Source organism: Watersipora subatra, chromosome 1 (assembly GCF_963576615.1).
Source record: "Watersipora subatra chromosome 1, tzWatSuba1.1, whole genome shotgun sequence".
Lineage (NCBI taxonomy): Eukaryota > Metazoa > Bryozoa > Gymnolaemata > Cheilostomatida > Watersiporidae > Watersipora > Watersipora subatra.
Window position 1 is genome coordinate 10,071,116 of NC_088708.1, and position 144,179 is coordinate 10,215,294.

The 144,179-nt window shown below is 35.5% G+C and overlaps 8 protein-coding genes across 11 annotated transcripts in view; 4 read left to right on the forward strand and 4 right to left on the reverse strand.

Annotated features, from left to right (window-relative positions):
- Positions 1–161: 161 nt before the first annotated feature.
- Positions 162–6,395, reverse strand: LOC137408044 (large ribosomal subunit protein bL27-like). Its single transcript, XM_068094436.1, has 3 exons — positions 6,193–6,395; positions 994–1,163; positions 162–356 (listed from the first exon to the last, which is right to left on the reverse strand). Exons 1-3 carry the CDS (start codon positions 6,266–6,268, stop codon positions 162–164), a joined length of 441 nt encoding a protein of 146 aa, XP_067950537.1. The 5' UTR covers positions 6,269–6,395.
- Positions 6,396–9,266: 2,871 nt separating this feature from the next.
- LOC137398134 (zinc finger protein 512B-like) lies at positions 9,267–9,951 on the reverse strand. Its single transcript, XM_068084267.1, has 2 exons — positions 9,929–9,951; positions 9,267–9,699 (listed from the first exon to the last, which is right to left on the reverse strand). Exons 1-2 carry the CDS (start codon positions 9,949–9,951, stop codon positions 9,267–9,269), a joined length of 456 nt encoding a protein of 151 aa, XP_067940368.1.
- A 32-nt stretch (positions 9,952–9,983) lies between these two features.
- Positions 9,984–19,329, forward strand: LOC137402757 (uncharacterized). 4 transcript variants are annotated; one of them, XM_068089269.1, is made up of 8 exons: positions 9,984–10,149; positions 12,261–12,771; positions 13,331–13,485; positions 15,024–15,134; positions 15,823–16,014; positions 16,704–16,907; positions 17,772–17,804; positions 19,036–19,329. In XM_068089269.1, exons 1-7 carry the CDS (start codon positions 10,111–10,113, stop codon positions 17,784–17,786), a joined length of 1,227 nt encoding a protein of 408 aa, XP_067945370.1. In that variant the 5' UTR covers positions 9,984–10,110; the 3' UTR covers positions 17,787–17,804; positions 19,036–19,329. The 4 variants fall into 4 exon arrangements, with proteins under 4 accessions (XP_067945370.1, XP_067945381.1, XP_067945365.1 ...); XM_068089280.1 differs by lacking the exons at positions 16,704–16,907; positions 17,772–17,804 and adding an exon at positions 16,476–16,517; XM_068089264.1 differs by lacking the exon at positions 17,772–17,804.
- Positions 19,330–26,050: 6,721 nt separating this feature from the next.
- On the forward strand, positions 26,051–35,981 carry LOC137404185 (forkhead box protein F2-like). Its single transcript, XM_068090349.1, has 3 exons — positions 26,051–26,760; positions 26,971–27,396; positions 35,375–35,981. The coding sequence occupies exons 1-3, from the start codon at positions 26,313–26,315 to the stop codon at positions 35,599–35,601; spliced, it is 1,101 nt and encodes a 366-aa protein (XP_067946450.1). The 5' UTR covers positions 26,051–26,312; the 3' UTR covers positions 35,602–35,981.
- Positions 35,982–45,902: 9,921 nt separating this feature from the next.
- On the forward strand, positions 45,903–52,887 carry LOC137403733 (heme transporter hrg1-A-like). Its single transcript, XM_068089755.1, has 4 exons — positions 45,903–45,977; positions 51,296–51,448; positions 52,183–52,353; positions 52,588–52,887. Exons 2-4 carry the CDS (start codon positions 51,313–51,315, stop codon positions 52,734–52,736), a joined length of 456 nt encoding a protein of 151 aa, XP_067945856.1. The 5' UTR covers positions 45,903–45,977; positions 51,296–51,312; the 3' UTR covers positions 52,737–52,887.
- Positions 52,888–53,003: 116 nt separating this feature from the next.
- Positions 53,004–100,991, reverse strand: LOC137403723 (cell adhesion molecule DSCAM-like). Its single transcript, XM_068089743.1, has 22 exons — positions 100,864–100,991; positions 96,439–96,671; positions 93,973–94,201; positions 92,133–92,276; positions 91,717–91,872; positions 90,167–90,289; positions 89,239–89,409; positions 89,028–89,142; positions 88,780–88,931; positions 84,848–84,946; positions 83,288–83,470; positions 78,379–78,487; positions 77,624–77,808; positions 76,024–76,176; positions 74,538–74,723; positions 66,626–66,819; positions 66,249–66,527; positions 65,781–65,961; positions 61,774–61,912; positions 60,122–60,273; positions 57,188–57,335; positions 53,004–53,178 (listed from the first exon to the last, which is right to left on the reverse strand). Exons 1-22 carry the CDS (start codon positions 100,952–100,954, stop codon positions 53,100–53,102), a joined length of 3,501 nt encoding a protein of 1,166 aa, XP_067945844.1. The 5' UTR covers positions 100,955–100,991; the 3' UTR covers positions 53,004–53,099.
- Positions 100,992–113,230: 12,239 nt separating this feature from the next.
- LOC137398207 (cell adhesion molecule Dscam1-like) lies at positions 113,231–130,135 on the reverse strand. The gene is made up of 10 exons (XM_068084333.1): positions 130,021–130,135; positions 129,340–129,493; positions 128,746–128,804; positions 118,692–118,850; positions 116,790–116,898; positions 116,536–116,705; positions 115,476–115,623; positions 115,222–115,343; positions 114,340–114,497; positions 113,231–113,437 (listed from the first exon to the last, which is right to left on the reverse strand). The coding sequence occupies exons 1-10, from the start codon at positions 130,070–130,072 to the stop codon at positions 113,231–113,233; spliced, it is 1,338 nt and encodes a 445-aa protein (XP_067940434.1). The 5' UTR covers positions 130,073–130,135.
- A 13,594-nt stretch (positions 130,136–143,729) lies between these two features.
- The window catches only part of LOC137407140 (acyl-coenzyme A diphosphatase NUDT19-like), a 13,651-nt gene continuing 13,201 nt past the window's right edge, over positions 143,730–144,179 (forward strand). Inside the window, exon 1 of the mRNA XM_068093744.1 lies at positions 143,730–143,774. The gene's annotated coding sequence lies outside the window, so the exon portion shown is untranslated. The remainder of the gene's footprint in view (positions 143,775–144,179) is intronic.

Consider the following 144,179-nt stretch of genomic DNA (forward strand, 5'->3'; position numbering starts at 1 on the left):
TGCCTGAGCCCGATTACAATGCATAAAGATACCATTCTTAGTGGAAACTACTCAACAAAACTTAAGCACAACAGAACTTCAACAGCTCGGCAAACTATTTTAATTGCCAGAATGCACTAAAACAAACAATAAAAACAAAAGCATTTATATTCATGTTTTTATTATATCAATGAGACCAACTTGAATTTATTTGCCTGCGGATGAGGTATTACATGCAAAAATATGCGTTCAATAACCTCTCCCTTGAGCACTCCAGGATATATAGGACTGTCTGCATAAGGATTGAGTGTTTCCCTAGTGATCATCACCTTGCCATCGACTACAGACGTTAGTGTGCACCGATCTCCCAGAGTTACCTAAATCACACAAAATCCATTATTTCACAATCATTAAATCATGTTTAACAATATATGTATTTAATCTTGTTGATAATAAATTTTCAGGCAACGTAGGCTGTATTTATGCTGAGATCAACCACTCCAACTCAAATATGAATCCCTAGAGCCAGGGCAATAGAATATCACTGCACAGGGTAGATAACTCCAAAACTCAGTATTAGTGCCAGAAAATGACTATAAAGAAGACATAGCAAAAGTTATTAAAGTAATTATAAAATCAAATGTATGTAATTCACTGTTCAAGTAGTTTTGATACTCATTTCATATACACACACCCTAAAATTAATAACTTAAGAAAATAATTAAAACGGCATGCAATATGCAAAGCATTTGTTTTGTAATCATTTAACAATACTTTTTAATAAGACTCCCTCATTAGACTCATATTTTCTTGGTTTAAATAATAAAAAAGTTTATACTTTTACAAAATAATTCATATAAAATCTCAAGAATGAATATTATGAAGGCTCAAATGCTTTGCCCAAATGGAATTATTTTTTAATTTGGTTTTTCTGTTATGGCATTAAATATAAGGTAAGATGGTGCTTTTGGACTTGTACACGTTCACTTGATATAAAACTATACAAACGATTACATTTTCTCCAGGGTAGTATCGCAGCTGCAATTGGGTGCATAGAGTTACTCCCCTTTGTACATTCTGACCATCAGCCACAAGAATTCCTCTTTTGATCTTGCGACTGTGTCCACGATGTTTTGTAGCACCACCCGCTGCTTTTGATGATAAGCGCACCTGGTGTGTTAACACTACAACAAGACATTTCACTTTAATTTTATGTGTGATTGGCAAACAATCATACATTCACATCAAGTATTGAAAGTCTATTGCAAGGTATGACTCATCATTGTAAGTTTATTGCAAGGTATGACTCATCATTGTAAGTCTATTGCAAGGTATAACTAACTCATCATTGTAAGTCTATTGCAAGGTAGGACTCATCATTGTAAGTCTATTGCAAGGTATGACTCATCATTGTTAGTCTATTGCAAGGTATAACTCATCATTGTAAGTCTATTGCAAGGTATGACTCATCATTGTGAGATAAAAACTTAAACATTTGAATTTTGCGCATACCTATTACACCCGTTTGACTGGCTTTTGTAACCACCGGTCATGAAAAGCTAGAAAAAATATAATTACGTGAAATCAGGGTTAGCCCAAAAAATTCAAATGATTGATTTAAAATCATGATTTTTCATGTTGATTTGTTTTGATTTTGTTTGGCAAAAATCAATTTGTCTTTACAAACAATCTTATTTTGATGTGAGTGTAACTAATCTGTAAACACTCCTCTGTCATGAGTTAGCAAGTGTGATGGAGATAATTGACTGCTTGTGTAGTGCAATGCTACCGAAAGACCTTTGAAGTTAGGACCTATGAGTTCATCTAGCAAACCTCAAACCAGGATTAACTGTGAGATAGCAACAGTAGCTGATGGAGTTTTCTCTCACTATTCTGTTTAGTAAATGACATTATGACATCAAACGCTTTACTGCAATCAGCTCAAGTGCAGCCATTATTCACTTTTGGTTTTGTTCATTCAAAAATAGGTATCCGGCATAGGAAACCGACGTAAGTACTGAAAAAGCTAGTAAACTGGTATTTATATTTCACGTGATCAACAGCATCGATTACACCAAAAAAGAATATGGTTAAATATTTCAGTGATTTTTTATGTCTTCAGCTCTCATTCGTACTTTCTGTGAAACTGCTAATAACTCTACTCCCAGAACTTACACATAGTTTGAACATTATAATTTCACATGACTGTTGAATGTAAGAAATATAAAAAATTGTCAAATTGAAGCAGCCAAGTCACCAACACTAAAAAGTGGTTTCATCAGCATTCCGATGTGCAATGCAATACACATGCAATTTACTAAAACAAAAAGGAGTGAAAAAACCCAATTCATCAAAAAATCATAAAAATGGATTGAAATTAAAAATCCAATTTTTAAAACATTCATGATTTTTTTCTAGCCCTGCGCGAAACTTTGTAATATCATACAGCTATAGAATATACATGCAAGAGAAAAGTGATACACGTCTTACCACCCTAACAAAGCTCCACTAAATATTCACTCTCCTCTTACTCCACTACGATGCATGTAATTGTTTGACTAAATTGACCAAAGTAGCTACTAGCAAAAACACGAAATTACTTTTAGAATGAATTTTTGTGATGATGGCATTAAACAAAAGATACACTAGACACAGATGCTAGTTTGATATGCTTAACCAAAATTTGGTAAAACCATAATAACTATCAAGCAGGTAAATATAAAATAAATTAATATTAGAGATCAATTTTGTCAACTAATCGACCTTATAAAAATTCTAGGCAGCAGTGCACTTAGAAGATTTACCTACACTAGCTACTCTCTAACTTTGGAAGTACTATGCAGTTACCTATAACAGACCAGACCAAAGCGCTGGCCTTAAATTTATTTGAGTATCATTGTAACTATACGTACATTGTGAAAGTTACAGCTTCGTGAACCAAAAAGGCAAAAATATCTTTAAATGCATTTTAACAAATGATTTTCGTCTTCGACAAGAGCTAAAACAGATCAGGAGCAAAGAACCAACCAAGACTTTCAAAATCAAAAACAAGGAAATCGTGGAAGTAAGAAAATAACTGTAGTGTTAGCGAATTGCAGATCGGTTAAGGGGAAAATAAACGAGATTCAGGTTCTGTCTTACCAGCATGATATTCTTTGTTTAACAGAGACTCACTTGGACAGCTCAATTGATGATAATTTAATACTTTTCCACACTGATAAGCAAATATATAGACAAGATCGAAATCTTCATGGTGGTGGAGTCTTGGTGGCAGTAAATTCGGAAATTGATTCGAGATTGATTCCTTTGAGTTTGTCGATATACCCTGTTGAAGTTGTCGCAGTGCACATACCCAAGCAATCTATTTTTATTCTAGACTTGGTCATCGTATGCGTATATATGCCACCCGGGAACTCATCTAGATCTGTTGAAGGCCTGAGTCAGCTTTTTGAGTTTGTTTTTTCACATTTTCCGTTATCACAGATATTAGTCATGGGTGATTTTAATTTTCCCGATATTGATTGGGAGTCTTATTCGACAAAAATAAGCTCAAACAATAAAGGTTGTCATCAAATTTTTTTGAACTGCTTGGCGGAGTGTAATCTTAGACAAATGGTCAATAGGCCGACACATTTTAAAGGAAATATTTTAGACTTGGTCTTAACATCGGACTCAGAATTTATTGAAAAAGTTGAGGTTGTGGAACCTGGTCTGAGTGATCATTTTTTAGTAGAAGTTGAGCTCAACATATCAAAAACTGACAAGGTAGCTAGCAAAGATTTTTATTTTGTATATGAAAAAGCAGATACCATGGCAATCAGGAAATTTTTACTTCAAGCTTTGGAAGACATCAAGGACGCGATAAAAACAGGACACAATATTGACCAATTGTGGAATATTTTTGAGAAAGCCGTTAAATCTGCTGTCAGTGATTTTGTTCCTAAAAAGACAATAAAACAACGAAATAACAGGGAACCAGTATGGTTCAACTCTCAGGCACGTAAGGCTGTGTGCAAACAACGAAAACTATACAATAAGTTTAAAAAAACACACTCTCCTGACTTGATGGCCGAATACAAAATTATGAGACGCGAAAATAAAAAGATGTTTCGCAAAATTGAGCAGGATTATTATAATCGAGTTTTGTACGAACCACTCCGGGCTGGCATAAGCAAACCTTTTTTCTCTTTTATGAGGCGCACTCAGGGTCGCAAGAACAGCCCCTCCGCCCTACTAGCTAATATGCAATCAGAGTCGGAGATGGTTAATAATTTTAACATGTTTTTTCAAAGTGTTTTCACAAAGGCAGATGAATTTTTTCCTGAATACGATTTACCGGATACCAGCACCAGTCCAATAATAGTCACTTGTGAGGGCGTGGAGAAAATGATCGTAGGTCTTGTAAAGGGCAAAGCCCCTGGGCCCGACGGCTTAAGAAAAGAGGACTTCATGGTTGACGTCAGCACAGTGTCAGCAATGCTCACACTGGTTTACCAATACTCTTTAAATACCGGAAGTTTACCTTCTGCATGGAAATTAGCCAATGTCACACCAGTTTATAAAAAAGGCGATAAGACTCTCGCCGGAAATTATCGCCCTGTCTCACTAACATCAATAGCGTGCAAGATGCTTGAACACATCATTTTGAGCTATATCAATAAGAGCCTAAATCTTTCCTCGCATCAGCACGGCTTTAGGCATGGACTGTCGTGTACCACTCAACTGGTCACTGTTGTCCATGATCTTATGGATGCAAATAATGAAAATCAGCAAATACACGCTGCAGTTCTTGACTTTTCGAAGGCCTTTGATAAGGTATCACATTCTCTGCTTATAGTTAAACTTTTAGGTGCTGGGGTCCATCATTCGATTGTTTATTGGATTCAAAATTTTTTAAGCAACCGATTTCAAAAAGTTATTATAAACGGTCATGCATCAGCACCCTTAAAAGTCCACTCTGGAGTGCCGCAGGGCTCCGTTTTGGGGCCCACACTCTTTTTAATATATATTGACAATGTCGGATCAGTTTTAAAACACTCCACCATCAGACTGTTTGCTGATGACGCTCTTCTGTACAGTCGAATTGATAATCACCATGATTGCATAAATTTTCAGTCTGACCTCACTGCCTTGGAAAATTGGGCCTCTGAGTCCAAAATGATTTTTAATGTAACAAAGTGTCAAATTGTAAATTTTAATTTCACGTCAGACTCTGGCGTCCCAGCTGAGTACAACCTTTATAATACCAATCTGGAAGTTGTGGATAGCTTTAAATATTTGGGCGTGATTATTACAAATACATTGAGCTGGGACCACCATATAACATCGATTTGTACCAAAGCATTACAAACCTTGGGAATGATAAAACGGGTTCTTTTTAATGCTCCTAATAAAGTAAAGAAAATCGCATATTTGACTTTATGTAGACCCGCCTTGGAGTACGCTTGTGAGGTCTGGGACCCTTTTTTAGTCAAACACATATCTCAAATTGAATTTATACAAAGAAGAGCCGTGAGATTTATATGTAATTTGAAAGGAGTTGCTAGCGTAACGGAAGCTCGAGAGAATATCCAGTTGGAAGTTTTAGAGATCAGAAGAAAACGAGCAAGACTCAACCTTTTAATAAACATTTTATCTAATAGCACACACTCAGCGCTAATTGAAAGTTTTAATTTTTTAATGTCCCAACCACACCAGTATGACACCAGATCATCTCGGTCTAACGCTCCAAAGGCAATCGCCTGCAACACAAACACATATTTTAACAGCTTCATTCCACGAACTTCTCGGGATATTAGATTGGGAGATCATTAGAACAGGAAAGTTTTATTAATTGATGTTTTAAATTCACTTGTTCAAATAGATAAATTTTTATTCTTATACAATCTATGCAAACGGTCTCCACTTCCTCCTTTTGAGGTCTCGAGACTCTTTTTAATCAGAATCAGAAAAAAACAAAACTGCTAACTGTACTAAAAACGAAGCTCATAAAAAGTAGCTCGAGGTTCGTCTTAAATTTTCAAACTAACTTGAAATATGAGCGCCTGAACGTTCCTAGCCATATTGTATTTGTAACCAATTGGTGACTAAAAACAACGTAAATCATGCACGTATTAAATCATAGACTGCTTGCATTTACTGCGTAAGTAACTTTTAAAAGCCTAAATGCTACGACTCATCAAAATATTGAGGCAGAAAATACTTATTACAAACCTGCCGGCGTTTTGGAGAACAAAGGTATATTGGTTATTTTGTTTCGAAAAGCAAGCATGAAACAACTAGTTGCCATTCTTTTCCATGCATATAAAGTTAAATCAATGGTACAATAAAATTGCAACTAAAAAGTCAAAGGAGTCGCAAATATTGACTACACCGATGTTTTAACAAATACAGTACGTATTAAATTTTGATCGACTCATGGGTTAGTTTGTAATAGAAACGATTTTATTGAAAACGCTATATGAAGCTGCTGCTTTGAAGAAAAGACAACTTCGGCACAAAAAATCAGTACCAACCTGCCGTCTAGAGAGCTTACTTTACAAGGAATTGTCGGCCCATTGAATATAAACTGCAATGATTTGAACTCCTGAACTCCTAGTGGAATTCATAATAGGGCAACGATCACTACATGTCAAAGAATTGATTAAACGACAGCTAAAGGAAAGGAAATACAATTTCTCTGTGCAATCTCTTTATTTAGAATTTGATGACTGTTTGCTTATTCATGTAGCATTAGATCAAACTACAGAGTCATCCAATGGCGCATAAATAGAAAGTCAACATCACAAATGCCTACGGAGACTAAACTACAGTCTCCGTAGACATTTAGAATGTTGATTTCAGAAGTTGTTCCATTCGATCGACGCCTTCAACACTTGGGCGATGATCAAAAACATCTCTCTAAATTGTACAAGATTTTCTTGATGTTTCAATTGCAAATCATATAAACTAATAAATAAGCAACTCAAACTCAATTTGCAATCATCTAAACAACAGCAAATAATTGCAGAAATGCATCATATTCTTCCTACAGACATTTTACATTAAAACTAGCATGTTTTTGTGAGCGGACTGTAAAAGATAAGAGGAGGCACATTACATTGTAAAGCCATACTCATTACTCATTAGGCTGAAATGCAATTATTTGATGATGCCTAGCAGCCCAGACATTATTTTAATAGCATGCTTAATTATTATCTTATCAGGAAGCCATATCGTAAGGCATGTATAAAACTCGTGCTAGATACAGTGTAGCCATTTACAGAGCCACGACTAAATGAGTTGTTCTCATGGCTGAGCATGAGTAAAAAATGGAAGAGTTATTGTACTGTCTGTATCTGTTGTTTATCTTGTAGTGACTGGTGTCAGCACTCAGAGTTTAATAAGATGATGTTTATCAAAATGTCTATGTTAACTCTTAAGCTAAAGCTAGCCTGTGTTCCTATTTTTTGTACTTTCATAGTTTGTATATAAAATAAAAACAATTCAAGAGTATTATTGTTTAAATCATCACCACAATTGATTCACGAATAAAACAAGTTAGACACATGGCTTGTTCTCTGACACATAGTATATAGGAAAAAAGCTTCTACTGAAATGCAATATAATTTTTGTAACATATTTTGCTATTGTGCATCTTATATATAGTTTACTTAAGAGAATATATAATTTGTCAAGATTAGTACTTCAAGTACAAGTAGTTGGCTTGACAGGAAAAAGCGGATGGTTAAAATGTCGGTATGTACAAAACAAATAAAAAAGATACAAATGACAGATAAGACCTTATAGTCAATATTATGAGTCTCTTAGTATACTTGTTAACATCATTTTTTTGTTAACATTGTATGCTTGTTAACATCATATGTTTATTAACATCATTTGTTTGTTAACACCGTGTGCTTGTTAACATCATATGCTTGTTAACATCGTATGCTTGTTAACATCGTATGCTTGTTAACATCATATGCTTATTAACAGCGTATGCTTGTTAAAATTGTATGCTTGTTAAAATTGTATGCTTGTTAATGTCATTTGTTTGTTAACAGCGTATGCTTGTTAACATCATATGCTTGTTAACATCATTTGTTTGTTAACGTTGTGTGCTTGTTAACATCATATGCTTGTTAACAGCATTTGTTTGTTGACACCAGATGATTGCTAATATCATGTACTACATGCATTTGTCACTGAAATGTAACCTTAATCTCTATAGGGTGCCACGATTATCCATAGACTCTAACGGTGAGATTGGCCTGGACCCTTATATGAACATGTTGTGTCTATGCAAACTAGTTGCTCCTATACATCTTACCGCGGCTGATTTAGGAATGACGAAGCTTTATAAAAATACTTTTATATTGACTCGCTAGAGCAACAGACTCCAACTTTACCCTTTCACTTGCGCTGCTGTAAACCCTTTTGGATGGAACACTCTATGTCCTCATTTCTCAGCAGATCTGACTTGATTTAGTGACTTCATGTAAACATCTAATGTTAATAAATACAACAACATAGGCTTGTCTAACAGTAAAGTGAAATGCACACTATAAGGGGTTGTCTCCTTCATATTAATGTTTAAATTGGCTTAGTTTTTATTTAAGGTAAATTTTAATATGAGCTGCAATGCACAACGAGTAGAAATCAGGTAAAACCTTGCACTTGGCAATCACACCCTCAGACTATAGTACTCTATAAACTTCATACTTGTGTTGCACGTGATTGTGAATCTATAAAGAAAATAAATTTATTTCAAGAAACCTTCAAACAATTTTGATAATTTAAGATTAATTAACTCTCTTTCATCATTTCTTAAGGTCACACAGACTCTTTCAAGGTCACTCGTATGAAATGTTTTAGTTAGGAGGTATGGGACTCGGTATAAAAAGAACTCATCAGCCTTTCCATGAAACCAGTCACGAACCTAGCACACCGCTTATAAAAGCATTTCTAATAACAGTGTTAAATTTTCTAATCAAACTAATATTGTACTTGCAAACAATTAAATTTATAGGTTTTTATTCTATTTAAAACTAATTTCAGGTAACAATGTCAATGCAACTCATGACAGACAGCAATATTTTTAATTGACATTTATCTGCTAAATTAACCATAATTTAGTTCTACAGGTTTAATTTTTAATAATAGATATTTTGTGTTGTGACAACCAACATTTTTATTGTAATCCTCTTTGTTTTTGTCGTCATACAGAAGCTATAATGCTCATAGCCTCTGATACAACTAATGCAGCTGCCATAGAGAAGTAGATGTTGAATTTGAGATGAATCAGCTCAAATATTCATATTCATATTGCACATCTCCGCAGACCTGTTGATCTCAATAAACCTGTCGATCTCAATAAACCTGTCGATCTCAATAAACCTGTCGATCTCAATAAACCTGTCGATCTCAATAAACCTGTCGATCTCAATAAACCTGTCGATCTCAATAAACCTGTCGATCTCAATAAACCTGTCGATCTCAATAAACCTGTCGATCTCAATAAACCTGTCGATCTCAATAAACCTGTCGATCTCAATAAACCTGTCGATCTCAATAAACCTGTCGATCTCAATAAACCTGTCGATCTCAATAAACCTGTCGATCTCAATAAACCTGTCGATCTCAATAAACCTGTCGATCTCAATAAACCTGGAGATCTCAATAAACCTGTTGATCTCAATAAACCTGTTGATCTCAATAAACCTGGAGATCTCAATAAACCTGGAGATCTCAATAAACCTGGAGATCTCAATAACTTCAGAAACTTTAGGAAAGTCTCTTAGCTTAGCTGGCTAATGCTGCCTCCATAATTCACATTTTATTGAACAGTAATTATGCTGATTAACTGAACTGTATTGCGATAGCTCTCGATAATTAGTCCGAGCCTTAGCTCCACCCTCACTAATTAATGTGGGCGTCCTGCGTAAGTCTCACGTATCTCCTATCTTACCACAACTCTTCAGAATCAAACATTTTCTTAGGGAGATGATTTGTAGCATCGTCGACCTTTGATATACGAGTCAGCAGCTTCCTGAACGTTTGTGCAATGCAGTTGAGCTGCTGCCGTCGGTAGCGTTTCTTCTCATTTCTTCTTTTCACCCGCCCTTCATCAGCTTTCCTTCCAGTTAGATCATGGCGAGAAGGTCACGCTTCCTCAAAAGAGACTTTGTTGTAAGTGTGTTCTTGTCTTATTCCGCTCTCTGTCTGTAAGGCTATTAGCAAATGTGACCATATTTGGTTAAATAGATTGTCAAAATGAGATGAATACTTTTATAAATAAAACACTTGAAAGAGGAAGGTAAGTTTAATAGATACCATAAAGTGATCAAGATGTTGCGTGTAGTAGTTGAAATGTACCTTGTGGTAGTTGCAGGAAATATTTGATACAATCGGGCTTTTAGCAATAAAACATGATAGAGCAGGGAACAAAAACATAGTACTCTTTATCATGTGTCTCTTTGTATAGCAGGCTTATTTGTGGCAAATTAAATATTTGTGGTAGCACCATGAATCTACATAAATAAATTATTTATTATTACAAGGCACCCTTAATTATGTATATTACTGTATATGTGCAATATATAGTATATATATTACTATATATAATTAATCATATATATATACAAATCTGTCTCGCGAGTCCTTTTGTAGCTTTGAGTTTAACTTTATTTTATTTATTTAAGTTTAGCCATAGAATTTTTTTTGAGCGTAAAGATAGGATAACTCACCACTTATACTTATATATCTATACATAATATATATCTGCTATACGTAATTTTTCTCCTATTTACACAGCATCAAGTACATACGTGCTACAGCGTGTCTACTGATTATAAGTGTGCTTCTGCTGATGCATATCTGTTCTTTACAAAGACATAAAGTGCTGCTTGTCTTGTCCAAGTGTGGCTGCAGTTATTCAAGTAACTCCCATTGCCAGAATGAATACACTGTACAGAGCATGCGAGAATTCTAGCTTAGTAAATCACAAACTCCTACCTTAACTGCATCTGTTGTGGTCAGATCTACAAAAAATTGCGTAAAACGCTGTTAATGTTTCTACCATTTAGATTGCCTTACCTAATACACCGATGATGTAGCCTTTGCACAATATGCCATAGGTACACATATATTCCTTGCACCATATGCCACAGATACACATATAGCCCTTGCACCATACGCCACAGATAAACATATAGTCCTTGCACAATAGGACACAGGTACACATATATATCTTATACAAGACGCCACCGGCTCTACATATATACTTTCTACAATAGGCCACAGGTACACATATAGCCCTTGCAAAATGTGTCACAGGTACACTTATAGCACTTGCAAAATGTGTCACAGGTAAACTTATAGCACTTACAAAATGTGTCACAGGTACACACTTATAGCACTTGCACAGTGTGTCACAGGTAAACTTATAGCACTTGCCCAAGTATTCACATGTACATGTGAATACTTGGAGTAATGTGCCCCAGCTTTATATGTAGATACCTTGCAAGTTTAGATCTTTGCAAGTGCTGCCATGCATTGTTCACTCCTGTGTTACCATTCGACACAATGCAAATATAAAAGTAGATACGTAAGTCATAACCTGTGTGCGAACACAAATCTCTTCTCAAATAACTAGTTATATGGTTTTACCAACCTCCAACTCTTTGTTAATGAGGAACTCCTTTCTCCGATGTAAGGCAATCAGAAGCTGTAAAAAATTATGTTAAATTCTTAATCAAAGCTCTGATTATGTGTTTAGAAAAATATAATGCTTACAGCTTTCTAGATTACTCACTTCACGTGGTTGAATGCTGAAGAAGTCAAACTATTATTAAAGATTTGCTACAAAGTAAATAGCTTTTTATTGCAAACCGCTGTAGCACTAACATATGGCCAAAGGATAACGAAACTATCTGGTATGTGGTATCCTGGTATGTAATCCTAGCTCATCTTCTGCTACTAATGTATTTGAAGGTTGGTTGCCTGCTGAAACATAACGTATTTCATGTTTCATATTTCAGCATTCATCAAAAAAGAGCTAGTTTATTTTATATGTAGAAACATAATTATTAGTTTTAGCAGCATTACAAGTGTGTAAGTTATGCCAATGTGGAGCAATGCATGCCATGTGTTTTCTACATAACAACTGTGACTAAAAGAAGAGTCCTGCAGGTGCGACTGTTGCTAGGATACACCAAACATTACTGACCTACTGATGTTTGTAATCTTTTGTGTAGGAAACACACATCGCAATGCTCTCTTCCTGTTGTCTTGTGTTTTAGCCGTCAGCGGCCGGGAGCAGTTATGAGTACAACCGCAGTTGTAGGGCAACGTCTGCTGCCCCCTCTAGAGACTACAGAGAGAGATCTGCGGCTCCCTTGAGGGCCTCTTCTCTCGCGCCTTCGTCAATGACATCCTACCGTGTTGCTTCTGGTTTGGGAGGGCGGGCTTCGTCTATCGAGCCCGACAGGTACATCACTGCTTCATCATACAGAGCCTCTTCATGCACGCCTTACCGGGCCAGCTCTGTAGCGCCTGTCAGAGCTTCCTCTATAGAGCCAAGTTCAAGGTCAATATTACGAGCTTCATCAGTCGCTCCTTATTCTAGTACATACAGAATGGACAGATCTACTTCTCTTCCGCCGAAATCTGTCAGTTTTCGCTCAACACCTCTGCTAGGTAGGCCTACAATGAGCACGCCTCTACATATTGACACTTCTATACCAACCCGCCAGTTCGGGACGCGCCTTGGAATACACAAAATGGAGACGTCTGTGAAGCCTGCTATCTATGGTGAGCAAGTCTCATTCTTTCACTCTCCCTCACAGTTTACATCTCTTAGAAAACTTAAAAAGATCAGCTGTCATTCCAAGGTTTGCCTTCGTTTTAGAGAGCTTCAGGCAGGTACTATCAAAGCTCACATTTGATTGGACAATACTTTACTAGCGAATCCAATATTTACTTTATATCTTCATAAACTACTGATTCTCTTAATTGACCTTGACAGATGAAGCTGTGTCACTAAAACACAGGAAAAACAGAATTAATTTTTGAAGTTTGGTTCTGACTGAAGTGGCCCTTCCTTACAGACTCGGTTTACTTTATTTGAGAAATGTAGACTTTGGAGGTTTTGGTTCGGTGTCCATGAGGCCAAGTCTTTAGCAAATGAGCTGGGAGAGAATAGCTTGTGCTGCACCCTGCAAAGCATCTTTTATTTTATTAATCTGTTCAAGCTGGTTACGGATCATAGGATCACAGGCTGCACCAAATAGTGTCTAGAGAAGGTTTATCAACAATAAGGACTGGTTTTTTTTTGATGAAATGTACAATTATTATTGTATGATGGATGCAGATGAATACTATGGTACGACATATGTGCCATCGGGCGGTAGAGACAGCTGGAGCGCCTATAGAATCTCAGATGAGACGTTAGACGACAATGATGACCTCGTTTATGAGTCAGCAAAGAAAGACTATGAAGTCATGAAACGCGTAAACAAACAAGTTGTAAGTAAATCCTAAAACCTTTGCAATACTTCTTGCATAACATAGTTACTTAACACTCTCTCTACTTGACTAAGTCTCAGGAGATCTCAGCAGGTATATTATTAGACACACGCTGACGGACATATCCAGAGGCTATAATAAGCCATAAAATGCTATACAATGGGAATGAATGTCTCTGCATTTCCATCGTTGTGATATTCTGCTAGTTGCTTCAATCACTAACATTTCTCCGTCTGCTCCTTAGCAAAAGGTACGTATGTCTGCAGCCCTGCCCATCCTGACTCTGTGTGTTTTTGTAATAGCTGTGCTTGGTAGATGTTACTGATATATCAAGTTATTTCACTGCTATCTTGCTAAAACTCTGGCCATTCTGTCTGGCATCCAGAACTCTTTGAACCTCTGTAGAAGTAGAAAGACAGCCCTGTGTAGTTCAACTACAGAGCTACCTTTTATCGCTGTTCAACCAGCGTGCGCTTTGCTGTCTCTGCAAGGTTGTTAAAAGCTAAAAATACAGCTCTTTGAATCACCCTGAATAATTTTAAATGATGGTAAAAGCCGACTTTCCCTTTTATATTTTCACTTACTTATAAATAGTTTTGCTTAAATAGGTAGACAACTCCTCAGTTGGATCCTTCCCATTGCTAAAGTTATTTTGATCAGCTAAATGAATCAATTGCACAAGCGTAACTGCGTATCTTGTGTTTCGTAATAACTAATTAACTCCAATAATGATGGAGACGTAGATATAGTAGACCGTTAACCTTTTCCTCCCGAGTATTTACCTTTATGTCTAACGCTCTATGGTAACATGTGCAACTAAAGGAATGCGAAGATCTCATATGACCTGCGATCAGCTTACGCCTGGCATTGCTAGCCGTTGCCGGTACAGGGTGTTATGTTGATGCTGCAATATAGACAAATTGATGCATTCACCTGTGAATCCTCTACCTCTATTTTAAGATATGCTGTAGGTGATAGAAATAGTACTCTAGCTATGAGTAGAGGTCGAGCGCCTTGCAGCTGATATACGTACATACCGATTATCAATAGCATATATGCATGATTTTCACGTGAAATACAAGCTGTTTTAGTGATGTCGCATAACTGTTTGTTACTCAAGCTCAAATTTGTGCTGCTAGGCATAAATATAGACTGCTAGCTGTAGGAATATTATTGTCAGTTATAAAGAGTACGAAATATTATCTTCCAGAGACTTTTTGAACAGTTGTTGATCAGAATGAGATGAAAGTATTATTTAACGGTTGTTATGTAGTGCTGTAGCGCTGGTCTGTAACAATACATGTGAGCCGAGCAAGGCTGAGAAAAGTATATTTGGCAACTATGTGGTTATTGACAAGGAAAATTATCTGAAAGTAAAAAGATATCCCTAACACACTCCTTACTCATATGCTCATAGTTAGTGCATTTTAGCCAAATTCTCCCCTTCCTTTCGCTAGTCTGCATTTCCTGTTTTCATGTGTTATAGAACTTACTATGAGTACTCGATACCTGTGTTTCTCTTATCCCATTTTTATTAGGTTGAGGCGTTGAGTGTGCCAGCCCCAATGTACATCCCGGCAGCTCCAGCATATAAACGCTTCACTCCGCAACAACCCGCTAAGATAATTCGTGTCGCTGTTAATCCTGAGGTACCACTGATCTCTAAATATACCTCTTATTGTTCATCAGTAGTTAGCAATGATCTCCAAACATACTTACTATTCGTTCTTGCTGTACAAAAAGTCTATTATAAGAGACATCTTGTGATGGAATAAAAACTTTCAAAAAGTTTTTTCTGATTGAGTTGAATATAAAATAAATAGAATGATTTTCAGTAGAAGTACCGTTACAAGCAAATACTTTTTATTACCAGGAAATGACGCTCGACTGTTTGTTAGCTGAAAAAAAAGTTATTTTATTGTTCTTCTTGTTTTTATTGCTTTTACAAACAAGTAGACTATAGTTTTATTAAATGACAGAGAAGCAGTAGTAGACAAGGTGAGCAAAAGCAAAACTAATTCCTTTTCTAGATAAATGTATTTGTCTGCTAAGGTTTGCCACTGTATATGCGCGCTCCTATTTGTAGTCAGCACCGTGAGAAAAACCTGATAGCTCTGACTCCATTCAGTACTGATTCCTGCTCATTAGTTTTCTGCTCATATTAGGAATGACTGTTCAGTCGGCAGCGTGAGAAGGTCTAAAGATATATCATCTCTGTCAATCACTTTTTGATTGGCTTATATATGGAGCAGCTACTTCACTGCTTTGCTTGTCAGTCATTCCTATTCAGTATTGCGCATCCTCAACGCAATTACACTTATGTGAGAAACTTTGTAGCTCAACAAGTCGACATCCTATCAGCGAGCACCTGTGAGGCAGACCCCGACATATCATCGAGCGCCTCGGCAACAGGCTGGCACATATCGTCGCTCAACAGCTGCTAAATCTCATGAAAATCGAGAGACGACTCCAGCTGTGAAAATCTCCTATAGTTCTGACAATAAGAGCTCAGATCTATTGAGACCTAAGGTTGGTGAAAAAAATTCACTCTTTAAAAATTTTTTTTTTCTTTTAATGCCTCTAAATTTCTTCTAATGCCTTTTAATGCCTCTAGACTGAAAGCACTACAATCTTTGAAGAAACTTGATGTGTTGAATTGCATGTTTATGCATGTATACCTATGGAATTATAGATTATTAAAATTATAAGTTGTATAGTTGGATATAGATAATAGAATTAGAGATATTAACATATGATTCAGAAATACGATTTAATTATAGACTAAATTTGAACAGTTACAGACAGATTTACACTACACTTTTTAAAAAATTTAAAAGCTTTTGCCAAAATATTAGTAACAACATTTCTGCAATTCCTGAAGGTCAAAGCATGCATCTGTTTTAATAAAATGAAAGATCACTTAAGTGATGAGCCATTAGCTTTGTGCCTTGAATACGCCTGCTGATTATTTTGTGTTAATTACTAATTAGTTCTATTGGGAGGAGTACCCTGACATGTTCTCCATATACTAAGTGAGTAAATAAGCTTCTTCGCTCTTATCACGTGCACTCTAAGCTACTAACAGCAACTGACAAGCTCTTTTCTTTTTTATTATATCTATCTTATGTTGCGAGTCTGTCGCGTCCATCTCTTATGTTCTTGTCTAGCCTGTTGCTAGCATGCATCGGGGTGTTTTTTAGCATTGTGATTTGTTGCAGAGCAAATCTATAAGTAATGAAACGATTGATTTTGCTCAGCCCGCTACCTTTGGTAATTTGAAAGGACGACTTCGTGATGCACGCAATAGCATGGATGTCAGCAAGTCATCTCTTAGCAAATATGACACAGACCCAGAATTGAGAGCTATTAGCGCAGAAGTAAATGCAATTAGAAATGCAAGAGAAAAGAGAGCAGAAAGCTTGGTAAGTCATGAGTCTAGGTAATGAACGCTTCACTCAGCCAGCAAAATATGTATGGAGTTGTCTACACAGAGCTTGAGAGGTAATAAGAGATGACAACTTAGATCAGATATAACATTAGCTGTTTAATAACATCTTATAATTACTGAGGCAGAAACTATAAAATGTTAACTACAAGAAGTTGTTTTAGTTTGAGAAGCTGTTCAGTTGTACCAAATCTATAGCAATAGATAGAAAGAACAAAACTAAACAGATCTAATCAAATAGCTGAATAGATGATCTCAGCCTAAAACCGCGGAAAGGCTCGAGACTGGTTAAAATAAAGTGTAAACAGTGCAAGGAAAGTTGTGATAGCTGATGATTGAATATACATCATAGTCGGCTGTTACAGTGAAGCATGGACGTGCCTCTACTTAACTGAGCATTGTGAGTTTCTTAACACACCAGTGAGCTCTTGGTATATTCATCTGATTGGCTACTTACACACAAATAACATTAATAACATTAAGTACATTGAACTAGTAACATTTTATTGTATTACACAATTAACTCTTTGTATACATATTTTCTGTAAAAAATCAACTCACTTGTCTTTGTGTATTTCTCTTGAATTATAGGATTATGTTTGTAGCCTTTATCAATGCCTTTTTAGCTTGTTGACATCCTAACCAACTCCTAGCAATGCTTCCTACTTACAACACATTGTAGACTTTTATGACATCAACTATTGTGTATAATTAACATAGTGAAGTATTTGAGAGTTGCTTTCTCCTTTAAATATTTTAGCTATCAGCTATCAAAGCATTTTGAGTAATCACTACCTTGCCTGTATGAACCATCTCACTTTCTTATTTTTCTATCTAATAGAGAAAGCTCATGTAGCTCCTCTCTCGTATCATGGTGAGTAAGCCGCTCTAGATAGTGTAAGAATGATTTAAACTTTTAAAAACTTTTATTTGTTGAAGTGAACAGCGTATGATAAGCCTCTTTAAGTTAAGCTTTTGTTTTTAAAATCACTTCGATGTTTGATTTTGCTAAAATTTAACAAAATTGCAGTTGTTTTGTTATTTATTGCATCAGAGGCTATTACCTAAACCCACTGTTGTTACCAATGTAATTGTGCAGCTAAGTAAAATTGGACTTGCTCAATAATGGGTAGAAATGACTCACAAAGAGAACTAATTGATTGATGGCATTTAACAGCGAAAGAACAAAATAGTTTCGGAGTTATCTCTCTTGGATGATTCAAGAAAAGATAACTTCGTAACAAGAGTTTTAGTGTTGGCTTGAGAAACATCACAGGACATACATGTGCATATGTAATAAATATTTTTCACATTATTCTGCATGAATCAAATTTTTTTAGCATGCAAGTTTCTTAGTAGATTAATGTTTGCTGCAGATGCTTTATTATTATGGTGGATGGTAGTGCTGCCTGCGTGAGGCTTAATTAACTTTGATTTTGTGTGTCATCTTTTTTACTTTGGTAAATTCCTTGGCAAGAAGTCAAAGAAGTGGCTTGGAAGCAAAGGAATATTTATTGTAGAAAGCATTCCTATTCTTAAGCTGCCCCTCGTATATAATTAAATTTTATATATATAGTCTTGCACCAAATATATATATATATATACACATATATACATATACATACATATACATACATATACATATATATATATGTAATATATATATAATATATATATATATATATATATATATGTACTCTTTTATCTGAAGAGTGTGATACTTATTGTACCACATGAAACTAATAGTAATAAAATGTTTAACTTATAGAGTGAAGTTCCACTTATACATATTTTATAATTTAGCTCTGATTTATCATTGAGCACTCTGTAACGAACTGTGCAGCATCCACTTTGTCTATATATGTACTATGTATTTGTTTACTATATATATATATGTATATATACAGTAAACAAATACATGGTATACTATATAGTTATATGTATATATAGTATACAAATATAGTTTTGGCTTGCTCTAAAAACTTCTACTGAATAATGGCTTGTTGGCAATTATGACATTCTTGTAAAATATAATGCAAAGTTAAGTTTCACCTGAGTGTTTTTATTTATCTCACTTTGTGATTGCCTGCTGTCATTGATTGCAGGATTGCATGGACAACTCACCAGCTCAAGACAAAAAGGCAACGTCACAGATTAGGAGAAACATCAGGTCAACTGTTAGAAGTTCAAGATGTGGAGTTACGTTAAAATAAATAGAAATATTCTAGTCAGCAGCTGGCTAGAGCTAGCTCAAGTTTCGTTAAAATGCTGTCGAGTTTATTTGAGATAATTAACTGGTAAACCCAAATAAGAAATGATATTTTGTGTGTTTCATGCAACATTATGTATTTTTTTATACATTAAAGACAAGTTGACAGTAAATGGATAGTTTTGCCTGATCTACATTTTTACGTTTGCAAAAGTATTTCTGAATGACTAGACTATACAATAGATGCTGCTGTTTGTTAGATTTTAGTTACATGTAGTTGATGATACTTTTGAAATAGTGAAATAAAAACAAATTTTACAAAGCTGTCTTTTTCAGTTTTTGCATAGAGAACTATTCACTATTTTATGAGGAGCAGCAATCTGCAAGCACTAATTTTTACTTCTTTGTTTTGTCTCTTCCTTTCATCACAGCTTTATCGTAAGTAGACACGATGTATAAATTGGAGGGTCTTTTCTGAGAATTCTTCTGTATCTCTACTAAATAAGAAAATAGAGCCACATACGATTTAGCATAAAAATCTAAATTCACCACAGATTATCTTTTCAGAAATTTTAGCACTCGCATAACAGAATGGAGCACTCCGTGCAAGTACTTGTGGGCACTTTGTGCAGGTACTTGTAGGCACTCTGTGCAGGCACTTGTAAGCTACCTAGGTAGATATACAGAGACTAAGTAATCAGTGAGCTGGCATGATCTTGTTGTACCTCATTTTGCGATTCTCAGCTGCTTTTTGCGAGAAGCTATACAGCTTTTCAACAATTCAGTTTGCAGTTCTTGTTGACAAACTTAACTACTGGGCTAGTAGATTTACAAACGTGTTGCTACAGCAGCATATGAGTTTGTGCGAAGAGAGCAGAACATTTTGTATAAACTGTCTTTGTAACGCAGGACCAAAGGTCGTTAGACAGATAAGTGTCAGGCAGTATGGTTGACAGCATACAAGCAATTGAGTTGCTATAGTAGAACAACAAAGGTTGTATATAAAGGCTAACTATTGTAAAATATTGTAAGGAACCAAACTAGCCAGTGGTAATCTCTTATTACATGACAAATAACATTACAGTTAATAAAATTTCAAAGGTTTTTAAAAAAATGGAGTAACATGGGAAGCTTGCCAAAACTGTTTATACATGTTTTGATGAAATCTCAGTGTTTCCTCGTGCAGCATGAGTCAAGCTACAAAAGTCGATTTAGCAAACAGCCTTTAACAAGATACCAAATCTGCTTTCGACAAATTAAAATAACTAGCAAATACTATTTCGCATCATGTACAAATATTCTAGCATAGTATCATGTTGAAATACTATAGCATAGCATCATATACAAATACTATAGCATAGCATAATGTAGAAATGCTATAGCGTAGCATCATGTAGAAATACTATAGCATAGCATCATGTACAAATATTATAACATAGCATCATGTACAAATAATATACATGTAGCATAGCATCATGTACAAATAATATAGCATAGCATCATGTACAAACAATATAGCCTCATGTACAAACAATATAGCATCATGTACAAATACTATAGCATAAAATCATGTACGAACACTATACAGACAAATACTGTATCACCCTTTAAAAATACTATAACATAGCATCATGTACAAATACGATAGCATAGCATCATATACAAATACTATAGCATAGCATAGCATCATGTAAAAATACTATAACATCATGTACAAGTACTATAGCATAGCATCATGTACAAATACTATAGCATAGCATCATGTACAAATACTATAGCATCATGTAGAAATACTATAGCATAACATCATGTACAAATACTATAACATCGCATCATGTACAAATACTATATCCCATGTATAAATACTATAACATAGCATCATGTACAAATATTATAGCATATCATCATGTACAAACAATATAGCATCATGTACAAATATTATAACATAGCATCATATACTAGTGCTGTAGCATTATGTACTGAAACTGTAGGGCAGCATCAAGTATGAAAACTAGCTTGTCAATGTCTCATATCTCACGGTATCTGCCTAAGGTTGTGACCTCCCAGATTTTAAACTAGAAATTTCAAGCTTCAAATTAAACAGGAGTTTTTGGTGCGTGAGGAGGGAAGTGATGACGATGCAAGACACTCTTTGATGTCAATTCAATAGTATCTTGTGTCTGAAATGGTGCAGATGCGTGACTTCCAATAAACCAATACCTACAATCCTCTGAGTAATTATCCTTGGAGCGAATGATTTACGACAGAGACTTGCACTTACTCCAGAGGTAACCGTGTAACATCAAACAGGCAATAATTGTTTTACTGTCATAGACAAAGTCTTATTGTAGCCTTTGCATTGCCTTCGCGTTGTAACACGACTCCCAAGCTCTCAGGTTGCCTCTCAATGATCTTTGATTCAATATTGTATTTTTGTCATTACGCGGATCTTAAATAACTTGAGTGTGTCAAATTACACGAGACCATTAGTTCTGCCTGTAATTACATGTGAACACTTCCAAACTCACATGATTGGCATGAAATCTGGTTTCAAAAACATTTTTGCACATACAAAACAGAATTAAAAGGCTGATGATGATGACGATAGCAAAAATGATTATGCAGTTTTTGTCTGCAACTATTTCTATTGGTTACTTCAAACAAACAAGCTTCATTTTCAAATTATTTCATCATTTATAGCACTAATTATAAAGTTCAAAGCTATTTCTTATGCCTAATGCTATCATCACCGAGTGGTGGGCTCTAGCGATGTGGTTTGCTGCGGCAGCTAGCGGTCGCAAGCTCCCAATGTATAAGTGTACATTGTTGACATGTCGCCTGCTCTGGTTAGTTGAAAAGGTGAAATATTGATCTTCAGTTTAGAACCTTTCATACTCATTTATAGTGCACACTAATCTCTTGTGGCTGATCTAGAGAGATTTTGGAGCCATTTATATCTTGTAAACAATATTTCTTTGGTTTCGCTAAAATTAGTAACAATTTTTGATATTTGCAATGGCATGCGGAGTGTGGGAGAAAAAGGAGCCTGGTGTCTTTTATTGTCCCAGGCTGAGTGCCCCTCTCAAAGCTTGGCTCCAACTTGTGGCACATTTTCTATTACCAAAGCTTTGCTGTTACTCAAACTCTGCTTGCACCCCCATTGAGACGCGAAGTAATGGGACTGACGACAGGGGCAGCCGTTTTAGTATCTCATGACGTGTCAGTCAGAGAGAGCTGAAATTCAAAACTAGGCAAGTATTATGATAAACTGTAATGATGACCATTCGACTGGTTTCACAGATAAAATAATAGCTGGCAGCAGGCGGTGTCACTGTGACATGCATGGGGAGGTGAGTAAGGCTCATGTTGGCAACGAGGTCTGGCCTCTAATTGTTCATCAGGTTTCTTGAAATTTCAAATCCTAACTATATTTGCATCGTGAACCCATTTTTATAACAACTTCAAAAATATTATTAAAATATTTGATTTTTGTTGCCCGAGCGATGCCTAGCCTATTTAAAAAAATTTTTTTTTCAAAAGTGTTTATGCTATGGCCCTCATAAAAATAATCAGCTCGCAGAGTTTCAGATGGTAAAAGATGATTCTTGTTTTGCTCTTTCAGTCCAAGTTGTTTACAAAACAAACTGAAAACCAAAATATTAGTTCGAGCAGTTACAAAATACTAGCTGCAGGATTTCTGGTTATAAAACATCAATCTAAGCTGACAGAGGCTGCTGCCAGGTGGAACTATTGGAGTGCTGTGTAGGAGCTGGTTATGCAAAAAGACACGCAATTCTGCATGTCATTCGTGAGTTGCACCCGTCCCCTTCTCAGGTTGTGTTATGCACACGTGAATGGCGCCAGACTTGGAATTATTAACAGAGCAGCTCGAGTATGATATGAACCGGTGAGGTGAGTCCATCTAGCCAGTCAATTAAGAACTAGACAGTCCAATTAAAGCATACGCCATGCAGTTATACGTGACATGGTATCTCATTCTCTCTCTCCAGTAACTCCAGTAACTCAGCGCCTCGTGTCACTTCTAGGCATTTCTAACCCTTCTTGGTCATTATTAATAATCTCTCTGAACATGGCTCACTCAAAGCTGAACTTGTCGATTCTGAAAAGACTTCCGGTAGGTGACAGCGATGGCGTCAATATTATAGTAGCAAGTCTTTTCTTGCGTACATGGCGGAATACATGCGCCTTTCTCCAGTAATACCAGTCATTCCCATTTCCAGCCTTTGACCCTGAGCTGATGATTTCAATGAAGGAAACCTGAAGCTTAGCAATATCATTACATTACGTAATGTAACATTAGATCTTAGGAATTCGCAATGATCGTCTAATATATTTAGGAAAGCAAGCATTAAGAAGAAATTAGGCTAAAAAAAGTGAAAAGTGACCAAAACAATAGAAAAACGGTTTTTAACTGTAAAACTTGTTTGTTGGTTTGTTTGAAGTACGGGAATTGCATCCCATCATTGATATGTAATTATTGCAATACCAGCATCAGTGACAGCTTTTTGAGTCTGGGAATTAGATACAGACGCTGCTGTCTTTTTCTGTTTATAATATATTTTCTGTTAGCCATTAACAAGGTATGTGTGTGGTAAACGTCAATTTCTATATTTAGTAACATCCTATTCAAATCCCTCAATTAGAGGCACAAAGGTTTAGAGACAATTAAACTGTTTCATTTTTCCTAATTTGATTTTGCTAATGTTCTGGATGGCAACCACAGAATCTGTCAAGGCTGATATCTAAATCATTAGCCCGAGCAATCGTGGGATGGCTTGCTGCCAATGCTTACCTCTATGTTTTTCTTTCAAGATTTTTAGCTAATGAATATCTTTGAAAGTTATCAAAAACAAAGCAAGTATTTTCACAAATATTGTAATAAATTTTTAGGAATTTCATTCGTTAAAATTTTTTCACAGAGTCGATTCTCTTTGTCAATTTTGTATTGTTCATTCGTTATACGTTAAAGGTTAAAATTCAGATCCTCACGATCTTCTTCGACAGTATTTGGGAGCCTCAAACTCGCTGACATTAATCCCCTGCTCTCTTACACCTTCTTAGAAGTTTATGGCACTCATCTAGTTTTAAAATTGCTCCAAATGGGATAAACAATTAGCTAACCTGTAGTTGATTATTACGACATCATTAATGTCTAATGGCATCTGACAAACCCTCTTTACATCCGTAATTGGCTCATCTGTTGAAAGGCTGCCAGGGCAGCTGCAGTGCATTTGGTCTGCCAAAATCCAGAAATGGAAACTCTTCTCTAATAAAGTATGGTAGTTCTTAATAGCATTCGGCAGCACTTAGGCAGCATCTCGCAACAGCCTTTCATCATATGGCGTGCTTTCTCAGGCTTCTTTACAGTTACTCCATCAAATTGTTTAAAAGTACGTAAACAGGCGTTCAAAGATTAAATTCAAAGATTAAAGATTAAATTGTTCTTGCATTTTCATTGCTTTTAATTTTGAAAAGTGTCAGCCAATAACATGGCCAGAAAAAAGCAGATAATGACAATATAAACAAACCATATGTTTTGTTTTCGTAAACAAAACAAAACTCCTTGTTATTATACATGCAGTTGTATGATGTTGTTGATATTACTATTGTATAACTTGATAACAAACAATAACTGAAGTTTATCACTATGAGTACAGACTCATCTGCTACGAGTACGTACATTTCGTCATCTACATCCAGTTATGTATGAACATTAGGTCACCAAAAACCCTTAGTATTGGTTTGTGTAGAGAAGACTAGGAATGGCACTGACTCTGAAGTGACAGAATATGTATATAGAAAAGCCAGGGTGGACCATCTACACATCTCCACCATTAAAGCCGTAAGTCCCGGTGTGTGATACTTACAGTTGTTACAAAGTATATATTTAGTAAAGCGCTTTTTGTTGCGCTCCACAAAAGATCTATACTTTATCTCAGTGTGGCCAATGATTCATAGAGCTATCTCCATCAAATAACGCAAAAATTTTACCATCTTAATTACTTCAGTTTTTATCTATGCAATTTAGAGGGCTCATTTAGGATTTGGGTTGGAAGGTCAGAACTAGAATGTGTTGTTTGTGGTTTGGTGGGCTATTTCTGGCTACAAAGCCAAATTTTTCTGGATGACTAAATTTTTGAGAGAAGATTCAGAAGAATAAGAAGGTTTTGACTGTCTTAGCCCAAAAAGAAGATAAGGTCATATTATAAAACTTTACGAGATATTTGAAAACAAATCGATTGCGCAAATATGTGAACTTGGGACTAACTAGCAGCTGTCAAAGAAGAAGGGCAGTGGACCCGAGATAAACAAAGACACCCGTGTTGGTCAGAGGGCATTGAAAGTCGTTAGAAATGTAGAAAGTTTGTTTTGAACCGTAGCCAATAATAGCTATTGTTCTCCTATTCAGACCACATTTAGTAGGAAACTTGTTGTCTTTAATGGCTGCCATTCTGAGTCAGATACATTTCTCATAGCAAATGTTGCCGAGGCAGCGAAGCGACTGCGTATGCAACTCTTCAATTACAGGTGAGTCTTACTATTTTTCTCTTCCATCTGTTTTACCAGTTTATCTCCAGATGTTACTGCCGCGGTCATGCAGCAATGATCCTATTGGCTCAGCTGGCAGCATGAGCTGTTAGATCAGCTTGGCCCTATGCGTGTCACCATTTCTGTGGTTTCATTTGGACTTAACTAATGATTTTCTGTGTTTGTGCGAGTAAACACGATATTAATCCAATTAGAGATAGGACAGATCCTTTGTGTGTGGTCTTAGATGCCACTCTTCGTAAATGCTGTATCATTCCTTCATGCGAGCATTAGAATAATATTATCCCTCACCTCATTGTATACAATGCGAAGCGTTTTATTTTCCGTGCAAAGATATTTAGTCAAACATCTAATACTTTTTTTGAGCAGATGACTATTTAGCTTTGATGCTTAGATAGTTTGAGGTTTCACCGACAATTAGCGTTTAAGGTCATAGGTCAAATCTGCGCTGACCACCTTCCTTGTATCTGAGAAAGCGATCTCGGCTTCTACTTTTATAGGAACGTGAACGTTAAGCTGGTCTCATTGCAGGAAAGGGCAGCGCATGTGTCGGAAGGGTATTATCATCAGGACCTAGAAATTTTAAAGGATATTTTAGGAAATATGATGGAGTCAATACCTCCAATGGTTGGAAAAGACATTTCTAAACAGGACAGTTTACAGTCTTCCGCTATAGAACAAACGAGACATGGCAACGCCACAGAATTTCACTCATTTATGACAAACCTCAAGCAAAACAGCTGTAAAAAAGACATTGACAACGACAGCGCGGAAGAAGACAGTGTTTCTGATAAAGCGAGTATAGACGGAGATAATACATCAGGGAAAAAGAAGTGTTCAGGCGGGAGACGCCAGGAGAAGCCCCCTTACTCGTATATCGCTCTCATTGTCATGGCTATTCAGTCTACACCGTCTAAGAGATGCACACTGTCAGAGATATACTCATACCTGCAGCAACGGTTTTCTTTCTTTCGTGGCAGTTACCAAGGCTGGAAAAACTCGGTGCGACACAACCTCTCTCTAAATGAATGCTTCATCAAGCTACCTAAAGGTAAGTGTTGGTAAAAGAGAACTTAGGCTAATTTTAACCATTTTCTTATAGGCTTTAATAATCATATACTTTAACTTGAAACCAAATTAAATTATTCTTATTACAATATTCCTCGTCAAAAGCAAGTTATTAAAAACATTTAATTTTTTATGATAGTTTATTAGCTTATGTTTGTATCACAGCTTTATAAAGAAATGTTTTGTCTGGCAGGGTTAGGAAGGCCAGGGAAAGGTCACTACTGGACGATAGATCCGTCTGCGGAATTCATGTTTGAAGAAGGTTCATTCCGACGCCGTCCACGAGGCTTCAGAAGAAAATGCCAAGCTCTCAAACCATACTCAGCCCACACATTCGGAGGCTACGAATGGCCAGCAGCCGTTCCTAGCTATGATCAGAGCATAATTCAGCACGGAGGCTCTCACGCACCCCCACAGTACTACCCTTCGTACCCTTCTACACCCATGGTAGACAACAGAGCATATAACTGGTACAAGCAGCCGCTCAGCTCTCCTGACGGGCTCACAACTCTCAGTCAGAACTCGCAGTTGGAACCCGCTGCTGCAGCATACCCCTGCCATTTCCCACAGAATCAACCATCTTCAGAGCTCCAGCAGTATCAGATGGACTTCTTCAGTAGTAAGTTTATTCACTGGCTTTACAATACAGCGCATGTTACGGTTGGGCCTAGTTGAGCTTCGCTGCTTCAAGCGTCGGCCTTGTTCGCCTTTTCTCTGTAGATTGTTTATTCTCCTGCATCTTGAGCTGACTTCTTGTAAGAAAACATTTGAATCATGAATTCTACAAGAGCAAAAAAAATAAATTTTCTTGGTGTTGGGTTTTAGTAAGAGGCTCAATGAATTATATTAGGAATGTTAGAAACATGTGAACTGATTCATCCAGAAGATGAAAAGTTAAACACCCAGAGCCAGTTATTATCTCCATAGCCGTCTCCTGACCTCTCTTACTCATCCTAATGCCGCGTGTCCCCGAGAATAATATATGAATACATTAGAGTTTGACATCCTCATCGCCACTAGCATGCCAATCATGCTTCTAATTTGACTTTTTGATGAGTTTTAAAGTTAGTCATTAGGGTGAGATCAGAGGCTATTAAATTACCGAGAGGCCTCCATTATTGTTCTAATGAAACAGTAAGAGTCAATCAGCCTGTGATCATTACAGGCATTAAAAGCTCATCTAACCATTCCATTGAAATTATCTAACCTGACAGCTTGCCTACTGCCGTTCCTTCCCCCTCCATTGCTGGGGACACCACTTACACCGTGTTGTTATTTACAAATACAACAGCGACAGCGTTTATAATTGTGGAAGTGCTAATAAACAAACTATTTCTAGTCGCTGTTAGAATTTACCCGTATACATTTGCTTATTAGTATACAAGTAATTATCAGGGTTAAACAAAAAGCTTGAGTGAACCAACGGTTATATACATTCATTGAGTTATGGTGTAATATTTATATTCATAGTAAATACATGGAATAAATTGTTATGCTATTAAATCACGCTTATTGATATAGTGTACCCGCGACTCTTTCTACATAGACTAACACTCATAGGTGTACCTGAGAGTCCTTCTACATAGACTAACACTCATAGGTGTACCTGAGAGTCCTTCTACATATACTAACACTCATAGGTGTACCTGCGGGTCCTTCTACATAGACTAACACTCATAGGTGTACCTGCGGGTCCTTCTACATAAACTAATACTCATAGGTGTACCTGCGAGTCCTTCTACATATACTACATAGACCAGCAGTTCAATACAAGTCCTGTGGCATAGACGACTGTTAATTAAATAGAAATTAGATGCGAATGATTTATACAAACAGTGGTTCGGAAATGAATAAATTTTCAGAGAAGTCTAGAATTTAAACTAGGATAAACTCAATAATTGTATAAAAACACGTCATGTGGATATAAAATAAAAACTGCTTTAAATTTTTTTTCAACAGCATAATAAAAAAGTGTGCGTTAATTAGACAAAAACAACTAAAGACAAAGTATTAATTTTATGGAATAACAAGATAAATTATATTATGTATAATTGTAATTAAATTGTCTTTTTCTATAAAAGTTGTTCAAGCGATTGCTGTCACTGAGCACGCTGGCACTTATGTTGCATTGGATAAGCCTAGTGCAATGCTGCCGCTAAAGGCAATTTATAAAGGGGAGGCTATGGAGATGCCAGGGAGGCAGAGTAGAAATAGCAGAGACTTGAGGGAGTCTCGTGAAACAAGATTAGCTTAGTTAACTCTCTTGTCAAAATGGAAAAGAAAATGCCACGCTTTGTTGCCTGCAATGCTAGACCTTGTGATTAGCATGATAAGTATATTAGGGAATAGAGCCTGCATTAGCCATGAGCCCTTTCACACTGGGGGGCGGGTAGCGAGTAGGTGTCTATTGTAGCCTGTACTCTCCAAATTCATATGCGGTAGGTTGTAATATTTTATATTAGAATTAATTAATAGTTTTTTAATCTTTATTCTACCTGTTTATGTAATATTTCAGAGAAATATATAAAATACACAAAGGTCACAAAAACGCTAAATTAATTTTATTTATATGAAATTAGTAAAACATTGGGCTAAAACTTAAAACAGGTACAATGTATGTAATTTTTATACCTTTTCAATCATTTTTATTTTTAGCAATCAAACATTTACATATTTAGAAATGAGCATGTAATATTCTAGTTTAGCTACAAATATTTATAAAATATTGTTTTAAAATTGAAAAGTAGTCAGAACTTATCAGATTGATAGCCCAGAAGTTGTCACAATCTAAACAAAATTCATTTTAAAATGAAAGATTATGATGGTATAGCCTCAGACAGAGATACAGGTTGAGGGGCAGTCTAGCCACCCGACTGCAGAACCTTATGTTTTTAGTGCGTCTTCGCCAGATTTGCTTGCCTCTGCTCTCAACACAGCGAGTACATTTGTATTTGTATATTTTGTACCGAACAAGATGTTCTCTTGAGAAATACAAGCTGTCAGGTTTTACTTGCCGGTTGGTTGGCAACCTTGGCAGGTGAAATGGCTGAATTAGATACAATGGTATTTGCTTAACCTTCTTACTAAAACTAAAAATATTCGTCTTGCCTGTTGTTGGAAGGGTATATAGTACCTGAGTTACCTGAGTTGGTCCTCAGTCTCGCCTGTTGTTGGAAGGGTATATAGTACCTGAGGTAGTCCTCAGTCTTGCTCTGGAATGCATCTATAATGTTTTGTCTGTGCTGGCTTGTAACCACAACCTGTCAGCCCCACCATACTGTGTGCTGCGGCAGCCATACTGAGAAGGCATGCAGTAACCATTTGTGTCATACAAACACATTGAATGCGTTCAGGTCAGCCATCAGTAAACATTGTAACTGGTTAAATAGTTATTCTGCGCTATTTACAACTAGATGAAGATTCCAGAAAGAATTGTTGTGTTGAAGCGGTACTTTCATAGGCCTAGTGATAGCAACCATAATCATGGAAATTCAGAGATAGATAAAAATTGCAATTTTCTTGAGCATGACTGGACTGTAGTCTTACCAAACCAACATTTGAGGTTACTTTTGGTGTTTTTGTATATTTCAAGAAGAAAATAGTAAATGAATGGCTTTATGTCACCCGCACTGTGCAGGCATATAATTCAAATTTCTTTATCAATAAGTGCTTTGTTATAAATACGAATGAGTAAAATTGAAAATATTAGAATTTTTTTTGTATAGCCATAATAAAAAAAGAAAACATTAAGTCCACAGTAAGTTAACAGTAAGTTAACAGTAAGTCAACAGTAAGTCCACAGTAAGTCAACAGTAAGTTAACAGTAAGTCAACAGTAAGTTAACAGTAAGTCAACAGTAAGTCAACAGTAAGTTAACAGTAAGTCAACAATAAGTCAACAGTAAGTTAACAGTAAGTCAACAGTAAGTCAACAGTAAGTCAACAATAAGTCAACAGTAAGTTAACAGTAAGTGAAGATGCTGTTGTGAGCAAGGTCTTATTTTTTTATACCTATTACTACCCCCTGACTAATAACCTGAAGCGAAATGCCAACGCATTACAGTTTTACCATCTTAAAACCAATAGAATCCTTAATGTCTGAAGTTGGTTAGCAATACCTCAACCAACCTTAGCTTTCCTTTATTCAAACGTAGAGCTAACCCAATATATCTTGAAAATATACCAGAATGACTAACAAAACAAGCCATCAACAATATTTTGTATTGGGAGATAAGTAGGTCTTACTTGCTCGAGTATGCAGTCACTTGAATAAGAAGAGGCGGCTGTGTTAATGCCATCTTGTAACGGAGGAAAGATTGGCTGTCGTAGAAATAAACTTTATTTTGATCAGCAGGCAGGTCAATTTAATATTATTTTTATTTTGCTACCGATGCTGATAAACTCTTAGTTGTGGCTGCTCTTTTTGCCTACTCTTTCTACGCTTCATACTAAGTTGTATCTGTGAACTGCTGCCATTTGGTAAACTCTAGTTCATAAATACAATCACAACTTGTTGACACCTATTCTATTTAAAGAATAATAAATTTTTTTATATAAGTCATAAATATAAGTTAGATTATCAGCATAAAATTTAGCTATTAGAACATTTCACATAAATATATAATTATATATTTGTTGAATTAAAATAAATTTAATCACCAACAAAAAATAAAGATGTTTTTGTTTAAATTCAAAAATAAATAAATATAGGTCGTGTTATCTGAGCAACTAAACAAATGCTTGTAAAAACTAAAAAAATTTTCAAAATATACGAAACTCTCTCAAGATGAAGAGTAAAACAACATGGAAAATTTAATATCAATTCTAGTGCCATGAACAAGCCTCCCAAGGCTTTCTTGCAATCAATCAGCGATTAAGGCATTCCTTGAAAACTAAAAGAAGTAGCCCAGTCATCCACCGAGGAGCCGTAACAAACGAGATGCTAAGCTGGTTTCGCTGTTTCTAGTCACGGTGTTGCATATGTGGGGCTACCGATAGTCGATCTCCACAAGTCAACATTTTAAAAATTTGAATCCTAGCCTAGATTTTGAGTTCTCCATATATGACATCATTGCTTGTATTCAGTAAAATGTGTGTTTTGATACTAAATTTTTCTAAAAGTTTTTTAAAACCATAAAAACATTGATTTATCGCCATAAATTGTGTTGAACACTCATTATATGCACTTGCACATATCAATGACTGAACTCAGCCAATTTTAACCTTTTTTCCTCAAACTTTCTAAAAAGAATAATTTGCAGAGTTGGGACAAGAATTATACAATAGTTTTCAAATTTGAATAGAGTAAATACTCTGCATTTTATTATTTAATCTGAAACTATATTTAAATTTGCCTTTCTTGGCTTATCATTACGTAATGGTATATTCCAGTAATGCGAGCTACACTTTTTAAAGTGTAAGTTACATGAAATACATTTTGGAGTAAATAGCTCCTTGTTTACTCCATACTTTTCAACCGGCATTACAAGTAACTCTCTGAAGATCTCAAGCAAAGTACTCAATCATCATATGTAACTCTCTGAAGATCTCAAGCAAAGTACTCAGTCATCACATGTAACTCTTTGAAGATCTCAAGCAAAGTACTCATTCATCAGCAAAATTTATCAAAGTTGAAGAGCTCGAATATGTAATAAATTTGTGATATAATTTAAGTAATAAAACGTATATTGTATTTCATTTTTATTGATCAAAAAGCATTGTCTTCCACCCACTTTGACTTTTAACCAATTAAATCATGGTTGCTCAAGCATAGATCTCTCACCCTTCCTTTTCGATGTTTACTGATTAACATACTTTTCACCGCTGTTTATTTTTTAGCCCCTACAAACTTACATGTTTTGGTAAACAATTCTTAGCTTTCATAATTGTCCGAGTTCGTTATTTAAACTCATTGTTGATGATAAAAACTGATCAGGCATGAGCTGTGTAAATTTTTACAATATATTAAAATTATATAGTAAAGGCACAGCATGGTTGCAGAGATAATAGCCAGCTTGTAAACTGCACCTAAATTTAATTCATTTTACTCCCTACTAAGAATTTGTTATTTTACTAAAATTCGTTATTAAAATATTAAGTTAAAAGATAATTGCTGCATGCATTCTAAATAAATAGTAGGCCTAATGCATTTTATATGATAAAAAGAAAATTAGTTAAAGTAAAATAGTGAAAACACGCAATTAATTTAATGCTAGCCACTAAGAAAGTCAAAAGTTTCCGTACGTATCTATGGCAACTACCATTTGTAGCTGAGGGTTTGCTCAAAGAATTATCTAAAAATAATCCAACTGTGAATATTTACTCAGATACTCTATATTTTATGCTGATGATCAAATTAGGAATCAAGGGAAAGTTTTACATGAAAAATAAACTGTAACTTGTATACTTCTATTGTGAGTAATGACAATGCATTCCGCTATATGTCAAGTTAAGCATGCTTTTAACAAGTGGGCAAATCAGTACAGCAAGAATGTAATTGACCATAGAGAATGTATGACACAAATAAATTTTTAAAAATTTTAAATTATTACAATGTATAAAAGGTTAACGTGGTTAAAAAGTAAAACTCATGTGCGGCGTCGCATACAGAAGAATTACTGGTAGCGAGTGAATGTTTTCGAATATTGCGAGAGTCCATGAATATTGCGCGGGTCCATGAATTTGCTAGGTTAATAGAGCAAAGAGGAAGGATTGGCGTGTGTTGGTAGAGAGGTGAGGTGCCTCAGGGGCTGTACCGTAGACAAGCACATATTTCTGACCCACTGCCACTGCTTGGCCTGCTGTTTCATCATCTCTGCAATTAACTAGAGGCAATGACAGCCGACTTGTTAATTCAGTTTAAAAGCGAGTAATTGTCTTTGAATAATGATATACAAGAGCTACGGAGCCGTAACAGGAGATATGCATTCACAAAAATGTAGTAAGTAAAATTTAGAGCTCAAATTGGGCGAAACTTGCATGTAATTATTTGTTTTTCACTTTCAGTAATTGTAGGTTATACGTAAAAAACAATCATCTATGCGAAATTACAAACGATTAATTATGTCCGCAATTTTTTGTACTTTTGCAAATATTTATCTAAGAATATATAGTTGTAAAATAGTGACAATAGAAAGCAAACAATATTGCGTATGAAAGTGTAGCAGGCAGCGAGAAATGAAACATACCCCGAAGGAGGATTGTTTAGATAAGTAAGTGGCTTGGACCAGCTTCTTGAAAGAAAGCAGATTAACTGAAAAGTGTGTATTTATAAACATATCTAAACAATGAGAGTTTGCAGGCTAGGTAAGTCATTAGAACAAACGCAGTGCTATCTCATTCACTAAAGAAAGGCACCTGTTCCCTTCTCTGTAGCACCTCATCATCATGAACAGACACTAAGCCATGCAGTTACCATAAGCAACCTGCGGCACTGTTTTTTCAGACTAACAAAAATCAAGTTCATGATAGTAATAAAACAGAAGATGCGATTAAGTTTACTATTTTAACTCTAACTATTTCATGAAAATTAAAATTGTGAGAGAATCTTTAAAATTAACTAACGTAAGAGTAAAAATGAACTAAAAACATAACAGAAAGTTGTAACAAGTGAACATAGTTTGAACTACTATATATTACATATATAGTATATATTACATATATATATATATGTATATATATATATATATATATATATATATATATATAATATATATATATATATATATATATATATATATATATATATATAGTATACATATATTTGCATTTTGTACATTGTACTTATTGTAAAATGCACATTGCCTCTGGAAAATATTGAATAAGGCATATTGTACATGTTGTACCTATTCTATATTGCATATTGTATATCTTGTGTACTGCACATTGTACATATATTGTATACTACGTATCATATACTAGTCGAATGCCCAGTGTTGCACATATTGTAGAATAATTACTTAATGAATTTAAGTAACTTACCTGGAAAACTAGATCTTCACTAAAATCTTTACTAGAGCAATACCCGCATTTTGAACCAGATTAACAATGTTACCCGTGATAGTCAACAGTGCTAGTTATTAACCCTAAGCCAGTGCTTTAAGCGTGGGTATGTTTTAGTCATTATAATGACTATTTGCTCAATGAATCTATTGTATTCCATGCTAAGTTCACGCCTCCAGATATGGAGGTCCCAAAATTAATTTAAGTGCCGTGTGGATTTTTTTATTGCGAGATTTTAATTGCTATAACTGGACACAGGGTTTAACAAAAAGACAAACACTGGTACTTATTTATATAGATTGTACCTCATAGTGTGTAATTTATGCCCCGGCGTACTGTGGTCATGCTCCCTCTTTGGTTTGATACATTATTTATAAAATTTCTATTGGCATGTTAGAAGGTACGGCTATCAATCATATAGGAGGCTTTCAAACTTTATATATGTTTACACTCAGTTACGCGTTACTGAGAATATCTAAAACAAGAAGTTGAATGTAGCCACAGCATGTTGTTGATGTGAGTATATTGGTCATTGTACAAAGGTAAGCTGACACTGAGCTCGTAGGCTGCAACACTGACTATTTGCTTTCTCTTTAGGTATGAGATTTGGAGCTCCTCAGCCTGTGACCACCTCTTCTTGCTCACCGAACAGCAAAATGGATATAGTCGGCTCTCCGTACTACATGGCTCAGTCGGCTGCCTACTTTAAAACTCCCGCTAACAGCGTATCCGCCTCTAATAGTATTCATTCGTTCCCGACACCTCCTCCTGCCATACCGACATATTATGATGCCAAGTGTGCACAGACCCTTCCTGGATTGTAAAAATAATATAGCTTCACTTTTTTTTAATTTTTAAGAAAGCCACCAAAGATGATTTTTGTAGATATGATAATTTATGTTAAAAAAGGACTTATAAATTATATTATTTTGAAACTGTTGCCCATTATTTTAACTCGACTGCCATTAGCAGCAGTGGGTTCCTTTATATTTTGTACTGTATGCTTATTTGCCTGATTTTGCAAGAGTCAGTCAACTGCTGAAAGATACGCTTTCGTAGCCGCAACTTGTTCATGGCTGTTCTTTGCTCAAGATGTAAATTAATTTTTCAGCATTTGTCATATGATAGTCTGTAGTTGCTCAGAACCCAGCAATTTCACCCGCTTTCCTCTGATTTCTAAATAGATGGAACAGAGAAAAACTGACTTGTTATACATTACAAGGTCTTCTATATAGTCCAGTTGAGATTGAAGAGAGGGAATCTAACAATCATCAACTTGTGAAATACGCAGGTTTATTTGTTCTGCCAGCATATTGTAGACAAGTATTTTGATATGACGGAGATCTCCACACATTCTTTTCTCAAGTTCTCTTTAATTAATGATAGCCTGCTAGCACCTCGAAAATCGTTTAAACATTGAAACAATGATGATTTTGCCATAAAAGTAATCAGGGAATTGTAATGGTTAAAAATTTCACCTATTTCGACTTTCAACTTGAAATACATAAAAATTAACAATCACATTCAATAAATTTTATAAACAAATTTACATATAAGTCTTAAATCATTCAAGTTGTTACTTATGTATAAAATTTAAAACACTCGACAAATAGTTTGATTTGGTAGCCTGGTTACATGGAGTCAAGCCAGTCGTCCAAAATACATCCACATGCTACCAACCTCCAAATGCTGTGACACGACTGTATGCATTAGCAAGTAATTGTGTATAAACCCAGCCTCAGTATCAGACAAAACATTTGTCTCTTTATGAAAACCTGGAACTGAATAAAGGAAGCATTAAATTTTTCTAAAGTGAAGCTGCTAACAACCTAAAATAAGCTATGTATTCAGGATCAGCCCACTCGCTTACGAGTTAGAGTATGTAGGGAGTTATTCTTTCTTGTTCTAATAGGGGGCAACTTCAAGCTTGACAATGAATTTTTGTAGCTTTTGGTAATGAAATTATTATTTGGATTATTTATGAAGTAATAAAAAAAATAAACGTTACTTGTCAAACTAAAAAAATGATGCCACAAATGCCAATTAATACCATAAATATTATTATTAAATGGTAATATTATAGTTGAACAATTAATATACAATATACAATTACCATAAATAATATACCATAATTGTAACTTGTCTACTACAATCTCTACTATTATTTTAATTTTTTTATCTCATTGTTTATTGTTACTATTATTTTTTTCGCTATTCTTTTTTGCATGTGTGCTCTATAAGAATGTTCCTGCTCGGCAATAATGAACACTGACATTAGGCCAATCAACCCTAGCCTTCAGGCATGTAATAAAGTTATTGAACTTACTCTCCCTCAGTAATGATCTCTCCAAGTGATCTGTTCTTATGATAAACTCAGCTTGTCTACAGAATATAAGTTTGCTTTGATAAATTAATATAAATCATTATTCATCTTTAGATAAATTGCGGCTTACATCAATGTTTGGTTATGATATTTGTGACAACCATGGCCAGATAGCCATTCACATCTTCACATTTCTTTTTCACATTTTCCTTTTACCAGATATCATCAGAGTGTCTAAATGATGATACGAAGGAATGGTAGCTACTGTATAGTTTATAGGTTGCTGCAAAATTTAACTTTGTTTAAGGATATTGTAACTTGAAACTTTTCATCGTTGGCTATGTTACTGCATGTGAGCTCTGTTGCTTGGCAGCGGTAGCGATGTGATTGCTAAATATCTGATTGACTGGCACCATAACAAACAGCATTCTTGTTGCTTGCACCCAAACACGTGCAAGTCGTAATCTCATCACACGTTTTACCAGTATTCTGGATCTTTGTATTTCACAACAATAGAAATTCGGTTCCTTTGAACTGTTTTTTGGTATTTTCAAAAGTGTTAATCTTTTTACCAATTTTGAAAGCTTGAGTTGTAAAGATTTATGTAGTTAACAGTTGTACAAAAAAGTGGAAGTATGAATAATCTAAAAATAGAAATGCACCGCGAGATGAATTGTTTCTTGTGTCAGACGTTGTTGGGAGTTACAAATAGCGACATGATGTAATCAACTTGTTATGTAATATGATATATAAGTGCATATCATAATGACAGTCTTACATAGCATTGCAGAGAATCTCCCAATTACTTGTATGTAACATTGGATAATTGCTATATCAATAAGTAGATATACCTCTGATACCCGCTATATTAATCTGTTGATATTCATGAAACTCCAATTTTTTGTGTCTTAGCTATGCGCTTGACTTAATTTTAGCGTGTTCGGTTCTCATCAAATATAAAAGCATATACGTATATAGATATATTGTTTCATAGTCATTATAACCAATATGTACTTCGTATACATGAAAATAATACCTTCCATGTTAATAATGGCCTATTTCAGGTTGAAGTAAGCTAGACAAGATGATGACCTCTATTAAAAGGTCATGCCTGTTTATGATCTTAACCTTTCCGTTAGTGGTATAACCTTGCTTAAAGGAAACCAGCTAAATGGTTGTATAGTTTCAATAGCTGAGTGCTGTACACTTCTTTCTATGCCGAAGTAAGAGCTTAAAATGCAACCTTCAGATGACCTTTTCCTAACATACAATCACATAAAAAACAGAAATGCATGTGAAAATTATTACAATAATTTCCTCAAATAACATTGGTATAAGGTCTAATTTCTTACCTTTATGTAGAAGGGATATTTGCTATTACAGCAATTTAGGCATTGACAACAATATCTGTCATTGCTCTTGCATGAAATTTTCATAGCTGGTCTGTGTTCCTAAATATTTTTGAATATCATGCTCATAAAAACCTTATAAGGTATTGAAAACCTTTTTTCCAACAAGCATTGCACCAAGTTCAATGGTGAGTGTGGTTTGCATAGCGTAAAGTAACACTCCTTTGTTGCGTAGCTAGAGAGTGTCTTTTAGTTATTTGCCTTCCTGTAGTCACTATTCAAGTGAGCATCGGTGAAAATACACGTTTATCGTCTGTGTGGGAACTTGTAGTTGTTCTTTTAACCCACAGTAAGCAATAGGTTATGCTTATGTTTAAAACTACTCTTACAGAATGGATGGCCAGGCTGTTTCTCATAAAAGAGAAAACAACTCTAATTAAGCTATTATATGCTTAAATGAATCTACATTAACGCAAAACAATTTAGCGATTATCTTAAAATGACAATGTTATTTAATCCATTTAAAAAAAAATCACATGTTAAGGATTTTAATATAACAGAACATAAATAGAGTTCTACTGTGTGTAATATGTAAGTGATCAAAATCACTTTGACCAACTGGCCAAGCAAACCACACAGATTAACTCTCCCCCAATTAGCTAATGATGTTAGCTAATAAAGAGCAGTTCTACTATCTCCGTTTCAAAGCCTGTTCAACATTTAAAATCTTTTTTAGAATTTTGTAGGTAGAACAGTTGTATTTACTAATGGATGACTCATTGCTGTGCATGAAAAATGTTTACCTGTAAAAGAATTTGTAACTAGGCATTTCCAATGAATAGATCAGTGCAGACAAGTACTAGCAAGTGCTACTCATTGCAATCAGCTTTTGAATCTGAATTGAAATTTATGATTAGTTGTCAAATTGGTTCAAAAATATTCTTTGGCTCTGCCTACAACATTATAGTATTTTATATTAGTGAAAATAATAATTATAGCGAACTAAAAACCTTTAATTAATTATGTAACTTTTAAAATGGTTTTCAGTAAGAATACCAATACTTCAGGATTGAATTTGCACACACACTATTCACTGTCTTCTACATGTACTTCCTGCTCATTAATGTTTGATTATTTATGTGTTTGGGAGTTGCGTGCTCACAACAATTGAAACCATGAAGGGAGTAGAAAAGTCACAAAATGAATATAGATGAAGCTACTTAGTCTTTCAGTTCTGTAGGTGGATTGTTGTCATGATACTATCTTCAAAAACCTTCTCTGTCTCACACAATACTTTACCAATTTGACAAAAGTACCTTGACATAGATGAAATCACAGTTGTACCTTTTGAGAACTTAAATAAACTCATGAGTGAAGGAATTCATTCTCACAGGTATTTACCAAAATAAATGAGTTCATGTATCTCCACTATAAATAAACTACCGGCTGACTTAAATCACTGTTACCACAAGCTTGCTGGGCTGTTTTAACAACAATCCTATAAACTTCAGAAAAATCTTTTGATGTTTCCTTTTTACTAAACAACTGAGAAGCTGGGAACTTTTTTGCCAAATTATCGAAACACTTCCGCAGCTACCATAACTGGTTTACCAAACGCATTGTGTTAGCATTGCGTTGAGCTGAAAACCCTCATGAATGCAAGCAAACATACTTTAAGCAGCTTTGAAACCTAAAAAGCAATAGTACAACCCATAGGGTTGTACCGTGTACAACCCTATGGGTAGTACAACCCTATGGGTAGCACAACCCTATGGGTAGTACAACCCTATGGGTTGTACCTCTATGGTACAACCCATAGGGTTGTACCATAGAGGTTGTACTGTAGAGTTATTTCCCGTAAGGGGAAATAGCTCTATGGTACAACCTCTGATGTTGAGCCTGCATCAATAATCAAATTAGCAAATTAAATTTGGCATGATCGAAATTAAGGAATAAATTTACAAATTAGTTTTCTGAACTAACGCATTGATTCAATTATTAAATTAAGTTTTGCCTAGAATTGAATAATGTATTAGATTATCAAATTACTTTTCAAAATGATTGATTTATTAATTTATTTATTTCCGTAGAAACTAAATCAAGCATTGAACTAGCATATTGGCTTGGAAAATATTTACATTGAAAACTAAATCAAGAAGTTAATTATTTTTTAAATAATTATGAACAATTAATGAACAATTGCATTAATAATCAAATTAGCAATCATAGTTGTAGCTAAATTAAATTAGATGCTACGTTTTCAATTTCATTTTATAAAGTAATTGAGGCATTTCTTGCACTTCCTGATGTAGCAAATAGTTGCTTTATTTTATCATCGTGCATATATATAATACATATACATAAAACATATAGATATATATACATATATATATAAATTGTTTCCTCACCCCGGTTAACCCGTATGGGTGGTAATTTCTGCGCTAACTCGGGTCTCCTACTAGAGACCTGGGAGTTTGAGCACTCGCCTCATACTCCCAGGTCTCTAATATATATATATATATATATATATATATATATATATATATATATATATATATATATATATATATAGTAGATGCAGTATGAACAGTCTCTTGCATGAAAGTGCTCAATATTAAAATAGAGCGATGTAAAATTGGGTAAAAATGAAAGTTAAAGTTAAGTTTAAAACAACTTTATTACTAATAGTTTCATATTGCCATGCAATAATCATCAGATAAAATTGTTAGGTCGAATAACTAAACTTGGTAGCTTCCATAACAGCAAGATCTGAGAAAGTGCTCAACGATAGGAGCTCGTGTACTTAACTTTAACTTTCATTTTTACCCAATTTTACATCGCTCTATTTTAATATTGAGCACTTTCATGCAAGAGACTGTTCATACTGCATCTACTGTATACACGAGCTCCTATCGTTGAGCACTTTCTCAGATCTTGCTGTTATGGAAGCTACCAAGTTTAGTTATTCGACCTAACAATTTTATCTGATGATTATTGCATGGCAATATGAAACTATTAGTAATAAAGTTGTTTTAAACTTAACTTTAACTTTCATTTTTACCCAATTTTATATATATATATATATATATATATATATATATATATATATACACATATATATACACATATATATACACATATATATATATACACATATATATATATATATATATATATATGTATGCCAGGCTAATAGCAAGTAGCATATATACACCAGAAGTGTATTATGCTATTATGCCACTCGTTTGAAGTGTATATATACACGAGAAGCGAGCTGATATTCACATGCCAACGCGCTAGAAAACACCTAATCAGCACAATAACATAATTTGACATCTTTGCTGTATACTATAATTATATCAGACAATAGTATTAAGCCCTCAGCTTTATAAAATAATTTTATAGCTTGTACATTATACATTTTAGTCATCCCACCTGAAGATTGCAACCTAATTGCATAAAACTATTAATGGTAATGATTTTAACCTGTAGCTTTTAATAAACTTTATATGTACATATATGTATATATATGCGTATATACATGTATACAGAACATGTGTCATCTTTTAAGTTACATCTTTTTGGCTTAAAAACCTACTTCTGTAGAGCTTGCTAAAACAGACAAATATCGTCTAGCAATATTTGCCAGTATGCAACAATTTTGCTTCTGCCAATAATTGGTTAAATTTGTGTCTCCTAGTATTTACTGGGCAGCTCTAGTATCATAGTAGCGCTAGTGCATGCAGATGAATGTATAGAATTGTTGTTCAATTAGATTAGTTTTCACTCATTTTATGAATTAAATTACGTGCAACTACATTGTTATGTCTGTTGACTGTTTAGTCGCAGCATCTAAGATTATTATATAGACATCAAAACATGCAATTGCTCTAAAAACAAAAATCAGAAACTGGTCGCAGATACAAAACCTATCAGAATTGGAGCTATGTGCCAATTGAGATAAGACTTGTGCTTTGACTTTACCTTTACAAAGGTTATTTTGTCGTAAATTATATAATTGTTGGCATCACCTTGTAGAAAATTTTGCCCGTGTCAAATGGTGTATAATACAGCAATCAATTTTAAAGCTACTGCGAATGGGAGTTATTTTTGTTTGTTAATGTTGTGGTCTCTCTATTAGATTACAGTAGGTACCAATGCTTGGTATATAGAGAGTGCCAGTTTCCGAGCAAAAAGGTTGCGTCCACTAATTTTATATGCCCACTAAATATACACATGTATGTATATAAATTTAGTGGGCGTAGCCTGTTTGTTTGAAAACTGGCACTCTCTATATACAAACGCATGGCACTCTCTGTATCATGCATTGCCATCGGTCGCGCAACTCCCTTATACACATCACTGGTCAAGGGTAACCCATTGATAGTGAGTCGGTCCTTCGCAAGCGGAGTTCAAATACCGAAGCAAAGCAACTCCTGAGCATAAAGTTATCCTCTAGACTCTAGAGCTCTTGTATAGAATCGGCTTCGCATAGCTTGAGTCACAAAATTTACCTCAGCAGGTGCGATATCAAAACTACGTCTAAATTTATTGCTTTTGCCATCCTAATTGCAGTCTAAGCGTGCATGGTTAGGTGTGGGAGCTTAGTCATGCTGGGTGATCAGCGGCGAGTTAGTCATTTTAAAGTACGTACACGCATCTGGTGTTACAACTGAAGTTAGTATGTAGTTATTATTCGCTACAATACTGTTATTAAACACCAACCTGGTAATAGTTTTCTTAATAATGTTCAACATTTTCAATTGTCTTCTTTCAATTATCCGTATTTTATGTTGAGCGAAGGACATGAGTTATGTAAGCAGTGTTGTTTAATTACATTTATACGTGCATAATATGCTATAAAAGTTGATATCTTAAATTGACGAATTCCTATCGTTGATATTTATCGGCGATTTTTTATCTTGCTGCTATTTATTTTTATTTTTTTCTACGTAGACGCTGCGTATACTGGCCTAAGTATCATTTTTGCGTAGTCCAGATATTTTCGTATAATTAATACATAAATCGTATTACAAATTGGGGGTTAGCTGAAAATCTATAGCAATGGGATGAGAAAACTAAGATTGCTCCTTCGAATTAGAAAATTATCTCAATCAAACTGAGTCGCCTATTTGTAAACCGAGGTCTACAGTAGCTCTACGTTTATCCGTATACTCTTTCTGTTCAGCCTGATACATATCTACCTTCTCATCTATGGCTGAACAATCTTCAGCTGGAACGATCGACTTACCCAGCATTAGTTTCGTACGCATTCGTCATCCATTAAGTTAGACACTTGCAGCGACACCTGTGGTTGAATTAGGGGAACAACTATATAGACTTGTAGAAATTCTATCACTGCATTATTCCAGCCCAGTCCTTCAATAATAGCATCCGGAATAGTTTGTTTCAATATGCCATTAAAGTGCTTCACCTCACCATTAGTAGGAGAGTTATAAGGAGTACTTCTTACATGTTCTATTCCGCATCAAACTCTCTCAACATGAAGTTCTTTGCATTATCACTCACGAATTTTTCTGGATAGCCTTTTTTAGCAAATATTCTCTCAACAATGTATGATAGGATAGAGGTGAAAGCTACTTCTGAAAGCAACCTCTGGCTCCTTACTGATAACTTACCAGTGTTACAGCAAACCTATCACCATGACCCTATTTTACAATTACGAAAGTTTGTTCTGCGCTCTCAATCAAATTATCTTCACCTTTGAACCAGTAGGAGGAACTGAATGTATCTCTTAGATTTATTGATCTCCTGATGAGCCTCATACCCTACATCAATAAATTGACTTTGCCTAGATTCAGGGACTACAATACGCCTATCTCTCAACACCATTTCGCCATGCATAAGGAACTCATTTTTCAGTTTGTAATAAGAAGAATCTATTAATTTCACTTAATCTTCTAATCGTATCTGATAACTCGGATCAGTTCTTGAATCACTGGATCTGATTGACAAATTGTCTTGAATTCATTCAAGTCCAATGCAGCCTTTACCCTGACCATTATTTCTGAGCCATCATCTGTTACGGGAGTCCTGTCCTGTGCATACTTTGTCTCGAACAAAATCGGGAGATGCTCCATATTTTTGCTTCACTGGCTTAGCATTATTATTTAACTTCATCTTATTAGCATACCTTGAAGCCTTTTTATTGGTAACACTAGACTCAGTCTTGCCAATAACCTTGCATACAGATTCACACAGTTTAAATCCAGTAGGCTTCATAACAACTATACTTAAAATAGCACAACCCCTTCTAGTGATATAAAAAAATGCATTAGTACACTGTCCTTCAACATGCACATTTAAAGTACAATTACCAGCAACAGGGATGGGCTCGCCAGAATACTCAGACAACCTATGGGTCGCTTCAACCATCTTATCAAAGAAACCTTTAAAATCATACATATATGACAATATAGATACACTTGAACCACAGTTTACTCGAAACATAGTATTAAAAGATTTGCTAGCTTGTCTTTTGCTCATTCTACTTTGAGTCATTATTTTATTGCCCATTCTGTGGCCTATAAATAACACATTGATGGACCGTACATCATCAGACTTCTCAACTGTCTTAGTCTCTGCTTTACTCATGCAGAATTTTCTGTTTGCCTTGTGGTCGACTCTACTACATGTGTTACACCGCTTTGATTCAGCTTGACAGGCTGGATCACTGGCTAAATGGCCGACTTAAAAACAAGCATAACATTGGACTACCTTCCTGGGAGTTAAATGAGACTGGGCAGGGTTCTGTGTAAAATTTACTTTGTTCACTCCACTTGGACCGAAGTTATTTCCTTGCAACAAGCTTGTCTGTTGTTTCACTGATTCAGACACTCGGCAGGTCTCCACAGCATTTTGTAATGACATATGTTTAGCTTGCCTACTCATTCGTACGCTCTCAGTAATAACTCTCAAACCTTATTGTCATTTACCTTCGCCAATAACTGATCACATATCATTTCTTTCTCGCATTCTGCACCATACCTATCATAATTACATCCTTTCATAATTACATTAAATTTATCATTCTTGGCTGCTGCCAAACTATCATCTCCAGCCTCGTGACTAAAAATGTCCTCTGACCTTCACAGCTCAAACTGGCAATAGAATGAGCTTTCCTGATGGCTCTGTCCAGCTGACTGATTCCATCAAGTAACTCGAAATTGTCATACATTTTTATCCATGCTTCATATAATATGCTTGGCTCTTTAGGATGCATTAGGAATGGAGGTGGCAGCTGCGCTAACACTTGCATCATCTTTTAGCGATTATTTGACTGAACACTCCTTAATGTACGATTTACATTAGAAGAGCTACTTGAGCCGCCATCCTTAGTCACCATTTTATCTAGTTGTTCTTAATAATAGATAATTCCAGATTTAAGTTTAACTAATACCAATTCATTTTATACTTTTTCATCTAAGCGCAGACGGTAAAACTCTTCTATCGGAGGTCAACAATCTCGGTTATGTCACCATAACAAGAGGATCACTTCAACATATAAGTATATACATAAATCATATTGGAGTTACTTTACTGAACACTACACAGTGGTCGACGCCTTAAAAGTCGACGCCTCAGTTTTTCTCAGCGTGCTCTAAATGTATACGAGACTATAACCTTCTATTGTTTTAGCAAGCAATGTTTTGAGAGGCATCCATAAAGTAATTAAGTTTAGCAAAAAAATTTGTATGTTTCTAATAAAAGTATTATAATAAAGTTTTAAACTAATGATGCAGACTTATGATCACAGCATGATTTTGCTGTGAAAGCATTCAGCAATTTGTTCTAGGGATTGATAAATCTTGGATGTTCTCACTGCTCCTTTTGTATTTGGTATTTTAAAAAGACTGCTGATACTAGTAACTGCTATCAAAATACTTCTGTCCCAGTTTTTCATTGTAATTTTTAGCTCACAATTCAGGACCCAATTTGAGAAAAGTTATCAGACACTTATCGAACCATTTAAATATATATCATCTAATCAATAACTTTAAATATATATCATCTAATCAATAACTTTAACAGTTTTTATGAGTGTGATTGCTCTTGAACTGTGAATCATTGGCTTAATTTCTTTTTGCATACCTGTCTGTGATTTGGTACATTGTAATCGGTGGCAAAATCCAAAGTTGTAGCTTCAGTCACTGTTACAATCTAGAAATGATTGTTTAATGTGCTTTATGCTATGCAAATTTATTAAAAATCTTTCATAAGCTATAGGATGGATCACAAATGCATAACAACGATATCATATGGCTTGAAGGGAGGTGTGACACGATCATTTTTAAACCTTGTGCGATGATAACTTTTCATGTTTTGTCTCTATCCAAAACAAAATTAGAATGGTCTCCACAGGTCTGCCCTTCACGTGATGGTTCAAATGCTTCTGGCTACATGTTTTAATGTTACTCACTCAATACTCTGTGTAGGGTTATATAATGAAAACTTGACAATAAGTTCGTCTCATTTTTACAGCAGCGAAAAATGGATGATTATGCATTTGCTGATTTTGTAACATGAACACTAGTTTAAATTGAGTAGTAATAAACTGCTGAATTTAGAAATACAGTCAAATATGGATAACTCGCCCACGGATAGCTCGAACACATGGTTAACTCGAACGGTTTCTTTGGTCCGTTCCCACGTAATGATAAATTGCTATAGATAACTCGAACTCAACACTGTTAACTCGAACTGTTTTTTACCCAACGGCTACCGAAACTGTTGTTATCGCTTTAGAAAATCACTTTATTCCAAGCCATAGAGGTAAACCTCAACTTTTTGTAATTCATAAGCGTCGTTATTACCACCATCGGCAAAATATTTTTGTCAACGACTTTTCTAAAGGTTTGGTGAAATTTGATTTATACCAAACATCCGCTTAGCGATCGCCCTTCGGAAGCAAGGTAAAGTGAGGTAATCTTTGCGTAAACTTCAAGAAAAATCGGCAAAATTGATCGTGGGTAAAACGCTCAAAAGAAAAAGATGTCTTTTCTTTTGAGCATTTCAACAACGATCAAGTTTTGCCAATGTCAATCTAAAAACCGTCCTGGCAATAACATCACCTCAAACAACAAACCAATCTCAAGTGATAGAAAAATCTATACTTTTTGATAAAAACATTTTAAACTTTACTTTAGAAGCATTTAATTTGAAACAAGCCATTTGTGCTTTTGATAATATTATAGTTTGTATATGTACATGTATCTACTGAAAATAAGTAAATACATGGACTTGTGACAGTGCTCTGATAACTTGAACGCTCTGATAATTCGAACACTTTCGCTCGGTCCCGTGAAGTTCGAGTTATCCATGTTTGACTGTATGGTAGTAATAATAGAATATGACTCATAATGATAGAAAACAGCACAAAATATCTTGGCAGTTTGTACCAAATAACTAGGTGTGATAATCGAGCAACCCTAATTATTTTGTTCAAAGAACTTTTTCACATTGTGAATCTTAAAGGTTGACTTGCAACAAAATTCACATTACAGTTATTTGATATGAAAAGATTCACCATGTCTTACTCTGTTGTGTTGTAGGTGCAAAATATATGGAAAGGTGATTACAAGCTCTTGAAAGCTCAAAAACGAACAGAAAATCGCAGCCACACGAGACCGCCGTAGTTTAGATTCTCTTTCCAAAACGGCTCAAATGTGACGTAGTTGTGAGAGATGGTTTCTGCTTACACTTTCATGCAACCTTATTCGTCCAAATATTTTCACAAATATACTTCACGCATTCAATAAAACCATGTCTATTGTTCTTACGCGTCTGTTTTATCGTCATCGTAATGCTGTCACTTTTAGCAGTGATGTCCTATAACTTACTGTAAAAATTCGTTTAATTTTTAACCTTAGCCTGAAGGAGTACATATCATTGTCTGATAATCATGACGAGCCTGTTGGTCACTTGTGATAATCGAAAAGTGCTGCAGAAATTATTTGCGAAGTATTGGGTCACATGATCAGATTACGACTTGCCGATTAGACCAAACCGAAACAAAACTGTTAAGTAGCGAGCATCTATATTTGATACGGGGTCTTCGGTAAAACCCGAAGTGTTTGTCATAAACTAGTGATACGATAAGTTTTACATTGAGCTTTTTATTGGCTTTTCAATTCACGTGAGAACATCACGTGACAAGACAATAACCAAATTTCATGACTATGTCAGAGAAATAAAGAGATTCCAATCTACGGCGGCTTTTCGTTTTTGAGTTTTTAAGAGCTTGTAATCACATTTCCACATATTTGGCTCCTACAACACAACAGAGTAAGACAGGGTGAATCTTTTGATACCAAATAACTGTAATGTGAATTTTATTGCAAGTCAACCTTTAAGCTACTGTAACTTGAAGATGTAACAAGGTGATGTGTTAATAATGCATTGTCCATAGTATATAACTTTTTCAGGTATTTAAATCAATAGTTAGCTTCATGGTCATATCTACAGTAAATATCCTTGTCATTGATTTGCGCTACTGCTCGTGTGCGGAGCACTGAATAATAGTGGATTATTCTGGTAGAATATTACTCTGAAGTTAAATGCTGTTTTGCTGAGCAGCTCTTTACATAAAATGTGAAGACTTGCGCTGCTCTCCTTAAATGCATGTACCATTCAAAACCATATGCACAACTTATGTTGCTTATCCTCGTATGTATTTTTTCTCAGGTTACCAATTCATATAGTAGGCTGTTTTTTAATACACTACGCATTATATACTTTTTTGTATTGCACAAATATTTGCCTGAGTTGTTCGGAAGTGAGTGCGAGCTTTACGAGCAGTCTCACTAGATTCCAATACAGGATTCCTACTTGACTCTTGATTTTTACCAAGGTTTAGATTCCACTAAGCAAGGCACCCGCTTATCAAGCACATGCATACTCAACGTTTCAGTCAGTGACTAATATCCATAGAATTTCTTCTGATGCTAGTATCAAATTAATAGATAGCCAACAAGTTGAGAGTATAGTTCACAGTATTTAGAAATAGTATTACTTGAAATATACTGGGACTATTTCACTTGATTATTTGGTTGTTGTTGGTGTTATACCCTATGGTCGTTATACCTGTTACTGTATATAGTTAGAATTGCATTCATTAAACATTCGTCGGACATCGCGTTTCTAATATTGTTTGATGTGATAAAACCTTTGAGAATAAGGCAAGCGCTGAGCAGTTCATAAATTTTTAGTATGAGAGTGATAAAAAATGTTGCTCTCCAAGATCTTACGTAAAAATGAATCCAGAGAATATGCCGTTTGTCTGTGCATAGATGGCACCTTGCTGGAAAAGTGAGAATTGTTCATTTTTTGATGTTTTGAAGAGTACATTCACCAACTCCTTGAATCTCATATTTTTAGAGACATACAAACCACAATCTGAAAACTAAAAAGCAGCAGAACTGCTAAAATTCACAACCAAAAGTTAGATACTGCGCGAAAGTGATTCCTTAAATTGTTATCCAATTTTTAATGAAATTTTGAAGACATGTTTCTAGACATAGTGTTCTAAAACCTATCCAACTTTCCTACTCGTTTCAAGAACTTTACTAAGTTTAGAAATTTGAAGGTGAATACTTAGGATGAAATTAGCACACATGGCTGGCTGTACATTTGTCTTATCAATTGCAACTGAAATAATGCTTTATTTGGTTAACTGGTACCAAATGAAATATATTAAGGTTTTTATATAATTTTAAAGCTTACAGCAGATTGTCCACACATGCTAATCATAATATGATGTTGAAATTTAGTGTTTTTCAGTATCTACCATGCAAAAGCAGCGTTATGCAGAGCATATTTGTTATTAATGCATTCAAAGTTTTAAAGATACAGCAGCATTTTGTTGAAATAAATTTTTGAGATATAAGGCGACTTGTTCAAAAATTGTTAGTCTAAACAGCAAATACTTGAAAATTTCTGACATTGCTAAAAATTGCTGAAAACTTACCTCTGACTAGTAGATAATCAAAGATATTTTTAATGAAAAATGTTTACGACTGTTTTCTTTTCACGCAAAACCAATTGGCAAAATATTTCAGGATTTTCCAAAACCATCGTTTGAGTGTGAAAAAAAAGTTCCTTTGCCTGAACGCGGACTCGCTGATGGCATGTTTTAAAGGCAGCAGTCAGACTAGATGGGCCAGTGTAAACAGGGGCATGACCAATCCTTACTAGACTTTAATATTGTTTTGTTTTATAATTGAATAGCATTACTTGGAAGATGGCTGTTTACCATATTCGGTTTACTCCTCCAACTACACCGGCTAATGTTAAGAGTAGATACACACAGCATTAAGAGACATGTACATGTATATACTATTGTTGATGAAACAATAGAATCTTTTTGTTATTAGTCTATAACTGGGGTTTTAGTGAGCGGTGTATTTAACTGTTAAACTCGTTTACCTGTGCTTGTGTTCAATACATTCTTTTGTCTTCACTCATTTCATCCAAGGATCTTTGCTTCATTTACTAAATGCCATCTAAAATTTATATTTTCACCCTGTGTAGGCAATCTTGCCAGAGAAACAATTTGTTCTTGTTTGAGAGATGCTGTCAAGATTTCAAAACCTGTTATTTGTAAGGAATGACCTATTTCTTACCCACAAAGTGCTGTATCATCCTTGACCAACCGCAGTGCAAATATTTGATAAGGTATGTTGACAGAGATGTGAATAATTGTAACATCGACACAGAGGCATTGCTTGCCGGAGTATAGCCATGGAATACCAACTGAGACGTATGTTCAGCAGCATTGCAACATCCCAAGATGAGACTTACTACCAATAATTTGTACTTTTGTTTCAGAGAGCACTTCATCAACAATGCCTCGGTTTCTCGGAAACTTCACTTGTAAGATTGTGTTTGCCGTCATTGGAATGGTAGTGGGTCTTAGTGCTGCAGGATGCTTTGGACCAGTTTTACAGAATCCTGATGCTGCTGGCTTTGGACTCCTTTCGGGTTTGTACATCATTTTAACTGATTTGCTCCCGATTCGCAGCTCAATAAACAAAGCTTTTAATTAGCCTAGTGAACTATTTTCTTTAATGTTGTTTTTCATTTCCATGAAAAACAACATTGAAAATAATGTTTTTCATGGTTGATGTTTATCATAGATTGAAGTGACTACCTGCCAGTACAACAATATGCTCGGCCATTTTTGCTTGATATCTTATCATAATGATACATGTTATCATCCCCCTTAAGGTTTGCAACTTCTCATCTTTTATTCCCTGTCCCTTTCGCATTTAACCGTCCATAAACATCACATGCTTGCTAGTTTCCATTACATAAATAGACTTGGCGAGCTGGATCTCTCACGCTCTAACTTATGCAGTGAGTGGTGTTACAAAAAAGCCTTACAAGTTTAGTGTAAGCCTAAATAACAAATTATGTCAACTATAAGCTGACCATCTCACTTCCGACCAACATCGAGAGGGTATATCGATGATTGGAGTGGGTGATATTGTTTGCTCATTCATCACATAGATTAGAGGCTTCTCGTCTCAGACTTATTTAATTAGTCATATTTTGGTTCTATATATGTATTAGCATTTCAGAAAATCTCAATGCTGGGAAATTCTTAGTGTTGATTTTCATTAGTCAAGTAAAATATAAAATATTTTGTCATAAATAAGGCCTATTCTACAATCCATGGTGCTCCGATTAATTCTATGCAGTTCTATGGTCTGCAGGTATAGTAGCTGGCATAACTCTTGCTGTCCATGTAATGCACAGAAGAAGGAGATGGAGCTTAGATAGCGATGGATCTCTAATAGCACTACAATATACCGGGGTTGTCATACAGATGCTGAGTGCTGCTGCCTTCATTGTTTATATGGTACTTGGATGTCTCACGGCCAAAGGTGAATGTTCCACGCCTCAGCTGTGACAAAATTCGTTTTGTTCAATATTTTATGAGGAATGGTTTGCAATTTTCAATGGTATTGAGGAACAAATTTAGTCCTGATGTAATTAAATTAACAAGTTTTTCAACTACTAAAATATGGCATTAAAATAACATAGAGTATCTTGTGTTATGTACTATTAACATATCTCATTCGATTTAATTGCGTCTAGCCATACATTTCCACTTGCAGATGGATTTCATGTGTATGGACGAAACTACTTCTTGACTTGTGTCTGGTGTTTCATGTCATGGAAATGGGGATTTTTATTATTCCTATATTGCCGGCGTTACCGAAAAGAGCTGACAATGGAAGAAGATTATGCTCCGATTCAAGAATAATTATTAGTATTGATGCTTGTCGACAAATATTCCTTGCACACTTTCCTATGGCATTTAGATATTTGTTATACTCTGACTTTCTCACGCTCTTTTCTCTATGTTTTTGTACTGTAAGTATTTATATTTAGTAAGATTATGATATTATTATACATTTGTTCATGCGCAGCAACACAACAACTAAAGATAGGATAGATAAATGATTGAGCAACATGAAATGCGACTGGATAAATACACAAAATACAATATGTAAGTAAAGTGACTGTGTGAGAAACTAAAATTCTGTGCTCAGCTAGCTCCTGTTCAGCACAGTAAATAGTGATTGACTAGAGTGTTTGCTGGACTAGAGTGCTTTGACGAATGTCATCATACAATAGTATAGTCGTCTGTGTATGGCTCCACTGGTATTGAATCACTGCATTCCGCGGATACAGTCCTGTAATGCCTGTTGAACACAAGATTATTTCAACTGTACCCTAGTTGACAACAAGCAATCTACATAGATTAGCACAGTATATGCTCCTATAGCGAATACATGCCATAATGTAAATTCCAGATAATGTAAAGAATTTATAGTAAGTTTCTGCTTCCTACTATGTAAAAAATTCCACATAATGTAAAATGTCAAGTCGGACAAGTTCTCAAATTCAATTTGAATGTTAATCCATCTCAAAACACTTGCGAAGAAAAACCAAGTGTGTATAGCGTTATACAGATAGCTCATACGAAGTCTGATCCAAAAGTTCCCGGAATGGAGTTGTATACTCATGCATATTTGCATGATGGAAAAACCCATTGCAGGGTTGGCTGGGAAACACCTCTGGAGTGTTGTCACAAAATTTCAGGTTGCTATGACAATGCGTTCTCATGTGAGCTAACGATATGTCAAGGTCTGTCGGGCTCTTCCGTCATTTTTTTAACAAATTTATCGTCATGTCTAATCAATCGGAGCAGTGTATTTGCATTAAATTTTGTGCGAAATTAGGGAACACAAGTACTCAGACAGTTGAAATGTTAACTATTGATTTTGAAGATGCTGGTCTAAAGAAAACACAATTTTTTTGAGTGGTACAAACGTTTTTTTGAAGGTAGAGACAGCACTGAAGATGACGCGAGGTCTGGCAGACCAGCGTCGGCAAGTACCTGCTCGTAAATTGACAGTGTGTGGTCACTAGTCATGCCAGATCGACGTTTAACCATTACAGATATCTAAAGAGACTGGACTTAGTTTTGGAACTGTTCAAAAAGTTTTAACTGATAATTTAAACGATTTTTTAACAATTTAAACGAGTCGCAGCAAAGTTCGTGACAAGCTTGCTAACTGATGATCAAAACGAGCTCAGGATGCACGCTTGCAACGCTTTTAAGGAAGCTTTCAGGAATGATCAAAACTTTATTTTAAAGGTCGTAATCTCCTTGTTTTTCCTAATTTCACACAATATTTATTGCAAATGCGCTGTTTTGGTTTATTAGAAATGACGATAAATTTTTTTTAAAGCGACAGAAGCACCTGACAGACCTTGACATATCGTCGGCTCACGTGAGAACGCGTCATAGCAGCTTAAAATTTTGTGACAACGCTCCAGAGGTATTTCCCAGCCAATGCTGCAATGGGTTTTTCCATCGTGCAAATATGCACGAGTATACAACTCCATTCCGGGAACTTTTGGATCATATCAAAAGTTATACAGCCCCGCCCCAAGGATAGGCGACATAATGTGGGCGGGGCTTCGTATATGTATACAACTTTCGAAACATTTTAGTTTATCGTGATAGATCGCCAGATGTGTCGACAAAACGGAGAATAGGGTAGCTGCTTATTTATCCATAAACACAAAGGTGATCGATTGGTGCAGGTTTTACAGCATCGGTCTAACAACCCGAATGTCATGATTTGGAGTATCGTCGAAAGTTCTCTTGTCCTAACCTTGAACCCTGGATACAGATAGATGACAGTTGGGTAGCGCCGCTTTTAGTAAAATATTTTTTTTCGCTTTCTTGTAGACTTATAAAATATTTGTTATTAGTTTTACTTTGCAGAGTAGATTTAGCTGTTTAAAAAATGAGCAAATCGTTGTAAATGAATATTGAAGATGTATGCCCCCATCAACTTATTGTACAATTACCGCAATCATGGTCTATAAAACCAGTAAGATTGAACAGAAAAAAGAGAAAGTTGTCGTTGCAAACTAATAATGCTGTAGTTATGGTACAGCCCGCAAATTAAAAAAGTTTAGCCAGGTTTTTTTGTATGGCCAAAGGGATGAGCTTGGAAAGATCCCGGAACTGATTAGACAATTTTGTGTATTTTACTGCAGTTCTTAAAACGTAAAATCCCTGTAACGTAAACATTCCTGGAACGGAGTATTTACATTGTAGGAACGCCTACTGTACTCAGTCAAATATGGTGGAACAGCTTTATTGAACACAGTTTTGCAAATAACCATGTTAAAAAAGAAGGGTAACAGTTATGTTAAGATTTCATAACTGGAATATCCATTAAATATAAAAAGCTTTACTGATGCTAACAAATAATTTTTCCATGTATTGCGAAGGAAAGTCGCACCTGCAACCATAATTTTCTGACCGTAATATTATGACACACAATGATTTTATTAGGGGCTGCCATTTTTGGCACAAATGGCAGCCCCTAATAAAATGGCCGATAAGTATCATATTGATTTTTGCAGCAGCAACTAAAAAGCTCAAGTTTATGTAACTTTCATAATCTAATGTGTCGCGTGACGTAATAGTGATAACAGATTAGATGTTATGTAAGCCATACACTGGTGTGTACAGTCATACCTCGACATAATGAGTCCCAACATATGAGAAATTTGAGCTACAGTGGAACCTCGGTTCTCGAATGCTTCGGTTCTCCACCAATTCGTTTTTGCGACCAAAAAAGTGAGATTAGTTCGCCTCGGATCTCGAACATAAATTCGGTTTTTGACCAAACCGGAACATGCGCATTAGAATTAAACGGATTGTGGTCGAGAACAGAGGTTGCACTGCATAAGGAAAGTTCTGAGCTGAGTGGCTGAGTATGCGGAGAGGCCGCTCACGAGAACAGCATCGCTTAGTCTTTTTTTTGTCGGATCAGGTAGAAAAAGTTATCAAAAAGCCAAACTTGGGCTTAAATAGCAAGTTTACAATAAGAGAGTTATTTTCTTTTTTGTAATAGGGTTGCAGAGACACATTGAACGGACGAGTCTAGGATTGTTGATGTAAGTTATCATTATGTTCAAGACAGTGAAGCATTCTTGGCAGAAAGTGCTTGGGCCATAATTCTTGGTCTGCAATCTTTAGTTGCGTCCCTAATTACTGGTGTACAACTAAGTGGTTTAGACGCTGGCTCTAGCCATGACACTAAAACCATTCACAACATCTTATATAAAGAAAGCAGCTTTCATGGCAAAAGCACTATTTGAGCGCTTCTTGTCTTCTTGTCTTGTGCAAGACACATTTACCACAACCAGGCAGCACCCTTTTATGACTCAAACAACCTGGTTGAAAAACAATTATACATACAATCAAACATGGATAACTCGAACTTCACGGGACCGAGCAAAAGTGTTCGAATTATCAGAGCGTTCAAGTTATCAGAGCACTGTCACAAGTCCATGTATTTACTTATTTATTAGTAGATACATGCACATATACAAACTATAATATAAATCAAAAGCACAAATGGCTTGTTTCAAATTAAATGCTTCTAATGTAAAGTTTAAAACGTTTTTATCAAAAAGTATAGAGATTTTTCTATCACTTGAGATTGGTTTGTTGTTTGAGGTGATGTTATTGCCAGGATGTTTTTTAGATTGACATTGGCAAAACTTGATCGTTGTTGAAATGCTCAAAAGAAAAGACATCTTTTTCTTTTGAGCGTTTTACCCACGATCAATTTTGCCGATTTTTCTTGAAGTTTATGCAAAGATTACCTCACTTTACCTTGCTTCCGAAGGGCGATCGCTAAACGGATGTTTGGTATAAATCAAATTTCACCAAACCTTTAGAAAAGTCGTTGACAAAAATATTTTGCCGATGGTGGTAATAACGACGCTTATGAATTACAAAAAGTTGAGGTTTACCTCTATGGCTTGGAATAAAGTGATTTTCTAAAGCGATAACAACCGTTTCGGCAGCCGTTGGGCAAAAAACAGTTCGAGTTAACAGTGTTGAGTTCGAGTTACCTATAGCAATTTATCATTATGTGGTAACGGACCAAAGAAACCGTTCGAGTTCACCATGTGTTCGAGCTATCCGTGGGCGAGTTACCCATGTTTGACTGTATTCAAAACATTGCCACTACCTGTTTATATGTAAGAGTTTGTGTTATACTAAGGTTGCCCGTTGCACCCTATGAAATTATTTACGTAAATATTGAATGGGTGCAATAAGCACAGTCAACTCAGGAATGCATAACTAGTTCTCCATTAACTATAACAACTTACCTGTCAATGAGTTTGGTGTCCTCCATACCAATGTCATCTGCATGGGCACTGAGATTTCTTACAGAAGATGGTGGAGTTGTTTCACCGGCCCCAGCTGCTGCTTGAACCAGCAACAATTTTTCCTCTTCCTCATATAAATCCCCACACTCTGAAATTGAAACACTTGTTTGGAATATGCCAAGTAGCCACCGACGATATAAAAAGGACAATGGTGAATTAATTTTTATCATGTACTGCATAAGGTGTGGTCAGTGATGACGATAGCAAAGGAGACTGACAGGTCAAGACACTTTTGCAAGGCTTAAATGTCAAAATGAAGTGCTTTTTTATCTCTATAACATTATTATTATTGCCATTGTCTCATCAAGACAGAAAATGTGATTTCCCTGCATGACTTCGCTGGCAATCTCACGCAGCAAAATATTGTGGCATGCGGCGTGTGTTCACATAAAAGTGCATTGCGATTGATCGAACGACCAGACTGCAAAGTCAAGCCTAAGGTATTTAAAAATTGGCTGCTTGCAACAGAAAACGGAAGTTAATAAGCATTATTTCGATATCACACGGGATACCATGACATTAATTTTACGTCAACCTTCAAACAATCAGTGCGCTTTGAAATTTGTCTGTGGCTCGGTTGTGAAAACTTGAACAGCATTCAGACCTTGTGATCACCGCCAACAGGTACCAGTGATACTTGCAGCGTAAATTCCCATTTCATTGTGATTGTCCAGCTAGCCTGGCATCCATACATGCAGCCTCTATGGGAAACAGCCTTAACATGGACCATTTCTGGAAGCCATGGCGGTTTTCTGTTTGACACTAACTGTTCAGTTAAACGTATAAATACGGGCCTACTTGATATTTTGAAACCATAGCAAGTTGGATCAGCTACTCCTGTAAGAATATGCTGTAATTCGTTTAATTTGTGTCAGTCTGAAAACCTATAAAGACATCTTCAATAATTGCTGCAGTTTATTACACCTAGCAGTAAAAAAAATTAATTACAGCTATGTAAAAAACATTAATGTGTAGTCAACAAAAAAGGTTTGCATAGTTTACCTTGAAACTTTACCTAGGTTTTGAAAAACTGACTAACTAGTATTTATATGTCACGTGATCAACCGCATAGATCACACTAAGGAAGAATGTACTTAAATCTTTCATAGTGCCTTTTCATGTCTTTCGCACTTTGTGTGAAACTGCTAATAGTTCTACTTCACTAACTTTATGATTTTGCACATTATAATTTTACATGGCTATTGAATGGAAATATAAAAACATGCCATGTACCGTAAAACCTCTATTTGAACACCATGACACTCCATTTTTTAATCCTTACCCTATAGTGGCAGTCAAGTAGAGGTTAGAGTTGTATTTTTCGAGTAGCTTGTTAGAATTTTGAGAAGCTAAATTTAACCCTTTTACGGGTGAAGTGGATGTCGCTTTTATTTTGCATTCCTTTGGAATGCTACATTAACGCTTTTAGATGCAAAAAATCGGCAAACTTACCTTCAACTTGTGGATCTGTAGAAAATACGCATTGGGAAGCTGAGAAATATCTCTACCAGTTGATATCTATTGCTTGCAATTAACCTATGATTATATTATAGCCTGTGCCCTGCTTTCCAATTTGTTGGAGCTTTCAATTTCTATTTCATTATTCTAAATTTAAGGCACATTTTTATTTTATAATAAAATTTAAATAAATGTTGCATTAAAGCTCATTGCATTCATTGATACGTTTGCTACAGTTTGCACCCAGAACTGGCTTTTGATAAACAATAGAAAATGAATTATGAGTGTCGATCCATTGTAAGCTGAGTTTAAATAATGGCAATGATGCTATCAAATAATATTCTATAAATCTGCAAATTTATAAGTAGTATAATAATAATAATCTATCAAATGCTACAGATGTATATTTAAGAACAAGTTACATAAACGAACATTACTTATAATACATGCAGTAACAAAAGCTAACATTTTTGAAACCAAAATACTTGCATCGTTTACTCGGCAAGTTGCATTCTGATTGTTGCTTTAGTTTGTTACGGATTTCATTTTCTTCAGGCTGTTTAATACTTTCCACAATGTCTTCTGACCTCAACTCTTTTTCTGCACAGCTGAGCTAGTTAATATTAGCGTCCAAATACTTTTTTTTTGCGGAACAAAACTTTTACGCACTGCATTTCGCACAAATAATGATAAACTTTTAGCCGTGCGAGCTATAAGCACAACTTTTAGCCTAAAACTAGTTCATATGCGCTGAAGTATCAAAACCGCGTTAAACAGGGAACTACTATCAGCCGGATACAGTTATTAATTATTTCTATGGCGTTGCTTTTAAAGTTTTAACAAAAAAAAACAAAAATCTTTGCAGTTGAAAAATGGACTTCGATACGAACAAAAACAACCAAAGAATTACTTGTTATTGATGTAACTGAGTCATTATTAGTATGATTTTGTAGACACTTTTCTACTGATCAGTTGCTATTATGGGTTTGTAAAGATCAAAGAATGTCAAAGTGGCGGTCAAATAGAGCTGGTATTTAAATAAAGTTGGTGTGTAATTAGAAGTTTTACGGTAAGGAAAATAAAGCATGTAAGTTAGAAATATTGAAAAGTGGGTTCACCAACAGTCTGATATGTAATACAGTACACAGACAATTTACATGAGCAAAAATGAAAGAAAAAAAATCAATTCTCACAAAATCTTAAAAATCAAAAGAATTTGATTTTGTCCAGCAAATCATGATTTCCCAACTCTGAATCCAGGTGACTTCATACCTTCTATCTACACGTCATAACTCATACCTGAATTATGACGTGTAGATAGAAATGATTTAGTCACTTTCAAACACATCTTCTAAGTACAACCTCCAAGTACAATCTGAGTACCACTTATAGGAAAATGAATTCGGAATAGCTTACCCCGAGCTTTTAGACTCTTATGGGAGTCTACAGTATCTTTGGTCTTAGTTCCATAGCCTTTGTCTGAAGCACTGGATACCATAGTTCGTTTATTGGGGATGCCATAAGTTATATTATCATCAGAATTTGTGCTCATTTCATCGCTAAGGTCTCTAAAATATGAAACATATCTGTAATGTAGATACTTCCATATTGCCGAAACCGCGAAGCTCTACAGGATAAATGAGACCTATCGTGGCCGAACCTGAAATGTTGCCAAGTTTTGATTTTAGAGTAGTAATAATCTTCACATAGAGAAAACCCCACTGCACTTGTTGTCTGAAAGGCTTATGAGAAGGATTGATTCAGTAATTACCGGCCCTTGCAAATAGGTTGAGTTCATTTTAAGACCATTGAGAGCATTTTAGATAGCAAAATTGATGGTTTGAAGTAGATTTGTAAGAATTCAAAATGGCGGCTTATAGAGATTTCTTTATGATGCATTATATTTTGATTTAACTCGGCTCAGAAAAATTTTGTAAACAATTGTAATTGGCTTATATGAGTAAATGTTTTTTATAAGTTATTTTTCGTCTAATTTAGTATTTTATAAATCGCCTGCATTAAGAAATACACGACGCGCGACAAACTGTGCGTTAAGAAACGAGCTGACGGAGAAGCTTTCTAATTGCTACAACCTTAATGTCACCAGTGAAGAATGAGAACAAGAAAAATATATGCAGCCAGGCATCAATGTTCTGTAATCAATGCCAGTAGGAAGTCAGTTAAGCCTAACCTAACATTTCAAAGTTTCTTTTGTTTTATTGTTCAACAAATGTTTTGCATACATTTTTGACATATACGGTAGCTTCATTTTAGCACATTTTGTGGCATGAATAATTTGTGAGCCATCATTTTATAAGTAAATAGAATTTCATAAAATCTGTTTATTTTTAATGACGGCTGACCTCATGCAGTGAGTAGGAGGTTTGGCATAGCCATTATTGCTACATTTAACCCAACAATTTGCTCCTTTACAAGACACTGCGGAAAAATTTTGACAATGATTTGCCTTTCAGATGGTTATGTTTGCTCTAACTAGGCTTCAACATAATAAACCTTTAGTTGCATCAAATAGTTAATTTTTGCTGATCATATTCTTATCAAGATTCTCCCAATAAGTTAAAACAGCATAGGCGAATCTATGGACACTGTACAGGAAAATGAATAACTACAATTTTAAATGCCAACTCCAAGTGCACTTCTATGATTTAGATTCAGTGTACATCAACATTTTTGTCAGTCTTTAGAACATACATGTAACTTATGACAGAGTTGAGCATAAGAGTTCAAACGAAAACTGAGATGAACAGAAGATATTAAGCTTTCAAAAAACTAAAAAAGTACAAATTATGAATTGGTCAAAATTTCCTGAGTGTTTGGGGAGTCTCGAATGAAGAAAAATGAAGAGGATGTTTAGAAACATACTTGAATAAGTTGCCACCAGTTGAAATGAAGACAACACTTTATGTTGTACACAAATGATCAGCTTGTTTAGTACATTATATTTACCATTGTAATAATTACTTTAACGCATAGTCACATTTGATGTTTTTATCTACATGTACCATCAAACACAACTGTAAAGATAAGCGCCTATGGACTACACTGACCTCGACTTCAGCCTGTGTTTGGAAAGCTTGTTCTTTCTCTTATTCATGTGCGGGTGAGGACTGTGCAAAAATGAATACTTCGTGTGAGCTTCTTGATCTGCGGTTGTATTTGTATCACTAGAGTGATCAGACGCATAATCTGCAGCAAACACAGATTTGTAACAAATCTAAATTCTTTGGCCTAATATTTTATGCAATAAGAGAAATGTGTAGTAAGTGAGGACTAGTCAGGCCAACGTTTTGTACTGATGCATAAACTGATATGTACAGCACATGATTTTAATGACATAAGCACTAGGTCCGCGTTCGTGTTTGTTCAGAACACTTCTGCATCGTTCACAACTTATTTGTTAATTTGAAAAATTACCAGAAACAATAATTTCACAATTAAGGTACTTTTTCCCGCCTTTGGTAGGACTTTGAAAGTATCACTGAAAAAAGCATCACAAAATGATTGAAAGTAAATTAAAAAGCATTTTAAAATATGAGTGAAGTGGGTAATATTAAAAAGTAGCAAGTATGCGTGTAAAGACTAATCTAAGAAACATGCATGTCTAGCTGCTTTGGTCGTAAAATCATCAGTACAATGCTTTTTACCAAACGATAATGCCCAAAACAATTATCTGTGAAGCCACTAAAACATGGTACTTTGAGCAACAGCTAATGATTAATCATAATCAATGATAATTACTAGAAGCAAATTTGTAGATAGTGTTATTGCAAGTAGGAGGGCAACGTTTGATGAAATGAAAACAAACATAATATTACATATTAGGATGCAATACATTTTTGAAGGCAACCAAAGTATAGACGACAACTAGTGGGAATGTTTCAAGTTATTAATTAACAGTTTGACTGTACAGTGCACCCCAGGATTACGATTACACTGTTATACGATCCTTTCGCCCTACGATAAGGAACAAGTTTTTTCGACCCATCCATACATTTTGTTCAACCTATGACATCAACAAAAGTTTCACTCAAAATTAAAATTAGGCAGTCTGTGATGAATACGTCGAAATAACAAAGATGCCGATATGCTATTCACTGAAATCCCTCTCACAATGCCTGAAAGAGATACGATTCTCTCTCTCCCCCACCCTCGCTCTCCCCTCTCAGTTCAGCATTATTCTTTATAAGTTATAATGTAAACGAAACCGGAAACAGGTGATAAAGATTACGATTATAACTAATCTAAAGTTTAGTTTTGTAAAATACATACTAAAACTTAGCTTCAAGTGGGTATTTAGGTGGCTAACTCATTAGTTAAATTAAAACCCCTTTATAATACATTTTTGCCTTTCGATGCCAATACGGGAGCGAATTAATGCCGTATGGAAGGGTTCCACTGTACATTGAAGCTCTTTAAAGGTCGACTTGCAATAAAATTCACATTATAGTTTATTTGGTATCAAAAGATTCACCATGTCTTACTCTGTTGTGTTGTAGGTGCCAAATATATGGAAATGTGATTACAAGCTCTTAAAAACTCAAAAACGAAAAGCCGCCGTAGATTGGAATCTCTTTATTTCTCTGACGTAGTCATGAAATTTGGTTATTGTCTTGTCACGTGATGTTCTCACGTGAATTGAAAGGCCAATAAAAAGCTCAATATAAACTTATCGTAGCACTAGTTTATGACAAACACTTCGGGTTTCACCAAAGACCCCGTATCAAATATAGATGCTCGCTACTTTACAGGTTTGTTTCGGCTTGAACTATAATCGTCAAGTCGTAATCTGATCATGTGACCCAAAACTTCGAAAAATAATTTTTGCAGCACTTTTCGATTATCACGGGTGACCAACAGGCTCGTCACGATTATCAGACAATGATATGTACTCCTTCGAGCTATGGTTAAAAAGTTTAACGAATTTTTACGGTAAGTTATAAGATATCAGTGCTAAAAATGACATTATTACAATGACGATATAACAGACACGTAAGAACAATAGACATGGTTTTATTGAATGCGTGAAGTATATTTGTGAAAATATTTCGACGAATGAGGTTGCTTGAAAGTGTAAACAAGCCATCTCCTACAACTGCGTCACATTTGAGCCGTTTTGAAAAAAGAATCCAAACTACGGCGGTCTCGTGTGGCTGCAATTAACTGTTCGTTTTTGAGCTTTTAAGAGCTTGCAATCACATTCCCACATATTTTGCACCTACAACACAACAGAGTAAGACATGGTGAATCTTTTGATATCAAAAACTGTAATGTGAATTTTGTTGCAAGTCAACCTTTAAAGGTTGAATTTCAATGTAATGCTGAAATTATTCTGACCGACGGGTTGACTACTACTCTTTCTTAATCATAAAAATCATAGACGATACTGACGCTATTTTCCTAGAAGACTTTACTACATAAATATTTGCTATATAACTAGAAATCGCTATAACAATATCTCTGGTAACATTGTCAGCATTGGGAGACTGTGTATTACAAAAACAGGTGTGTGTAACCAACCAATGCTCTCTTACAGAATTGCACAAGTTTCTTTTACATAACAATCGAATGCTAATTTGCAACTATTGAATTATTACAACAATACAATGAATGAAAACAGTTTTGTTGCAGCTAAAATCTGAAACACGTGTTGTATCTTATTGGAAGGAATAAAAAAGCATTTGTAGCAAGAACTCATTCGTTAAACGTCCTGTTGATGCCTTGTGAAGCAGTTGACAAATATTGAAAAGTTAAAATGGTTCACTATAATAAGTGACACCATTCGTGAACAAAACAAAGTGAAAGGGGAAACTACCGCACTTTTCGAACTATTAGCTGCTACTTTTTTCTGATGATTTGAGCCATGCGGCTTATATAAGGGTGCGGCTATTCTGGGGCTTTTTCTTTGACCGCTAGGGCGCATTAACCATAATCTACGGTTATTGCGCCTTCAGTGATGAAAGAAAATACGAAACAATGCCTAACGATACTGTTCCCTTAGGCATTAGGTTAAAAAGCGTTGGTTAATACGAAACAGTGCCGTTAGACACTGTTCCGTTTTAAACAGCAAAGTTGCTGCCGTGTTAAAAAGCACTGTCCTGAGTTCTGCGGCCTATACAGAGGTGCGGCCTATGTATTGTTTTATTATCATTTTTTGGAAAATAAAGCAGATGCGGCTTATATAGGGGTCTGGTTTATAGTCCGAAAAGTACGGTAAACCGAGAAAAGCTTCTTTCTATGAACAGACGTTAATCAGTATTATTTCGTGATATATTGTGAAGCAATAATTTTTAACTGATATGGATGTTTAGATTTTTCGTTAAGACCACCGCTGTGAGATACCAACTAAAAATATATAGCCATTGACAGTTTATAGAGAAAAAAGTGTTTGGTCAAACACATACTGATAGACGTTTCATTTTTTTAATGAAAGAAGACTTGGTTCCATTTGTTAACAGAGTGATCCGAGTTTTATTCCAACAACCACTGCAGAAATGCATATGAATGATAGCATAAAAGGGCAGTGCATACAGGTACTTGACTTACAACTGCCAGCAAACTTTCTCTCCCATGGTGAAATATTGCTGTGACAGTCAGAATTGTTACGTTGATAGTGGACAATCACAAGTAACACGCTGAAGTAACTTCACCCTTTATATGGGGATAATATGAGAGTGAAAGGTCAACATCGTAAATCATTTTTCAAGTAATTTCTGTCATAATTGTCGCCAATGCATGCAGGAGTATCAAAAAACTTCCAAGATTTATTCAAAGCTTGAAACAAGCTGGTTAGTAATTTAGTTAGTAGCTAGTAGTTTCACATATTTGGTTTGGACCTAAGATAAAAATCAAACTGCATTACCGATGTGTTTACTGTGAAAAAGACAGCCAAAACTGCATGTATTTGCTCTCAATATTAGCTTGATTGATAAATATTCACGGTTAGTCGACAAGTCTAGGCAAATCACACACTGGTTGAAAGGTTGTTGTTGCTCTGCCCTAGTAAATCATAGTTATGAACTCATAGATGAACTAGTATACAGAAGCAGTGACATACTGGACCGCAGAGTCGGAGGATAGATGGGCACTTCACACACAGCCTGTCTACTCTCCTCAGGATGGGGAGGAGATTGGGTAAACATTCTGATTCCAGGCTCAGTTGCGATGGAACTTTGTGCACTAGTTGAAGTAGACAGACGCTGTGGAGATTCGCATAGCGCTGGTTTCAGTGGATTAATCTGCAAGAGAAGACGATCAAGTCACGGATATCCTGGAATCCAGACGATGCTTTACTCAAATGCAATGTATTCTTATGAAGTAAGAAGTTGAAAACTCTATAAAGCTACGCAAAACATGACTCGAAGTAACCGTCTTTGACTTTTTTTCATGTGGGGTCAGTCACATTTCATCCTACATTAGTACAACTTTCTAAAAAATAAAAATTATCTGTTATGGATGACCGTTTATCATGCAAAATCGGCTTCACAACCAATAGCAAAGGTGACGAGTAAAAATCACAAAGAACCTTGGAGTTGTGATAAGCCATGAGCAGTTCCTCATTGTTGCTAGAGACGGTGACCATGCTGCTTAGGGCACTCGGGTATTGACTCATCTTTCTAGGAGTACTGGTTCTCAACTGCTTGAAACTAGTTGTGTTAGGACGTTGAAGTGCATCAAGTTCATTGTGAGCCATAAACTCATGTGACACACATCGATAGCCAATTGGTTCACCATGGTACTCATGCAGCACCTCTGGAGGAGGTGGTGGAAACTCTTCTTCTGGCTCTTCAACTGCGACTTCATGCTAAAGCAGGTAGGTTACACTAGCTTCACTTACAAATGACCACAAAAAAAAAATCTTTTACACAACGTTTATGTTGATGCAACATCACCACGACATACCTGCTTCAGTTGAAACTTGTTGAATTCATTGCTTAAACTGTTCAAGCCTTCAACATGAAGCAGTTGATTTTGCTTGGTAGTACCGCCACTGTGATAGCCAGATTCAGCGCGGGTGTTTTCGACACACTTAGCATTCTTCTTATACTGTTTGGCTTTCGCATAGGTCAGAGTGGGTGTGCAGGTCTCATAGTCACCTGAACGGGCCGAGGCACATATAAACATGGCATAGGGTGACATAGATGGACCCCTACTAAGCTCTGCTTTGCAATCACTGGAGGCTACAAATAGACAATACGCATGGCCATCTGTTCCCAGCTTGTGCCAGACCATAATATCTAAGCACTGTTAATTCCCACTGAAATTTTATTAAATGCTGAGTGATTTGTTGAAGAATAAGCCCATTCATGATTACATAAATTCACTAAGTGCTGAGCGAAAGACCGCCAACTTTTTAAGATTGTTGAATATCATTTTTCTTTTTTTGAAGAGATAAGGCAGGTGGCCTACAAATGCTCAGTTAGATGAGCTTTGCACTCGTAGCAAAAATATAGCTGCTTGCTCTTAATGGCTTATTGTATTTAATATATATATCTATATATATATATTGTTTAGCTCAGCAAATCGCATTTTCTTTTAGATACTTTCCTCTGAAACACTATGGCAGAAGCTCTTCAAATCCTTGTGAAACTGGGCAAGCAGTAACTATTTAAACCGATGGTGGCAAACAAATCTCTTACATTGTGACAGAATTATTATAGCCGAATTCTAAGCAATGACATCTGCACTAGCGAAATTTGGTATTGTTTTTGGCGAAAACTGACAGACGCGTGTTGGTATTAACCTATAAGCAAGCTCCAAAGTTTTGACTTGCACATGTACAGCTGTCTCTAAACATTTAATGACACTTAGGTATTTTCTAGCTGAGATAAAAAAGCATCAACTATTTAAAAGGATGGAGCATATGACATTACATCTGACATTTTAGTTGTCTTTTAACTTTAATATACATGTAAGCCAATGCTGGCGTGTTTTTATGTTTGCTTGCCAGAAAACACCCGTTATCACTTTAGACCTTAACACTGTAAGTTTGTGGTGCCACCACGAATAAAAATTTCAATTCAATTGTAATTTCCATTGGTAAAAGTATTCTTAATATTAGACACAGTACAATTGTTTTCTTGTTGCATCTGCCAAAGATGGCAGCACCTTGGTGCCAACAAGCAATAATTATAGATTGCGCTGGACTTTGGCTTGGTAATCTTTAGATGACATAAATAGGCTCATTCTTCAGAAGATTACATGCAAATCGATAAAATATTAGTTTGAGTTATTAGACGCTTCAAGAGCTCCAATACAAGGTAATCTGAGTAGGTAAAAAGGAAAAGTGAGTTGGGGAAAGCCATGCAGATTGTCTATATCTAGCTCTAGATGAAGCAAGCAACATTTACACTGTCAAAGGCAATTAGCATTAGCACAAACAGTTTGACACTTGAGGCCATGTCAAATCTGGTTCACAATGATTTGGAATTGTCTGGGATGTTAGGTCAGGTAAACTACTATTTGCTTTAAGATTTTTTAAATAAAGCTGGTTCATACACTAAGACCAAGACTAAGACTGGTCCACATGTGATACATTTTGTTAGCATTGTCTTAATGGTGGTAGTAAGTAAAAACATAAAAAGCTTGTTTATACTACTAGCTGACAAAACGAAGAAGCAGCGACATTAATTAGTTAGAATGCCGACAAAAACTTGCTGCAGAAAAACTACAAATGGGAAAAAAGGATTGCTTTCTTAACTTTTTTGTTTCTAAAAAGTCTTTTCTCTTATAGCGCAAGCTTCTTATGCTTGCAACAAAAGCTTTTCATTTGCAGTGTTTAGCGTTAATATCTAAATCATGCAAAAGCATAGCAAAATGATGGTTAGTCATTGCAGGATGCTTCTACGATATGATCTGTAAAAATGGTTGAGTTTCTACTTCCAAATAAGATCAAGCTATCAAAGACTTGGTTTGTCACGGTCAGCGTCTCATAATAATCTGGTCCTTGTAGTACTGACCAGGAAAAACCAATGTTGAGAAAAGCTAATTTGTTTAGCAACTTACATAGTTTACAAAGAGCCAATGGGAAAACACCTTCACACTGAGCATAAGGGAAAACAGGACATGATTAGGTATATTGAAAGAGAAACAGTGTGTGACAAACTCTCTTCTATTACCAAACACACAATTGTAATACAAAAAAGTAGAATATTTCCCATATGAGTTATAAGTTAGTTCTGCATTCCACGATATTTTTCTTACCAATAAAATAGAGAAATAAAAGTAAAATATTTACAGACACCAGATCAGTTGAAACAATTATATTTATGGAGAGTTCTCTCTCCTTGCTCTCCAGCACAACTAGTTATACAGTTTGAAGTAGATCGTGTCACTCGCTACTTCATAAATAATCGCTGAAATTAATAGACTCTTCTACAAAGTCTTCGTTCACGACCACAACAATAAGTTTTACTTGAGCTCATTAGATTGATATAATATGTGCTGTATTTCTCTTTTTTTTACTTAACAGAGATGCAGGATCCAATTGTACACAAACTGGTTTAGTCTTCCTAGAGCCACATTTGTTGACTTCCTGTGTCAACTACCATAAAGTAACCATTACCAATGGCGCCAGTAGATGATTTAAATGTATTGAACTAATACAGTTGCAGTATACAAGTCAACTCGAACTCTCCTTGCTAGTTGATATACTATTCAGTCAATATTAATTCCGGCAACTTAGCGTGACAAGGCATAGTTGAAATTGTGGAAGCTTCTTCTTTTCCTCAAGCAAGTATTATAACCATATTTCTAAATTCTGAGCTTTGTTGATTGACCAATAGAACACCCTATAATTTCCTCACCCACGCAGTCACCAATATCATTCATGTCCATAATTCTTTTCCTTCACTCCTGTTTCCGCTTCTTCACAGAGCAATGCGCATTATATCAGCATGGTATTTATCTAAGGCAGCATTTACCAATAGGTTTTTTGCTTTAGGGGGCACACACAAAAACACTTTCATATACGCACACATTATCAGTGTGGTCGCTGCAGGGCTGTATAGACAAACGACGATTCCTTGGTTCACCATAAAGTTTCCCACTTCTGCGAAGTCATCATTCAGATGAGGCTAAGCAACAGACTGGAGGCTTTTGATAGCTGACCCTGACAAAAACCAAACAGCTCTTTCCTCTAATACTAGAAGTAGTAAACAACCACCTTTTGCCTTCTACCACTTTATCGAAACTGGTTAGATCTAAAGCAGTTATCACCATCTCCCAAGAATAGGAATAGAGTATTATAAGTAACAAAATCGCTTCAACCCTTTTCAGGTCCACCCAGTTTCAAGAGTTTGTTCATTTCACTTTATTGCCCCTTATCAATTCTGAATTTAAACCCCCTGATCACTTGATAAAGTCAGATATTCCTCGTACCATTTGAGGTCTTAGATTCCCAGATGACTTCCTCAGTTTGGGTTCTGACTCGGGTGACACTGCATTTGGGTAGTGGTTTTTGTGGCACTTTCCGCCTCAGTGGCAGATTATGCTTCGGGTTCCATTATCTCATCAAATGTTGGGAGTAGCGTTTATATATCATTGCATAAAGCAGGCCTTGGCTATCATTCACTTTAGTCCTTAGTACTTAACTTAATTGGTCTGGGATCCTCGAGTTTTTAGCTGTCCTCATTTTTCCACTCGTGTACTTTTCTGCTCATCACCAACAGGTGGCTTGATGTGCCCTTTGTGTTATCTGTTCTTCACACCATTTCATTATAACTCACACATCTGGTACAATTAAGTACGTGCCAGTGTGTGAGCCGACACACTTGAGCTGAACTCAGCTGTCTTGTCTCACCCTTTAAGGGATAATTTTATCCAGAGTTTTGTTCTCGGCGTAAACCGTGGTTCTACACTTTTTTGGAACCATGTATTGATAGGAGAGCAGCAATTTTGCTGCCTCCATCAGCTTCTCCTTTAATAGTTCCGCAGATGTGAAGGCAAAATGCTTAGACTGCTCGACAAGGTGTCGCAAGAAAAGGATAAATAATGTCTTCTTCCCCAGTTATTTTATACAAAGTGGCTCAGAGGTCTCATTATTTGCGTCAACAGCTTGTTCCACACTCTATAATCCTGCCTCCCAAGCAATGCTCAGAGCACACTTGTTATAGTTCGATTTAACATCTTCCCTATCAAATTTTCTTCGAGCCTGCAAAATGGCATGTGTCTTGTTTTACTGAGTGCAATGGTTCACCAAAAAGAGTATCATGCTATTGCCATTGTGGGTGGGTGGTAACAGTTGGCAAGGATTTAGCGCAACTATTTTTCAAAAACGCTTGGAGTACAGGTTTTTTTCACACGACCGCCTCTGATCCATCCTCTTGGTCTGCTGGCATGATTGATGATTTTTGACACAATACCAAGCAACTCCTGTTGGAACTGCTCAATACCATTGAAGCCTCATCACAGTCAGTAGCTTATTTGATGATATACCTCCAATAGCCCTTTCTAATTCGAGATCGCACACAACAGTTGTTCTCCATTTGGTTATGTGATGGCTAGTTTCACTTATCTAGTGAAGACCAAGTAACTGGGTAAGCTCTACAAAAGGTAAGTATTGCCACTTAGACTTGTTCAAATAATTCTTGTCTCTTGATACGTGCTCCATAACCAGCCATAACTATGTATCAGCTTAATGTTCTTCGGCCACCGGCGCATGATGCGCTTGTTGCATTGTCCTCTCTTGCGCTACTAGATACCAGTCTGCAATGAGTTTGCTCTAAAGCACACATACTTCACCTGGTACAGAGACAGATGCTGGGCTGATAAAATAATTTCCGCTTTCCTGAGCCAACATTTTTGAGAGAAAAAGGTCATTTTCCTTCAGGAGCCTTCACACCCCGATCGCCCAGTATGGGAGAGAAACGGCCTTATTTGGGGAGGAGGCAGACCCTAGAGAAAAATAGAAAAAAACAGACTCACAGGGTTGTACTTGGCAAGTCCCGAGGTATTAGGGTGTTACTTGTTGGACGTTTTTTTTTTCAATACTTCTCTCATAGCCGCCGGATATCTGTATTCCACTGGTCCTCCCACACCATGCAGGCATGTTGCTGATCATTCGTGCAGAAATGTCTGTTAAGTCCATTCACATACATGTAGCTAGGCAGTTGTCCCTTACTTTGTTCACGTGTGAACAATCATGTGACTCCCAAGCTAAACAGGTGATCAGATGGCCTGAGTGTGGACTGTAATAGCCACTTGAGAGAAGCTTGATCAGTCCCAAAATGAACTATTGGCCAGAAAGTTGCAGTTTAAAATAGCTGATGGTCTTCAACTAATAGCTCCTGACACATCGCACAAAAATTTCGTTCATCATTGTGAATAATAGACTATCACCTGCTTCCCTCCATATTCACTGTAGGATAGGCGGTTCACAAGTAATTGAGCTAAGCCAGAATGGAGGCGTGCATTAGCCCCTCTCCATTGTGTTGAATGCTTTTTAACAACATGGATCCCAGTGAAAGGTATGTCTTGAAACAAAATCGTAGAGTGACTCAGCGACCTCTTGAGTACTGATAAATAAATCTGCAATGATTGAACGTTCTAAAATAGCTTAAATACCCTTTGTACAGCAATTGGGGCCATGTCCTGTTGGCTGTTACTTTTCCTGCATCAGTCTTCCCTCTATTTTTACAGACCAGATGTTCATGGGAAGCGAGAACCATTTCAATTTTTTAGGTTTCAGTTTAGGCTCACCTGCCACAAATGGTTCAACACCTCTTTCAGACGCCAGGTGTGTGTGTTCGGGTCAAACACAATGAAAATAACATCATTTAACATCATAGCATTCCCTACTGCAACCATCTGAACATTGTATCCTTCAAATCATTCAAAGGACGAGGGAGTGAAGGTGTGGCCAAATGGCAATCTCTGTCATTCATATAATCCAGAATTTGCAATAAAGGGAGATCACTTCCAAGCTTCTTCGTTAAACTCCCTCTGCCAGTCTTAACTCATTGGATTTAAACTCCCAGTAAAAACCAAGCAGCTTCTTTTGTTGGGACAGATAATCAGCCATCCCTCTACTTATAAGCTACTTTTTTGTGGACAAAGAGTCTGATGTGGCTGTCACCTCCTCCCAAGAAAGAACAAGCATGGAAACTAGTAACCAAGACAGCTTCAATGTGATCATGTTGAAAATAACAGGGTAATCCTGGCAACAATTCAAAATACACCCTTACAATTTTTTACTTAGGAAAAAATTGTTTATTGTATCACTGCCACTATTTGTAAATAGTCAAATAATTTTTCGTCACAACAAAATTAAGTGGAACCTCTACTTACGAAAGACTCCAAATATGAAACTTTCAAGTTACGAAAATTCTTTTGGTAGAAATTTTGCTTCGACTTACAAAATATCTTTCTAGATACGTTTAAAGGCCTTTTAGATTTTGGCCCATTCATTTGTTTCGAATTTTGAGGCGTTCCTTCATTTCATATTTTGCGCGTTTGTTTGTTTTGTATTTCCGGCCTATTCGTTTGTTTTGTATTTGGCGCGTTCGTTTGTTTCGTATTTGTGCCTGTGTACTTCCTATGGGTATGACGCACAACGCGCCTGACTTAATTTCAATTGCTAATGAAAGTCGGTAAGTGACAAGCAATTATTTTTTGTTCGTTGTATAATTTAGAGTTATTATATGTCACATAAAGAGTAAGACAATTTTAGTTTTTAGCAATTTAAGTTTTGAATTTTCTGTATAACAGTTTCTTTTTAGTTTGTAGAATGTAAATAAATTTTATACCCGCGCTTTTAAAACATTTAGTCTGAGGAAAACAAAGCCAAGACAACAATACAACACCAACCCCTTCTGACCATCGTTCTCCCACTCTCTGCTGTCTTTGCCTAGCCTCATTTACATGTAGATGGCCAACGCCAAAAGTGAACAATCATGTTTTTTTTAAATTCATTAATTCTCTTTTCTTCCATTTATGTGTACTTTCTCTTCTCATTAAGTAGTAATATAATAACATAATACTAATGAGGGTTTGTTATAGGTTTTAACCATAACATGTATTAATAATTTATATAAATATTACGCCCGAGCTTTGTTGGGGTTTGGAACAGATTAGGGCATGTATATGCTAAAATGAGCTTTTATTTAAGAAATTTTTTACTTACGAAACGGCTTCCAAAATGAATTAATTTCTTAATAGAAGTTTCACTGTAGCTTTCAAATAGGTTTTTGGATTTCCATACTTGACTATCAAGATTTGCAAAACAGAACTGTAGTTATAAAAGTATTAATCTCTCGCTGTTAGGCAGTTCACCAGCATTATTTTGAAGCATTCTCAAATATGAACTTGATTCAGTCCATACAGATGAATTTATCTCATAACCAGCACATTGAATTAATAATAGAATACATGTAGAACTAAATGTTTCATCATAAAACCACGGCATTACACCAAAATGTTTTAAAAAATTTTGCTACACTTATTTTTATGAGCACAAAAACTGTTAACAGCTGCCAACATCAAGTTTACAAGAAAACATTCACAGCCCGCTGCAGTTAGCAATATGATGGAACTTCAATATACGATTTAACTTATTCACAGACCTGCTTCATATGTTAAAATCCTCGCGTTGGATCGAATATTTCCATAAAAACAAACAGTAATGTGTTTAATTCATTCCACAACCTAATACGCGATAACGCAATAATTTATGTTCATTTAACCTGATGTAGCAATCGAATCTGCAAAGAGAATTACATTCCCATGTAACATTCCCGGAGTTACATTCCCTGAGTAGCAGAGCAGCATTTGGCTGACAAGGTTTGAATGAAAATGCATAAGTAAAATAAAAACATACTATCAGCCTTATCTGCGACTGCCTGCGCAGGTTCACAGTTACCAGATGTCGACTGGTTGCGCAAGAGCCATATGTGGGAGTCTGTAGACATGTTTTCTCGAGGCATGGTAAATCGACTTCTATGCGGTGGTTCATTGTCAAGGTCACTTGAATCAGAGACCACACTGTGTCGGGATTTATTTCCCTCTACAATCAAAGATGTGCTCACATTATTAAGCTGTAAAGAATCTTAGTTTGGGATACTGCCTCTACTAGCTCAAAAGCCAAAAATGACATGAGAACGAAAATATCAGCAGATGGCTGCAATTAGAAACAGTGATTATTATTAGCTATATCTCAGCAAAGGAATATCGCTGGGAGAACAGATTACCCACTTCAAAAATCTTTTGATTACTACTAAATTACTTGTTACTCATTTTCTACTTGCCTATATTTAAAAGTGGAATGATTAAAACAATTGGAATAGTTAATACCAATTAATACAAGTACAAAATATTGATAAATACACTTAATTTGTTACCTGACAAAATAAATTTAAATTAAAATTTCTGTCCCATATAACTAAGTGGCTGCCAAACCTACGGTATTGAAAACTTTTATAAAAACTGTTGAAGTAATTGTTTTCCCAAAGAGTTCAATATTGTAGAATATAAACTACCTAACACGATTTATATCAAAGTACAGTTAAGAACCTCTTTCAAGTGAGCTAGTTCATTCAGCTTTACATAAAATACATTTGAAGGTGTTCACAATGTCATACAACTAACATCTTAGAAAACTCCCATTAAATATCTATTGCGGTTTCAATATTTTTACCAATACAAAGACACAACAAAAATAAAATACCTGTAACTTATTGCTCACCTATTCATTCAATGTCTAACGCGGATTAAAATAATAAAATATATTGAATGAGTAGTATTGAGCTGGTTTTTAACAATTGAGGGAAGATCAGAAAACTAATTAAAACTAAACAGAAAACATTATTGTTCAGTACTAAAAGCATCACACTTGATAGACATTCAGCAGTCTAATAAAAATTAAGATAAAGCCATCAATATTTTGAAAACTAAGGAATTTTATCAGTGGCAGTACTACAGCAGCATATAAATTAGCAGTGGTATCGGAGAGCATTCATGGATAAATAAATGATGAAACTCTTACAATTATAAAACAACGACAACATATATCAACACGCCTTCTTTGCTCACAGATTAATTAAAATTACGTCATATTACGTATGTCATATAGTCATTTAGGTTTACAAAATCAATTTTTACATGTTTATTTTTCTGCAGTACTTTTGCTACATTTGAATAACCATTTAAAATTTGGATACAAACTAACAACGATTAACTAGTAGGCCTAAGATAACAAATGCCTTTGAGTTTCTGAGGCCGTGCAATTGCACCGGTTACATTCAGTAGTACTAAAGCTAAGCATCATCTACACCTCATTTTGGTAATACCATCGCTAGATGACTCACTTCCATAATTCAAGTGTTGTCTTTTGTATTTCCAATAATAGATGATGCCGCCGACAATGAGAGTCACAAATAGGGCAAAGACACCGAGTGAGACATACAGGGCAACATTGGAGCTGGCCGTTTGTTTCACTTGCTGCCGTGGCTGGATCGTAGCTAAAATACAAAAAATGAAAACTAGTCATTGACATAGCCGACTTATGTAGCTAAGCAGTGTCGGCGCTTGGTCGCATCTTCTCATTGTTATGTTTGAGCGACAGGAAAATAAATCTTTAGGTTTTGAACCGTAGAAAAAATGTAATGTTTATTATATGCGTTGCTTGAAAAAACAAGTTTTCATATTGGCTTCTGAAACTATCAAATCAAGGTAATTTGATATCCTAGTTTTAGCAATGTAAAATCTATATAGATGACAGTCACTTATTGAGTGACTTAATACAAGCAATTTTTTCCCTTAAATTAGTTAAAATGCTGATAGATATACAATTTATGAGCAATCACAGTAAAAAATTCGATAATTAGGCTGTTTTCATATTTGTAGTGCTGCTAAAATTTTTGCATGTGTTGTCTTTGTAACATTTGAACAAATTTGTTAAAAAAAATTCTACTAGTACTAGACTTGGCTGGTCAAGTACTACAATAGAGATATAATATAGCTCGCATTGATAGACAGTAGCACGCTATAAACTTCAGCTCCTGAGCTAAGCGCATTCAAAGATTAGGAAAAATGGCTATATATGCAACTTGTGGTAGTATTAGGTATAATAGTCATTTTCATCACAAATATTAATTATCAAATTTCAACTAGTTGTGTAAATAGTCAGACACGTAACTATAACAATAAATACTTGCATTTGTTATTAACCTTTGTTCCTGGTCACGCAAAAGCAAGCTGAACAATTATAAATTATTTCAAACTGAAATCATTCTTAATGTAAAGTCATCTACCTCGAAACAATATTACTAAAATACATTGATTCAACGCAATTATACGTCTCCTTTCATAAATGAAAGCAAATACACAAGGCTGGACAGTGTAAGCTATAATGTTTAAAAGATTATGTTTTTTTCTCTATGGAATTGATATGATGAAAACATCAGTTTTCAAATGCAGTCATTTTTTGACCTTGCCAAATAAAAATTAAGTCAATGCTAACCATACAAATTACTAAAAAATATAATGAATTTACTAAAAATTTGAAATATTGTAATAAAATTAAATACTAAGAACACAAGCCAGTATCTAAAACAATATCTGACTATACAACAGGGCTAGTCTACAGCACTTGTAAAAGTTTATTAGACAATTTACACAAGTAATCACTCGATGAGCAGCAGAGGTTAAGGTTTATTTTGAGAAAACTAAAGATTTTTGTTAAATCAGTAAAAACACAAAAAACATTTTTTCGACAGCCTTGTGCTACGAATTTCAGAACCCAATATTCAGATTAAAGCTCAAAGCTGTCAGAAATGTGGGAGTGCTTTCACACCAATTGCTTCCAGCCGCATGCTAAACGACTGCATAATTTCCTAAGTGACATGAACCCTGTATGGTGCGTAAGAAAGAAATGTAAATTCTATAGAGAAGCTGAGCATGACTTACAGCCCTGGATGGTCAAAGTCGAAACATGGAAGGAAACAGTAGTGGCTCCCGCAGTGCTGAAGGCTGTCACCTCAAGATCATACCATGTGCCTGACTCTAAGTTCTCTAAACTGAATAATTGCTGCGCAGAGCTGACGAAAGGCACAGGTTTGCGAGCACCTTTGTCAAGCACTCTATATGATACACTAAAAATATGTATAAAAAGCCCACCTTACACACAAAGTGCAAAATTCATTAAAAGTTCTGATCTTATGTAAACCTTCCCGCAGGTGTCATTTAAATACTTGTTTGTAATAAGTTCTACTGAAATCAGATTAAATATTTACTTACACAAGAGCACCTGTACTATCCATAGAATACAAGCATTTTAAACTCATGCTCAGGGACCAGCTAAAAGCCATTCCAATCAGTGTATACATATTTTCTTGTTCCCAAACACAAAACTATTAGCTTTTTATACGACTATAACATTAAATCTTTAAAAACCAGACACTGGGCTATTGCATCCGTGTCTCTGAATGCTACGCTTGAAAATAAATAAAAAGATTCTTTATTCTCATCTAACTAATATTGTTGCATTTAATCATGCCAACTGATTAAAAATAATCTGGTAGTTTGATATTTTACTATGTATGTAGTATATATAGCAATCAGTTGAATAAAAAAAGAAGCGAAGAGGTTCTGGTACTTAGTTGTACCAGAGCCTGAAGGTCTGGTACAACTAAGTAGCAGCGCACAATCTATCTCCTGCTTACCTAAAGTGACTGATACGGCAGCCATTGCTGTCCCAGGCGCTAAGGTTGAGGGTAAGTGAGGTGTTGTCAGTGTCAGTGACATGGAGGTCATCTGATGGTGGCTTTGGCTCTGTATAATAACAAGTATGTCAATAAATATATATTCTACACTAACATGATGTTTCTACAATCTAGATCTTTTAATATATTTTGTCTGTTAAGTAGAAGTTATGCAGAGCATAGCCCAGACTTCAGCAGACAGCTAAGATCTGCTGGATAACATGAAAGTGCAGTCATACATCGATATGAGTGCCCCAACATACGAGAACACTGAGATGCGAGCATACGAGGCGGCTCTCGATGCGACGGAGTACCGTGACAGCACATGCACGAGAGGCGGTTTATGAAAACAGCATCCATTCAGTCTTTCTCATCGGATCAGTTTGAAGTTTTAAAAGGCCAGCTAAAAGTGATAGCGAAGCGAAAAAGTCAAACAAAAAAATGAAAACAAAGACAACATTAGAATTACGTTTAGTGTAAGATTAAAAATTATTTTTCAAGTGTTTGTTTAGTAAGCAAAATTTAAAGTTTATGTTATATAGCATCACAAAAGTTTAGCATACTGAATAAGTTGCTGTCAAGTCTCTCTCACACCGCCGTAAGTCGCTACGTCTGTCTCGAAGGTATGGACTTCATATAGTACTGTGCACCATAATGTTATCTTGTATTTCAGGGCAGAACCCTAATAGGTATTTGTTACTTTGTGAGCGTAAGTGGTGAATTAGGACAACGAAAAACACATTTTCCATCGTAATATCATGTTTGAGGTGCTATTTTCAGAGGGTGGGAACAGATCAATTGACATTTAGTTATTTTATATAGGAAATATGCTTTGAGATATGAGAGAATCGACGCCCGAGCTCGGCCTCGGAGCACATTAAGCTCGTATGTCGAAGTATGACTGTATATGCTTTCGGACATACTCATATGTGAACGTTTTGGAACAAGCACAAAGGAACAGCTGTTTTCCTACTAAAATCTAATAGATACCATCCAATGTTTACAATATGGTTAGCCAGGACTTTGCAATATTCATGGTTAGCCATGAGCCTGCTGAGTCATAGTCTGCTCTAATTACATTGGAAGTGCTAAATAAAAACATAGCAGTTTAACTTTTACTTCAGTCATTGAATGCTTTAAATAGCAAACCTTTCAGATGATAAAAAGGCAGGATATTTTATGGACAACTATGATACAGGCATAATAACAACGCAAATACAAAATATAAACCAACATAACCAATCAACTTTTACCTCGGCAGCAAAAGCTACCACGATCGAGCGTTAAATTCTATAAAATACAAATGCGCTAATGCCTAGAGATGAGCTACATTATATATTGGCACAAAGATATTTCTTGGTGTAGCTCACAAACAACTACAAAGTATTTTACACAAGAACACTACAGAAAGATGATTAAATTTCATCACTTGGTTTTTTATCATCTAAACTGGCCATTTATTAAGTGACTGCCCATTCTGGACAGCAAAGAAATTGCCGAACATCCTTCGGTTAGTTAACTCTTCCCCTGTCTAATAAAAAAGTTGTAACTCTGTCTACACCTCCAGCGATAAATTCAGAGCTTGTGACTTTATGAAGTATTGCAAAGTTAAATTGAACAAGGGCTGAATTACTGCTTCAAACTGCTTGAAAATCATGTGGCAACATTTTAATACAATTGTTAAACCATTGAACAATAATAGTCCCACGACCAAACAAGAGTGAAGCGATTGATTGGGAGGTTTATGATAAATGCACATGTGCACACAACTCCCAAAAAATTATCCGTTAACGGCCGTCACCAAACCCTTGCAACGAAATCCTATCAACAAATTTAACTATTTTTCAGTAAAGTCGTTTAAGTATAATAATGATACAAAACGCATATAAACCTATTTAAATATGTTACCAAGCCTTTGAAAGGTTACCGCAAATTCCTAAAACTAACCCATCTGATCGGATTATACATAAATAGACAGATTTATTAGGACGAAAATCGTCACAAAACGCTTGAAAAGCTTCGTTTAATAAAAGTTAAGACCGGAAATTGAAACGTCGAGCGACAGAGAATAGAACGATAAAGTCTTGCCACAAATCGCCACAAAACGCTTGAACAGCTTGGTTTATTAATAGTTTCGACCGACCTACGAAACGCCAATAAAGCCGTGCGACAGATAGTAGAACTTTACTGTGTACTGTTTGAGGCGTAGACCGATTTACAAGTACAAAAATGTGGTACACAGTTTATCAGCCTACGTTTTTGTCCAATTACCGAAGGTTTTTCAAATTATCTAGAACATCAGCCAGATTTCTTTACATCTTATCTACAAGGTAGGGCGTTACTACAACGCCCTTTTATGACAAGAATATTTCTTTATTTCACTCCAGTTTGCATAAAACCTCCAGACGTGTGAATGCCAACGCTTGCTCTCTGTTACATATCGCTGTCAAAACCATTCTACATTCATCACAACACAACCAACTTTCAAACTGTATATTACACATCAGTTTGCCGTTTAACTTTTAATATTGCATTTCAGAGATATAATAAACATATTTCATTATTGTTGGCATTGTTGTTAGTTAAATTACGTACAGTAGGTTAGGTCTACAGCTTGAATTAAAATTTATTTTATTATTGTAAAACATAAGTTTGAGATAGTTAAATATTTATTTCATTAATATTTATTTCTGTTACATATCGCTGTCAAAACCGTTCTACATTCAACACAACCAACTTTCAAACTGTATATTACAATATATTTTACTTTTAATATTGCATTTCAGAGATATAATAAACATATTTCATTATTGCTGTTGTTAGTTTAATTACTTACAGTAGTTTAGGTCTATAGACCTAAACTTCAAGCTGTATACAGCTTGAATTAATATTCCTACGACCAAACGAGCGGAGCGAAGTGTGGGAGTTTTTATAATTGCATGTGCACACAACTTAAGAAAATTATTCATCAACAATGAGACGAGCCCTCGTCAAGAAATTTCTTCAACAAATTTAAGCATCGTTTTGTAAAGTCGTTAAAGTATAATAACGATACAAAACACATTTAAACCTATTTAAATATATTACCAAGCCTTTGAAGGGTTACCACAAATTCCTAAAACTAACCCATCTGATCGGATTATACATAAATAGACAGATTAATTTGGACGAAAACCGCCACAAAACACTTAAAAAGCTTGGTTTAATAAAAGTTAAGACCGGAAATAGAAACGCCGCGTGACAGATAATAGAACGATATAGTCTTGCGCATTTCACGAAAAAATAACGTGCACTTTTCACCTGTCTATAGAATTTACGAATTGCCGAAGGTTTCGGCAATTAACATAGAAGTACAGAAATCATTACATTTTTGCCGATTTCAATTTTTTCATTTTCATTTGCCGACACATTTGAATACTTTCGCATTCTAACTGATGTCCAACGCAGTGGAAGTAAAGCAAATGACGATGATATTTTTTTAACGTTTCTTATGAGATTATTACAATAATTAATTATAAGTTTGGATGACTACAGAACAATGACTACGTAGTACAGATTTTCTAAAAATCTATATAAATATCACAACTTCGTGATATTGTTAGCTATGCCGTTTTAAAAAGTAAAAAAAATTGTGCATTGGTTTTATATTATTACTATATAAATAATATTGGTTATTCTATAATAATATCAGTGCATTTTACTTCTAATATTGGCCAATATTGCATTTCTCTTTTTGCAGGAGGAGAGATATAAACATATAATCTTTTCCTTTCATTATTGCTATTTGTTATGTATAATAACACCCAAACCCAGTACATTACAGCTACCATTGCAGTTATCCTATTTGACTGCTAATATTGCATTTCTCAACCATCAGTACCCTTTCTTTTTTCCAATATCACTTTGGTCGTGGGCTGTATGACAGTGGAATTTCTAGTATTTTAAAAAGTATACTTAATTATCATAAAAATCAAATAGTACACCAAGCAGGAGGTTGAAAGACTAATTTTACCATTGTGAGAAATTTGTTAAGATTTAATAACCAGCCATGTTATAAAAAATGTTTAAAATCCCTTATAGATTCTTTATTACAAATTGCAACTATTTCTACATAGCTTCTAGTAAACATTAACTATTTATAATAGGTATAAGTTGTTAAAGAAGCATGTAAGTTCACTATAGAATTCACAGACCTTCATTCAATAAAAAGATATAACGTTTGGACTATTTCTCAACTATGTGAAAAAAATTATAAGCAAAATAAAGTTCTGTTTTACTATTTTTCAAGTCTGGTGAGAAGAACATTATAGCCTAGAAATCCGATTTTAAAAGAAAAATAAGGCATCCGAAACTACATGTATAAAGAAGTGCTTTGATGAAGTTTTTTGGCTGCTTCAGCAAAAACATTGGCATTTTAGGTTTAATCATCACGGTAGCTGCTAGCAAGGCTTTCAAGGTAAAGTACGATCATATGGTTCTTTTTGGATAAAACTGCCGACATAATGGTTTAATAACTTTTCACAGTACTAAAATCAATTGGTTAATTGTCATGTCAAATTATGACAGAATTCCACCAATTTTGTAACACTTTATCTCATCAATTTGACGGCAAGAGGGTTACGGCTTATAACAGTGACTGAACAGCCATGACATATTCAGAAACTGCCATTATCCTGAAACACATGACACGTGATTACAAAGTTATCTAGGTCATATAACAACATGTACTGTATTTTTCGACTATATGATGCACATACAATCCCTATACTGGTAAGAAAAAATCGACATTGCGTCTTATAATAAGCAATACAAATTCATTAGAGGATCTGAAATGTTAAGCTAAAGTTATGTTTAAATAAAGTATACATACTTCCTCCACGAGTTTGAATAGTAGTGATGTTGCTAAAGGAACCACCACGCTCCTCATTGATCGCTTTCATCCTAATATCGTACATCTGGCCACAGGACAAATTTCTAAGCCAAAAAGATCTTTTTGAACCTGGTATATCTACCGAGTTCCACTTGCTACTGTTCCTCCACTGAAGCAGCCAATCTAAAACAGCAAAAGGCGTGGATCAAACTCAGCACAACTAATGGGCCAGCCGATTTTAAAGATTTTTTAAAAAGAATCTATTTCTCAACAGAAGCATCTCAGTAGTTAGCGAAGCTCTTCATATCAGTTAACAAAGAACTGTGTTACACAACAGAGGCATGATGTGCTAGATATTTCTATAAACAAGTTGTATAACCAAGTAATATATGTATGCCTATATACGCTGCATGCATGTAGTCAAAGCTTACCTGTTTATGTTTATGCCTAAAGGTACGGCCACTTGTGCCAATTCTTTTGTTGGTTTTGACCGAAATCACAAAATGAACGAAAAACCCAGAATTATTCGGCTGAAATAAACAGAATTGTCAGAGCTGTGCATGCATACCGAAATCGTTGACGAAATGCTTTTAATTGGCTAAACAAATTATTAGCGAGCATAATTATAGCAGCTTTCGCAAATTATATAGTCCGAATCACATAATGTTACACGCAAGAAAAATACTAACACAATTCGCCATAGTAAAAACGACGCAATTGACTTGATTGCGCTAAAGATGACAACTCTTTCTACAACAGAAATTTTGCTGCTAAATAAAAATTGTTATTATTAAAAGAGAAACAATTCGCAGCCATAGTGTTCGAACTATAAAAAACCAACAATAGCACAATCTAAGCAGTTGCATCCATCGTATGTACTGTATGTACTATGTTGAATTGCTCTGGTACTTTTATTGTTTGTCGTAATACGTGTCTTGAACTATACCAATTGCGGAAGCTGCTGAAATTACACTTGCTTATAATTTGTTTAGCCGATTAAAAGCGCTTCGTCGACGATTGTGTTGTGCATGCACAGCTCTGACAATTCTGTGAATTTCAACCAAAAAATTCTGTGTTTTTCGTTCATTTCGCGATTTCGGTCAGAACCAACGAAAAAAGCCGGCAAGTGTGGCCGTACCTTTACGCACCTTAGTACAACATGAATTGTTCGATTACAAAGGAATATATTGTAGCTTTCAGATACCAAGGGTGCTTAGTAAAATAAGCAATACCAGTATCAATGGTTATAATAGACCAGGCTCATGTCCAAGGCTAACAGATACTGTACCAGCGTTCATGGTGGTAGGATACTGAGTGAGTGTTATGGTTATAGCACACTGTCATTATTTATGATCGCGATGGTAATGTATTTTCCAAGATTTATTCTAAGCTCAATCCTCGGTCAGTTATCTTATTTAGAGCGTTTGGACAGGATTGATCTCCTGATCACTGAAAACCTTGATTATATGGCAAATTTTTCAAGCCCTTCCTTAGGTATTGAAAAATGGCACAAAGGTCCCTATCCAAACAGACACCATAGTATCAACTAAAGTTGCTTACCTTTGTAAGATGATCCACCATTGTCTGTGCCATGCCAGTTGATCTGTACGATTGAAGAGAGTGTCTTTCTCACTTCTATGACTGGTGGTGAAGGCAGGTCTGCAACACAGTACAAGAGTAGCAACACATAGCAAATACTTTCACTTGATAGCTAACATTCTCTTTCTGTTCGACCATTGGTGGTACTCTCTTTCTGTTTGACCATAATGGATTTATTACAACCTCTGAACATTTAGTTTATATGAGTCTATAGAAGAACACAGAAGGCATTTTCCAGTACTTTTTTAAACATCATCAGAACATGCAACATCTAATATGGATAATCAACGATTTACGTTACCATAACATTTGTACAGATATTTGCATTGCCATATTAATTTTGTTCAAGAAAAAATGCTGCACATTAACAAAAACAGCCGAGTACAAACGTACTTTAGGTTCATGACATTAACCAAACTATGGAAAAAAGATTTTAACAGATTTATTTACTGCTCAAATTATCTGAATTGTTTCATGAACAGTTCCAATTTATATTAGTGGCTTTCGTATGTCTGCTACATAAGAATATCTTTGTCTATATATAAATAGTTGTTTCTATGAGCTATGAGGCCCTGTTGTCATCGTTATTTGAAAGCCAACCTTAAATGAAATTAGCATCTGTTCGAAATGAATAAAATAATAATATCTCCTGGTCATTATACTCAACCATTTAAACCGATGCCAAATTTCAAGGTCATCATAATCAACCATTCAAACTAATGTTAGATCTCAAGGTCATTATAATCAACCATTTAAACCAATGCCAGATGAATCAGTTTTATCTCTAATGACCAACGCGTAAGTTTCGAAATTATGCATTGGCACGCATCTATGGCGTATCGCCAACGCATTTCTAGTGTATCGATAATGGGTTGGCTACAAAAAAGATGCCAAACCCGAAGGTTGATGAACAATTGATCAAAATGCCAAAGGACGCTTTGGAAGCTAATAATTTTTGCTCAAGTCTCGAAGGTAAAAGTTTGCACTTGAGCAGGCCGAGTTAGCACGGAAGCTGTTATTTTGAGTATTCATTAATACCAACTGCAATAAAAATAAATAGCGCTTTTGCCTCAAGCTCTAAGCTGACAAACATGTGTGGAATCACACGCTATACCCTAGGACACTTATGATTTCGCCTCATCTAACTTTCGCGTTTTCGCGGAGTCATCCTTTCGCGAAAATTTCATGAGCGAAACTAAACTATCATAACGAACGAGCGAAAACGCGAAATTAAATAGCTTTGGTGATTAATATTCACAATAAAATCGTCATACGTATTAGAAATGCAGGCATTTTTCGTGTGTGGTTGGCTCATTGGAGAATTTCTGCTAAACTCATTATAGCTAATACACCGATTGAGCAGCATGGCAAAGCAAATTACGATAACAGGTTTTTTTGGAAAAGCCAAGACAAATGAGGAAGATGATGATATTAGTTTAGTCACTGAATTTGTAACTGATGAGGATGAAAGTCTGGTAGGGAAAGTCATAAAATTTAATAATAATTATTGTAGTGATGAATTTTATTACCAACCAAAAACAATAACAACCGGAGCATGGCCACCGCGTGCTATAAATACTTGAGATCTCATATTGGTACCGCATCAGTCACGGCGGGAGGAACTTTGACGTCATTGATAGTCCAAGAAACATATGGCAGCAAGCGATCAAATTGCATTATCGATCTCGTCAACACATTTCTACCTGCGGTTTACAAATACAAACTAGTCGCAAATTGAAAACAATTTCGTAACAGTGAACTGGACCTGATGAATCTAATTATGTTTGTTCCACTGCATTTATTTTCACATCACTATATTTTCGCACTCATCAGAGCTGCGAAATTAAGTTGCAGCAAAATTTTACTCTGTATGCCACTCACGAAACTAAATACTAGCGAAATATAAGTGTCCTAGGGTAACTCAAAATTTTTGTTGTTGCACTTCAATGGGCAGCTTTTCTTACTAGGAGAAAGAAGAGCACATATAAAATTACAACTAAAACCTTTTGTTAAGAAATAAGCCCTGGTAGATGGTCAGGATGTGCCACTACTCAGTGTGTGACCATTAAAAATCTATTTTAAACCGCTGTGTAGCTGCTGCCTTTTAGTAAAGGTTGACTTGCAGCAAAATTCACATTACAGTTATTTGGTATCAAAAGGTTCACCTTGTCTTATTCTGCTGTGTTGTAGGTGCAAAATATGTGGAAATGTGATTACAAGCTCTTGAAAGTTAAAAAACGAACAGTTAATCGCAGCCATCACGAAAACGCCGTAGTTTGGAATATCTTTATTTTGATGACATTCTCAAAAATTTTGGTTATCGTTTGACACGTGATGTTATCACGGGAACTGAAAGGTCAATAAAAGGCTCAATATAACAGCAATATAAAGGCTCAATATAACAATATATGACAAACACTTCGGGTTCTACCGAAAAGCCCGTATCAAATATAGATGCTCGCTACTTAACAGTTTTGTTTCGGTTTGGTTTAATCGTCTAGTCGTAATCTAATCATGTGACCCATACTTCCTGCTAAACAACGCAAATAATTTCTGCAGCATTTTTCGACTATCACAGGTGACCAATAGGCTCGTCATATTTATCAGAGAATGATATGCACTCCTTCGAGCTAAGGTTAAAAACTTGAACGAAACTTTACGGTAGGTTTTAAGATATCAGTACTTAAAGTGACAGCATTACAATGATGATGAAATAGACGTGGAAGAAAAATAGACATGATTTTATTGAATGGGTGAAGTATATTTGTGAAAATATTTCGACAATCGAGTTGCATGAAAGTGTAAACAGAAACCATCATGTTCATCTACGTCCGATTTGAGCCATTTTGAAAAGGTATTCCGATCTATGGCGTTTTTGTGATGGCTGCAGTGAACTGTTTGTCTTTTTAGCTTTTAATAGCTTGTAATCACATTTCTACATATTTTGCAACAACAACACAGCAGAGTAAGACATGGTGAATCTCTTGCTTTTAAATAACTGTAATGAGAATTTTGTTGCGAGTCAACCTTTAAGAATATTAGTAAAACCTAACAACTGATGTTCGAGCATGCAGTTGAGAAAATATACCAAAAATAAAACGTAATTATTAAAGATCTCTACACGGGCCAATGTGATAGGCTTACTGATGTCAAAACTGCGGCAGATCATTCTAGATATCATAACAGAATTTAAATGAAAGTTTCTATCGCTGCTCTTTATCAAAATAACTGTCTGTAAATTGATGTATTTCAAGCCATCGTAGATCATTTCTAGAACATTTCCTAGGTACAACAAACATCACTATTATTAAACTATGACCATAGGTCACAAACATCTTTATTAAGAATGTTGTATTCCCTCGGATAGTTGTATTTATTAGTATGCTGAACTGAGCGCAAACTGAAATGATAAAAGATCCCACTTATAAAATCAGAGGCTTGATAGCAATTTGGCATTAATAGCGAAAAACCATAAATTTCATAAAAGCATGTTAAAAAGCTCTATAGCAAAATATGCCAAAATATAGCAAATTTACATGCTTAGCTGTTTGTGTAGAACTTTGTAATGTCCTAACAGAGAAAGTCTAAATGTTGAATTGTTATAGATATTGGCATATTAGTGTTCAAGTTATTCTCTATAGGTATTACTATACTGCTATTACAAGTTGATGATGATTTTATTCTTCTTTAGCCCATTGTGTTTTAACATGGCTTGTAGAACTAAACATATAACTGTCAATATAAAATAAATAACACTAACTGTTTAAGATATTTCTGCGCATCAAGCAGAGTAAAATGAAAATCTTATATCTGCCTCTAACTACCGTCAGCATACCAGTGCAGCATTTTGAATGCATGGGCTGCTAGCAACAACATATTGGCAAACAAACTACCTTGAATGTTGACTTGCACAGAATGTTGGGCCTGTCCATGACCATTGGAGGCAGTACATGTATAATATCCTGCGTCCTCATTGACAACATGATCAGTATAAAGGGTTCCATTGGGGAATGCTGTTAGATGGCTAGGAAGAATATTCTTTGACCTGAACATAATAAATGTCACCATGTGACTTTTTGTGAAACGAAGAGAAACTAGAAGATAGCAACTACAAGAAATAAAGGCTAAAGCCGGATCTTACAGTTTAGCCCAGCTGACGTATGGCTGAGGATCCCCAGCAGCCAGACAAGGTAACATTAGACTGCTATGAAAACTGATGTCAGCGGTTGACTCGGCCAAGGCAACAGTTGGTGGAGCTGCAACATGAAATGAGCATCTTAAATAGATCGTGCACCAAAATATAACCTGTTTCATACATATGAGTAGAATCTACAGCTTACAATGAAACATACCAGGTGTAGTCGGTGAAGCAGTCACTTCAGGAGATTCTTCGCCGAAATCTGTCTGATTATGCCTAGCTTTAACAGTAAAACCGTAGACTTGACCTTGAGTAAGATTGGTGACCATTGCATGTGTCTTCAGATTAGGAAATCCAATTGACATTCTGCGCATTGGTTTCTCTCCTGAACATAAAAAACAACAACAGAGTCGTGCAACAGAAAGGCACTGGGCTTACAGAGAACATGGCAGAAGTTGCATAAAAAATTTGGCTGCATCCACAACAGTTCAGCTATTCATTCAACAAGCAAGCCAATGTTTGGGGTAAAGCTATAATTTTTATTAAGTTTTTAGAGTAACACAAAACATTTGCAATTGTACTGCCTTTGCGCTCATACAAATTAATTTGAATGATTTTGTTGAAAGCGATATTGAACTGCTATTGTTGATGGAGACTGAACAAAATTAGTTACCACTGCTACATGAATGGCTCGGTGACAAGCCAGACCGACACAAGCCACCAAGTGTGCCATGGGCAAAAAAAAAATTTGTGTAGAATGCTCCTGGCATGAGCTGGCCAGTTTTGCTTCATGTCAGAAAAGGAAAGTGGTTCCGCATGCTGTGACTCTGTAGTATTGCTGACAAGGCTCATGATGAACCGACTGAATCTTGGGCCAACAAAAAAAGTTAAAAGACCAGCTCAATCTTATGGTGATAGAAACCACATTTATGCATGCGTATCTAGCTACTAACACTTACAATCATATGACTTGATTAAAATATCAATGGTGGCCAGCTTATGTAAGATTTGTTTAATTAGTACATCTAATAATTGGCACAGTCTGAGTGCTGCTGAGTCATCGTGGCGTGTACCGACCACTAACATGTGCCATATGTATGTATGGTAAACACTTCAGCTAATATGCACATACAAGGACTCACCTCTGAATGTTATCAGCTCATACTCTATGACCAGACCAGTTGATTCACAAGGAGGAAGCCATGAAACGAAGACAGCTGTAGAATTGATAGCAGCAGCCTTCACTTGACATGGTGTTCTCGCAGCTAAACAGCATAAGCGAATACACAGCAATGAGCAGGGGATATGCGTATCATTCTTTATTGCATGGCATGAATGTAAAGAAAAATGTTCGTTCACAACGATTATACAATGAGCCAAAAACTCATAACAAGTATACTTTCAGATCTTGTGTTGCAAGCCATGCCGCATAGCCACTAACATATGTAGAACCAACATTTGTGTTTGTTTATTTTAACTGAATTGCTTTGACTTGACTTATATCTAAATTTTATATGAGCAGATAAGATGATTAATTCATTCTTGTGTAGTTTTTCATCAGTTCATACCAGCCTAAAGGTTATATATATAAAATTACTGCATATTGTTCAAATATAAAAATCTACTCAAACTATATAAATATATAGTTAAAGTCAAATTTAAAACTAGCTACACCCATTTAGAGCATAACTGAATATTTACTCATACAAAACGTTACAAATGATGAAAACTTTGTAATTCGATCAATACCATCATAGTGAATGTTACCTACCTAGCTCACACTGATTTAGATTGTATGAAACTAGATTTCATAATCTCATGAATATGTTAAAATCTATTACAACGTAAAACGAGTGCCAAATAACATTGCTGACAGGAGATTCAGAGAAGCCAAACAAATGTGGAGTTGTGCGCTCTTTTGTTCTTGTCAAACAGAAATTTGCTTACGTTTTACCAGCGTATATGTAATAGATGGCTACATCAACTGCAAGGGAACCAACTTTTAATAAATAAATATGTTTGATGTACCGATACATAGTGGCCTTAAATATCCGATCGGTTGTGTTTTTATTTTACGGAATAGGTCCACTATTAACGGCAGCTGTCTGGTTGTATATGCTAATATAAATGGTGCTCAGCAGGATTAAATCAACTGAATTGGAGTTTTGTTTGATGATTCTTCCAGTTTCATAACATTTATTGTTTTAGGTGTGCTGCCTTGACTTATTGTTCAAATTTTGCAAGAGTGCTTTTAAGAAACAAGGCAGAAAGGAGTAATTCAAGTTGGATTTATTTGCAAGCATAACACCACAACTGTTGGCAAAAGTAAGCTTGAAAACATGGCCTCACGCAGATTATGGAGCTAGCACTTGGTGATATGGAATGAACTTGAAATAGCAATTATTAGGTTCAAGCTAAAAAGAAAATGATTGTTATCAGTTTTTTCAATTATTGTTAGTATTTTGTATTACAAATTTAATTTTTGAAAAACTTTCAGCATCTGCTGATATCCTAAAGATAAAATAGCAAGTAGTCTAGCATAAAAACCAAATATAAACGCAATGCAAAAACTTGCATTGTGTTTATTAACCCAATGCAAGTATTGCATTGGGTTGTAAACCATGATATTTTCTGTTGTAGGTTTCAATATAAAAGGAATCATTGAGTAACCCTCTAGAACTGCAACTCTTACCTGTTGGAGGTGTTTTCACATAAACAGGAGAGCTCCTGAGCCCATCTCCATAGCTCGTGTATCCACACACCTCTATGCTATAGTTTGTGTAGGCTCTGAGGGTTTTGAGAGCTAAACTAGTCTCCGTTGTTGTAAAAACTTGATGGTCTCGTTCATCTTTACAACAAGAAGAGGAAGATATTTAAGCATTAGGATTCTCCTTATGAGATATGCTATGGCCACTTGGATAAAAAGCAAGACAAGATACACAAATAGATTAATATTATAGGTTGTCGACGGGCTGTCTGTAACAGTTTAGCAAGAGTGTATCCCATCAGCATTGGGTCCTCATTTTTAAAACCTTTTATGCTTAAAATGCTGATGTACATCAACTCAATGGCAAGCTATTCTATCCGCAACAAGACATATGTACGCACCCTGCCTCTTATTGATGCTGTGAATGATGACTCTGTAGCCTGACAACTGGCCATGCAGATTTAAAAGTATGGGCTTCTCCCAGTGCACAGTTATTGATCCCACATCAGCGATAGCTGTCACATTCACTGGGGCATAACTAGGAACTGCAAGAAACAGCTGTGTTCATAGTAATATACAACAAACTAAATATGTATGTTAACACACGTTTAATTAAACTCATATTCAGTGTTGCATGAATAGAATGCAAGCATGGCAAAACACTAACAATTATTTGAATAAGATGATATAATCTAGATCACCTCATTCACTTAACGTTTATGATTAAATAGTGCATTATCTGGACAAAAATATGATGATTTTCTGTGAGTCATGATGGAACAACTCAGCAAACTAAACACTAAGGAACATTTAAAAATATACTGAATAACACAAAACTACAATCATGTTTGTGTGATGCAGGTTTTAATTTATTGTACATGAATATCTTTTCTTATGCATCTATATTAATTATGATCAATGTTACATGGACCACTTTAGGATACCCCAAATTGGAGGGCAAATATAATTTGAATATTAATTAATTTAATAAGTTTGAATTAATACTTGGTAGGAAAATATAATTTGAAGCACTCCATAAGTGAGCTGCCACCTGCATCACTCCCGAGTAGGCATCCCACTAGTGGGGCGCTCAACATAAGAAAAAAAAGTGTGTGGAACAGCAGCTTAATTCATATGGTAGGCCTAGTTGTTTGGCAATTACCATATAGCTGAAGAGCTCCTTTATAATGGACTATTATTTTATTCAGCTACAAATGCAACACATTTCAGGTTATTGGCAATCTGCTGAAATTGAAAATAAACTCCCTAAAAATGACTACTGTGATTGCAATAATTTTACCGATAGAAGCTTGAAACCAAAATCAAGTAACTCCATGTAAGCCATAACTTACAAAATTGTACTTTTTTGGGACACTTAGGCAGTGACTCAACAGCAATTTTACTGTTCAGTGGTAAAATTTGTGTTTAGTATTCTAGAAAAGGAAAACAATTTTTCAAGTTAAACAAGGATGAGCCGATAAAACTTGCCATCAGTTTGAGAGCGAGTAAACAGAAACAAGTGAAAGGAAGAAAGCAATATCACCCAATCTTTTATTTTGGAACAGCGATCAGTCTGAAGCGTATCGACCCGCGATCTACAGTGTTTACAATACCAAATTTTATAACTAACTGTGTGAATAACTCTTGCCATTCTGTCTCACACGTGGTGTGCCCATGTAAGATTTTACTAACTTTGTAGATCGATAAAGATGCGGTGTTAAACACCCCGTTCCTTGAGCAGTTCCAGCGCCAACAGCAAACGATTGTTACATGACATACAGCAGACAAGAAAAAGTTGCTAGCTTGTCCTAGCCCTATCAGTCAAATAAATCATGAGAGAGTTAACTGTGAATGCCACAGGTCGTATCAGAAAGAAAATTTGTGGGCACCGCATGTTCTAAGTTTTAGGCGGTTTTGTCGATGATCATACGCCATTTTCCTTTTTCAATCATGCTTGAAAACATAGGTGTTGGATTGTCAAAATAAATTGTAAAATTAGTCATGCTACGTTATTCAATAGAAAACAGGATAAAACCATACTGACTTCTGACACCGAAGGTATAGGCTGAGTCTTATTTAAGCTGTGTGAGCATTTATTTTTATTAGTGACTTGGTGAAAGGTCTGCTAGCTGGCGGTCACTCCAGAATTTCACATAGCAATGTAATATGTGATAGGCGGCACAACACCGACAATCATGACCCACAATACGAGTGCACAAAATAGGCGGTGGGAGAGCTTACCATTCTCAAATGTATATCCACCGATTGGTTCAGAGTACGGTCCAAGGCCCTGACTATTATAAGCGGCTACAGTTATTGTATAGTTTGTATCAGGTTCTAAGTTGACAAGAGTGTAAGAAAGAATGTGGGAATCTGGGATATCGAGAAGATTTTCACCAGGTGGCGCCGCAAACTTGAGCACCAATCTATATCCCAACAGACGGCCATATTGCAAGCTCTTTTCAGGTGCCTGTACAAAACAATACAAGAATCTGTCACACGAAAGTTTACAAGTAGACTTTAAAGCTGTCACTTGACGCGATACATTATAAGCATGAGTTTTAAGAAAAACAACAGAATTAAGAAGCAGATGCAAAGGAGAGTATGATATAAGTACAGTAAGTACTCAGCACTCCTACAAAGTATATAATCTGTTCCAGGAATGTTTACGTTACAGGGATTTTACGTTATAAGAACAGTGGAATACATGTGAATTGCTTAATCTTTTCCAAAATCTTTCCAAACTCATCCCTTTGGCTAACAAAAGAGAAAAATTTGAATGAACTTTTTTTAATTTGTAGGATGTACCGTAACTGCATTATTATTGGTTTGCATTGACAAATTTTCTCTTTTTTGCTGATTAATTTCACTGGTTTTATAGACCAAGATTGCGAAAATTTTCCAAAAAGTTGATGGGGAGCGAGCATCTTTGTCAGTCATTTACAACAATTTACTTATTTTTTCTAAACAGCAAAGTCTATTCTGCAAAGTATGACTAATAACAAATATTTTATATGAATACAATAAAGCAAAACAACAAAATATTTTACTATAAAAAATGGTACTACGTGTACGTCATCTATCTGTACCCAGAGATCAAGGTTAGGATAAAAAAAAACTTTCGACGATATTTCAACTCGTGACATTCAGCTTCATGGACGCTGTAACAACGGCAACAATCGATCGCCTTAAAGTATTTATAGACAGTTAGTTATTTTCTGTTTTGTCGACACAGCTGACGATCCATCACAATGAACTGGAATGTCATGGAAGTTGTATAGTACAGTACATGTATATATACAGTAGATATAACGCTATACGGGCGGTTTTTCTTTCGCAAGTTCAGTGAGATAAATTAACATCAAAATCGAATGAGATAATTTGCCCGATTTGACACATTACGTTATATGGGATTTTTTACGTAGTGCGAAGCAAAAACTTCATACAAAATTTTAAGGCTATTTAAAATTTACGTTTGAGGAAGTATACATTATAGGAGTGTCTACTGTATATAAAGCAAGTTTATGGAGCAGCGTAAAATGTTTAATATTTTACTAAACTTAACTTTAATTTTATCATCGTCTTAATTTTTATTACCTGCCTGTCTCCGGCTTGGGGCTTTTTGCTTCTTTTACTATAGCCTTTAACCAACCTTATTAAAACCTTTTTCAAACTAAATCGACAAGAAAAACCAAGCGATGCTGTTCAAATTTGAAGTTCAAAAAGAATTTTGTTGATGCCGTATGGTGGGAAAAATGCTGTAACGAGGGACCATATAAACTTCGTATTCCACTTTGTAAGGTGAAAAAGCGTGAGGCAGAGACACCGTAATCCGGGGCCCACTGTACTTTGAAAACCGAGTAAATAAGTCCATGTGTAGCAATAAAAATTTAAATAACTCTTGCCGATTCATTCAACTAGCTGTAAATTTGAGATGCCCTTTTTCCAATCCTTAATTATTATTCGGTATAATTTTCATTTATCAAACTGGGCGGGCAACTCCTTAAAATCCTAATCAGTTTGAAAGCCAATAAGACAAATTTGTGCATAGTGCAGAGAAGAACATGTAAGTTAGAACAAAATTGGATAACTTGGTGCAAACCTGCTCATATAACTGATGTACGTCTGTTCATTTTTTGGAACACTTAGCAACAATGGAACATGATTTCACTGTGAAACTGAAAAAAATTGTAATCAATTTGAGAGAGTTTATGGTCGGGCAGTGTGTAATAAACTGAAAACAGCAACACCTGACATGATGTTCATACAGAAATCAGTCTGTAGCATGCTGACCTGCAACCTATGTTGTTCTTGGTATGAAAATAGCTTTGTTATTAATTTTATAGACAGCTCATGTCATTGATGAGGAGTTTACGTAACAACGGTAATTTCTAATTGTAACACATTCTACACTATTATTTCTGCTATCACAAGTACATTAGACGCTGTAACTGTAGTAACTGTTGAATTATTGGTTTGTATCGGCAACTTTTCTCTTCATTCTTATCACTTCGCTTATATTTTAAGGCTAACTATGAGTCTTGTTGTTCAAACCAAATTTGGGAACTTGTACCGACTTAATGCTTTACATTATATGGAACTTTTTCACATTATGAAGCAAAAACTACATAAATCATTCACATTAAATAGAATTTACATGAAAGGAGGTTTACGCTAGAGGAGCATCCACTGCATACTGATATTTACCAGCCAGTTGACTTTCATAGAAGTTGCAGAAAGTGTCGACCATTGAATGCGTCTAGGAGGCCCGCCTGGACACTCCTCGGCTGTCCGAGCAGATACTTCCTTGCTCCAATCACTGATCCCTACTGAGTTGGCTGCTGACACTCTGAACTTATACAAAGTGTCAGGTTGAAGGTTATGGATGCTGATTGAGACTCGTGAACTGTTGATGGCGCTCGTCTCTGAATCCCACTCAACTACAATTGTAAACAGAGTGGAGTATGAAACCTGAATTGAAACTGTATGAATGAACAGGCACACTGTAACAAAGGCGCAATTTTAGTAACAATTAATAGTTTATGCATTTGCATATTAATGACACAAAATCACTAAAAATTTATAACTGTTTCTTTTTATAATTTTAAAGTAAATCAATTGTACTTTAAAATCTACTGGAAAACGTTAAGTGCATGAATTCTTTTTAACAAATCCATTTATAGCAGTTCCAAGCAGTTCCAAGCAGTCAAGGGGACTACTCTATTATCTCGATGAGCTTGATTGAATACCTAATAATCGATTAAAAATAGTAAGATTATTTCATAAGTTTCATGCGACACAAAGTTTATCCTGATCTATTCATTTTATAACTGTTTCTAAATGGTCCAAACGATCCAGATTCATTTTTAAATACTGGCTGAAATGACCCTGTTCACAGCTGCCACTATTTATATTAATATAGAAGCATAGTTTTAGCATAACTTTACACATTTACACAGAGGATCGTAACAAATCTATTTGTCTATTCTTTCAAAACAAGGATATAGGATAGCTATTTTAAACAACTAGTTACCTAAAAATTGCTGGACAGGCTCTATCACTAGCTATTTATAGCATGATATTTTTTCGGAAACAAACATCGACAAATGGTTGCAGTTATTTTTTAAGCCGAGTGCTTTAGCAATGATTTTTTAATTAGTTGCATTAACAAAGCACTCAACTGAAGTAGCGCAAACAGAATGGGAGAGGAATATATCCGTTTGGTGCGGCTTCCATTAGTGGAGATCAGTGAACAGTGGAAATATTACCTTTTATTATGGAAATAATGATGAACCATAGCAGCAATTTAGTACCTCACATTAGTTGATAATCTTAAAAGCGTTAAAATATCAACTTTGACATCTCTGACATAATTAACATACCAAGGACACATTCAGCTGAATGCATCCTTGGTATGAATGTAATTGCAGAGCTTATAGTGCAGTTTATTTGGTTACAACTGATTCTTGACTTTTTTTTAATTTATATTTAACCATCTAGGTTATAACATTGAGATCAGTCACAAATTAAGTATTTTGCCACCATCAGTTATTTGAGGTTTTAGCTAAAAATTATATTATACCTATATTAAACTGGTAAGAATAATCATGGTAGCAATTACAACCAGCAGTCTTGAATACAAACCAGATGTCGCCAGTAACAACTGAAATCTTAAATACGATTAATTCCATTTGCCTAATTCTTCATAGCATCCGCTCTGAAGAATAAGTGTATAGCAAAGAATTGAAAACTTCACATTATCGTGTGGTTTTAGCAAATGCAAAATGCTAGGAAGCTGTAACCTTAAAATCTTTCCCCTTTTCTGTTGAGAATGGTCACAAATCAGATCACAAGGTGGTAACAGTGAGTTTACACCTAGTTTCAGTTGGTTAAAACTAGGTTTGTAGGCCTATTGAGATTAAATGTTAGGGTGTTAGAGGGTAGCCTTTGGTTTAGAGGGCTGTTTGACCGACTTATCGTGTACCACCCCCCACACCCCGCATATAAGCCTATCTCGTATATAAGCCGACCCTAGAAAAACAGCCATGAAATCAGATAATTTATAAGAACTCGCATACAAGTTGACCGTATAGAATGCAACATGCTGTATGTATCTATCAGAGCAAAATGTTGTGGAAAAATAACGACTTTTGCAGGCTTAGTACAAAACGTTTCTGATTGGTGAGTAGTTGTGTAATTAGCGTATCATGTTTCCACTTAATTGAAAGGAGACAATCATCTGTTTGTGTTGAGCTAATGAAAAGCATGTTTGCATCTCACGTTGGCCTTAGTATTGCTTTTCAAAAGCACATTTTTATAGCTATTTGTTCTTCGCGGTGATCAGAAGCATTACAGCTACGTAGGTTTTACAAATTGTAGATCAATGGACTATTGGGCCATAGTAGTAGTGACAGTGAGTATTTATTTTTAACAGTAATAATGCCGCAAGCTATAGTGACAATTATTGCTATGTGTCACTTTTATTAACAAAGTTAATAAAGGTTCGAGTTATAGTTGTTAAAACTTAGGTGGCGTAATGTCATTTTGTTTATTTTTAATCAGAGTTATGTGCCCATACAAATTTGTAAAAAAAATTTGCATTTTGGGATTGGCTTATATGCGGGTATATACGGTATGCTACCCAGCTTTGCAAAGGACTCTTAAGGACATTTGTAAGTCTGAGACTAGTTTGCAACCAAATAGTGTGACAGTTCTTCTGGTTTAGAAAGTTGGTATGTGGGGCAGCTGTACAAATCTCAGCTGTTAATCCAACACCTCTTAAGATGTGGTAGCTAAGGGTTACGCAGACAACTCCTACTATATATACCTCTAGCAGCTCAGGTTACTTTGGCAACGGCAAAAAAAGATATTTTTCAAATCAGGAGCTCCTAAGATATCTGAGAAAATAGAAGAAGTTCCTTTGCATGATCCCACAAATTACCTCTCCAATCATCAGATACCATGGGCCAGAGCCAGTCATACTAACGAATACCTGAGCGAGTTTATACTGATTTTATTTTATGGCAATATACCCATCACCGCTGATAAGGGAAGGGAGTACTGTAAAGATTTTGCACAGGCTTCATTCTTATACCTCATTAGCTGCACCTTTTAACCGAAGCCTTATGAGATAAACATTCAAAATCCTTAACTTTCACATCAGGTTGAGAAAAGAGAAAGCACCGAACTAATACTGCTTTCCTGTTAATCATTCAAAGATTTGAAATAGAGTTATTGGCATGGGTTATTGGTGTGGTGTAAGCTCAAACTTGATGAATTCTTAACTGGTTTCTACAATAGATGTAGGTTGTCCAGTCCGAGGGGCTAACTCAAGCCATACTGAATGAGAGAGTATTTACCATATAAAATGGTGTTGAATGCAAGTAATATATCAGAGGTTTAAAACCTCTATATATAAATATATAACCTCTATATATATTTATATATAGAGGTTGTATATATATTTATATACATACAGAGGTTTTATATATATTTATATATATAAATATATACAACCTCTATTATATATATATGTATATAAATATATATATATACATATATATATGTACTGTACTATATGTACTATATATATGTATATATGACTGTATATATATACAGAGGTTATATTGTAATTATTGTTATTACATTTTATATATATATGTATACATATAATTTAATAACAATAATTACAATATAACCTCTGTATATATATATACTTATATACATATATATATAGAGGTTGTATATATATACAGTCATACATGAATAACTCGCCCTCGGATAGCTCGAACACATGGTTAACTCGAACGGTTTTGTTTGGTCCATTCCCACACAATGATAAAGTGCTTCAGATAATTCGACCTCAACTTCGTTAACTCGTACAGTTTTTTGCCCAATGGCTACCGAGACGGTTGTTATCGCTTTAGAATATCAATTTATTCCAAGCCATAGAGATAAACCTCAATTTTTAGTACATGTAGTTCATAGGCGTCGTTATTACCATCATAGGCAAAATATTTTTGTCAACGACTTTTCAAAGGTTTGGTAAAATTTGATTTTTACCAAACATCCGCTTAGCGATGGTCCTTCGAAGGCAAAGAATAGTGAGGTAACCTTGGCATAAACTTCAAGAAAAATCGGCAAAATTGATCTTGGTTAAAACGCTCAGAAGAAAAAGATGTCTTTTCCTCTGAGCATTTCAACAGCGATCAGGTTTTGCCAATTTTAATCTGAAAAACGTCCTGGCAGTCACATCACCTAAAACAACAAACAAATCTCAAGTAATAGAAAAATCTCTATACTTTCTGGTAAACATTTTTAAACTTTACGTTAGAAGCATTTAATTCGAAACAGGCGATTTATGTTTTTGATTTATATTATAGTTTGTATATGTACATGTATCTACTAATAAAATTAATACATAGACTTGTGACAGTGCTCTGATAACTTGAACGCTCTGATAACTCGAACACTTTCACTCGGTCCCGTGAAGTTTGAGTTATCCATGTTTGACTGTAAATAAATATATATACAACCTCTGTATATATATTTATATATATACAGAGGTTGTTTCACTCCAACTACATATAAATGTGTAGTAGGAAATGAATTGCAATTGCTAACAGGACATACCTTTCCGGACTGAGTACTGCACTGTGAAAAATAAGATTGGGCTGTTTCCATCATCACTCATCAACCAAGACAGAGCAATAGACCTACTCATAGATCTCTCAACTGTGCATTCCTTTATAGGATGTGGTCTTTCTGTAATAAATAAATTTTTATGTGGTGCAGAGTTGTACACTGTGCACTACAGTCAATAACACTAAATAATGTGGTTAGGAGATGCGAGTGTGTAATTTCAATATATCTAATGGCTTACATGACAAAACAAAAGCATTTAATTCAAGTATAAAAAATTTACAATGTGAGAGCATCTTTCACATGTAACGGTAAACAATTTTTATTTAGCTGACCAATGTGCTCGTTCTTTGCAAGTGAAGCAGTACACATGCTACATTAGTGCCTACTCTACCTGAATGTCTACCACCTACCTTGTACCAACAAATGAATAACCTTGACAGCATCTCCAAACTGGTTCTGGCAAGTACACCAAAAATTCCCACTATCTTCTCTCAAAGCTGAGGATATAGTCAGCACTGACACCATGCCATTCTCTATATACTTATTGGTTATCTTCATCCTATATTGCACGATGAACAATGACTAGCCCTATCAAAGCCCATCTATCTATATGCTTATGGAGTACAGAAATTCGGGAGTCGTAACTCTTTCACAGACATCAAACCAACAAGTTTATGAACACGACAAGCTAAAATTGTAAGGCAGGATTGGACAAATTTAAAAAAAGCAAAGGATACACAAAGGAGTGAGACTAGACTCAGCAAAACATCAACTGTCAAAATAGGAATTTACCTAGAATCTCTTTCCCAGGATGATGGTGCATTCTCAAGTCCAGGGCTACTCTTACTCCAGTTGGTAAAGAGTGGGGGGTTCCCAAGAGCGTCACACTCCAATTCAACTTCCTCACCAACAAGAAACTCTGCATAGGTGCTTTTTTCCAAATATAATGCAGGAACTGTAAAAACAATAGATGCAAACTTTAGTAGCACCTATTTATGGTCTTAAAAGAACTTTTTAGAGATGCAACTAGCAATAAATCCTCTGCTAAGTTTTGAAAGCAAATAAAGCTGTAAATAGATGTTTATGAGATCTGACTTCAACGAAACTTTCTATACTGATTCTGTACAAAAAAGAGCTTTACCGGAAGGGTCGAGTCTAACAATATGAAATAGCAGCTCTTGATACCTGACTATGATTGGATAACAGTAGAATGAAAATTTAGTTAATTCGTTGTGTATTAACCAGAAAGAAGTGTTAATATGTTGTGTATTAACCGGAAAGTATTAATCTGTTGTGTATTAACCGAAAAGAAGTGTTAATCTGTTGTGTATTAACCGGAAAGTGTTAATCTGTTGTGTATTAACCGGAAAGAGATGTTAATATGTTGTGTATTAACCGGAAAGAAGTGTTAATGTGTTGTGTATTAACCGGAAAGAAGTGTTCAGATGCAAATGATCTCATGAAAACTGGTGATAAAAATGTATTGATGGTAGTACTCTAAACTAAAAAGAATTGAGTTTCATAGAGGTCACAAACTAAAACAATTGTTTATGACTGGTTAATGTTAGGTACCGGCTGGTAATTGACCATGAACGTGCTTTCACATCAAAAGACTGTTTAAAAGATTGCCACTTGGCAGAATCTCGAAATTTTGAACTGAGTTTTGCGTAAAATTCTTTATGCGTATGTAGAGCAAACCAGAACCAGGTTCTTTTGCTCAGTTACAAAGTTATGAAATAGAAGATATGGAAAAAATCCTTGCAATATTTAATGCAAGATTTTTACAGCAATTACATTATAAAAAATTATTTAGATTAATATCTTCAATTTAATGATTTTTCTAGGCACATTCACACCAGCGAAAAATGATTTGCTCATGTAGAAATTTTAACTGATGCACTAATGCATTTGATATTTTGCTATATTATTATATTTATTTTATATTGTCTTTTTGTTAACAAGCTATACGTGTTGTTTTGCAGTCACAATAAACATAAGTAAACTCCCTCGTTATTATTCAGGTTGCTCACTGATTGGCTGCTATGAGCATTCTTGTAGCTGTTGTTAATCAATGCAACATTATTGGCTACTTGTAGCAATTTTACGGCGTATCATTTACACCTGAAAGTCTTTAGCACTTCAGGCGCTTTTTCCTCACCAAAAAATGTGAACAATGTGCTGTAGTGCAAATGCAATTTCAGCGGTTCAAATGTAGATATCCAAACTATAGCTCTCTTACCATTCACTGTTAGCAACACTGTTTGGCTTTTGTTTGGCCCAACCCCGTTGCCTATTTGACACATGTAGTAGCCTTCATCATCCAAACTTGCATTCGTTATCAACATGGAACCATTTGAATAGAGCTGAAATCTGGGCACATCGCTAGGGCCTATTCTCTGGTATTGACCAGTAGCATAATCTAAAAATAATGACAAGAGAAAACTGATTATTTCTAGAGAAGATACTAGTAAAGCTAGTCAGAGCTGTAAACTCCGACAACTAACTGACATGAGTCATACACGATCAAGGCTAGTCACTTCTGTAACTGTGCTGCCTCGACCTGATAGCATAGCATATAGTTCAGTACCTGATGTGGCTTTTTGTAATTACACAAGCACCTGTAGGTGGAGTCAATTCTGAACTATTGCCTGCTAGCCCGGGAGTCTCACCATGCATATTAATGAAGGCAGAGATCTCTCATCGCGTGAATAAATAATCCTACTGGGAGTTAAATGATAATGCGGAAAGATGAGTGCCAATTGTGTACTCAAAGGCACACTTGTCAAATATACTTCATAAAGGTGTACGGCGAAGGACAAGCGCCTCATAGGCATGCTAAGAAGTGGCAGCAGAATGTGAGAGATTAGAAGCTGGCTACGTTGAACCACTTGAAAACAACAACTATAAAAGAAGTGATAAACTGACAAACATTGAAGGACCATTCCCAAGGGCGATTGCTATAAAGTGTTAAGTGGTCGCGTGTGGTCCTATGTTTGTTTAATGTTATCTGTGTAGGTCCAATATGCAGCATATGGTATGCAACTGAATACGCTAATAAAAGGGCGCATGAAGAAATTGCAATAGCCCCTAAATCTATGAACATTTTTGTATAAAAAACAGATGTAGTCTACATGGAAAGCACCCTAAAGATCGGCCTTTGATGACCCTTATTACCAATGCGAGCAGCGATGAAAGTTAGAAAAGAGAGCTCGATTGTCAAGAGATTCATTTAGGCTAAGCGCTGGTATAGTCATGACTGAAATCAAGGGAATTGTGCGATCAGAACAGCTGTTGATACTCACACGACTACAAGATAACAGCGGATTGGCTGAGCGCTGTACACGAGCATAAATACATGCAAATTCATTTGTGCTTGAAAATCTACAACTATCCACTGTGCAAATACTGTAACATCTTCTAGGGTTGCGCAAATAAGTACATAATCTAAAAGCAGTTTATGTGAATAGAGATGTATAGCATTTTACTCATGAGGATGTCGATACATAGTTGCTGTGTTTACATGAGAACATAAGATGCCAAAACCTGTACATTTTAGAACCTGTACATAAAGTTTGCAGACACCTCAAGATGAGTGCTTCGATGTTTAAACTGAGTTTGACATATACAGTAAGCTGACATATTAGTCGGATCATAATCCTGAGCGCAATTCATAAAGTAGTAGTAGCTGTCGCATATGAGTGTAAGAAACTAACTTGACCTATAATCTGTAATTGGTTTCTTTTCTTACCTAGAGCTTTTTTCCAAACAGTAGAAGGAGTAGGAATACCATCACCTTGACAAGGCATTAGGATAGAAGATCCTAATATGACAGAAGAGTCAGCGGGTCTCCTCAGCCAGTATGGTGAAACTGCAGCATAATAAAATTCATAGCTGGGCATGCTTCCGAAATGTTATAAATTACAACAACATGAACAGAGTGGTATGGAAGGAAAGAAACATCACAGTTAGACAGTCTTATCATTTACACTTCTATGACCGGTATTTAAGCAGGGCATAAATGTCAAGTTTTCCAAAAAGCTGTTGTTCATAACAAATTTACAAAATGAGCTCACTTCGATACTTATGAATTTATTTGCACCTAGCTGCAATGTCACCTTGTTTATTCTCAGAAACATCTAAAAATTGGCTATCAGTAAATAACTAGTCAGGCTTACGCAGTTAATCCTGAACTCACCATTGACAGTAGAAAGCTGGGCAGAAGAGGTGACAACTCCGGCCTTGTTCTGAGCTCGACAAGTGTAGTTAGCTCTGTCACTAAGCTGAACACTAGTGAATGTCAAGGTGCTCATCAAAGAACTTTTCTGCAACTATAAAGTGATCCTAAATATGCCGTAACCAACAAGAAGCTATGGCAATGAAAGCATGCAGTTTTACTATTCACTAACGTCACTAACAATGCTTGATTGGCAGCATGCAAATGCTTTACTAATTACAGAGCAAAAATCCCTTTGAAGCAAACAGTGATGTATGTAACATTTAAAATATTTTGTGAAAATAAATTCAAGAAATAGGAAGTTCACTTTTTTTAATTTTTGGTGCTAGCTTATCTATTTATGGTAAGTGAGAATATTACATGCGGTATATTTGTTACAAGGTATGAATAAGGTTGCTAAGTATATTTGACAAAATGGAAATATTAAAGATATTCTAGATGTTCGCGACCTGGTGAATGAAAGCTCAGCCTATCCAGTCTTTGATGAGAGACACTCAAAGAGTCACTGCATGAGTAATCAAATCACACGAATAATTATCTTTGATCATCAAACACCCACATAACTAGCCATCCAATGCTCTGTAATTAGCACTCTATCTGCTCTCAATTCAAGCAGCTTCCAATCCAATTAATTACTCAGAGGCAGCAACACAATCTAAACACTATAACTTAATTCAACTTTTATTGCGTGTATTAATGTCTAGGAATCGAAGCCTCAAGTGTGTAATGTTTCGTAACGGATCGTCTATGACCCACCCCCCTACTCTATGTACCGCAACCATAAGCGGTACATTCAAAGTAACTCTGTACGACTAGGTAAAATGTAGAGGCATGTTATACTAATTAGTAGCCTAGCATCTGTGTGCAGCTTGCAGGGGAAATTTACTGATTGAGTAGCATCGATTGAAGGGGAAAACCTCTAACTACGAGTCTTAATGTCTATCTAGCAGGTATACATTAAAGATGTTTTATTGGAATTGTTAAAAAGTGGTCATTAAAAGAGCGAGGAGTGGCAGATACGAGTATCAGTAAGCTTGGATAAGATGTACTTACTGTGTGTAGTTGTCAACTAGTTACACTAGACTAATTGAAATAGACTTGGTTGTTCAGTGATACCTGACACTAGAAATGGTACAATAAACCTTACGCGGACTCTCTCTTTCTCTGCATGTCAAAATTAATTATCAATTAAATTTCGGTTTTTCTCTAGTGAGACAGAGCCAACAGTTAAACCATAACTGTCACGAACAACTTTTATTGTATTTACTAGGTAAATCAGACACGCTGATTCCGATTTTGTACTCCAAATAAAGATTAGTCCATTAACCTTCAAAGTCATTTAGGCTTTTTTAAAGCGTTTCAATATCCGTTTCGAAAACAACACAATCGGCATTACAAGCTCCGCCCATAAATATGTGACGAAACCTAGCTTTTTCAGAAACGGAAGTTAGGAAAGTTTAGTCCGATTTAGAATAATAGAGATAGGTGTCTTAAAACCCATTATTATCTAAATCCAGCCTGTAAAATAATTTCAGTTTTTTATGAAAGGGATATAAACTATTTAAAATTGCTCGCAGCTTGTTACATGACGTTTAAATGGGCTGGACGCCGAGAAAAATGAGTTCAAAAAGCGCGGTTTTATCACGAGCTAGCGTTGTTATCGCGCTTTTTAAATATGCAATGCTAAATAGCTTATCTACCTTTCAGAAAAGACTGATATTATTTTTAAAGCTGGATTTAGATATTAATAGATTTTAAAACACCCGTCTCTATTATTCTAAATCGGTCTAAACATCTCTACGTAACTTCTGTTCCTAAAAAGCTAGGTTACGTCAAGTATTTATGGGCGGAGCTTGTTATGCCGATCGTGTTGTTTTCGAGACCGATATTAAAACGCTATAAAAAATCCTTTATTACTCTGAAAGTTAGTGGCCTAATCTTTATTTTGATTACAAAATCGGAATCAGCATGTCTGATTTACCTAGTAAATACGATAAAAGTTGTTCGTGGCAGTTATGGTTTAAAACAAAAATTGATGTAAGATGCATTTACAGCATCTGTCATCAATCTGAGAGGGATTTATACATAATATATTCTTACTAGTAGAGATCATATATTTGAGCACAAATAGGTTGCATTTAGAACAAAACAAAGCTTGTAAATCACAAAAGAACACTATAATTAGGAGTTGTTTCCAATTTGCTACAATTTTGAGCTGAGTATATCTATTTCAAAAAACAGATAATCATGATGTCAGTTAGATCAATGCAACCACTTTTCTTCATTAACCAACTAAATTCAAATCTGAATAATACATGTTTGTCTATTGACTTTGAACAAGGTGTACATTTAACCAAGAAAAAATATTGCAAATGAGGTTCACACCGAGCGTGTCCAGTCTTTCTTCATTCAACTGTTAATATCTATCAACTCCCAAACACTATTACTTACAAAGTGACGTTAATGTTTCCTTATTAGCACATTCGACAGCAAACAACAAGTGAATTAAAATAATTACAGCCATTGAGCAACTATAGAGCCAAAATCCGCTCCAACCGAGAAGGTGCAAAACCAACCTCAATTGTAATAGTGGAGGTTCCATACTCGGACAGCAGCTGACCATTTCTAAACCAACGAAGCTCTATGGGTTGATCGCCTCCTTTAACCTGGCATACAGCGGCATACGTGTCTCCTTTCTTAAGTGTAGGAAAAAAGATAGGCTGCAGCACAGGCTGATCTGTGAAGATAAAACATTTAAATGCTTGACAATGTTTTTTGCATGAGTATCATAGAATTTAAAAGACTAGCTTTTGCATAAAAATAAAATAGATGAAAAGCAAAAGCGGTTGGTTTGGTGATAACCAGCACTAATTCTTGCTGAGAGACAGAGCGGCTACACGTAAATAATCATATTAAATAATCCACTTCCTGTTAGCAACATTTAAACATCCCAGCTAGCTAGAGGGTAGAAAGGCTATAGTCATAGTCTGTATTGTTGAACTAAATACCACCTACCAATTAGGAAAGATTTTAAAACCTTTAGGGGCAGTTCTGTTATAATCGCACAATAACTCCTGTTGCACATAGAGCAATATTGCTAGAGAGGAATAATAGTAGCAAAGTAACTAGAAGGCTTAGCTATAAAGATAAACCATAAAACTAAAATGGGCTTATGTCCAGCAATTATTAGGCTTCAGCCGCGCTGTTTCAAACAAATGAAAAATATTTTTGACAGTCTTTGAATTTTCATCCCAAAACTATGCCATCTACCAAAAACGTAGACTAAAACTGTAAGTTTTTTTTTCATACACGTGATTAATGCGTCTAGTTTTTTGTTGTATTCTGTAAAGATGGTTGAACATCTTCAAGAAACTAATGCTCGGAAAGGGTTAGCTTATGTAAAGCAAATTTTTACTCAGATTTTTACCAATTAGGTAGCTTACAATGTTTCAACACAGCGATTGGCCCGATGATTTCATGATGTTTACTTCATTATACAACTAACAGCACTGGCTTTTACAGCATATGGTAGACAGGGTTAATATCTGATATAATCCATAATTAAGTTCTGTGTGCTGAAAGAAAGCATTTGCGCTTCGCTACTTACTTATAACAAAGAGATACAAGCTCTCACTGGAGCTGTGGCCCTTGCTGTTGTTGGCAGAACAAGTATAGTAGCCTTCATCTGTCTTCAGAACACTTTTAATAGTGAGTAAACCTTCCTCCGTCAGGATCATCCTCTCATCCATCCTCACTGCGCTGCCACCTAAACAAACCATCCAGTCAACTAGCCTGTAGTAAGATAAATACGTATGAAGGAGGTGACACACGCATGTGGGTTAGCTCCACCTTTTATTTCATCATAAAAAGGGCTCGCTGTTTTCCTTTTTATTTTGTACAAAACGTGAAACCGGAATAAAACAAAAATCTGCAGATACCATGAGAAATGAAAAATATTTATTGAACAATGCATTTTAGTTTACCTTTGTGCCATGTTATGGTAGAAACTGGGTGTCCATACACATGGCATCTCATGACAAGTGTCTTGTTGGCCACGGCTGTTCTGTTTGACATTGGTCGAACCACAGGATCACCTAGAATATTGTTATAATGAGTCGTACATGTATAACAGCCTTGTATTTCATTCTTACATTACACAGCAAATCAGTTACAAACTAGCAAACAAAGGGCATCATATTACAAGGAGTTCAACATTAGCAGCTAACATGCACTCATTGATAGAAAACAAGGGGCTCATATAGAGGTACCGTTCCATGAAACAAATAGCTTCACTTGAGTTTGTATAACATTGTCTCTCATGCAGCATATATACCAACAGCAAATGAAATGTTATAATAATATAATGAGCCAAGCTGGTACAAATGCAATTTTACTTCGATTTCTTAACAATACGAATATACAACTCAATGACTTCATACATTGATAAACTGACTCAAGATAGCACAGCAGTCGCACTGTTTAAGACACCAGAATATTCTTAATTTTTTTGTTTACTCTAAAACTAATAGATTAATTTTGTTGGTCTCTTTCAGCCCGATGCTACTATACATTTTTACAGCCATATTTTTAGCAATTTACATCAGGTGATGTAGGGGAAATAGCGCAAATTTAGCTGCCGGTAAATTTGCATACTAACTAAAACTTCTATGGCCAGGATAATATTCAAACTATCCAATAAAAATAATGACAAAAAACTTACAGGATGTGTCAAAAATTGTAATTGTAACCAAACATAATTTATGATTGTTACAACTAGTCGTAATACTACTGAATTGTTGAGTTAGAGGCAAATAAAGAAATAAAGTGGAACCTCGGTTCTCGAACACAATCTGTTCCGGAAGGTTGGTCGAAAACCGAGTTGTTCAAGATCCAAAACAAGTTTTTCTATTAGAATTAATATATGTAAGTTTTAATCCGTTCCAAGTCGATTTTACAACTTCGGTAAAGTATTTTTTAACATTTTACACCATAAACTGTACTGTATACTATAAATAAAAACGAGTAGATATAGATCGTGTTTAACTTCAATAAAAGATTTTCTATTTATGATGGTGAAAAATGAAAACAAAAAGCAAACATTTCGTATGCTTTACTCTTAAAACATAGAAAACATTAAAGGTTACGATACAATACAAAAAATCCTAAAAATTGATAAATGAAACAGCAAAAAAATGCAACAGATCAGTTACATCAAAAATTGTGTAAAAAAATAGAATCAGCAATTGCACATTTACTTCACAACTTTGAAGAAGAATCCTCCTCCAAAACAATTTAGGGTAACTCGACTAGAGTTGTGTCCCTAGAAAATCTCTTCGGTAGAGGCGACTTCATCCCAGATGGCTCCTTTTTGTAAAGAAATAGTGATGCGAAACTTCTCCCTTTTTTGAGAACCTTCCGAAAGTGGCTCATAATAACGTCGTTAAACGTATAAACATGTTGTTTCTGGGGCTGTTCCGAACGTTCAATTCAAATGCGCATGTTCCGGTTTGGTTGAGAACCGAATTTATGGTCGAGATCCGAAACGAACAAATCTCAAATTTTTTGGTCGAAAACCGAGTTGGTCGAGAGCCGAACTGTTCGAGAACCGAGGTTCCACTGTACAACTTTGTAGCATTAACAGTTCATAATATTAGCAACAATAGATAAAAAGTCCTGTGAAGGCATGAGCTAAGAGGAATGGCTCGACAGTTAATGTGCACCTGCATGGCAATATGAATAAGTCATTAGATGAATTTTATATTAGTGTGGGCGTCTTTTCTATGCAGCTGACAAAAATAAAGCTGCTAGACGATACAGGGATAGATATACAGAAATAAAAATAGAGATAAATATACATGGATAAATATACAGGGATAAATATACAGGAGTAAATATGCAGGGGTAAATATACAGGGGTAAATATATAGGAATAAATATACAGGGGTAAATATACAGGCGTAAATATATAGGTGTAAATATACAGGGATAAATATACAGGCGTAAATATGCAGGGGTAAATATACAGGGATAAATATATAGCGATAAATACACAGGGATAAATATACAGAGGTAAATATACAGGAATAAATGCACCGGGATAAATATTCCGGGATAAATATACAGGGGTAAATATACAGGGGTAAATATAAAGGGATAAATACACAGGAATAAATACACAGGGATAAATATACGGGGGTAAATATACTGGGGTAAATATTTTCATATAAAAGGTGGCAAGTACACAGCGACAACTGAACCTTTGTTAAGTTCTTTAGAATAATTAGGTTCAGTGAACTAACGGCCAACGTTGTAATTATCTCAAAGTCCTACTGAATCTGTATAATTTTCATAGTATTTATGTAAAAAATACTCTCTGAATTTACTGTAGTTGTTTTGCATCACATATGTATTTCCTTTCTTGTTTTCAAATTGAGTGTGAAACCATGAAGCGAAATCAGTGATTTAATGCAGTCATTATATTTCAGCTAAATTTGTAAGGAAAAGGTTGCGTGACAATAAAATTGAATTTTTTTTATGGATAAATTTGGAATATCAAATTATTTATAATAACTTGCTAGCAAATTCTGTAACAAACTTTGAAAATGGTAGCGCAAGACTAATACATGTAGGTATTAGTCATGCGACCACATAAAGAGGAGATGGTATCCTAAAATTCATATTTTAAATCTGCACTTGCCTGCGCAGGCCAAGTGCAGAGGTACACATCCCATTATACCACCACACAATTACACCATTTTCTTACTTCCGACATTGCAGTCTCATCAACGTTAAAAATCCAACCATCTTTAATTAGAGCTTCACGAATCCCAAAATCACCAGACGATTCGATACTGCAAATTTGCAATATCGAATCGCGATATATCGCGATCTTCTATTTATAGACGATCGCGATATATTATTATATATATATTAATATATATATGTAATATCGCGATATAATATATTATAATATATCGCGATATTATTATGTAAAAAACCTTATAAATTTTTGTTACTATTTATTTGCATATTTTAATTTGAAATGAAACTGCTTTGTGTTTGTCATGATTAGAAACATTCATGTTATGGATGCCTGTGTGCGTGGAAGACCATGGAATGAGCTTATTACAAGACTAGAAGGCCGGTGCATTTCAGTTCCAGTATCGCTCACTCTGATAATCATCAGGTCTGAGATAAATCGCCATTACATGATTATATCGTTTATACAATTGACGATATCTCTATCGTCAATATATATATTCATATACATGTATATTATATACTAGCTGTGCCACCCGGCGTTGCCCGTGTAATAGAAGAGTCTTTGGACAGAAAATTGATTTGTATTTAACATATAACAACATTTGCCATTATAACTTTCAAAGTACATATCATGAGAGAAGTGTGTCGTTTAGTTGAAATAAATTAAGAGAAAAATAAAAACGACTGTAAAGGTTTTAAAACTTTGTCAAACAACTGTACCTTTCAAGCTAGTAGCCTGGCATATTGCCAATGGAAAACTCCACTAAGCTAGTTAATAAGGTTAGGCTTCTAATGACGGTAAGCCATGACTTGGAGTCTGTATTGTTGTCCAGCTCAGCTGTTCTAATAATAGCTATAGCCGGATTTCCAACAGACAGATATACAGACGGACTTTGAGAAATATATATATATAGATATTGGCGACATGGTGGCAATTTTCAAATCGACTACCTTCAAAATCCCCACCAAACAATTAAATAGCCATATCATGAAACTCTACCTTTAACGCAATCAAAAATCTGAAACTGAACGAGTAAATGAATAGACTCTGGTCACTGTCAAACCTTTTTTAAAGATTATTAAAAAATAATCGGATATAAAATTTGACAATTCTGCAGCATCCTATGCTATTAACTAAATTTACTACCTTAAAACTATTTGTACTGCTACTGTAATAAGAGCCCTGCATGAGTTACTTTTATGGTAGATAAACAGCAGGAGAAAACAGAAAGCGGTTACACAATAATATCATAGACGGTTAACGTCGAAATTGGAAGTAGACTGTAATCAACTGAAGAGTCGACCAGCTCTATAAATACACCTGCTAAGTCTAACTTTTATAAATACAAAGATCAGTGTTTATACCTTCCTGCTTTTAGCATACTTAAATAGTACTGCAGATGACTGGGGAATAGACATACCGTAGACATTCAATTTCACTACACGAATATCGCGTCCAATGCTGTTGTTAGCACTGCAAGTGTACCTGCCTCCATCGCTTACTCTCACAGAAGAAATATTAACATGACTGATGATGTCACCTTCAGCAGTCATTCTCTGTCCAACCTAAAAAAAAGGTAAGAGCGTATGGTTAAGACTTGCCCACCCTCTTTTGACAGGGTATTATGACAAGTGTATTTTCTCCTACTGCTAGCATTATTCTAACAAGCATTATTTAGTGTTATCGATTAACTGGTGAGTTTTTAATACAATATTCCTATGTTCTAACGTATTTATAGATGGAAGGTCAACACAATTTACTGCTAAATACAGCAAATAATACAATAAATTTGTGTTTAGAAAAATATAACGACCATTTCTTCAAAACTGAAGGGCTTCTTACCCAAAATAACATTGTCACAATGTTTTATAAATATTCTGTATAACCGTTATCGAACTTTTAGGTCTAGCTGCATTGTAACAACCTTTTTTAAATAACTCTTTTTTTAAACTGGCAGGATTGCCTGAGCTATCTAAATTTTACAAGTTTGTTGCTATATTGGTTCCGGAATCTACTACTTCATGCCTTATCAACAACCCCTTAAATGAACTCTATAGAAAGGCATAACAAAGAGAGGACCATAACTGAGGAACAAATTATCTAAATTACTGCCTCCTCAAGGACAGCTAAACAGTGTATTTTTAGCCAGGATTACCTTGAATAAGAGTGAAAGAAGAGCAAACAACATAAAATTCTACTCGCAAAGAATTACTGTAAAACAAATGTATTAAATTTACTTCAGTGATTAAAATAGGCTGCCAACAAAATTACTCAACATAATCTGGTTTTTCATTAGCATTGTGTGCTAATTGACTTCTAGTTACTCTCGGACATCTGTGACAGTACAGGCTGTGTATCTCAAGTGGTCCAGAAACAGGAATGGGGTGGCCAAAAGTATATAACAAAGCTAGATCAGTGACATACTGAATACTTGTATAAACAAAAACATGAAATTATAAGTGCTTACTTTTACTCTTTTAAAATCTTGCAAATTTAAAAGGTTATCATCCAGCATCCATGTCACAGTCGGCACTGGATTTCCATAGACCTTACACTGCATAGAGACACTCTCATCGGAGTGCTTGTACTCGACACTCGGTGTCTCGTGAAATATTGGAGCAGACACTACAAAAACATGTAAAGTAGTAAGGAAAAGGAATGACAACTAAAACTTGATGTAGGATATAATAAAAATAAATGTTTAAAAAAAGTGGATAAGAATGGAACGCGATGAGAATGGCTGTGCATCATGGGCTGTCATGACAACAAAATAAAATACAACCAATCAAGAGACAGGCCCGAAAAATTGCATACAACCTCTATTGCGACCAGCTTCAGACATAATCAACCTACATGTATACTTGCAAAGTATATATCAAATGCACGGTTGATCTAAGTAGCACAGCCTTATTGTATACTGTGTACAGGCTGTGTACTTCATGGGTATATTAATGATCGCTTCAAAGTACTGCATTCTGATGCATCGGCACAAGCCAAATGCACAAGCGGTAACATAACAATGGCAACCGCTAGCCAGCGCTGATCCAGGTAAGCTCAGTGCAACTTGACACGAAAAGGGAAGCAATATCCTGACTGGATAGAGCAGCTTATCAACAATTGTTCAACTTCTTGGTTTGCCATCATTCGACAATGACCCAGCACGTAACAAAAGCATCAAATAAATTAACGATATTTACATTATCCAATGACAATGTATTATCTATCAAAGTCTAATTTCCCAGCAGCAACAAGCAAAACAAACCTGACACAACTACAGAGTAAGGAGCCTACATAGCAAGTGTGGTTAGATATCAATGCATCATGCAGGTAAACTCGCATGTAGAATTACCGCCGAGTTCAAGCTGTGATGATCCTTGATCATTGTCATTAGAGGTGGAAACGAGACATTGATACATTCCGACATCCTTCCGAGACACGGACAGTATCGTCACATTTGTACCATTCACTATTCTATAGATGAGAATAGATAAATGCAGGTCATTTCAAAGGAATAGACAAATATAAAATAAGCATGATGTAGCAGTGATAACTACTGCAGTAAACTAATACATGTTTCACTGTGAAACTGGTAAAGGAAATCACCTAATATTTGCATTTGGTTGAAGAGCTAAGCCATCTTTGTACCAGGCGATGCGGTTGTAGGGACCTCCAGTAATGTTACATAGCAGCAGCGCTGGAAGGGCAGCATCAATCCGCTGTGATCTTGGTAACACCTTGACTGACAATGGCTCTGCAATAAAGAAGCTCCGAATGCCATTAATAAGAACATTCTCCGAACAGCCATGAAGCTATACCCATGATAACAATTGATGGAAACCATTTTAGATATAGAACTTTGGCTACATCTAGAAAATGTAAATTGCCAGTCTATTGGCAAGCAGCCAAAGGCGCCCATCAAGAATGCAAATGACCAAGCTTATCATGGAAATTATCGGCTATTTCACATCCTATCCTTATCAAGTTACATAAGCGTGAGAGAGAACATGGATGCACAAAGCTGTGTGATTAGACCTCATTTGAGTACTCTTTATATAAAATATTGACATACGAGTTCAATACTTACACATAATACTATATACAAGGATTTTTCCCACAGTCGCTGAATAGAATAGGTTACAAAAAGATCAATTTTTGAATCTCACAAAAGTCGGAATGGTCAACTACTTTAACAAAGAGTTAAGTGCAAGCAGAATGTCGCATGCCATGTATTGTTAAGCATAGACACTTCATCCTCAGAGGCTAATTGTAAATCATAGACGCTAGCTGCCATGCAGAGGCAAGGTCAGCTGATCAATACACTCAGTGTAGGTCTTTAAGCTCACTATACAGATATGTTAAACTTAGCTATGCCGGCAGACTGTCAGCGCTAGGTCAACCTTCATATATCAAGTTGATAATTGACCGTCAGGTAGTAATCATGAGATATAAAATGATAAACCTTTAATAAAAGCATGACTAGCATTATAAAATATAATTAAGGGTGTCCTGCAGTTTAACAGAAAAAAACAGTTCCTACGAAAAAAAGGTTCGCTAGTCAGACAGTATTTCAATTAGCAGGCTTTAAAATCCTTTAGCTCTGAAGCAGGCAAATAAAAGTACCAACACATGCAAAGAATAGCAGCAATTTATGGGCTAGCTATACCTGAGACTTGTAGATTTGTACTAGCTAGCTTGTAGCCATGGATGTTACTAGCATTGCACTGATACATCCCGGAATCCTCAGGTATCACCTCATCAATAAAAAGATTCCCATTTACAAGTTTCACTCGGTCCTCCGCTTTGATAGGCATTCCATTCTTTGACCAATTATAGCTAAAAAGTCAACACATTGAGCAGGCATAGAATAAAGAATGCTACATTTAATTAAAAAACTGGCTGAAAGGAGCAAATTCTTACCTAGGAATAGGAAAAGACTGAGCTACACATGGCAGTGCAACAGAGTGTCCAGCTTGACTGCTAATGCTTTCTTTTTTGAAGTCTAAAGATGGAGGTGACTCAACCTTGGCTGTACACAAACATATAGTGATCATGAGCATTCCGTGTGACATGCAAAATATCCACAAAATTGAGCAGCATGCATGTAATGAAAAGATTAAATTAGCTATGTACTTGTGATTGTAAGAATACCATGACATGACAGAATTTTTTACTGTCAACAAGTCAGTATCGGACTATATTATTTGCGTATCATTATTGGAATGGAAGAAAGATGGAGGAATGCAAGTGTGCAAAAGTGAGGATAAATCTTTTCCCTTACATAGTAACAGTGCAAGATTGCAGTTTCTAACTTGTTTCCTATAGCTTCTAGTTCGCTAGGTAGTTATTAGCTACAGGTTCATTTATCGAAAACTAATTGCCACAATCATGTCACAAACAAATTACATTATTTAAAATATATTATTAATCCATTGGGTGACAGAAAAACTACCGTCTAGAACATGAAGGATGGCAGCAGTGCTCGTCTTCCTCAAGTTTGGTTGCAAGCGATTGATAGTCACACATCTCACCATTTTGGTGTTGTCACGTTGACTCACCCTCATCAGATGGAGGGAAGACTCCATTATTACTGTATTTTTATCTGAAAATTTACATAAGACCGACTGATGCATAGACTTATATTAGACATGCCAGCATAATGATTTAAGCAGCAAATAACGGCAAGAGCTGGTAGTTATACAGGATACGATGACTCAAGATATATGAATGAGTATAAGACAATGGTAAAGGGAGCTGAAGATTCTGAACAGCTATGAATTACATGATTTTTGTCATCCTTGTCAGAAACTAACCTTGTAATATTACGCAAATAATATACCCTGGTAGAGATACATATGCCGTGGTGAATGATTGGTGGTGAATGATTGATCAAACAACGCACACACCAAAAATAAATGCCTTCCCTTGGCATTATCTTAATTTGACCAACTAAATGAAGGGTTAAGCCAACTGGTGGCCGAGACAACAAGTAGCCAACCAGCTATTTTACAGAAAGTGCGGAAGATACTTCAGCCAGCCTCAAAATATACATACACGTACATCTAGCTGCGATGGTATGATGATCTAATGTAAAATGGGTGGCTAGAAACATCAGCACTTATGCCAAACATAATAAAAGGAGTTGAGTAAAACTGGCTTCTCATAACGAATTCCAAACACTTTGTTCACTAACTTCATCCTTACTCAATACCCTCATTGGCGTTACTAAACACTCTTAAACAAAATACAGAGGTCTTAATCTTAAGCACCCAAGTTTGGTTTCAACATCAAACACAATGCAACACATCTATAAGTAACAATTTTTTCAATTTCAAAGACAAGTGTTTATTATATATATTTCCAAAACTACTAAAATCTACTTAGAATCACACACAATACAAAAAAACTCTAAATAGTTGTAGCTCTGTTCCAGTGATGACGCCTACTCATTCGTGAGCTTAGAATAATTTTAACGGGAAACTAATTTTGCGAACGAAAAGCATCCCCGGGGAAACGAGACAACTTGCTTATTTAGAGCTTGCTCTTTCAGACAATAAGGTTCTTTTGTAAACTTTATACCAAACCATTCAATGAATTTGCATTCAAAAAAGTGCAAGGTCAGTGGTTGAATATTTAAAAATATCTGTGTATTATATTTTATCTTTCCATGGCCATGTCAATTGAAATACCATGACTATGTTTAACGAAGTAACCCTTTCCATTCTAGCGGTTGGCCCATTATATACTAACTAACGGTGATATTGATAGAACACAATATTTGTCAATAAGCGTGTTACAAAAAATAAAGGGTGTTTTCCTGACCATTGACCACACGGGTCTCATTGATCAGCCATTCGATCACATCAACATAGGGCTTGACAAAGGATGGCATTATTTCACACGTGAAGACAGCAGTGTTTCCTTCAGCCAGCCAAACATCAGGCGTGTAGACATTATATTCCATGTAATCTTCTACCCTCACTACAATCACAGTATTATTTCCTTGAGAATGTTTGAGAAGAAAGTCAAATTCAAATGGTTCATTAAGCTATTACTAAACTATGGGAAAAATCTACTTAGGATGTTGTGAGCTGAACAGTAGGCCTATATCTGACTAAATAAAGAGAATCAATCGCTTTTAGGTAATTAATCTTTTGTTACTATCAACATCTCAAACTAGAAAACATGAATCAGCTTTTGTTTATATTGAAATCCCATAAATAAACCATCAGACATTGGAGAAACTAATTACATATGACAGAGGTGTTACGCCGTAGCAGCATGATTCTCTAATGATGAATAAAGCCCAATGACCGGCATCATCTGCTTTTGTTACAAGAAAACTAATTTGCTAATGAACCATGATACAAATAAAATTAATTAGTAATAACTTCCTTTAGCATATACATGTAAATTTAAATTAAAAATTTGCCTAATTGCTATTATTTTTGCAACACAGGAAAAAAATGATAAGATGGAGTCTCACAAACAAAATATCCCAGGAAGAGTCTATTATTTAATTATACTGTGTATAACCAGGCCACCGCATGACATGATCCACAGAACCTAGAAGACAGTTAAAAATTAAATACTATATATAACGTTTCATTTGCCGAACACTGACAATTTTATAACTTGCCAGTTATTTGTCTATCGGTAAAGTTCCATGATTTGTAACAGTTAATTGTCCACTGACCATGTTTTAGGACTTGGTCACTGTCAACCTTCAATCACCACCCAAAGATTGACAGTGACAAAAACTAACAGATAAGTACAGCTGTATTCTTAACCATCTCAAACTAGATAGTAAATAGTTAAATTTATTATTTTTAAATCAATTTAAATAAGTATGATAAAATCACACATTTTGTAAAGAAGTTGCAACGGTTGTTAACAGTTCATTTGAAATGAGTCAAATCAAAAACAAGAGTCCAGAAGGCTTGTGCTCGGGTTACAGAGAGAGACGGTCGCAGCAGCCCAGGCCCAAGTGAACAAGCAAGCTACAAAAATGCTATAAAAATTACTTTATTAAAGTAAAATTACATATTTTAAAGACTTTTAAAATTTCATTTTTACAATTTATTTAATCAAAATTACATATTCTAAATCATAGTGACAAATAAACAAAAATACTGTTAAAAAATGTCTTTCCACCACTTTTAAGACTTTAATTAACGGTAAATACAAATTTTTTTACATTTCACATGTATCTAATAAAATAAGTATTTCTTTATCATTCAATGACCCCATTATAAATGCATAAGATTCATATACATTACACGGAACTGTCAGCTTTACTTAAAAAATATCATAACAAATATTTATTTTTGTAGCATCACCAAATCAGACATATATTAGTCATTGTGCTATGAGAATACTTGGAGAGACAAAGTTGTAACTACTTCGTTCAAGCAATGGTTAGACACACCAACAAAATACATGTATTGTAGACATCTACCATGGCTAGACACAGTGACACTAATCAGCAGTGAATTGCGCTGAAAAAGATAATGACTATTGAAGATTGGCCTCAGTGAGTGAAGGCTGACCTAGTAAATTATTTATTATAGATCAACCTCACTTCCAGATAGTAATAGGCTTTGTGCCACTACTTTCATTTTTTTATTAAAGAAAAAGCCTTTGTTAACGATTAAAATGAGCTAACTACAAAATTAAGAACTTCGATTCACCAAATAAAACAAAAAAAAAGCATTTCATTTTAGAATGGATTTAATGGGTTACGAATTATCTTGAAACATGTCATGATAAATTCTGATTGGCCTATACATATCTGTTACGATTAAAATATACTGGTTCATATAAAAAAGTCTTTACGTGATGTCCTATTGTCATCATGTGCAAGCTGATCTCAAATTAAAACAGCTTGCAGGAGAAATGAATAAATAGGAATTAGATTTATGTCCGTGTAGAATCAACTCTTTCAGCTAATCAAAGATGGGTCAGGTTCTACTATGATGTAGACCAACATGTTCCTTCAGACGTGGCGCGTCGTCATACACTACTCAACAACGCATTAGCTATGCAAACAACGCCTTCAGTCAGTGAGAGTGAAGCGACAAGATCAACTGCCCAATCATAATGCAGTTAGGCAGCTGATTATTGAAGACCGGCTATAGCAGAGTTGTGACTAATTCCACAGTGCAACAAAAATGAAAAGTAGCACTTTATATTAAGTTTATGATATTTGTTATAGATTGCAGTGTCTTTTGCAATCTACAGCGATTAAGTCGCTCATCTAGATTGAAAGAGAAAGAACGAACACACTTATAAAAATCTTAACTAGCGAGATATTTACAATCTGTTCTGATGGAAATTTGTAACATATTGTAATGAACTGTGAGGTTTTATTCCATTTAGTTCTAAGATAATAATTTTATTCTGCACAAAACACTTCCATAAAACCCCTACCAGTAAGTAGATGCTCACTTTGGATCTGAAATACAAACCACCTGTTTATTTTTTGTTAGGTTATTATTATCATATTTTTGTTTTACACAAAAAGAATAAATAAAAAATAATTTATCATTGCAATATATTATATTACAAGAATATTTTGGATGTAAAGCATTTTTTGTAGAAGTGGACACATTTAAAAGTCTAGGCATTTTGCAACTCATTACAGGACAGATAACTGTATTTTAATCAGAAGCCATTTCCTCACGAAACAATTTGTAACCGTGTATCACGCTTGTGCGAGAGCGAATGCGTAGGTCAAGGAAAAAGGCAACGTATTGTTGATATAGCCATGTAGCTGACTATCTACTCGACTAACTCAAAAATTGAATGCTCTGGGCAACAAATTATTACTGTCATTTTCTCTTGTCCGATGATTCTGTACGACTCGGTTATGGATAACTTAATATTCATCACAAGAAGAACTTCGCTATTGATGGTAGTAATGGATGCATTGTTATCATACCAATTTTTTTTAAAACATTGCTAAGGAATCTAAATTTACAGCAAGAATGTGTTTATAAAAACAAATAATATTGCGTTGCCATTGTAATAGTTTGAAGGCAGCAAAACTTGTTATTATTCTACTTAAATTTCAGTTTGTTTTTTTATCAAAAATGTTTACAAATTACAAAATCAACATGCGACATCCTCCAATTTTCCTGCTCCAAAAAATGAAAACAGCTAACTTTATAATTTTGTGGCAATATAAGCCAATATTAAGTATTGCGTAGTCAGCAACATTGGAGCATAATTGGTTTTAACAAATCAAAATCATCTGTAAAAACTATTATTGAGTAGTTTGTAAAATATTTATGCCCCACTTTCACATGTTGAAAATTCGGATATTCGAAAAATGATTACATTTCCATGCGACAAATCTAAAAACGTTCAAACATAAAATTTACATTGCTTTCAGAGAAAATAGGCTATTACTAGACCTAGTTTGAAACCCAGCTCGAATCACTATTGTTTAGAAAAAAAACTATTTTTAACTAAGTTTTTAAAAATGTCAGTTTGAAAATTTAGGCCAACTTTGCAAGTAACAACTGTAAAGAAAGTTTCTACAATAAAGGTAATTTGTACATGTTTTGTGTATTAAATTGGCAATGTGGCTTCACAACTTCAGCCTAATTTGGAGATTCTTGTTGTACTTTCCTTATGTAAATGATTATTTTCAAAACTATTGACACAAAAGCAACCACACAAACAACATGTTAAAACACTGACCGCAAGATCGTGAACCTTGTATGGCCACTTTTAGTACTTTTGCCTACTTGGATGGTTTAAACTAGCGTATTGCCGGCTATATACATAAATATGCAGCATAGCATATATTAAACCATCCAATTTATACAGTTTAAAATGCTGGTATATCACAGCAAATCCTTTCTGCTAGTTAAATAAATAATGTTAATCGACAATCAATTTCAAATATCTTTCAACTGATATATTACTTATTACCTTGTAATATCTGCTGAATAAAACATGGTTGTTCAAGGTAGCTTCGCAAGTGCTTATTGAGTGGGTTAGTTTATCAACTAAGCAATACATATACTCTCGCCTGTTTTTCTATTGTAAGCGCATTAGATAAATATTTTTAATAACAAAAGGAGGAAACGGTGAAATGGTTCACTTAATAGATGAAGCAGGTGGAGAGGCCTAGCATCCAACCCTAGTATTCTCATTTGTCCTAATAGGCACCGATAGGTCACACTCTCCTGTGATATCCATGAAAATGTGATACAGCTATACACAAATCACAATTAAGGAATTTTAACTTTTTCTGTGGTGATACCATAGTCACAACTGTATGAATGATAGCTACCTCCCATTTGTAATTTAAAGAAGGATTGGCTATAGACTTTAAGCAAAGGTACAGTAATGCTGAGGAATGCACTTTAAAATGGCAGATGGATCCTTACAAATTCTGGTTCTTGGACGATTTTGAACCAGAATCACATGATAATGATTTGCTGTTAGCATAACACTGTACAGCAGGTGCTTGTAAGACAAATTATCAATGTATAACAGCTGAGACGAAAATCGTAATGAGCAACCTATCTACACAGGGGTGTAATGAGATGTAGGCCAGAGATGACAACATCAATATAATGTACATAGACAAGTGCAATTAATACAGTAATTGACTGTCAGAGGGCTTCGACCTGCCCATTCTCCTTTTAAAGGCACTTGGTGATTAGTCTGTAAGTATGGCATGCACAGCCCAAGCTACATTGGACAAGATAAGAAGACTTGACAAAAATGTAAAAGATAACCTGAAGAAAAAAACAATGCTTGACATCAAGGCCTTTAATAATTCTATATTGAATATAGAATAGGCAATATATATATTAATATATATATTGCCTTTATATAATTCTAAGCAACCCATTTCCTAGCTGTTGGTCCTTTATAAAGTAAGATCCAGCAAGAGCCTTTTGCCATAAAACATGTCATAAGTTAAAAATGATAGATTCCAAGCGACCCCTTATTATTTGTTGATGACAATTTGATAACTCGGTCAACACAATTGTCTATACAGCCAGATGAGAGCCACCAAATGTTTTAGTAGTTCCCAAAGTCACAAGTAGCATCTTGTGCTACAAGAGCTTAGTTTATATTCTAAAGCAATGCCATAAAACTTGCTCAGTAGTAAGATTTTTAACAAGATCGACATAAAGAAAATTGATTTTTAAAATACCAGCCAAACCTAGCTCTTGGCGATTACGATTTGACCTCAAGCTACGCAGGATGAAGCTAGCGAATTGACGCTTGTGCGTGTGCATCAACAAACCTACATGTATGAGTAGCTATAACGAGAGTCCACAGCTATCATTACATGGTTATTACTTATCATTGTATAATTATGACTTGCTGAATCTTATTACATCTGTGTAAGCTTGTTAGTACACATCCTTTAAAACCATTCATGCAGACAGACCATGATGGAAAATGTAAAAGTCTGGCTGCCCGCCCGATAAAATGAATCCCCAACGCATGGTATGGAGTGCCATTTGTAAAATTTTGTGATATTCACACTATAAAAACATTTTCAGTATATCAGTTTACATGTTTAATATGTGAAGATTCAAGTTTAGTATGCTAACTTACATATTTAGTATGCCAATTTACATGCTTAGTATTTGAAGATTCGTGTTTAGTATGTCAGTTCACATGTTTTATATGGCAAGGTTCATGTTTAGTATGCTAATTTACATGTTTAGTATGTGAAGATTGTTGTTTAGTATGTCAAAATTCATGTTTGGTATGCTAACTTTAATGTTTTGTATTGCGAAACGCGCATTTTCGCTATTCCGTTGCGATCCTGTTTGATATGCCAATACACATGTTTGTTATTCAACTTTTATTTTATATGCGATCTCCTTTTTATTACATTTCGAAGAAATGGTCCTAAGTCAATCGCGCCCTGTTTTACACGTAGCCCGCGGCCCATCGATAAATAGTTGGCAAACGTGGAGAATTTCGATCAATAACCCTGGAGAGCGAAGACACTATAGCGAGATTTCCTCACTTGCGTACATCCGAAGCTAGCTTTGCCACACTCGTTTAATAGAAAATTATTTCAAATTCAAAAGTTGCTTGACTTTGAAAAAATGTAAGAGTCAAGATTCTATTAAGACTCAACTTTCTATATATGTGATTTTTTATCACAGCAAGTGAGTATTGTAGGTTACTGTTCTGTTTTGTAGTAACAACGACGTGGATTTCTTCATCGGCCTTTTTATTTCTAATATATTGGGGAAGTTATCCGTCGACTTACTGAGTTACGACTACTGACTACTTACGCTAAATAGTTTGCCAACTATTTAGCGATGGGCCGCGGGCTACGTGTAAAAAGGGCGCGATTGACTTAGGAGCATTTCTTCGAAATGTAATAAAAAGGAGATCGCATATAAAATAAAAGTTGAATAACAAACATGTGTATTGGCATATCAAACAGGATCGCAACGGAATAGCGAACATGCGCGTTTCGCAATACAAAACATTAAAGTTAGCATACCAAACATGAATTTTGACATACTAAACAACAATTTTCACATACTAAACATGTAAATTAGCAAACTAAACATGAACCTTGCCATATAAAACATGTGAACTGACATACTAAACACGAATCTTCAAATACTAAACATGTCAGTTGGCATACTAAATATGTAAGTTAGCATACTAAACATGAATCTTCACATATTAAACATGTAAACTGATATACTAAATATGTTTTTATAGTGTGAATATCACAAAATTTTACAAATGGCACTCCATAGCATGGTGTAGACATTTGCCATAGGTGCACACACCGATACTACGAAACGAAGGGTCGTCTCTACAAATCGCTAGACCAAAGAAAATTGGCCTCGGTCATGCGAAGTCCTTCATATCCTTGCTGGATTTTTCCAGTCCTAGGATAGAAGTATGGTTAGGATATGTGTACTATAACATGGGCAATCAACAATTTGTGATAGCGAGGCATTTATGCAACTATTTTCACTGCTATGTTTTGCTCTATGAAAAATCGCTACCCGCTAACGATGAAAACAGCCAAGTACAAAAGTACTTAATGTTTGCGACAAACTAAACTATGCAACAAATAAAATTTTAACACATTCAATTACCGGAAAAACATATAAAATGTTTCATAAACAGTTCCGATTCATACAGGTGGCTTGCATATACGTATATGTTACAAATGAGAATATCTTTTTTAAAAATAAATAGGTATTTGTGTGAGACCTTATACTCATCAGTCTGAAATCCAATCGCAGACACAGCTAGGCTGTATTGGAAGTTAATAGAATTGAATCAACATTCTATCAAATATCATCGACCACTTCTGCCAATCACAAATGCATCAGTTTTATTTCTACCAAAGTAGATCATCGTGTTCGTTTCAAAATGATGCTATGACAACGGTTTGTTGACGTATCGTCAATGGGTTGGCCATGCAAATGACGTACTTCGCGGGTATTTGCAGCCCAGCCTTAAAACAGCCCAGAATTAGTAATGATTTGTTAAAAAATTTACTGTACCTACATTCTGTCAAATGTAATAAAAGATCTCCATCAAAAAACTTGCTACCGATCCACTTAGTAGCAAATTCTGCTCGGAGGTGATAGAACAGTTAGTTTTAAAAGGTTAACTGACAGCAAAAGTTTTTATTGCATTCACTATAGCGGATAACATTACAGCTTTGGGTTCAATAATATATTTAGGTAATTCTGACCGAATACCAAATTTAATCAGCATTTTCAAGTTGCAAAATAGACAAAAAGATTCGTGATCGACGGGAAAAATAAAGACAGCGCAGACTTTTCCGGTACTTGTGAAATCTGCTTTGACCTGGCGTTATAGTTATCTGCCATGTTGGGTAACCAAAACATAGCATAGTGACTAGATGGGGAAAATGTCTCAGAATGGTGGCCATCATGTTCATGCATTGGCTCATCGTTGGCATTGATATCATATATGATGTGTCTGTTTCGCCAAAAAATGACCTGTCACGAATTAGAAACTACATCACAAGTGTTTTTGTCTCCAAAAATGGATTTCTGTTTTTCTAACATCAACATCATCGCTGAAAAACGAAATATGATTATAATGGTATGAATGGATGTAATTTTAAAATGCTGTTAGTTAACCATTAAGATTTCAATTGACAACTTGACCATCCGATTTATGTTCAACAAGCCACCTATTTTAACACATTCAATTGTTGATTCCATTGAACATTATATATTAATTTAAACAAAGCTTGGAATTAACTAAATCCAACTTTTACAAACCTTGGTAGCTCTAACATGACTGGTTTTGTTGAGCAATGTTACGTCAATATAGCACAAACGTATTTTAGCATTAAAATACTTTAGCTTTTGGGAGACTTTTACCACATTTTCTTCATAGATGCCATTAGCTTTTCTATATTTCTTACGAATGTCAAAATGACACATCAAGCATATCAGTCTTACAACGATTTAATTATTCCACTAAGAAAAACTTACTTGTATGAATACATTAATTAATTGTTGTGCTCTCTTAGCAAAACAAGTGTAGGAATACTTAAAAAAACATTTCATCAGTTTTGCTAAATCTGTTCCTTACATCAGGAAGGCCTTAGAATAATGGCATATTTAATATCTAGTATAAGAGGTGAAATAAATTACAACGCTGCAATACTCGATTGAATACACTAAAAGTTATTGGTAGCATACATGTGACATTCAGCTACTGCCACAAACGGAGCAGAAATATCGTAAAACTGCAGTAAAGATTAATTTAGATGGCCAATGGCCGTGGTATTTCCACAGAAGTTCTCTTACACGGATAAGAGAAGACCCGTTCTCATGATGACTACAATGACAAGTGAGACGAAAGTGCCCATCAGCCCTATATTATCTTGGCTAATATAATGAGATCATAACAAGCATATTATGCTTAGTTTGGACCAACATAGGTTATACCAGTTTTTTGCCAGAAACACAAAGTTGACAACCTGTTAATGGTGTGAAAAAACAGTGAGATCCATTACAGTGTTTTTAATCATAACATTCTAGCTGGTAGATTCGAGAGAGAAGGCATTTCAACAATCATAATCAAATTCCATTATTTAGCTCACTGTATAGCTCTTACGAATTACAACTCCATACTCGAAAACAATACGTACATAATTTGCTAACAGTTCTCATAGCTGCTCATTCTATATGATCTCATGAGAAGGAATGCAGATAAAATGAAATGCCCTCAGATATCTCATACAGTAACCTGCCACAGTACATACATCACTAAAGTGATGCTGGGAGCCATAAGCTTAGAGAGTATTTCCAACAAGTGCTGCCTATCTGGCAGAAGCTGTGCTTACAACTACATCTTTTCATACTCAGCTGGTTTCTATTTACAAACATAGGTATAAAAATAAATGAGTGCCAAAGCTGAGGCGTAGCCCTCATATATACTACTGATTAAATGATAGGTAATAATACTTAGAAGGCCACGTATACTGTTTCTGCATGCAGACTGACTACGCAAGATCTGGCAACAATTATGGAAGGAATTAGCTAGTCTCAGAAAACCTCCTCTGGAGTTTTTGATTTACTCTGCGAGCCAGTGCCAGCAGCAGCTGACGACGAAGTGTGGCTACCAGGACTATGGGTAGAATAGCAGGTATATGGCCTTGTGCAACAAACATAGCAATCTACATGCAACTGTGTAGGACAGCATATGGCCATACTCACAGTCACGTGCCAATGTTTGTGTATTCCGATAGTTTATTTATTGTCTACCAAACGGGAGAAGGGTCTTGACTCAATATTAGAAGCCCATATAAAGTGTTTACTTGTCATTATCAGTCCAACTCCCCTGATAATAGGTAAGCTTGAGCACTTACCAGTCTTGACATGAACGCTGCGACTGACAACCTTGCCAATGTTGTTCTTCGCAATGCACCTGGAGAGAAAGACAAAATGGTGTATTTGAATACAGTAACCTGAGAGTTTGACTCAAGTTCGTATAACAAAGCACTTCTCACTCCATTTACATAGAGCTACAAATTATAAATCCATTTTTCTCTATTTTATTAGCCATGGCTAAAATGCATTGGGACGAACATATGTTAACCAAATTACCTCATGGATTGGCGGCGTTCTGTGTTAGGTAACTCAGGCAAGAAATTAAAAAATAACAAAGTTTATGCTGATGCCCTGACCTGTATGCTGCACGATGTATAGAACTTAGTATTGGTCCAGGAAAAGGTAGAAGCTGTAGGGAGTCATTACTGTGTATTTTAATGTAATCTAAAAATAATGGAAAATCAATGATATCCCTAAAACAAAACGACAGCTTCAATTTCCATAATGGGTTTAGTCTGACAGACACATACTTCCTGCATATCAATTAAAATAAATTAACTTTCAAGGAAAAATTGTTTGCTCAAAACTCACAAGTAAGCCAGTGACCGCTAGCCTTACTTGGAGCAACGGGCAAGGAGCTGCCATTCGCCTTTTCCCAGTAGACCTCAGGTTCAGGGCTTCCTTGAGCTGAACAAGATATGGTTGCTCCTACATGACTGTACACAAGCAAGTTGCTGGGAGGCTGGAGGTGAAAGGATGGTCCTGTATCTGGTTCTATGTTTGCTCCTAAATAGTATAAAAACAAACCGTCAATGTAATGCTGTGGAATTAAAAAGGCAAAGCAAAGTAGGAAGAACAATCAATGCGCAGTGAAAGCATGCCAGGTAAAAAGTGAATCTTGTCAATAAAATAAAATTATTTAAATCAATTGTCCTAAGGTAGGATAAAATATAAGAATAAAGTATTGCCAACAGAAATTTAACTCCATGATTTGAAAGTTCACATGAACAAGGGTTTTGTCAAATTTGCCGCAATGGTTAGCGAGTTTTATACATCTACGAGAACTTATTATGTAACATCAAATACTTGCAGCAAAAAAATCACTAATTAAAAAGATTTGTGTAAGAGATATTTATGCAGTTGCGAATTGATATACTTTTTTATAAGAGTCTACCACTATTTAAAGTACTTCTGCAAGTACTCTGCAACGAGTACTTCATGCAATATGATCTTACATGAAAATTAAAGGAGTGATAAAAGGTTTTGCAATAATTATTTTGCTATAGCAAAATGCAAAAAATACATCAACTCACCAATATGTGTGCACAATAAAAGAACTCCAAGAAGTAATGGCTTTAATTCCATGCTTTCAAATTTGAATAGACATTTGAGGCAACTAAGGATTTAGCGCTGTATTCCAGATGTCCCTTTATACCTACAGTACAGTACGTAACTGATGTAGAATTGATCCAAATCCGCTAATATATCAGTGATGTGACCGTTGGTTAATCATATATGAATGTGTACTGATGATGAACAATGTTACAAAGTGGCATGAGATTGGAGCGCTTATTGTTCTAAGCCTCGCATCTATCTGTCCAATCAGCAATCAGCAGATATGCACATTATTCCAGTGGCACAAGCCAGCTGCATAAGACAATTTAAACCAATCAAAAGGGTCAAAAAATTGAATTAATGCTGTCATACGCAGGTGTATATCGACTCAACAACAGCACTATCAATACACAAAAGACAATGACCATGAGCCATGGAGTCATCAACAGATAGTCTGAGAGACTTACAGGAGAGGAAAACAAATATTATGCCACTTTATGAGTGTTTAATGCTTGAAAGCCTAAAGGATAGATAAATCGCCTCATTACAAAAGGGCAATTTAAATATGACAAAGAAGCATCTAGACAGCTTTAGGAAGTGTTGGACATGATATTTCCTAACGCGTACATTGAGAAAGGGTTATAAAGGATAAATTTTCTAACTCCATACAGTAATAACTTTGCCATGTTTCGATTTAATGTTAAAACCAAGGCATGAGATGATGTGTACAAATTTTGACAACTATGCACTTTAAATGCTACAAAGTGGATGCTTTAAATGCTGAATGATTAAGTGATACTTTGTACAAGAGTATATAGCAAAAAAAAGAAAAACATTTCTAGTGTGGCTAGCAATTGAATGGTTTTACATGTGCTGTTTTTGCATTATTCACACAAATCTAACACAAGCAAAACAAAAATTAAATGTCAAACTGTAATATAATATAAATATAATGAAATTATTAATCTAATATTCTTTGCATCGAATACAGTGGTTGGTATGCCATAAACATCAGCTCCTGAGCAATGCAAACCAGAATAATCAGGCGCAATAAAAATAAATGCGCAACTATTTTTATCACAAAATTTAGGAGAGAGTGGCGGCAAAGTGCTGCAAAGAATCAGCCTTGTTCTGAAATTTTAATATTAGTAGTAAATCTTTGTAGTTTCTAGCTTTTATTTACCAGTAATGTAGGTAAATTACAAAAACCAAGTCTTGTCATTGTAGCTGATTACTTACTCGACTAATTTAAAAAACTTAATTTTATTAGTAATGCATTATCATCCTATTATTTTCTTTTGTTTGAAGATTTTATAAAACTGTTTAAATAGCAAAATTTACAACGCAACAAGAGCTTGTTGCGTTGTTATATACTCAACTATTTGAAAATGTAAGTTTTTGCATTCAACTTTGTTTTGAGATGAGTGATATTATATTACATTCACAATAGCGCAAATCAGCAATGTTTAATCTTATTGAATTTTTTGTTTTCGCATCAAACTAGAATATACTAAAAAACAGCATATTTATGCAGAATTTATTTTTGGGTGCACAACCATGAAAACAGCACCATTTTGTAATATATACACTTATATGAAGTATAGCACTTTTAGCAATAACATATAAAATGCAAATCAATAGCATTGCACAAACAGAAAGCCAAAAGGCAAAAATATATTGCTTTTATAGTTAATTATTTACATAGTTTTATCAAATTCATCTGCTTTTATACTGTCTGCATCACTATGTGGAGTACTTGCAACAGAGTTGTCGAAAGTTTTTGAAGCTATGGAACAAATTGAACCAAATACAAAGCATCTTTATGGGAGAATGTTTGCTTCAACGTGTGAAGAGTTTAACATATGAATCATATTTTAAAACAAAATTATTGGATATAAGATCATAAAAGAGCAAACTGCCACATTAATGATAGTTACATATTCAAATCTAAAAGTGTGTTGAAGCTTATTCAATGGCTTATTAATACTTGCATTCTAACAGAAACAAAAGCTACATGGTGAAAATATAAGATACTTTTTGGCGCAGGTTTCTATTTAAGTAGGCGTCATTCTCCATCTAGTGAAAAGTGTTCTCGCTTTTATTTTTAGACTAATAAAGCAAGTTGGTAATTAACTAAGACTTGCAGTTTCTAATGAATCAACATCAGCAGTTTGGAAGTTGTCTTATCTATATTTTGCATTATCACTCGCAATTTCATAAAAAATTGTTTGGTACTTTCTTTGAAGTGGGGAAGTGAGATGGTTGGTGATTAACTTTTTAGAATATTTCTACTTACATAAGCATTTTTACTCTGTAAAAATGCTACATGATAAGAGCTTTCTGATTAACTGTTTCTCATGTTTGGCAAGACTGATACTGGAAATTTGGAATTGGCATATAGTAGCTGGAATGGGCAGTATAAAAGTTTCAGGTGTGAATGATTCAACTGAGCTGATTAAGTTGATCCAAACCCATCCACTGCTCATCCTGAATTAACCACATTAGTGAAAACATATCAACTGTATATCAACCTGTTCTAGTGCGATCTAGTGCTAGTGCGATCTGTTCTTCAACAATCTAGTGCTACTGATGAACTTTATAACGGAGGACAGTTGTCATTCATTGGTTTCAAGCTGGAAGATATTCTACAATGTCCATACTGAGCAAGCCTGACAAGCAACCTAATAGACACCAGATTGACACGCAAAAGCATTGTATTGGCATTGAATGTAAGAAGCTGTTGAGTCATGCTCCATGTATGATAAGGTGCAAACACACTAGACGATATTTAGTGGGATATCGCGCTGCATGGCGCTAATCTGAACTAGAACTCGCTCAGAGAGCTCATGCAGAGCGATAACGCTAGATATTCTCTATCACAACTTTATCGCACATGAGATGCATTTCGATTGGTTGGTTTTTCCCATAATGCAATTCTATGATTAGTAATTGTTTTCATATCGATATTCACCATCGTACAGCAGCAACATTTTGCTATTTTGTTACAATTGAAGCATCATCAAAATTAATACTGAGGTGTTCATAGATTTAATAAAAGCACACGCAGTCCTGTACGCCACAACACACAAAAATTATAAAGAAGCTCAGTTGAAAACCAACATTTGGGAGTCAATCGTTGCGCAGATTGACCTTTTTGAAAATGATAAATAATTATTATATTAAAAATAAACAACTACTATAAAGTGTAATATATGTGAAAATCGCAAAATATTACTGTTAAAAATACAATAATCCTTTTTTCTTATGTCTACTTGTAGCGTACAATCCGTGAAAGTGAGATAGGTTTAATAATAAAAGCGTAAGTTGTTTATGTCGTCACCTAAAAGGCGCCATATTGACTTTAATTTATTAACAACTCCGAAGAAGCTAATGATATGGAATTTTATTGGCAGTTTGTGAGCGTGCCCACGTTATTATTTGCTGGTGAATCGCTCAAGTGTGTTTAGGCACACGCCAGCGATATCTTCGCGGCCATCATGACACTCGCATTAAAATCGTCTAGTGTGTTTGCACATATAGAGTCAAGCAATGTTAAAGCTTGACTTGCAACAAAATTCACATTACAGTTATTTGGTATCAAAAGATTCACCATGTCTTACTCTGTTGTGTTGTAAGTGCCAAATATGTGGAAATGTGATTACAAGCTCTTAAAAGCTCAAAAACGAAAAGCCGCCGTAGATTGGAATCTCTTTATTTCGATGACGTAACCACGAAATTTGGTTATCATCTTGCCACGTATGTTCTCACGTGAATTGAAAGGCCAACAAAAAGGTCAATATAAAACTCATCGTAGTACTAGTTTATGACAAACACTTCGGGTTTTACCGAAGACCCCGTATCAAATATAGATGCTCGCTACTTTACAGTTTTGTAACGGCATTATTCAATCGTCAAGTCGTAATCTGATCATGTGACCCAATACTTCGCAAATAATTTTTGAAGCACTTTTCGATTATCACAGGGGACCAACAGGCTCGTCACGATTATCAGACAATGATATGTACTCCTTCGAGCTAAGGTTAAAAAGTTTAACGATTTTTTACGGTAAGTTATAAGATATCAGTGCTAAAAGTGACAGCATTACAATGACGATAAAACAGACGCGTAAGAACAATAGACATAGTTTTATTGAATGCGTGAGGTATATTTGTGAAAATACTTCGACGAATAAGGTTGCAAGAAAGTGTAAACAAAAACCATCTCTCACAACTACATCACATTTGAGCCGTTTTGGAAAGGGAATCCAAACTACGGCGGTCTCGTGTGGCTGCGATTTTCTGTCCTTTTTTGAGCTTTTAATCTCATTTCCACATATTTTGCACCTACAACACAACAGAGTAAGACATGGTGAATCTTTTTATATCAAATAACGGTAATGTGAATTTTGTTGCAAGTCAACTTTTAAAGACATTCTAGAGATGTAGCAGGAACATGGCACAGGTGAGCGTAACATCATTGACAACCAATACTTGTTCAATTCCGTGAAAATTTGTTTGAAACATTTTATCTGGACTTACGTCAAAAAGTGACAAACTCATTTCAGAGCAATGGGAACAAACGTCATCTGTGACAATTGTTCTATGAATGTGAAAAAACAGCAGTCCACAAAAACAGCCTTCAAAAACGATCTCGCTCTTGATGAGGTTTGAAAATTTTATCAGTCCGAAGAATTGGTATCCAGGGCAATGAATGGTATCACTTGCAGCCCGTAAACATCTCGAGCTACTGTTATGCAACATAGCGCGGGTTTATTTATAAACAGTATCCCAATCTATTCAATGTCTTGCGTTGGCAACAAAAATTGTCTTACGGCATAAGTCTAAAAAAATATGCTTTCAATAAGCAAATACACAGTACACTCACTCCCACAGCTACTACTTGGACAACTCAGAAAAAGTTTGGCAAAATGCTCATGGTTTGAGTAACAACTCCTGCAATAGAGACCATAGAATGGGGTAGCGGAATGGTTCTTGTATCAAAATCACATGAATTATTTCACATACACTATGCTCTATCAACTCCAACTCGATCAGACAGGAAATAACCGATAGCAAGTATAGATGCAGAGCGAAAGCGAAGTGTTTTCAAGGCTTCACACTGACTCAGGCTATCACGAAATGGAACCTGTCAGTGTTTAGGTCTATTTACCACATTTCTCATTCTTGCAGGGCAGTTTACGTTTAACCGTTTATTGTTTTGGGCTCTCAGTCACATCTGAAGTGTTTCAACATTATATGTTATATCAACATTATATGAATGAGCTGCTTATTGGCATACCCTAGGACACTTATATTTCGCTAGTATTTAGTTTCGTGAGTAGCTCACAGAGTAAATTTTCGAAGCAACTTAATTTCGCAGCTTTGATGAGTGCGAAAATATAGTGATGTGAAAATAAATGCAGTGGAACAAACATAATTAGATTCCTCAGGTTCAGTTCACCGATAAAAAAAATTTAAATTTGCGACTAGTTTGTAATTGTGAACTGCAGGTAGAATGGTGTGGGCAAGGTCGATAATGCAATTTGATCGCTTGCTGCCATTTGTTCCTTGGACTATCAACAGGCCCGTTTTCACTGGGGCAGCTGGCCGACTGAGCCGCCCCAACTTTTTGGGAATTTTTTACGGTAAGTACAGTCCAACTCGGATAACACGCCCTCAGATAAAATGTAACATTTCATCTCAACACACAAGGTCAACTCAAACGGATTTGTTTTGTCGGTTCCAACGCAATGATAAATTCCTTCAGATAACTCGACCTCAACATCATTTATTCGAAAAGTTATTTGCCCAACAGCCATGGACGCGGTTTTTATCGCTGTAGAATATCACTTCATTCCAAGCCATTGAGACAAACATCAACTTCTAGTAGTTCTTAGGCATCATTATTATCATCATCAGAGGCAAAATATTTTTGTTAACGACTTTTATAAAGGTTTGCAGAAGATTAAGTTTTATCAAACGCCCGCTTGGCCATGTCCCATCGAAAGCGTAAAAGCCTCCGAATGAACTTAAAATAAAATCCGCAAAATTGATCTTTGTTAAAACGCTCAAAAGAAAAAGATGTCTTTTTTCTGAGTGTTTTAACTGCGGTCATGTTTTGCCTATTTTAATTTAAAAACATCTCGTCAGTCACATCACTTAAAACAAAACAAATCTCAAAAAATTACAAGTTATTGAAGAGGTGTCAGTGGTGAATCCAAACCTTTCCAGAGCCATGCTGCTTGTGTAGTACTGCGAGTGTCAGTGCATGTGTCTTATTTTCTTTCAACACACGGTGCTCACTGCATTGATTGATGTCCCCAGCAAACGCTACTAACCCGTGTGCATTGACATCAAATTCCTATCATTATAAATCATTCTTAATGGGAAAATAATCATAATTAATTGCAAAATAATAACGTAATAAATTTTGACAGTCAAATTATTTTGTTGGTTTATATTTTAACGATGCTATAGTGGTCGTTAAAACGTTAAAATAAATGTCATTATAAAATTCCATTCTACAGTATCAATGAACAAAGCTATTTAGTTTCTCTTTTTCGCTCGTTTGTTATGATAGTTTAGTTTCGCACGACACCGCGAAAACGCGAAAGTTAGATGCCGCGAATACATAAGTGTTCTAGGGTAAACGAAGTTATCATTCATATAAATGTGCTGATACACACACTCGTTTAAGAGTAACTCACGTCAAATTTTTAAAAATTTTATGAATAAGTAAAGATACTTTTTTATCATTTGAGATTATATGTGTTGCTTTAGGCGATCTGACTGCCAGGATATTTCAATATTATAATCTTGACAAAACCTGATGGCAGTTAAAACGCATAAAAGAATAAAATATTTCCTAAAATGACATCAATAGTCGCATTTCCTGTGTCCCTTGCGTTAGGACATCGGCTATTGCATTCAAGTTGCAGTGTTACGCGTCTCTATTGATATGTATTTTACTTTGTGTTTGCTCATGATTGTTGGAATAAAACTTCAAATATAGCCTCAGATACATTGCTACAGATGTTTCAAATGATTCAAAAATAGATTGGTTAGAATTTGCTTCATTGTTTCCTCTTAACGGTGTGTAAAAATATGAGCATCAAATGCTGATCAGACCATATATTTATCACTTGATATCACTTGATAAACAATATGCACAACTATTGACGTCATTTTTGGAAATTTTGAGGACATCTTTTTCTTCTGGGCGTTTCAACCGTGAGCAAGTTTTGCTGGTTTTAATCTTTAAACATCCTGGCAGTCAGATCGCCTAAAACAACAAGCAAGATTTCAAATGGTAGAAAAATATTTATACTTTCTGAAAAACTTAAAATTTAACTTGAGTGACCCTTTAAAGAAGAATACGATGCATGTCTTAAACAAGTACTGAGCACATCGCTAAATCTGGCATGACCTTTAATAAGGTCTATTTGGTCAAACGGCAGTCAAACTTCTTAGACAACTATTGACGGTGATCAGAACAAGGCTAAAGCTAGTGATGATTTGATAATCCCAACATCAAAAGGTCATTGTTATGTTAAACCAGCTTAGAAAATTTAACCCAAACTTAGCTCAAAGAAATTTTTGTTAATGTTCGCTCTGTAGGTTTTCCCATTAGAATTAATATATGTAAGTTTTAATTCGTTCCAAGTCGATTTAACAACTCCGGTAAAGTATTTTTTAACATTTTACACCATAGACTGTATTGTATACTGCATACTCTAAATAAAAACGGGTAGGTATGGATCGTGTGTAACTTTAATAAAAGATTTTCTATCTATGATGATGAAAAAAGATAACAAAAAGTAAACATCTCGTATGCTTTGCTCTTAAAACATGGAAAACATTAAAGGTTACAATACCAAAAATTGCAGAAATTGATAATGAAACAGCAACAAAATGCAACAGATCAATTACATCAAAATTCATGTGAAAAAGAAAATAGAAACAGCAATGGCACGTTTACTTCACATCTTTGAAGAAGAATTTTCCTCCAAAACAATTTAGGGTAACTCGACTGGAGGAGTTGTGTTCTTAGAAAATCTCTTCGGTAGAAGCGACGTCCTCCCGGATGGCTCCTTTTTGTAAAGAATTAATGACGCGAAACTTCTCCATTTTTTGAGAACCTACCACAAGTGGCTCATAACGTCGTTAAACATATAAACATGCTGTTTCCGGAGCTGTTCTGAGCGTTTAATTCAAATGCGCATGTTCCGGTTTGGTCGAGAATCGAATTATGGTCGAGATCCGAGACGAACAAATCTCAAATGTTTTGGTCGAAAAGCGAGTTGGTCGAGAACCGGAGCGTTCGAGAACTGAGGTTCCACTGTACCTAACTGTAATCAGTTAATGGATTTGCCAAAACAATGACTCTTTACTGAATAATGTCATGGAGTTCAATCGAGCTAGTTGGTAGACTTACGCCTACATACGTGACCAGAAAATCACAAAGGTAATTTGTAAGGCAGCACCTCGTTATTATACAGTTACAAGCGATTTGAAAAATACAATTGATCATCCCAAGTCTGTTCTGATTCCTTTACCTGCAAATGAAAAAACAAAGCCAACACACTCACCATTCAGCAAAATTTAATAGATTTATTATAATTAGGAGAGCACCATAAGTAGCTTTCTGAAAGCTGTCTGTTTTGTAGTAAACTTAAAATCAAGCGAAATAAAAAAATCAAGAACAAACTTTATGAAAAGAGTGGTGGCCCTGAAAAGGCTGTGGGAAAATTAACTCCAAAAAGTTATCCTATTTGTATGCTGCCAGTCCCAAGAACGTCAAGCTCATCAAAGCCAAGAGGATCTCGGGTATTCCTGGCAACTATACGGGATGCGACGTCTCTTGTTGGGGTGGGCGCTGTCCTGAGCGAATTAGTTGGCCGCCACACCGGTCTCCTGTGCACACTCTGTGACGGTGTCGGAGAAGGCGCTCTTCTTGCCCTCGGTCTGCTGATGCACGTTGTCTTTGTGGGCGATGTCTGCATGGACACAGACTGCCGATGCACCTTTTCTGTGTGATGATTTAGCCTAGCCCTGGTAGAAAAAACGCTTTCACGGGAGGGATACTTTAGCTTTTTGATATGGCACCTTTCATGTCGTTGCAGTTCTCTCAGTGAGGTGAAGTACTTTGGTGAAAAGAAAAAATGGCCGAGCCGCTATATATAGAGAAATTACTTCTGGGACAGAGGTTGACCTAGAAAAGATAACAGGCACCATTTATCGAGATGTATAGAAAATTCGTACGCAATGAACAACCTTTAATAAATTTATTTTCAGTGTTCGCTTGTTTGATGAATTTTTTTATGTTCATGATGGCGCGTCAGTACAATGTTAAAGGTTGACTTGCAACAAATTTCACATTACAGTTATTTGATATCAAAAGATTCACCATGTCTTACTCTGCTCTGTTGTAGGTGCCAAATATGTGGGAATGTGATTACAAGCTCTTAAAAGCTAAAAAACGAACAGTTAATCACAGCCCAAAATACCGCCGTAGTTTGGATTCTCTTTCCAAAACGGCTCAAATGTGACGTAGTTGTGGGAGATGGTTTCTGTTTACACTTTCATGCAACCTTATTCGTCAAAACATTTTTACAAATATACTTCACGCATTCAATAAAATCATGTCTATTGTTCTTACGTGTCTATTTTATTGTCATTGTAATGCTGTCACTTTTAGCACTGATATCTTATAACTTACCGTAAAAATTCATTTAATTTTTTAGCCTTACCTTGAAGGAGTACATATCATTGTCTGATAATCAAAACGAGCCTGTTGATCACCTGTGATAATCGAAAAGTGCTGCAAAAATAATTTGCGAAGTATTGGGCCACATGATCAGATTACGACTTGACAATTTGATCAAGCCGAAACAAAACTATAAAGTAGCGAGCATCTATATTTGATACGAGGTCTTTGGTAAAACCCGAAGTGTTTGTCATAAACTAGTGCTACGATAAGTTTTATATTGAGCTTTTTATTGGCCTTTCAATTCACGTGAGAACATTACGTGACAAGACAATAACCAAACTCTAATGACTACGTCAGATAAATGAACAGATTTCAATCTACGGCGGTTTTTCGTTTTTGAGCTTGTAAGAGCTTGTGATCACATTTCCACATATTTGGCACCTACAACACAACAAAGTAAGTCATGCATGGTGAATCTTTTGATAACAAATAACTGTAATGTGAATTTTGTTGCAAGTCAACCTTTAAGTATCTGTACCAATTAAGCATCAGTTGTTTGACTCGTTTGCTACCATAAGCCGATGTATCGGCTTTCGCGGTAATATAAGAACTGACCGTAAGCCGAGGTATCGGCTTAACAAAAGGGTTTCACTTTTCTTTTCATTACAAAGCCCACACCTTAGCTAAACCAATCAAATTTTGTCTCCAACGAAACAACATTGTTGCCAATCGCATGCAACCAATTAAAAAAAGTTTGTCTCAACAACTCCATTTTTAATTATTTTTCAAAATGGGAAAACCAGATCGTTATCGTTATGGCAATGAGAAACACACCGCATTCGTTCAACGCAAAGAAAGCATCAGAAATATTGCGAGAGCAGGATTCACTAAAAAATGTCTTGTAAAAATGTCTTGACTAAAAAGTATCTTGTAGAGAACTTTGTTGTGAATAAGATGCATTTTACGGTAAAACAATATCTGTTTTGATTTTCAAGATATTGCTTAAATACTAGCGGCATATCGATTTTTCGAATAATTATTCGATTAGAATTTAATGAGGTAGTGAAAAAGTCAAGTCATTTTTCAGTTTTTGTTGATGTTTTCTCGAGATGAGATAATGTAATTTGTCTTTCTCGTTACCAGAATGTGTCTTACTGTTTTTCTAAAAGCACTCTTCCCTACACAAATATGTAAAATTTTATGGACTTTTTGTTAGTGTTTAGATTGCTGCACTACAATAGCTAGTTGTCACTCGATAAGTTTTTATTGCTACGAATGTGAAAATTTTTACAAAGTCAGCAGTTAGTAAGGCGATGTGATTAGTCAGTTTGAACAATAACTGTAAACTTCTAGGCCAATCGCTTATGTAATATAAATACGGCTTCAATATTTTAGGCAGGTCAGCTTGTGCCTCGCTCTTGAAAGAGACACATGATATCAGTACTAAAATAAAATCATTCATTCGTTAGAAAAATATCCTTTCTGATCATTATTAAAAGACTAGCAGCAAGGACGGTCAAGATTGACAAATAATTAGATAAATAGAAAGTTATTGTTCTTACAAGAGTTGTGTTCCCTCCTGTTGGTTGCAGCATGTCGTATGATTGGTAGCGTTGGGTTAAGCGCACTCTGTTGTTTTCAGCAGAGCAAAAGTGAGTTGGGTTCAGCTACCTCCTGTTGGTTTCAGCAGGTTGTATCGTCGGCAGCGTTGGGTTTAGCGCACCCTGTTGGGTTCAAAAGAGCACAAGTGAGTTGGTTTCAGCTCCCTCCTGTTAGGTTCAGCAGGTTGTATCGTCAACAGCGTTGGGTTCAGCACACTCTGTTGGTTTTGGCAAAGCACAAGTGAGTTGGGTTTAGCTCCTTGCTGTTGGTTTCAGCAGGTTGAATCATCGGCAGCGTTGGGTTCAGCGCACTCTGTTGGGTTCAGAAGAGCACAAGTGAGTTGATTTCAGCTTGCTCCTGTAGGGTTTGGCAGGTTGTATCATCGGCAGCGTTGGATCCAGCAGGTTGTATCATTGGCAGCGTTAGGTCCAGCACAGATACGCTAGAAGTATTGGTTGTCTCCATCCCCAAGCCTACGAGTTTGACTGTTTGATATTTTTGGAGGCCTCATAATTTTATTAAAGTTGGAATATGTAGGGTCTTTTTTCAATCACTAGGCGAGTCAAACGGTCGTGGATTGATTATTGAGATATAAACCAGACAGAAGTTTTGGCAACATTCCTCGACACAATTCCTCAACACAACGACTTCAATAAATTCAACGACATAAATCACTAGTATGTTCTATATCAATTGTCTAAATAAACAAGAATTACTTTTATTTTTGTAAAAAAAAAGACATTTCAATTCATTAGATATGCTTAATGTCAGCAATAAAACATGAAAATATTGCCACGTAAATAGATTTAGGCCACAATAACATATACCTTGTGGTACCTTGTGGAAAACACGTTGTAAAACATGACTATTGGTTATCATAATAAAGATTGCTCATATATATACAGTTTTGCAGCCTAGCAAAGTGTTAAGTAACGTCTGTTTGTTCTTGTTTTACCTCATATAAAGTATTAGCAAGTAATCTAACTAGTGAGTTTGAATAATGTATTAATCACAAAGAATGATAAAGAATAATTAGCAGACACCACATTGATTACAGTACGACCGCGCGTGCGTCGATTTTAGTTATGTCTATTAACAGGATACCTTACTCTTTGTGCAAGAATGCGTAACTCCGAAGATTAATGCAAGAGCGGCAAACTCCAATAACGATGCTATTCACCAACTACGTACAGCAATTTATATACAGCCCCCCATATATGGGGGCTGTATATCAGTACATTATTACAAAATGGGCTGGTTGTTTTCACATTTATTTTCATATTAATGATGCTATGATTTATTGGAAAGTTTTTTCTGTAAGTGCCGTAACCTCGTTTAATAGAAGACTGTATTGGAGCAATGATATACAGCCCCCCAGTGGAAGCTGTATATCATTGATTGGAGCAACCCATCATCTATATTTCAACTAATTAAAGCTTTAGGGCTTGCTGAAATTTCAACAAGATCTTTGTCGTAAAAAATATGAGTTTATAAAATAGAATCTTAGCAACAGACAAAAGTACAGCTTGTTATGTTAACTTGGTTGGCTGTTGTTGCCTGTCGGTTGGAAAATTAATGAATTCTTTTATTAACTGTAAAACAAGAAAACTGATAAATTCAAGAGACATTTTTGTAAAAATTAAAGATCAAAAAATGTAGCAAAAACGGTGTAAAATGGTATTGCAAGCATCCAAATTTGAGCTATTTTTTAAAAGTTACAACAATGGCACATTTCAGCAGCCAATTACAATTACCTCTCTTTTCAGTGAGTCAGGATGATGGTTTGTCAAAACCAATGAACATCTGGAATTTGAATTAGTTTCAAATTTGGTTGACAAATTTTTGCTTGCACAACTGAAATCTTATCTAGTTATAAGTGACAATGTTCATTTGTAAATTAGATAGAGCAAAATACCAACTTTCACGTTAGTTGTATACCCACATTATTATAACAGTAAAGAGAAGACAACTCCTTACTTTATAAGATCGACCTTGACTGTATAATCGTACAAATACGTATAGTTTCCTGAGACGAATGGTCGGTCTTGAATTATGCGAACATCCAATCACAGACGGTAGCTGCATTGACCAGCTTTACTCATGTGGTACATATACACAATAGGGAAGGCAAGTCTAGCCTTACTTAGTAAACCTCTACGCCCTGACTACACATAATCGCTGTTACTCGCTGTCAAATACACCCAACAGCGACGTTAATAAATTTGTAGTGTTTTACTGTTTTAAATCGCACCAGTCTTGGCTGTTTTTTTTTATATATTTACACCAAATGATTATATTTGCATCTAAGATGCATTATGGTGATATGCAAAAAAATTACTTTTCATCCTTCCGTCGATTATTTTGTTTAAAAGTTGACGTCAACAGTCCTCCATCGGTCTTGTGGGAGAGGCCAACATCGCTGGTACATGATCATACCTGCCAACTCTCACGCTTTGGGCGTGAGACTCACGCAATCACCCCAAAGAAAAAATGAGAATGCGTGAGATTTTTGCCCCAATTTCCACAATTTTATATATACTATCATTGATACATCAATTGCCCCAAAACCATATCTCACGCATTACCCCACTCTTGGGTTGGCAGGTCTGTACATGATGTCACTACCCTTTGAGTATTTTACATCTAGGTTATACGTCTAGCGTAGAGCCTTTCTATTTATACCTTTTAGTTTCTTGCTATTTGCAATGAAATAAGAGGACCATACAATAGAGGAATATTCCAAAATGGGCCTGCAAATGGTAAAAAAAGCAAGTTTCTTGGAGAAAAGCTTATAGTGTCTCGCTGATCTCATTAGCATACGCAAAGT

Bases quoted from the DNA above. Each gene is read 5' to 3' on its own strand.
- LOC137408044 (XM_068094436.1), bottom strand. From the start codon at position 6,268: ATGGCAACTAGTTGTTTCATGCTTGCTTTTCGAAACAAAATAACCAAT. The intron at 1,164-6,192 runs GTTTGTAATAAG...GTCTTGTTGTAG, and splicing joins GTTCTCCAAAACGCCGGCAG to TGTTAACACACCAGGTGCGC. The intron at 357-993 runs GTAATCGTTTGT...TGTGTGATTTAG, and splicing joins GATACTACCCTGGAGAAAAT to GTAACTCTGGGAGATCGGTG.
- LOC137398134 (XM_068084267.1), bottom strand. From the start codon at position 9,951: ATGTTTGATTCTGAAGAGTTGTG. The intron at 9,700-9,928 runs GTAAGATAGGAG...TGAGATCTCCAG, and splicing joins TTTGATTCTGAAGAGTTGTG to GTTTATTGAGATCTCCAGGT.
- LOC137402757 (XM_068089264.1), top strand. From the start codon at position 10,111: ATGGCGAGAAGGTCACGCTTCCTCAAAAGAGACTTTGTT. The intron at 10,150-12,260 runs GTAAGTGTGTTC...CTTGTGTTTTAG, and splicing joins TCCTCAAAAGAGACTTTGTT to CCGTCAGCGGCCGGGAGCAG. The intron at 16,908-19,035 runs GTAAGTCATGAG...CATTGATTGCAG, and splicing joins AAAAGAGAGCAGAAAGCTTG to GATTGCATGGACAACTCACC.
- LOC137404185 (XM_068090349.1), top strand. From the start codon at position 26,313: ATGATGGAGTCAATACCTCCAATGGTTGGAAAAGACATTTCTAAACAG. The intron at 26,761-26,970 runs GTAAGTGTTGGT...TTTGTCTGGCAG, and splicing joins CTTCATCAAGCTACCTAAAG to GGTTAGGAAGGCCAGGGAAA. The intron at 27,397-35,374 runs GTAAGTTTATTC...CTTTCTCTTTAG, and splicing joins TCAGATGGACTTCTTCAGTA to GTATGAGATTTGGAGCTCCT.
- LOC137403733 (XM_068089755.1), top strand. From the start codon at position 51,313: ATGCCTCGGTTTCTCGGAAACTTCACTTGTAAGATTGTGTTTGCCGTC. The intron at 51,449-52,182 runs GTTTGTACATCA...TATGGTCTGCAG, and splicing joins TGGCTTTGGACTCCTTTCGG to GTATAGTAGCTGGCATAACT. The intron at 52,354-52,587 runs GTGAATGTTCCA...TTCCACTTGCAG, and splicing joins TGGATGTCTCACGGCCAAAG to ATGGATTTCATGTGTATGGA.
- LOC137403723 (XM_068089743.1), bottom strand. From the start codon at position 100,954: ATGAGTAGGTCTATTGCTCTGTCTTGGTTGATGAGTGATGATGGAAAC. The intron at 84,947-88,779 runs GTAGTTTGTTTG...ACTGTGTTGCAG, and splicing joins TGTGCAAGTCAACATTCAAG to ACCTGCCTTCACCACCAGTC. The intron at 60,274-61,773 runs GTCAGTGTAGTC...TTCATATTTTAG, and splicing joins AAACACAGGCTGAAGTCGAG to AGACCTTAGCGATGAAATGA.
- LOC137398207 (XM_068084333.1), bottom strand. From the start codon at position 130,072: ATGGAATTAAAGCCATTACTTCTTGGAGTTCTTTTATTGTGCACACAT. The intron at 115,624-116,535 runs GTATAGCTAGCC...TCTTTATTGCAG, and splicing joins TACAAATCTACAAGTCTCAG to AGCCATTGTCAGTCAAGGTG. The intron at 113,438-114,339 runs GTAAGCACTTAT...CCTTTTTTTTAG, and splicing joins AAGATTTTAAAAGAGTAAAA to GTTGGACAGAGAATGACTGC.